The sequence below is a fragment of the Schistocerca serialis genome, chromosome 2, assembly GCF_023864345.2.
Source record: "Schistocerca serialis cubense isolate TAMUIC-IGC-003099 chromosome 2, iqSchSeri2.2, whole genome shotgun sequence".
Classification (NCBI taxonomy): Eukaryota; Metazoa; Arthropoda; class Insecta; order Orthoptera; family Acrididae; genus Schistocerca; species Schistocerca serialis.
The window spans coordinates 136,839,805-136,983,983 of NC_064639.1; positions in this window are offsets into that span (position 1 = coordinate 136,839,805).

The window sequence follows — 144,179 nt, forward strand, 5'->3', positions numbered from 1 at the left end:
TCCTCTTTCATGAGGGTTGTGAGTGTCAATTGTTCAGTGTTGTTGTTGTGTGGATCGTTAAATTCATTTTTCGGTCGCGGAATGTACTGTGGTGTGTTGTGTTGTTGTGTTGTCTGGTATTGATGTTCATCTGGCTCCGAAGGTAGTGAGTGTTTCCCGTCACTCTGGTTATCATACTGTAGTGTTTGAATTTGCTGTTTCAGGTCGGATATCTCATCTGTTACTTGCTTCCGCCATTCCGGCAAATCCCGGGTAAACACTCGTCTAATTTGGCCTAGTTCAGTACAAACAGTGTCTCCTGAACTGCCGGGTGCAGATAATATGTCTAAGGTTGCGGATTGAACAACATCTTTCAAGTCACGTGTAACCTTCTCCTCAACTAGCTTCTCTTGTACATCAATCCATTCTTTGTAATGTTCGGTAAGTGCTTTAGTGTGTGAAGCAACACTACTGTTAACTCTTTCGTCAATAGTTCGGTCCGAAATGTCATTCGCCATTGCACTTACTTTTGATTCTACAGTGGCTACCGCTGTCGCTAACTCGTCTACCTGTCGTTCAACTGTTTTATACGCAAGTTTTACCGAATCGGTTTCTTTGCGACACGCTTCGATTTGAGTTGTGAGATTCTGACCAATGTTATCAATTTTGTTATTCAGAGTGCTTATCTGGGTTGTCAAAGTGGTTACTTGCTCCGTGACGTCACCCTTAACCGAATCTATCTGTGCCGTGACGTCACCCTTAACCGAATCTATCTGTGCTGTGAGAGAGCCTACTTGCGTAGTGAGGGTACCTACTTTCGCATCAATGATGGTATTTACGTCATTCCTAACTGAGTCAATCTGTGTTGTCATATCCGTTTTCAGCTCTGATAAAAACTTGTCTCTGTCTTTCTCACGTTGTTCGCGATCACGTTCGCGCTGTTCCCTCTCCTGTCTGTCTAATATCAATTCCTGTAACATTTTGACAATGTCAACTGATACCGTTATCGGGGAGGTGGGTGTTTCCCGCTGAGTGTCGTCCACGTTAGCTACCTCTTGTCTGTCGTCTGTCCTGGCCGTCGTTCCGCGTGAGCGGAGTCGGTAATGTTTGTTAACAGTGCCGTCGCTTTCGTCTGCAGAGTTCGCGCTCGATTGTCCGTCCGCCATAATGAAATTCAACTATTGCCAACTTAAAATGGGTACTGCCAACTGAAATTCTGATTGTCAATTATTCTTGCCGCGCAAGTTAAAGTCGCGGTGCGTTCGTCAAATGTCTAATGTTACGTGGGTAATAACTGACACACGTCTGTAGCAAAAAGACAAGATGGAGTCAACGCCGTTGAAACAATTGATTGCCAACGCTGTTACACAGAAAAGACTGAAATGGCATCCATCTTGAACTTACACGAGAATACTAACTACAGTATAAAACAAATAGGCCAAGCAAAAGGTTACAGAAAATGTTCAAATATTTACGTAGAAAAAAAAATGGTTTTTTACGTTAAGCTACAGAAAGGATAGAGTGAGGTCGAATTTGAAGGTCAATGAGCTACTCTTTAGACAGAACTATGGCAAACGAAAATTTGGTACTCACTCGGCGTTGTCTTCAAAACTGCAAATCTGCGTCTTATTAAATCCCAAGATATTTGTGTAAATACCGCGTCCTTCAAGATTGCGTATATTTATTGCTCATCCGTAATTTTATGCAGCATTGGGTTCCAAAGAGCGATACATGAAATAAGACAATCATATATTAGTACCGTGACACTTTCAATATTTTAGTCAGGTCCCTGTTCGGGCGCCAGATCTGGTATGATTTTTAGTAATTTAATTGAAAGCTTTGTTGCTTTGGTAAAAATAAAATTGTTTCTTTTTGTCGTGACAGAATAAATTACTATTAATCACACCAGATTTGTCGGAGAACAGCACCAACATGCGTAATTGATCCAGCTTTAAGAAATTCTATTACCTTTTAGCGGAAAATTCGTCCGGTACTCTCCGACGTTAGAAAAGTCGTGGTGTTCCGTTCGGAGCAGGAGGCGGCTGTCTTTTCTCATTCGCGATATCGAAAATTACTAAAAAATGAACAGAAATTTTTTTTTCGGAGGAAGATCGCGCGGAGAAAACAGACGGAAGTTACATGAAAGAAACCTAAGGGACCAACTAATTGGATTTGTACGAACATATAAACGGAACTGAAAGAACTTGGAATAAATACTATAACGATGTCGCCACGACAGCCTCCTGTTCCGACAGAACACACGCTGGATCATAAGCTGCATAAATCTTTTAAACAGAAAAGATTATCACAAGTATAATTAATGAAAATAAGGTTGAGAGATTTTCTTTGAAATTAAATAAACTTCAAGGCTTCAAGTATTATATTATGAAACGGAAACTTACATTAACATGGCCACCCAATGTGGCGGTGGAGCGAATTTTTCACGATATACATTCTCGCTTGTTTGTGGCTACATATATTTTTAATCACTTAAACTCTTAACTTTACAATAAAATGATTATATCAGTATGGAGCACAATACTTTTGCGTCCGACTCGCAACACATTCACAGAAGAACAGCTAGACAGCGGCGCGGCTCCCCGCAGAAGTAAAAACTGGCAATTGTTATTTTGAAACATAAGTGCATCGGTTTTTTTTTTTTTACTGATCGATAGCAGCGTATAACAGTTTATAGCTATCGTGATATTCTGCGCTTTTTAGGAGCGCGGCAAAGATATCTGGTTACAACATTCATTGGTATATGTTAGAAGTTCGCACATACTGACGCAAATCCAGAAAAAAAACTTTTACATATTAAAAATCGCAGTGATAAAGGCTGTAATGTCACAACTTCTGCAAAACTTCGCCGATTGTGGGGGCTTTGCGTTCTTTTAATGTTGACATGCTTTTTTCGTTGCTTCTGCAACAGCAATCTGACCCGTTTTGTGTACCATGGGGGATCAGTACCATCACTTATTAATTTATGTGGTATATATCTCTCGATTCCCTACGATACTATCTTTTTGAAATCATTCGACAAGTTTTCTACGCTTACATGGTCAGATCGGAAGGAGTGAAGACTGTCTCTGAAAAAGGCGCTAAGAGCAGTATTATCACTTTTTTTAAATGCTTATAGATGTACATTGAGTTTCTTTTTGATGGCTGTAGGTGTTATGGTATTCAGCCAAGCAGCGACCGCCCTGTGGTCGCTAATCCCTGTAATTGTCACAATACCCTCTATCTGTCCAGGATTATTTGTTGCTAAGATGTCAATTATGCTTTCGGAATCATTTACGTTTCGAGTGGGCTCATGAACTATTTGTTCAAAGTAATATTCTGAAAAAGCATTTAGTACAATTTCGGATGACGTTTTAGGCCTGGCGCCGGCTTTAAACGTATAATTTTTCCAACATATAGACGGTAGGTTGATATCACCACCAACTGTAACTGTATGATTGAGGTACCTATTTGAAACAAGATTCTGGTTTTCTTTGAACTGTTCAGCAACTATATCTTCTGAGTCAGGTGGTCGGTAGAACGATACCGATTGTCAACTATAACCTCTAGTCATACAGTTTCGCCGGAACCATCCACTACAAGGTAAACTACTTCTGACAGCAATAAATAATTCACCACCAACTGTATTTAATCTGTCCTCTCTGAACACTGTTAGATTGCTTGAAAAAATTTCAGCGGAACTTTCTTCCGGCTTTAGCCAGCTTTCTGTTCCTGAAACTATTTGAGCTTCAGCGCATTCTATTAGAGCTCGGAGCTCTGGTTCTTTCCCAACACAGCTATGACAATTTACAACTACAACACTGATCGTTTCTACAACTACCTTATTGTTTTTTACCTGCCCTTTTTTAGACGGACTGGCTTTCTGTGGTTTCCCACCTTTAGACGTTCACCCTTTCTGTGGTTTCCTGAGACCCTTTAGCTTAAGAAACCACCCAGTCCCTTCCACGAGCCCCCACTACCCTTGTAGCTGCTTCCTGTGTGTAGCGGACTCCTGACCTATTAAGTGGAACCCAGGATCCCACCACCCGATGACGCAAGTCAAGGAATCTGCAGGCTACACGATCACAGAACCGCATGAGCCTCTGATTCAGACCCTCCACTCGGCTCTGTACCAGAGGACCACAGTCGGTTCTATCGACGATGCTGCAGATGGTGAGCTCCGCCTTAATCTCACAACCAAAACTGGCAGTCTTTACCATTTCCGCTAGCCGCCCGAAACCAGAGACAATCTACTATGATCTAAAGCGACACACTTCATTGGTACCGATATGAACCACCACCTGTATTTGGATGCACGTTGTACTCTTCATGGAATCCGGAAGCATCCTTTCCACATCCGGAACGACTACTCCCGGTATGCAAACGGAGTGCTCACTGGCTTCCTTCCTCTCCTTGGCAGACATGTTCCTAAGGGATCCATTACGCGCCTAACAATGGAGATCTCAGCTGCCAGATAACCCACCATCTGTGAAAGGCCAGACCATGTGGGCCGAGAAGCTTCCTCTACAACAGGGTGGATGTTTGCATCCGGATTAGAGACTTCGTCAGACACATAAAAAGCCCGAAACCTGTCGTCAAACGAACCCTGGGAGGCCCTATGATCGACCGCTCGGAATGTCTTTTGCTGCCTCCCAGACTTTGGAATGACTTCCCACTCCACCACAGGTGAGGGGTCAACCTAAGTGCAGTGCGGCCACATCAGTGGACCGATCGGGGAACACGTGGGATGTGCTCAACGTCCCTCGCATCCCCGCGTCCGATCCCCAACATTCATGCCCTTGGCAGCAGCCTCAAGCTATGTGAAGGAAGCCTGGAGCTGTGAGGGAAGGCTCACCAACTCAGCTTGCATCTGTACACAGCAATCGCAGTTTCGTATTTTTTATAGTTATGGTATGTGACGTTCACAACTCAATTATCCGTCCCCCAAAGTGCACGATGGATCTCTAAAAAATCCTGGAGAAAAATGTCTTAAAGATTTTCTGAGCTGATTCAATAGCCTAAAGAATATTTATTATTTGACAGCAGCGTTGCTCTGTGGTAAAAAGCTCACCTGCTTTGATAGCCAACCAATGTAAACATTTAAACAAAGGTACATATGAACCTTAAAATACACGAAGATGTAAAAAAAGTCGGTAACGTTCGAGATTGGTAATAGCTTGTTCGATTGTTATTTCGGCCATAATTTTTTTCGTTCAGTTCGGAAACCTACGTCATTTAAATATAAAATTAATCAAATATGTGGTAATTAACTCATATCTGTAATTTTTGTGAGAAAATATATCATATTTCTAAATGTATGTCGCACACGCTTCTTAAGAAAGGATTATTAATAAACATTATTTAAATTAAAAATCTTCGGATATTAAATTATTTTTATCCCCGAGTATTTTACTCTTCATGGAAATTCAATTAGAAGATCCTATTTCATTAAAAATTTTGTGGCAGTAGAGAATCGAAGGTCGCCACCCACACTGCCTAAAGATTAGTCCGTCAAACTCCAAGGTATTAAAGATCGGAAAATTTCAAAACTAATTATCTCGAGAATGTTTGAGACTTGCATCTAACTGCTCTGTACAACTTAACATACCATAAATACACTGACGGAAAAGAAACCGCAGCATCGAAAAGAAGAGGACGCAAATTAGGTTTGCTGTAAGTACACTCTGGAGTGGTTGCGAGGTTTAATTACCTTTGGGATTGGACGTCGTGAGTTGATGTCAGACGATAATGCCTTTAAGGCGTCACAGATACCATTATCACCATCTCACTGAGTTTGAACGAGGTCGTGGAAGACGACTACGAGAAGCTGAACGTTCCTTCTGCAGTATTGCAGAAAAACTTGGGAGGAATGAAGCCATTGTAGATGACGGCCGGCGGCGGTGGTCGTGAGAATGAATAGCCGCAATAACACCGGTCTCCAGACGGCTATGGTACTACCGAGAGGGAAAACAGTAATGTCCTATGTATGGCTCTAGCGCATAGTATTGCTTCTGCAGGAGCAATATGACCTAGAGTTGGCACCTCACTGACACGAAGAACTGTTCCAAATCGGTTACTTCAAGGGCAGCTCCGAGCCAGACGAACTGTAGCATGCATTCCACTGACCCCAAGCCATCACCATATGGGACTTCAGTGATGTCAAGCCAAAGTTCATTGGAGGGCAGGGTGAAGGTCTGTTGTGCTTGTTGATGAAAGCTGGTTCTGCCTCGGTGTCAAGCGTGTTGGTTTTGGAGGAGGGCAGTGGAGGGCCTGTAACCAACCTGTCTGCGTGCTAGACACACTGGATGTACAGCTGGAGTTTGGGCTGGGGTGCGATTTCGTATGACAGCAGGATCACTCTCGTAACACAAACATGGTTCAAATGGCTCTGAGCACTATTGGACTTAACATCGGACGTCATCAGTCCCCTAGACTTAGAACTACTTGAACCTAACTTACCTACGGAGAGCACTCACATCCATGCCCGAGGCAGGATTCGAACCTGCGACCGTAGCAGCAGCGCGGTTCCGAACTGAAGCGCCTAGAACCGTTGTGACCCAGACTGCAAATTTGTAGCCTACCTCAGTCTAGTAAGTCGACCTGTTGTGCTGCTATTCATGAACAAAAGCATTCCCGAAATTGCTTTTCTATGCATTAATTATCTATGGTGTTGCGATATGTTTCCGTCAGTGTATTTTTTTTAAAAAAAGCCGATTGCTGGGTTGTCTCCTCGTGGCAGGGCTTGCTGTGACGTCAGCATACTTCACATGATCCCTACTGTTTATTGTAGTAACTGTGTTTGAGCACGGTCGTAAAAAGCAAAGCAGATCCTCGGAAGCCAGAGGTAACGCTTCAATGTTGTGGTGAAAACTAACACTCGATATTTATTTTCACAATCAGTCGGTGACAACGAACAAAATAAAAGTGTAGGTCAAGCAACTCCTCCGTGTATCAGCAGACAGTCCTTAGGGCGCGCACACACGCAGCGCGGCGAGCGGTCAGCCGGAGGAGGCGGTGCTCTTGAAGACGCAGCCCATGAGGCGGCGCCACCAGGCCTCGCGCCGCGGCCCCGAGCACACGGCGCCGCTGCCGCTGTCCCTGGTGCCGCCCCCGCCGCCGCCGCCGCAGCCGCCGCTGCTGGTGGCGCCTCCGCTGCCCCCCGCGCCGCCGCCCCCGCTTCCGCCCCCGCGCAGCCGCAGGTAGTGTCGCAGTTCGCGCTGCAGCAGGTAGTACTCCACCGGGTCGTACTGCCTGGCCGACAGCAGAAGCCGCTGCGTCTGTGGACAGCATTCCAGCCTGAGGTCTTTCATCACTGTGGTGGACTGTCCTGAACTCACGACTGTGAACGAAGAAAAATGCAAATTAATGGACGTGAGTAGGAAAAACAAACCAGTAATGTTCGAAAGCAGCATTGGTAGAGTCCAACTTGACACAGTCACGTCGTTTAAATATCAGGGCGTAACTTTGCAAAGCGATAGGAAATGGAACGAATATGTGAGGAATTTTAGCTTCCTGGCAGATTAAAACTGTGTGTCGGACTGAGACTCGAACTCGGGACATTTGCCTTTTGCGGGTAAGAGCTCTACCAATTGAGCTATCGAAACACGACTCACGACCCGTCCTCACAGCTTCAGTTCCGCCAGAACCTCGTCTCCTACGTTCCAAATTTCACAGAAGTTCTCCTGCGAACCTTGCAGAACTAACACTCCTAGAAGAAAGCACATTGAGGAGACATGGCTTTTCACTCTGCAGCGGAGTGTGCGCTGATATGAAACTGCCTCGCAGATTAAAACTGTGTGCTGGACCGAGGGTCGAGCTCGGGATCTTCAAGTGAGGATTGTGTTAGCGAAGGCGAATGGTCGAATTCGGTTTACTGGGAGGACTTCGGGAAGTGTGGTTCATCGGTAAAGGACACTGCATATAGGAGCCTACTGCTACCTATTCCTGAGTACCGGTCGAGTGTTTGGGATCTGTACCATGTCGGATTAAAGGAACACATCGAAGTAGTTCAGATGCAGGCTGCTAGATTTGGCCCCGATAGGTTCGAATAACACGCAAGTGTTACGGCGGTGCTTCAGGAACTGAAATGGTTCAGATGGCTAAGAGCACTATGGGACTTAACATCAGAGGTCATCAGTCCCCTAGCACTCAGAACTACTTAAACCTAAGTGAGCTAAGGCCATCACACACATCCATCCCCGAGGCAGGATTCGAACCTGCGACCGTAGCGGTCGCGCGGTCCCAGACTGAAGCGCCTAGAACCGCTTGGCTACACCGGCCGGCTCAGGAACTGAAATGAGAATCCTTGGAGGAAAGGCGATATTCTTTTCGAGGAATGCTACTGAGGTAATTTAGAGAACCGTCATTTGAAGCTGACTGCAAAAAGATTCTACTGCCGCCAGCGTACAATCCGCGTGGGGACCACGAAGATACGAGAAATTAGGGCTGATACAGAGGGATACATACACAGTGGCTTTCTCTCGCTGTATTTGCGACGGAACAGGAAAGTACCTGACTAGTGGTGGTATATGGTACCCTCTGCCACCCACCGTACGGTGGCTTGCGGAATACGTACGTAGAAATAGATGTACGATCTGCATTGCGCCAGGTGGTATCAAAAACATGGCCATATCGATGGGTTGCAGAGATGGCCCCTATAAATGGTGCAGGTACGAAGAAGGCTCAAAATCTAGTAGAGAAAAACCCAAGATAAAAAGACTGTTAACGAATTAAGCGGAAGAACTACGTGAGTTCTTTTACTCTTCCTATTCCTGTCTTCTGCCTACAAGAAGTCTTTCCCACGGTTCAGAGAGAAACGCAAGTAACTGTCACGATGTCATTTCTATAGCGTCAATTCGTCCAAGTAGTACCATAAAGAAACGACTACTACCGAACACATGACCATCGCCAATGTGGTTTATGTGGCAACAGTGCGCTCGGTTCACACAGCTGGCACCTACACAACTTCCTCCTGTTCAGCAATGAAGCTCATGCTCTAGGCAGGGTTCCATATTGTGTTTCTCAAATTCCGCACAGAAGACGGTATAAAGAAAAAAAAAAGAAAAATCTACAAGATTATAACATTTCTGCAACTTTCCCCCAAAATCTTAAACTTAGCTATTCCTTTAAACTGTTATGTTTTCTCTGTGATGGCAGCTCGAAGACATGAAATTATGAGTTCGGGGCCTAGAAATTATCGGACATATAATAAGAACATAAAATAAATGTTTTCTGCTATAGGGGCGCCACATTCACATTCTGCGGGTATTTTTCACTGTTCTGTTGATTAAGCATTTTCGCACCACCTACATCTCACTTCAAAAATCGACACCTCTATCCACTACGCTACTGTGAAAACATAAAATATATGTATATGTTTCTTACTTACAACTCCTGATGATTCTTAACCTTACATTTAATTACAGCAAATCATACCAATACCGATGTTTTTCGAGAGATCCTCAATATTTGAAACAACATATATTCCTAGGACATCAGTTATAATATAAAACCCATCAAATTTAAGCTTCAGTTAAAACAATTAAATACAATTGCGGTCTCCCCAGAACTAGATACGACCAAGAAAGGCGATAGCATCCCAAAAAGTCGAAACTGGCCATGTACACGTAGTACTGACGTCACAGAGAGTATCACCGCGGTGAGACTAACATCTCCCGCAAAAGGAAGGGTATAGTGATTGATCTGAAGAGAGACTGACATCTGGTGAATATCTAGAAAAATAATACGTTTCGTTCGGACTAAAATGTCTGAGATAGCATTGGTAGTAAGGCTAGGCTGATGAAGTACTTTCGCAGTTCCCTTGGTACTGAAATTTCCCGCCCTGAAAAGTTCCCCACGGTTTCCGTTTCCCCTATAAATCCTCCAAAAAAGTATTTTCTCCAACACTTCAAAAAAGAAAAAAAAAGCAATCAGGAGTCGCAGGCTTTACGTCCTGCGGTACTGTAGGATCTAAAAGGTTGGCGAATGACTCTGGAAGACAAAAGTAACGTATATGAAGATGGTATCTGTTCTTTCAGACATGTCCGAAAGAACAGATACCATCGGTGACCCTGCAGCACTCTATAATGAAATGATAATTAAATCAAGACCTTACGCTGTCGAGAGGCGTTGAATACAGCAACGGGGACAGTTGAAAATGTGTGCCCCGACCGGGACTCGAATCGGGGATCTCCTGCTTACATGGCAGACTTTCTATACATATTTTTTTTTATCTCGTTTTTTTCGCTTTCGTTCGCTGCATCAGGTCGGGGCGGACGCCGTAATACACTCGTTTAAGTGCGTTGTTGATCGATTAACTAGGTTTTTTTTATTACAGAGGGCAGTTAACACACTGACCGAACACGCCGAGCTATCGTGTCGGCGTCCGTCTGAGCCACCGAGGGCACAGAGGATAGAGCGACTGCAGGGATTTATCCCTTGCACGCTCCCCGTGAGACCCACATTCCCAACTTAATGTCCACACACTACATTCGTAGTGCCCCTTCCCATTACACTCATTACTTGTCGCAGACAATCTTACTGAGTCCCTTAAGAGATCGGGCAATACGTGTGCATCCCCACAGAAGAAGAAAGTCAATGGCCGGTTAGCCTTAGCTATATGAGGATGGTATCTGTTCTTTTGGAGATGTCCGATAGAGCGTGTAGTTGACTCTCACCTACAACAACAAAGCAGTCCACAGAATTGGCAACATACTAAAAAAAAACAAGGGCTAAAAATAGACTACAGGACAGACAACACAACACAGAGGAAACTAAGGACAACCAACACAAGCACAGACAAAAACAACACATCTGGTAGTTACCGACTAACGTGTCAGGACTGATAATCAGTATATATAGGACAGACAAGCAGAAACTTTAATACCAGATACACAGAACTCAGGAGAGCATTAAAAAGTAACAGCTGTCACTCCACATTTGCTGAACACCTTACGGACAATAAACATATCCCAATAGACGTCAACATTGATTTGAAAGTTCTCAAACGCAGCAACAGGCCCCCCACAAAACTAATAATTGAAGAAAATTATCAAAAACAAAAGGCCATGGTTGCAGGAAAGCAAGTAATAAATGAATACACAGCTCTCTGCAATGGAACTCTCTTCTATGCCCTACATCTTCAACTGTTCCACTGTCTGCCATCTTGTTTTCACACCTTCTACTGTTCCACTGTCCGCCATGTTGTTATCACAACTGATAGACAGTGACAGTGACAACTCAAAACACTGAACTTGACAATGAAGAAGATGAAAAAAGTAACCGTAAGTGAAACATAATGTAAATAGACACATACACACACAACCTTTCACATAAATTGTTAATCTCAGGTATAGCCACAACAGTTGAGAAACTGTAATTTTTGCGTATATGTTTTGCCTACATGAAGTTGTATATAGTTGTAGGTGACAAACTGGAAAGGAGAACAGTCACTATAAAAACGTAATAGAGCAGGAAAACCAAAACATGTGGTAAGAAGGTATGAATACACAATTTTATGTACTCCTCAAAAACCTTAATTACGATTTAGGAACTAATATTTGTATGTATTTAAATAGTAAAGAACATTCCTTTTGTTTAACAGCCATAACAATTAAAAAAACCACTGACGATGCTGCAACTGCAGTGAAACATGTCTGGGACAAAAAACACAATTGTGTTTTGCTAAAGGCGGACCCCACTCAAATACATATATTATTGTTAAAGCAAATACAGAGAAAAAGAGCTTCAACACGTAGATGATTATGCTAGATTATTGCTTGAGTTACCAGAAAGTCATATAGTACAAGTGGGCTTATGAACTTTCGATTGTGACTACAGTTTTAGCGCAGACGGGCTCCTGACGAAGTATTTTAGACCATCAGAGTCAGGTAATAGGAATTCGGTCGATTTCAGTAATTTCTTTAGCTGTGGTTGATATTTGGGTGTGGGATCAATCTGTGCTTAATGTACGTTGTTTTATGAAAAAGGTCGAAAGTTTTGTTGATATATTCTGATTCATACTTAACTACAACTGATTTCCCTTTCACAGATTTCACTGCCAGCACTTTGTTTTCAGGTAGTTTTCTATGAATATTTCTGAATAGTCTGGAGTCTGTTTTTGCACAGTTGTGAGTTTCTAGATTTTGTAATTTTTGTTTATGATATGCTTTACATTAACACCTCACTTTTTATATTTATGAAAAGATTTTCTTAATTAAGAACAGCTATGGTGTCATAGAACATATCCAAGACATGCCAACAGTAAAGGGTTCCAAATTTATTTCATTTGACATAATAAATCTTTACACTAACATAGCTGTTAAGGACACAATCCAGATTATTAAAAAAAAAGCCTTAGAACAGAAATAGTTATGTAAGGCTGAGATTTACTGACTCGCTGAACTGCTAGAATCAATCGAGTTTCATCGTTATTTCTCTCGTAACAAAAACAATTATTAGCAAGAAGATGGTCTTGCAGTGTATAGCAGTTTGACAGCATCCTTTTAGATATTTACATTATTCACGCAGAAAATCAGTTACACAGGTCATACGGTTTGTCTGGATATAAAGTAGGTTATTACGAAAGGTATATCGATGATACTATTCTCATGCACAGTGGTGCAACTGAGGAGTAAAAATTTTCCAATTATGTCTTTTTCGGAACAAAGACAGTCTCGGTTGGGAAAATGATTTCATGTCAACGACGCGTTTCACCCTTTTAGAGCATCATCATATTGTCTACAAAAATACGAAAACCAATCAAATAGGTACAAGTGGGGAAAAATCATATTGTCTACAAAAATACGAAAACCAATCAAATAGGTACAAGTGGGGAAAAATGGCATGGTCTTATCTTGTACGGCTACGCACAATAAAAATTACGTGAAAATAACTGGATACGTGATCCATCTGAGCACCAAGGTAACCGGCTATATAATCTACCCTCACGAAACATTTAAACCCTGTAGTGGACCTAATGAGAGGAGACAAATAGCCAGAGTAACATCGAGAAAGTACAAACATTTGGCGGAAAAGTTTTCGACGGTCATCGTATGTTACCTTGAGCGCACCAGACGGCTCAGCTGTGACAGTACAAGATAGGAACACTCTTACAGAACTGTGGTACGAGCCGCATACGGCACGATGTCTGTACTGGAGCGTACCCAAACATTACTATGACAAACTGAGGTACATGTGCCACGTATAGTGCGGCAAGAAGTACCATGGTGGAGCGCATGACCGACTTTAGGATCATTTTCGAAAAATAAAAGTGCATAAAACTAGTAATTAAAATGCATATAAGTTAACCAATGCAGACATATAAAGAATAGGTGAAATGCTTACATGAAAAACAGTGAATCAAAATACGTCCTTAATACTCCGCCATACGGAGTAAAAAGCTAAATTCTGGAATACATTCGCAGCGTATGAGTTCTGAATCCACAAAACTTCCAGACACCAGGTTTGGGGACAGAGTTAAGTATCACAAACAAGAGACAAAAATTTACTCAGTCGTTAAAATAAAGAAACAAGTTACAAAAAATATTAAGAGGTAAACTCATCCACGATAAAAAGTCATTAAAAAGTCTCCTTTAAAAAATGATTCCCCCAACTTCCCACATAAAAACTAACAAATTGAGAGTGATGCTGTCGACATAAAATAATCATTGCAACAACATTCGGAACCCTGGTAACATTGCATCATAATATATTTGACTACGGCAAATCAACTGATCGTTCAGCAGTCTGTCTCTGCCAACATCGAGGTGTTTAACAATGTCCAACTCCTTTTGTAGATTCAATTTCTTCCCCTTCTGAGGAAGACGTAGTAATCTTAGGTTTTCTAGTGCGAGTGACTAGTGGTCGCCGGACTTTAAATGCTCAGCGAATGCATAATTTTGTTTTATTTGACCTTTCGTAGTGAACAAGTACTCCCAGAACCTGGGCTTGAGCCATATGCCTGTATATGACTTATCGCAATCGCTACCATCCAATTTATGCATACCTGTCGCTCTTGGGGCTTTCATTGTGAATGTAGTTATTTTGAAGTTTATTACCAGTAGTGTAAACAACACCAAATCGTGATTTTCAAAGAGTTTAGCTAAATTACAAGAGAGGCTCCCCACGACCTGAATCGTCACAAATTAGGACCGTGAGACGGTAAGATCTCTATACTCTACTACTGAAGTTTCTTCTTTATACAGCTTATCAATTACTGCAGGACTGTACGCGTTGTTTACAACAACGTATTTCAAATTTGTCTACTCTCTTTCTATTGAGGATTGGATGAAAGATATCTCAGTATGAGGTGCACCATTGATTTAAGAAAAATTTATATTGTGAGGATGACAGGAGGAAGCGTGGATTACGGAGTAGCTAGTCGTCGGTTTACGAGAGATGTCAAACCGAATAGTTCCCCCAACAAGCTGAAGTTGCAAGTCTATGTAGTTAACAGTCCTATCATGGTCCATCGCTTCCTGAGTGACCACCATCTTTTCGTGTAAGTCGTTAAATTTCTTAAGTAGAAACGTATCGTGAGAAATCGGACCGTTGAAGACAATCATAATTTCAACTGCATACCGACGAGTATGTAGTACCTGTTTAGACAGAACGCTGTTGTGTCTAAAATATTTAGATTATAGATGGTTAGAAAAAATATCCGCGAGACACCCTACTAAACAGTTGTCCATGGCCAGACCATCAGCCTGTCTGTAATACTGACTGTTGAAAGCGAAATACTCTGAAGCGTCAAAGAAATTGGTGCAGGCATGCGTGTTCAAATACAGAGATTTGTAAACAGGTAGAATACGGCTCTGCGGTCGGCAACGCCCGTATAAGATAACAAATGTCTGGCGCAGTTGTTACATCGGTTACTGCTGCTGTAGTGGCAAGTTATCAAGATTTAATTGAGTTTGAACGTGGTGTTATAGTCGACGCACGAGCAATGGGACACAGCATCTCCGAACTAGAGACAAAGTGGGGATTTTCCCGTACGACCATTTCAAGGGCGTACCGAGAACGTCAGGAATCCGGTAAAACATCAAGTCTCCGACCTAGCTGTGGCCGGGAAAAGCTCATGCAAGAACGGGACCAAAGACAAGTGATGTGTCAGAAGTGCCACCCGTCCAGAAATTTCTGCAGATTTCATGCTGGGCCATCAACAAGTGTCAGCGTGCGAATCATTCAACGAAACATCATCGATATGGGATTTCGGAGTCGCAGGCACAGTCGTGTACCCTTGATGACTGCACGACAGAAAGCTCTACGCCTCGCCTCGGCCCGTCAACACCGACATTGGACTGTTGATGAATGGAAACATATTGCTGGTCGGACGAGTCTCGCTTCAAATTGCATCGAGCGGATGGACGTGGTTGGGTATCGAGACAACCTCATGAATCTATGGACCCTGCATGTGACCAGGGGACTTTTGAAGCTGGTGGAGGCTCTGTAACGGCGTGGGGCGTGTATAGTTGGAGTGATATGGGACCCCTGACACGTCTGGATACGAATCTGACAGATGACATGTGCGTAAGCATTCTGTCTGATCACCTGCATCCATTAATGTCCATTGTGCATTCCGACGGACTTGGGCTATTCTAGCAGGTCGGTTCGACACCCTAAACGTCCAGAATTGCTGTAGAGTAGCTCCAGCAACATTGTTCTGAGTTTAAACACATCCGCTGGCCACCGAAGTCCCCAAACATGAACATTATTAATCATATCTTGGATGCCTTGCAACGTGCAGTTCAGATGAGATCTGTACACCCTCGTACTCTTACGGAATTATCGACAGCCTTGCATTAATCATGGTGTCAGTTCCCTCCAGCACTACTTCAGACATTAGTCGAGTCCATGTCACGTCGTGTTGCGGCTCGCGGGGGCCCTACACGATATGACATTAGTCGAGTCCAAGTCACGTCGTGTTGCGGCTCGCGGGGGCCCTACACGATATTAGGCAGTTGAACCAGTTTCTTTGGCTCTTCATTGTGGTTGTAGGATGTAAGTAGCCTAAGGAACGTGAAAGAATCTGCTATTTCGTCTCAAGTCAGACGCCGATATCTGAGGAAATGTTCTTCTAAGATGATGACCGTTTCATCCAGAGGTACATAAGTATACAGATTTTTAGCAACCAAGGATAGCAAAGTAGGGTCAGGTTGGAAAGTCTTACCACCTAGAGGGCGAACAAATCATTTCTTTGGACATTTCAAAATTTTCTTCATAGACAAAATTCTTTCGTAATAACTGTAGCGTGTATATAGAAGCAGGTTCACCTTGGTTTCCTATACCGTTAATTATCAGACGTATGGGAATCCAGGTTTATGAGTCTTAATTTGAGTGCAATTGGCCGGTGCCCTATTATTTATCACTTTCATTTTCGATACAAGGTCATGACAAAAAATACTGCGACAACCACGTACACAGGTCTCGAGATTACCGGCCGGGGTGGCCGAGCGGCTCTAGGCGCTACAGTCTGGAACCGCGCGACTTTTTCGGTCGCAGGTTCGAATCCTGCCTCGGGCATTGATGTGTGTGATGTCCTTAGGTTAGGTAGGTTTAAGTGGTTCTAAGTTCTAGGGGACTGATGACCTCAGACGTTAAGTCCCATAGAGCTCAGAGCCATTTGAACCAAAGATCTCAAGATCCTTCGCGTATTTTCGAGTGGGATCGTAATCTATCTATTGGATGTAATTCTGCTCAAAACATCGCGAAGTTTTAGCGACATAATCTTTTTTATAAACAAAGACCGACGCCTTCCTCTTATCAGCTCGTACAAGTAATGCCTCTCCTGAACTCAGCTTCTTATTAATAGTATTTAAACCGACCGTTGTGGCCGAACGGTTCTAGGCGCTTCAGTTCGGAAACGCGCTACTGCTACGGTCTCAGGTACGAATCCTGCCGCGGCCATGGATTTATGTGGTGTCCTTAGGTTAGTTAGGTTTAAGTAGTTGTAAGTCTAGGGGACTGATGACCTCAGATGTTTAGTTCCATAGTGCTTAGAGCCATTTGAACCATTTTGAAGTAGAATTTAAAATTACCTGACATTTAGTAATAGAAGTTTTACGCGTGACCTCAATAAGATCACTGGCCTTACAAGTCAGTTTTAGTTTTTCGGATTTTTTGCATGTGTTCGCATCTAGCGTGATTTTTAAGTCTGCCGCCAGAGAGGTAACCGTTCTGTCATCCAGCCTTCGTTTGATGTTGTATTGAAGCCCTTTACTCATTAAGTCCCACTGCATACTAAAGTCTATCTCCGTCAGATTACTACACGCTCAGCAAAGGGGAAGTGAGTATGCTCATCATTATTGGATCCATAAACTGGACGAAAGTAAACTTTCCTTAACTTCTGCAGTTTTCGCTCATGAATCTGAGCGATCAACTCACTATTCTCCTAAACAACAGCATTCAGAACTCTCATCATATCATCTAAGACCTCTTAAGACAAAATTTTCACGGCAGAAAAATAAGCATGAAGCACTTAACTGTTACGTCCATCTTTTTCTTTATAAAGTGATATAATTTCATTACTAATAAGAGTTCCTGTGCATCTCAGTACATTCTTGGTAGGATACAGACTACTACGTATTCTAAGATGTTTATAGAGATACACTGGGATAAGCTTCTCGCTGACACACTGTCTATTAAACCTTATGTTCATAGAAGTCTTCATAATGTATATCCGCCTACCTTGCTGTCCATTTTACATTACATGTGATTTTATGGCTGATGAGTTACGTATCAGGTTACTTTTACGTAAGTTTTTATTACTTATAGTTCACGTTGTCTGCTTACCCGTGCAAGGTAGAACCATGCCCTTTTCCTGCACTTTATGTAATTGATTGTTTTCCTTATTTTGTAGACGATCTGATGAGGTCCCGAAAGGGTGAAACGCGTCATTGACATTAAATAATTTCGCAGTCGAGACTGTTTTAGTTCTGAAGCAACTGCCGAGGTTAGATAACTTGAAAATGTTAGCAGTAGCATGCATTACAATTTCATCTTCACCGTTGAACGTCAAGCAGATGAATAAGTTTTTATGATCTTACTGCCTCTAGTATAAATAACAGACATGCCTATCAAACTTACATAAAGCAAACCACCAGTGATATTGCCATGAACAACTCTTGCTGTCACCAGATACAACACAAAAAGGGGTTGTTACGATCTACGCGTTATAGCATACACGAAGTTCCACACAGTCCTCTTGATGAACGAAAAGTTATTAACATCAACAAAGGAACTGCAAACAGGTATGGATACAACCCAGATATAAATAACCAACTTAACGACAAAATCAAAAACAACCAATGCACACCTCCTAAATCGGATTCACAAGGACAAATATACACATTTTATCGCATACCCTTTATTTAATAAATTTTACACGAAGTTGCTAATTTTTTCCCTAACCGTGGCATTCAGATGTATTTCAGGCTAACGATAAGCTACAACTGCACTTGATTCACTGCAGCAAGACAATTACCCAGGGTCACAGTAAATTACATAGTTAAAAATTTTCATGCGCTAATTGCACACTGTTCTACATAGGTCAGGAAAGAAGTAGTTCTACTACAAGTCACCAGGAACACATGGATGCCTTCCGGATAAGTAACTTCGATAAATCCACTTTTTCAACACATCTGAAAGAACATGGCCGCTCAGCCATAATCATTAACGACAACCTGCAGATACTACACAGTCAGGGAAGAAAAGAAAATGAATATTTTGAAAAGCTTGCAACTTACATCTCTACCTCAAACTCACTGCACCTCATTCTCAATGGACAAGTAGACTTGGCAAACAAGTCGTTTCTATAGATCTTGAATGTTAGTCAGTCCCGCCTTGAAACTAGTAAAAGGGAAAAACAGAATGATAACAACATTATGTAATTTTCTGGCACCATTTTATGTATTGTGAATACAGTGAGGATCCATAATCATGTAACAATTTGACAAAGTCTTCGAAATTCTTAGATCTAATGTCTTCGACCATAACCCACGTAAACACATTTAGATATGACTGTATGTGCTTCTAAAGTTATTAACATCTGCTGTACGAAAGTCATAACGTGGAGGTATCTATACTTACAATGATGCGTAATGTACAGTTAAAGTGTACAAAATCGACATACTTTTTGTAAAAAAATGTGATGAATGTAACGTAGAAATGACATGGATACTACAGCTGTGTAAGTACTGTAATACTTTACAACACATATTTCTTAGAAACTACCGATTGTTTCAGTTGTGTCTATATATAATAATTATCACATTATTTATTATTTATTTAAATAGTGCTCTCCAACATTGAGTATTGAAACATGTAACTGAATGTAAACGAGCTGAAGATGAGCACCAGTCTGAAAACGGTCGTGCATAGATAGAATCACCATGTATTGCGACTGGTAACGGTGATTATACTCTTCCCAATTAAGGAATATTCACAGAGTTCAACTAAATTTGTTATGGATAGAGTTCCCTTTTTGGTTTAGACTTGATTTGTTAAACCTCTGCATGCAAGACAGTGTGTTACAAATCATTGTTTCAGTGCTCCTTCCGAAGCGCACATTACTGTTAAAGACAATGTGCAACTGCATTTTTTTTGCATAAGGCTTGTCTCCCATGCAATATGTGAAGAAGTTGATCAGGACCGTGGAAATGCATCCGTACCGATCTCGCAGGTCCATTCTGGAACATGTGATTATTGTTGGTCTTGTATGCATAAAGTGAATTTCCTTTTGTTGTCCCCATGACATACGCCACAACTGCAGCAACGGTATCAGCTTTGCCTCCTGTTTTCGTCTTGGAGGTCTTCGCCTCGGACAGTGGATTCGCAATTCAAACCATGTGACCACTCCTCCTGTTTGCCATTGAAGCAAAACGGTTCGTTCGTACGTTAGAGAATCACATGGAAAAATTCCGATCCTCCCACAATCAGCAGCAAACTTTAAAGACTTTTCCTATCCCCTACAGCCCCTTGCCACGTGACTGGAAGTCGGCGGCAGACTTATTGCATGGTCGTCGTCATCGTAAGTGTTACGTCGTCTGCGTCAGTCTCAGAAACAATTCATTACGCCAGGTCAGACAAAGTTTCAGCTGCAGGATGAAGTCTTCTTTGAAGCTATTGGCAAGAAACAGCGCTGGGAGCATAGTGGCATCGCAGATGCTTTGTGACGCTCATTTTACGTTGTTCAAGTTCTGCTGGCCAGCAATGGCGTCACCAGAATAGCTACAGCGATGTTAGTGATTCTGCCACAGACAGTTTCGGCATTCCACTGGTGTCCACAAGAGCAGTCAGTTCTGCCTCTCCACCAATTATGGCCAGCACCTGTCATACAACGCTGCAGCAGAAGTGATTGCCGAAGCCAACGCTGGCAACCGTCCTGCAGCATGAACCATTGATGATGATGGAGATGACATTTGGTGTATGGGGTGCTCAACTCAGTGGTTATCAGCCCGTATAAATGCCCAAATTTCCAACTGTCCAATCTCGACACTTTCCCGAATCATGATGAAATGATGAGGACAATACAAACGCTTAGTCCGTGGGAGTAGATATTCCCCGACCCAGCCGGGAATAGAAACCGAGACCCCGTGATCCAGAAGTACCAACCATTGACTGTAGAGTCGCCGGCCCTGGAGAACTATCACGCCGCCCCAGGAGCTCCCCCATTGATGTCAACCTGGTAACAGCATCTGCCTCACTGGATGCGTGCGTGCACCCTGTAGCCGGTTTTTCGGCAGGTGTTCCCATTCATTCGCAAGGTGGGCACCTGTGTGCGGACAAGGAACTGCAATCGACTGTCATTTCACTTTCTGTATCCTCACTACGTCCGCATTCAGGCCTGATCCCCATTGTCGTCACGTGACACAGCAGTACACGATGACGATGCGAAAGTTTGGGGGAAGGGGGAGAAATGTGACGTGATCCAAAGAGCTAGGTCCCAAGGCAAAGCTTGTGCCTCGCGACGGAACCACAAGTAAGCATAGTCGCAGCAAGGAATGAGCGAAATTGGCGTACATGCACCATCAAGAGATCCATATGCCACCGCTGCAGCAAAGCAGCATGCTTGCTTACGTCAGAGGGGAGTACCGCTCAGCCTAGTCTGTAATCAACGCCAAAGACAATAGCAGCATCTCACTACAGCCAGCAGTGTGAGAACTGTATTAGACCTAACCATGTAGCTAAGTTTATAGTCGACTTAACTTTGACAGAAGAGATTATTATCTTGTACTGTATCAAGTGATAAGTTGCAGTTCAGTGACGGTAACCAATACTCATGACATTCCTGTGGATGTGGATTGTTGTATTTCGTCATGATAAAGTTATAGCAAAGAATTCTAATATACTGTGTGTGTTGCAGTATCACCTCAACTCCCCCACAAGTAATCTAAGAACCTACCACTGTGCCAACGAGTATTTTTTTGTCGATCCCTACAGTTTTACACAGATAAATTTCGGACTGGTACCCACATTGTGCCTCAGATGCACACTCACCAAACATTCAGACCATGTTCTCAGTCTCCGAAATGAAATAAAATTAGGTGCAGACAGATGGGGTGCACTTAATCAGGAAATGACTGCGGCAGTAAGGGCATCAGAACATTCACTAAGAATGCCTAAAACGAAACAACATGCCTACCTGGACAGTGAATAAGGCTGGGAAGGAGAAGAAGAAGAAAAAAACTTAATACAGTGCTTGACGAAAAAAAAAGAAAAAAAGAGAAGAGCGCAGATGACGTGATCTATTGTCAATGTTACTTCGCCCACGTGCAAGTCATCGAAGGGTATGTAAAGGAGTGGAGATGGGATTCACTGTGTCAGGTAATACGGCAAATAAAGTGCCTTCGAGTTGCTCGTTGCTAGCGTTATTAACAGGCCTCGTAGAGTGTATAAAGGGAGTGGACAGCTTAAAATGTTTACTGATTGCTCTGACAGATGCTCACCGGTGTGACGAATGGCAGCGTGCTCTAAATGTAGGAATATGTAAATTAGTGGGACAAATCGTGCAAGGGACATTGGGGGCCATAATATGACGTTGTTATTTTTTTTGTTGCTAGGAAGGGTCGCTTCAGAGATATGAAGGTCAACTTTGCTTTTTAGTGGCATGCTATAGCTGGGTACTTATTTTCTGATAGCGGCTATCGAGATTAATCCAATGATGTGTAACAGTACGGACTTTGAATGTCAACGAAGATCAAAAAGGTGGCATGGATATCCTTTTACAGAAGGAGTTCGAAATCATGACCATTGGTATCAATTCAGTACTGCAATCTTCTTATCATAGATTGAGTGGTATTCCTTGTCGCGTTGGCACTCATCGAAGCACATGCTCTGACAATTCTCTCTGGAGGGAAAATGATGTTCTTTTCGTAAAACACTACTAAGAAAATTTAGTGAGCCGGGGTTCGAGGCTGACTCCAGAACGATTCTACTGCCGCCAACGTACATTTCGCGTAAGATCCACGAAGATAAGGAGAGTAGGGCTTGTACGCAGCCGCGCAGACAGTCTTTTATCCGTGGCTTCGTTTGCAAGTGGAACAGGAAACTAAATGAGTAATAAGGCTACAAGTTACCCACCGCCACGTACCATACACTGGATTGCGGAATGTGGATGTAGATGTGGATGTAGAACAGTCAGGTATATGTGCGACACTGCTTTACCAGAGTTTGAAAGGTTCCACATTGTGCATCTCCATTCGGCCGATTGGTCGATAAGTGCAGAATCCAGATGTGTGGTGCATTCCGACTGCGTGGGAACATGAGGGCAGATATATTCGTCTTCAACGTTCCAGTCGACCACATCTGACAATCACGAGGGAGAATCCCCACACCGTAGCCTCTTCAGATCTACGCCTGGCATTCGAGACAAGTAATGGATTCGCGGCAACATTCTGTCCCATTACGCACTACTGGCCAGAGGCTACCAGTAGCCGAACTAAGGAACTACCAACCCAAGGACAGGCGGCCTTTAACATCACAAGACGAACCCAACATTTTGGAGCGGTGAACGCTGGAATAAGGTGACGACACTAAGATAGGGCTCTTTTAAATCACTACGTCTCCGTTTTGAAGGGAGTATCCAGTAATGTGTAACGACAAAAAATACTTGCGCGTGTTATAAGATGGTGATGGACAAACTATATTTTCTTCGTTATTATTAGCAGTCATATCGGGACGTGGAATGACAGAAGTTTGAACTTTCCAGGGAACCTAGAAAAGGTTCACTCTAGATATGGTGTGGGTCAGTGGTGCGTAACGGAAAGAAGACAAGGATTTCTGGTCATATGAGTATAGTGTAATATCAACACCAGCAATAAATGATGTAACTGGAGTTGGATTCGTTAGAGATAGGAAGGTACGGTAGAGAGTGTGTTAGTGTGAATAGTTCATTGATAGAGTTGTTCTCATCAGAATCGACAGCAACTCAACGCCGACAACGATAGTTCAGGTACACATACCGACCTCGCAAGCAGAGGATGAATAGATAGAGAAATTGTGTGACGATACTGAATAGGTAATTCTGTACGTAAAGGGAGATGAAAATCTAATCTTCACGAGGGACTGGAAAGTGGTTGTAGGGAAAGGAAAAGGAAAAAGGGATACTGGACAATTTAGACGTAGAAGTAGGAATGAGAGAAGAGAAAGACTAAATGAGTTCTGCAAAAATTTCAACAAGTAATGGCAAATATCGTTTTCAAGAATCACAGGAGATGGAGATAGACTCGCAAAAGGCCTGGAGATACGAGAATTTTTCAGTTAGATTATCTCTTCAAAAATCATTAGAGGAGGAGGTATACCTGGAAAAGGCCGGGAGATACGGGAAGATTTCAGTTACGTTACACCATGGCCAGGCAGAGATTCGGAAATCAGACATTGGATTCTATGCCGTACCCAGTATCAGATATAGACTCAAATCAGAAATAACTAATGATGAAAAAATAGGCTGAAGTTTCAGACTTGTCAGGAAGAAGCATTACGCAAAGAAATGGGATATAGAAGTTGTAAGGGATAAATAGGTAGGCGGCTATAGATACTGTATAATGAATACCTCAGTAAGCAGTTCAGTTAAAGAGGAGTGCAAATAGCTAAAAAGGGCAATTACAGAAGTTGGAAAGAGAAATGTAGGTACAAGGAAGCTAACTGCGAAAAAACCAAAGATAACAGAAGAAGTACTTCAGCTGATCGAAGAAAAAAGAAAGTACGTAAAATTTTCAGGGGAATTCAACAATACAGAAATACAAGTCACTTAGGAACGACATAAAGGGGAAGTGCAGGGAAGCAAAGACGATATCGCTGAATGAAAAATGTGAAGAAACAGAATAAGAAATGACTGCCGGTAGGATTGAGTCAGCGTACAGAAAAGTCAAAACAGCCTAGGAGAAATTAAAATCAATCATGGTAACAAGAGTACAATGGGAATTCCTCTGTTAAATGCCGAGGAGAGAGCGAAGAGGTGGAAGGAATGTAATGGAGGCCCTTAAGGTGGGGACGACTGATGGTGAGATAGAGGAAAAAACAGGAGGATCAGGCTTTCAGAAAAACATCAGTCACACAGTTCCGAAGTTTGTAAGAGCCGACAAATACGAGAACTGTCCGATAATCAGCTTAACAGCTGAAGCATCCAAGTTGCTTACAAGAATAATATGCAGAAGAATGGAAAATAAAGTGAGGAAACGTCAGATGACGATCACTTAGGCTTTATAAAAGGGAAAGGCACCAGAGAAGCAGTGCTGACATCGGGTTTGTTAATGGAAGCAAGACTAAAGACAAATGGAGACACGTTCATAGAGTATGTCGAAAAAGGGTTCGACAGTGTAAAATACTGCAAGATGTTCGAAACTCTGAGAAAAATAAGGATGAGCTGCAGGAAAGATGGGTGATTACCACACCTACGTGAACAAAGAAAAAAAAAAAAAAAAGAATGAAAGGCCAAGCATGGAGTGCTCGAATTAAAAAGGCTATAAGACAGGGATGTAGTCTTTCGCCTCTACTGTTCATTCCTTACATCGAAGAAGCAATGATGGAAATAAAATAAAGGTTCAAGAGTGAGATTAAATTTCAAGATCGTAATGTTCACTGATGAAATCAGTATCCTGAGTGAAAGTGAGGAAGAATTACAGGATCTGTAGAATGGAATGAACAGTCTGATGAATACAGAATACTGACTGAGAGTAAAACGAAGAAAAGGGAAGTAGTGAGAAGTAGCAGAAATGAAAACAGTGGGAAATTTAACTTCAGGGTTGCTGATCACGGAGTAGACTAAGTAAGGGAATTCTCATGCGTAGGCAACAAAACAACCCGGATGGACTGAGCAAATAGCACTGGCAGAAAGGGCCTTCCTCTCCAAGGACAGACTGCTGATAGCAAATAGAGATCTTAATTTGAGGAAGAAATTTCTGACAATGTGGATAAGGAGCGCAGCCTTGTATGGTAGAGAAACACGGACTGTGGGAAAACGAAAGTGAGTCGAATCATTTGAGATGTGGTTCTATAGAAGTATGTTGAAAATTAGATGGACTGATAAAATAAGGAATGAGGAAGTTCTCCGCAGAATCGGTGAGGAAGGCATATATAGAAGTCACTGAGAAGAGGAATGCACAGGATGAGAGGACATTAGGCAATAAATTCCTTGGTACTGTACTAGAGAGAGGAGGAGAGGGTAAAAATAGGTATAGAGAAACAGAGAGATTGGAATGCATCCAGCGAATAATTGGGGCCGTAGGTTGCAAGTGCTATACTGAAATGGAAAGGTTGGCATAGGAGAGGAACTCGTGGCGGGCAGCACCAAACCAGTCTGAAGACGATTGACTCTAAAATGTATAGAACATCAATTCGACTTTATGAGTTTCCCCGAACAATTATCACGTACGGTATTGGAGTGAAAGTAAGGGAAACGTAGTGACCTTTTTGATTTTTATACCATCTGTGTCTGACGACATCCGCATTGCTAATAAAGATTTGTGAAGGCTCTTTAGCTGTTTTGTGGTATGATCCTCCAAAATGAATTTATTAAGCAAATGTAATCACAGAAATTTAACATTAGCAATCTCTTCTGTCTGCTTTTCATTATATTTCACAATCAGACATTCAGTACCTTCGCAAGAAATTTAATTATGCACCGAGTTTCTTTTGTTGTAATGAAACCACATCCTTCCTTTTTGGTATTTGGAAAAAGATTCTAAGAGAACTTCAGGGACATAACATATACAGAAATTGGTCAAATAGTACAAATATAACAGTGCCGCAAGTCAATATCCCCCCCCCCCCCCCCCATCAGGAGAAGAGGTTCTACAAACGTCTGTCCTACTTGTGTTATACCGAATGCAAAGAAACACGTGAGGTGGGGTACTTTTGTTTCCGTATGCTCTTGAAGCCCGTCACTGTTTTCTGCTGTTGTAGAAGTCAGATAACATGCTCGTAAAGCTTTCGAGACATTTACAAATGACAGTCGAAAAATGGAAAAGAAAGTGAATACCGTTAATGGCGAACCTCGCCAGACTACTGGAGCACGGGTGCGATTGTAAGCTGAAAAGCATCAGGATCGTGCCAAGCATTCACGATCAGCTCAGCACAGTCCTGAGGAAGGCCACTTGCAATTGTTGCCGAAACGTTGTAAAATTTTACATACTGACAATGCGGTCAGCATCCCAGACGAATTTGATTGACGTTCACAATCTGTCTTTCCAAACATTATAAAAAATGTTCTAGAAACTGCAAAGTGGAGAATAAAATACGCCGAGGGAAAACGAGAGCAAATGGTGAAAGATATAAAACTAAGATTTTGGAAGCAGTCACACACCGTGCAATGTCACTAAGAGACATCTCGGAACTACTAGAGGGATCCTCCGAACGAATGTTCTGCGGACATTTCATTCTATCACATTTCGTCCTCTTAACACTTAGCTGCATCTACAGCGTATGGAAATGAGTTTCAAACTTGGTTACTGTCCTCCGAATGTTACCCACGAAAAGTGCAAAGCGATGCGGCATATACACAGAACTTTAAGGAAGAAGCATCACTCACAATCAACGGGCAAGCCAATCTTCACAAATGTGCTAATCGTCAGCTGAAAATCCGCGGTTAAAAACAACGCTCTTGGTCTATCAAGACCTGGTACGTTGTTTTGAAGATAATGGTGGAAAATGAATAAATGAATTAAAATTTGTGCCACGTCTGGGACTTGAACTCTGGTCTCCTTGCTTACTAGGCAGGAATGCTAACCATTACAAAGTTCAGTTCATATCTTCCGCTTATTTTCCCCCTAAATTGTCACTATTGGCAGTTCTGTCCGCCACTGGAATAGCACCCCAGCTTTGGACGTAATGGGGAAATCCTGTACCTCAGTTTTTCAAGACACGCATTATTAGTCACTGTTTCGTTGATGGGAATCTAAATTCACTCAAGTACGAGTACACTGAGGTCCTGCAGCAATTATTGGAGGACCTCCCACTAAGCATACAGCAATCAGTCTTGTACCAACGTGTCAGTTGTCCGTCCGATGTTCACACCTAATGACATACGCTCTTTAGACAACATTTGGAGAACATTCGAATGCTCGTCCGGGAAACGCAAAATGGTCAGCACACTCACCAGACTTAACACTTCTGTATTTTTATGTTCGGCGAAAAGTAAAAGAAGAGGTCTATTAGGAAACACCTACGACAACAATGGAATGAAATGTCTTGTAACGTGGGCGTGTGCTGGTGATAACTGCTGATCAAATTCAACGTGGAGTACAGCCGTGATAATGAACACACGAACCATATCTAAGTTACACGTTTGCTTACATTTTGCATAACAGGGCAGCCGTTAGTCGAACCTCTTCTACTGACGGCGGGACTTTGGTTTGCGATGTTGTTATCTTAGTACTATTTTATCGTCTCATACATGTTATATCGTTGAAGGTCTCTTAGAAGCTTCTTTAAAGTGCTGCAGATTAATGTATATAGTTCCAGTAGGGATAAAACGGAGAGGTAATCCGGTGACAATAATGATAAAAGTATATTTCGAACGTCAGGAAATTTGTCATACTGGATGTATTTGTAGTGGCATCTTGGCTGTGTCAGCCCTGTGTATATCTTATGTCATTACCCTGTTGGACAACTGTAATTATGTTATTTCGTATCATAATCATCAACAATATAGAAGTGGATGGAATTATCAGAAATATAACGGAATAGATCATTTCAGTAAAAATGGGTTGATGTACTACTTCACTCAAAACACATCGTCAGAAAATGACTGAGTAAAAGAAGAAACGAACTGAAATTGTGACTGTCAGGAATATATTTTATAACTGCAAGTTGCTAGTACTGAATAGCTTAAAAATTTCGTCTCGTAGCGACGATTTCCTTTCTTTGGTGCGTTATTTGACTAGAACAGCGATAAAAGGTTAACGTACTTTCACATTTTGTTGACAGGTATGGTAGTTATGATATGTGCAGATAATGTACTCGGAAGGTGTTTATTGTTACATAAATACAAATAGTTTACGATAGAAATCAGGTAATTTCTGTGAGGTTTCAGCTCATGCAAAGCTGTTAATAACCATGGGGAACTCCGGTAATATGTGTCATAAACTATATTTCATATGGACATAGGTTATTTCTATGTATTCTTACATTTCAACTTGTATAATTCACATATAACGAACTAATAACACGTTGTACGTGAAAGCTTTAGGTTTAATGGCCTCTTTGTGGAGCAGCCTGACGTAATGGCACATAGATACTCCCCAGAGCGTTTTTAGCGTCTGACGATGTGTTTCTTGCAGTTACGAGCAGTGACCTAGTTCCCGATGTGTTGCCGAATGGCGTGTTTTTATAATTTTTAGTTGGTGCGAATGAATAAAATATGTTAGGTACGATTATCGTCCTTTGCTCATCATTTGTAAGAGTCGTAAGTAAACTACTTGCTGGTGATTGTAAATGAAAGTTAAGGTACACTTGAACATATATGTTTTTAGTTGAATTGACACGTATTTCAAGTAACTGATGACGCTTTTACATTGATCTACATGTACGTTGCGTGCCAAACTGCGATTCACCATACGTTGCATGGCAGAGAGTACCTGGTACCACAACTAGTCAATCCTTTTCCTGTTCCACTTCAAAATGGAGAGAGAGTCTGTCTATTTTCCTCAGTATGAGTCCCAGTTTCCGTCAGCTTCGCGGTCTTTACGAGAAATGTACTGGACGGCGGCAGTAGAATCGATCTGCGGTTAGCCACAAAAGCCGGTTCTCTAAATTTTTCAATACTGTTCCGTACGAAGAACGTCGTCTTTCCTCTAAGGATTCTCATTGGAGTTCACGAAGCATCTCCACAACACTCAAGTCTTGACTGAACTTGCCGGAAACATTTGTACCAGCTCTGATGTCTTCCTTTCATCCGACATGGCGATATTCTGGCATTAAACCGAAGTCGACTATTCGACTTCCGAACTACCTACCTCAAGTGCTCCTTCCTTTTCATACAGCTCTGTAACGTTTTGGCCAGATATTGAACCACAGTGACTCTGGTGAACAGCATAAGACCACTTTCTGTAATCGAGCATTACATAGTAGTTTTTCCTACTCATACGCATTAACTAATATTTTTCCGCTGCCGTTCGACGTAGCAAATAAAAGTTCTGCCTCAGTCACCCTGTGTCCTCCTCCAGTCACACAACGGGGAAATTTTCCCATACACCACACTGTCATCAGCGAACAGTGGCAGCTTACTGCTCACCCTGTCCACCAAATCATTAATGTGTATGGAGCACAACAGTGTTTCAAGATACAAGGTGACAATTATTGAACTATCTGAAAAAATGTAAATTAGTTACAAACTACGGCGTACACACACTTTATTCAGCATGTGAACGCTTCTGCAAATAGTCGAATTTAGGTTACGACGTGTTCGATATGCCTGCCATCATTGGCGATAATGTGGCGCAGATGAATAGCGAAATTCTGCAGGATCCGCTAAAGTGTCGGAAGGTCGGTGCTGTCAATGACCTCCTAAATGACGGTTTTCAAGTGAGCAATGGTTTTGGGGTTATAGTTTTAAACATTATCTCTAATATAACCCCAGAAAAAGGAGTCGCACGTGTTCAGATCCGGAGAATATGGCGGCCGATAGCCGCCCACGCCGGTGGCCTCTGCGTGCACCAGAGCCAGAATCAGGTCCCCAAATTGTTCCTCCACGATATCAAACACTCCCAGTTTTCGACGAGGTCGAGCTCCGTCTTGAAAGAACAGAATTTTGTGGAAATCAGGGTCACTGTGGATAGTGGAGATGAAATCACCTTCCCAAACCGTCACATACTGTTCGGTAGTCACCGTCCCCGCACCGATTATTCCGTGACAGGACACTGCACACCACAGAGTCACCCCTTGATGGTTAAGAGACTTCTCGATCGCGAAATGCGGATTCCCAGTCCCCCAAATGCACCAGTTTTGCTTATTGACGAATACATCCAAATGCAAGTGGGCTTCGATGCTAAACCAAACCACGCATGCGCATACTAATTTTCGTCATGCCCCGCGGCCAACCGTCCAGTTTGAACGTCCTAAGGAATACCGTTCAGAAGCTATGACGACTCTATTCGACGTAGTTCAATAATTGTCTCCTTGTAGTAACCCCATTTATCGTGATGCCGTGACATTAGATTTAGAAACTAAAATAATGATGTGTCGTGCGAAGTTAAGCACTTAGTTTATCACTGATGTGTACTAACCAGAGTGTACATGACATTTAGCAAAATGACACGTATTAAAACTTAGTTTGCAGATAATGTCCTCACAGTCGGTCCAATAATAAGACGAAGATGATTTACATCATCTCTGAAACTGTCGAGTGACTTTGCATCAAAGGTTTGATACTAAAGGATTATAGTTTTTCCAGCAGTATCTTGCAGCTCATCGCCATTCATTGCTCTGTTCAAATAAGAAATATTCATTGTATGTTTCCGTATGGTATCACTTATTCAACAATGGAGGAGGAAATTAGCAACGGTATATACGGTATGCTTTTCTGGGGAAAGAAAGGAAATGAGCGTACGGCATTGTGGGCCGGGAGTCCCCCATTCGAGGGCAAGTACTTATTGCATTCGATGCCAAATTGGACGACTTGCGCGTCGGAGATGGGTATGAAATGATGATGAGGACAACACAGCACCCAGGGCCTGAGCGGAGAAAATCTCTTGCCCAGCAGGGAATCGAACCCGCGCCCCTTGGCGTGGCATTCCGCCGCGCTGGCCACTCAGCTAACGGGGGCGGACATGGAGAAAGAATTTCGACATTCTCGTAAGTGGCTCAAGTATATGATGGATCATGTAAACCAGAATGTCAAGATCAAGGTATAGTCCAGAATACATATTCTATATTATAAATTGGAAGACCTTACAATTACAGTGCACCTCTTCTACAGATTAGATCTATGTTTTAGAAATTCGCTTCACTTAATGCATACAAAGCCAAATTAATGAGACTGTTTGAGAGAAGTAAATTACCTGAAAATACATCTCACATACAATTCATTTCTTAAGGCATTAACGCAAATGAGTTTGCCTGAAAACTATTCGGAATTTTTTTATATACCTGATGTAGGACACAACCATTTCGTTATCATGTTTTGATATGAGTTATATTCAGCTATCACTGTCAGACGTAACAAGCAGCGTGTGTCACAGAAATTATATTCTAAACCGGACACGGTGTCCAATCAGCACCAATACATCAATAGACAATAAGGAGTTAATGCTTCGTTACCGAATGTTACAACGCTGATTTAGTATTTGATGCATTTTCTGACACTACGCTAATCATTCATTTTGCATATTAATTATCTCGCTTTGAAATGTACGCACAAATAATTATTCGCACCCGCAAAAAGTTCGTTACCAGAATTAGGACCGAATTGTTCTGGAAGACCAGAACGCAATTTATGCGTGATGGCGCCGGCTGTTCCACCAGAGGTCACACACGTGTCGGGTTACAATGGTACTGTGACAAGCGAGAGTGTTTTGTGGCCGAGAGAGGAACATGCGTCCCGTATCCAGCAGCTTGCGAGGAGCAAGAAACTTGATAGCTGCACCTACAGCTGAGATGAATAGAGTGTTTACAGCCACTTACCAAATCCAACAGACCTGACCACACAGAATTTCTAGGCAATGAGGAGCGGCGGAGTAGAGGGAACAGATGGTAGCTACTCGGAATTATTGCTGTGCATGTGAAATTAAACCACACGCAACTAGAATAAATGAATCGACAAGTATAGAAACCCATCGTGTCCGCATTTTCTTGCAAAATGAGATAATTGCGGATTATGTATTTTTTGAAGGTAGCGACACTGATTGTGATAGAAATACCTCATTTCCACCTAATGATTTTCGTGTTATGAAATGGTCAATTTTACTGTTTTCTTCAAAAACGCCTCATATCACTCAAAATGAAGCGTTATACACCTAATGAGTGGAAATATCATTCTCTTTGGTTTCTGATTGGTTTCCTTGGTAGTTTAGTTCGTTTTCTAAGGTTGTTGTATCTGACTGCTAAACAGCTGACAGTCAATAATATACATAAACGTTATGTGGCAGTAATGCAAGTAATGTTATATTTAGTTTTCATTACATTATTATTGTCCATTACTTCTGAACTATTAAAGCACTTCAAATAAGAGTGATGTAGAACCAAAACAGCAAACGTAAATGTGATATTAGAAGTGAGACTGAAAAACAGGAAACACAAGAATTAGAAGTAGAATGGCTTTTTGCCCACAGCTCATGATATACACTGCAGCACATTTTGTACACTATTTTGTTATTGATACTTTAATAAATCAGACTAAAACGCAGTTTGTTGCAATGTACTTGATTTAAAAACCCTCATATCCACGCTTTTGAGCAGAATCTCCTCATGTCCAATAGTTATACATATTGACATTTCGGTTTCAATGAGAGGTACATGCAACTTTTTGGATCAGGGATAACATACCGTGTAGTAGAAAATGTGGAATATTTCTCAATAAGGTTTATTTATTGGTCTTCCTAATAATAACGTTTTTCTTCTCCGGAAAAAATGGATCAAATGGCTCTGCGCACTACGGGACTTAACTTCTGAGGTCATCAGTCCCCTAGAACTTACAACTAATTAAACCTACCTAACCTAAGGACATCGCACACATCCATGCCCGAGGCAGGATTTGAACCTGCGACCGTAGCGGTCGCTCGATTCCAGACTGTAGCGCCTAGAACCGCTCGGCCAACCCAGCCGGCTTTGGTGTCTTCATACATGATTTTTATTATCTGCACAAGACGCATTGGTTAGTCTCACTTGTCTATTTATGTCCATGCCACTGCTCTCAAGCAACAGCAATAACTGACATGAAGGAATATACACAATAGTAGACGTAATTGCGAACGTGTGGTTACAAGTCGCCGCTGACTTCAGTGTGAAGTATTGTCCTAGTTAGTACAAGACTACTTGAAAAGTAAACTTTCAGATTAATTCCTCATCTAACAGAGACCTAGTTTATGTCATATCAACATGAGTGCTGTACACTTCAGTTTTGAGTGAATCAAGAAAGAAAAATCGAGAGATTTGATTTTGGAAGCCAACATAGGAACCCTGAGCGACCCACGCATCTTGGGCCATATTTCCGCGTTAGAGCTCATGGTACATCAGCAGCAACAGGTGCCGGTGATTTTATCAATTCAAACATAACTTGCCCCCTCCTAGAAACGATCTTGATTTCTTTTAATACTTGCAGGAGAGGTTTGTGACCCGTACGTTCGATGACAGTAACTTTCCTGCTAATATGGACGTACAAGGGGTAGGCTCACCTCCGTTCTTTTACTGTTGTTGAAGACAAAAACAGTGGCATTCGTAAGGAAAATGACAACTGAATTTATTATTGCCTCGGGCAGCCAATGGAATCTTGTTTAGCAGGACCGTGTACTTTATATTAAAGATAGCACGTAGGTAAGGGGAACAAAAACTACTAAACTACTAAACTCCTCCCGCATAGGCCATAAAGGCCAAGAGGTACCGACTGTCCGCAGTGTCATTCTTAGCCCACAGTCGTCACTGGGTACGGATATGGAGGGTCAGCACACCACTCTCCCGGCCGTATGTCAGTCTACGAGACCGGAGCCGCTACTTCTCAATCAAGTAGCTCCTCAGTTTGCCTCACAAGGGCTGAGTGCACTCCGCTTGCCAACAGCGCTAGGCAGACCGGATGCTCACACATCCAAGTGCTAGCCCAGCCCGACAGCGCTTAACTTCGCTGATCTGACGGGAACCGGTGCTACCACTGCGGCAAGGTTCGTTGGCTTTATGGGGAACAGGTGGCTATAAATGAAATAAAACAATACATGGGAGTACAGACACGTACACACACACGCACGTTTTAAAGAAAACGTTGCCTTTGGGCACGGTTCTCACTGAGGCGATACAATATGCGACGTGACTAACGATACATGAAGAAGCAACCAGCGTTGGTGGAGCATACAGATACGTAGCTGAAGCTGTTTAACTGGTTCACAATGGGACGACAGCGACAGAAAACTAAAGCGATTATTTGTCATATCGCCGGCCGGAGTGGCCGTGCGGTTCTGGGCGCTACAGTCTGGAGCCGAGCGACCGCTACGGTCGCAGGTTCGAATCCTGCCTCGGGCATGGATGTGTGTGATGTCCTTAGGTTAGTTAGGTTTAATTAGTTCTAAGTTCTAGGCGACTGATGACCTCCGAAGTTAAGTCGCATAGTGCTCAGAGCCATTTGAACCATTTGTCATATCGCCCGCTGCAACATGGAGTGATACCTGCTCGACACAACTGTATCGTGCGATGCAGGGACAGTGAAATTTCAAGTCATCTGATGTGCTTCAGAAAAAAATTGTATTATGTAGATGAAGCAAAGTTGTATCCTTCACTGTAGTTAGTTTCTCAATAAAACCTTCACTTTTCGCATGAAACATTAAAACCCACTGTAGTGGGATTCAGACACATTCTTTGCTACGCAATATTTCTCATTCGATTTTGAGAAAACTAAACGATAAAAAAATGATATTTTTGCATCCTAGTGTCTGTTATCTGAGGCTGACACTAAACTGATTTTATTTCGTTACTGTCCTCTGTTATTGTAATACTTTGAAATTAAGTGAAACACAGTGCATATTTTAAACGGTTGCAGTAAAAATGGTAGTTGCTGACTAGTTTACGTTTGGTGAATTTTAGGTCGTACAGTGTTGCATAACACATTTAGCTAACGCATTGAAATTGTTTTTGAAGCTGGAATGACAGCCTTCACTCTTACCAGTCTCGAGTAAATGCGTGACATAATTGGTAGCTGTCCGTGATGAAGCTGGCTGTGACGCCTCAGAGGCGAGGCTATCGCTGCCTGCTGTGCCTTGTTGCTTGCAGTATCGCACCTGTAGAAACGCTAGCGCCGCACGTATAACATCACGTCGCCAAACCTTTATAGCAACGTATCATATCGCATATCATATCGCCTCGGTGAGAACTACGCCCTACAAGAGCTAGTAGCCTGTGGAGTAGCTAAGACCTAACAGGAATTCAGAGAATTCAGTGTGTCGCAAGGACGTCAATGGCGATACAGGCTCACCTCGTGTGGGGAAGTTGGTGTGACTGTCCAGGAAGAGCCAGAGGCGCCGACCGAGGAGACTGCAAGCGACTGAGCAGCTACATTTAGGACAAAGAGGCGAGGCGGATGCATAGTTCAGCGGTTCTTCCACTAGTTGGCTCTGGCTATCAACTCCAGTGGGTGTGATCCGAAGCAGCCACTGACTGTTGCCTCGCGTAAGCTAAGGCGTACATCGCTTCCGCCCCCCTCCCGTTCCGGTTCGCGGAAACGCGGCTACACTGTGCAGAAAGCTGCAGACGTGTCCTGGGTACGGTGCTCTTGGCGACAGACTGTTGGCGAGCTTGGAAAACCGTCAAATATGATGACATTTCTCTCGCACCAAGACTTCTGAAGCACCTTTCCCATACATAATTGCTTAATTAACGTTAACGTAGATAAATGTGCTAAAAAGTCGCACGTAATGGGCCGAATGTACACTCATGCGCATAAATTAAGGATAATGCTGATACATGGTGAAACAACGCTCCGGTGGGCGGTTTGCGGGTTTCATTCACCTCGGGGTATGACCGTGCAGTGCGTTTGACCTGTGGTTGTCGCAAGGTGGCGCTGACAACAGTCCACATACGCAGAAGTGTGTTCGTGCATGTCAGAGTACGGTGCAGCGAGTAAGTGTGCAGACGTTTTCAGACGTGCTAATGGTCACTGTGTGTTGAAAAATGGCTCAAAGAACACACATTGATGACGTTATGAGGGATAGAATACTAGGGCGACTGGAGGCTGGTCAAACACAGCTGGTCGTTGCACGCGCCCTCCGTGTGCCACAAACTGTGATCTCAAGATTATGGCAACAATTCCAGCAGACAGGAAACGTGTCCAGGCGCTACAGTACGGGACGTCCACAGTGTACAACCACAAGAAGACTGATATCTCACCATCTGTGCCCGCAGACGGCCACGGAGTACTGCAGGTAGCCTTGCTTGGGACCTTACCGCAGCCACTGGAACAGTTGCCTCCAGACACACAGTCTATAGACGACTGAACAGGCATGGTTTATTCGCCTGGAGACCTGCAAGGTGCATTGCACTGACCCTGGTCACAGGAGAGCCCCTAAAGCCTGGTGTTAAGAACACAGTACATGGCCATTCGAACAGTGGTTCCAGGTTATGTTCACGGACGAGCCCAGGTACAGTATGAACAGTGATTCTCGCCGGGTTTTCATCTGGCGTTAACCAGGAACCGGATACCAACCCCTTAATATCCTTGAAAGGGACCTGTATGGAGGTCGTGGTTTGATGGCATAGGGTGGGACTATGACTGGCGCACGTACACCCCTGCATGTCTTTGACAGATGAACTGTAACAGGTCAGGTGTATCAGGACGTCATTTTGCACCTGTATGTTCGTATTTTAAGGGGAGCAGTGGGTCCCACCTTCCTCCTGATGGATGATAACGCACGGCCCCACCGAGCTGCCATCGTGGAGGAGTACCTTGAAACAGAAGATATCAGGTGAATAGAGTGGCCTGCCTGTTCTCCAGAACTAAAATCGATCGAGGACGTTTGGGATGCTCTCGGTCGACGTATCGCTGCACGTCTTCAAACCCCTAGGACACTTCAGGAGCTCCGACGGGAACTGGTGCAATAATGGGAGGCTATACCCCAGCAGCTGCTCGACCACCTGACCCAGAGTATGCCAACCCGTTGTGCAGCTTGTGTACGTGTGCATGGTCATCATATTCCATACTGATGTCGGGGTACATGCGCAAGAAACAGTTGCGTTTTGTAGCACATGTGTTTCGGGACGGTCTTCTCAACTTATCACCAATACAGTGGACTTACAGATCTGTGTCGTGTGTGTTCCCTATGTGCCTATGCTATCAGCGCCAGTTTCGTGTAGTGCCACGTTGTGTGGCACCACATTCTGCAATTACCCTTAATTTATGAGCATGAGTGTAGAAGCAGTGGCAGTTTAGCGAAATGAGTACTTGTAACGAATGTTTACAATAATTATGTTTAATTCCCCGATTCAGGTTTAGCAACTGAAGGATATGTAATTTTTATCAAATAGTTTCACGTTAAGAGATTCGTAGTACACCATGTCTTCATTTTTCTAAGTGAAAACCTGGACCGCAGGCAATCAACTTTATTTTGGAACACCTTCAAGTGTGTAACCGTCTCTAATGCAAAATGGGAACCTCCATCTCTATACGAAAGAAACATTGCTGCAGACAGCCAAACGAATACACAAATTTTTCGAGTAGTTCTAACAGCGATACACAAAATACCCAATGACCCTCTCTTCGACAAGACACAGAAAACTGAAATCACAAGCACGAATAGCAAAATTCTAACAGCACCAGAGGTTTCAAATGAACCTCACTAGAGAAAAAAAAAGAACTTGCAATAGACAAAGGGAAAAATTCTGCTCGTATTACCGGCGAAGCCTGTAGATATCACCCACATAAAGCACCTGGAACAGAAATAACTAATACTTCACACTCTCTGTTCAACGGAGCATTTAAACTTACACAAATGAAAATCCAACAGAAAAACAACTAAGGTATTGATGTTATCAAAGCCTGCAAACTATTAAATAACCTTGTCTCATATAGACCAATCACTTTAATACATTTAATACGCAAATGTTTCGAGACAATATTAAATGTGCGCCTCCAACCTTTCGTTGAAGACCAGAAGACAATTTTTGGTACACAAATCGGATTTCCAAATCAGGAGTCTATCACCGATACTGTACTACCTGTCGCAACATCACAAAATCAATGAACATCCCAGACCGCGCATCGCCTGTTTCCTCTAGAGAGGTGCCAGGTCGCTATTTGGAGTCCGGCCACATTGCGATCCCACATTCTCGTTAGCATCACTGCCAGCAATCACATACAATCGCTACATTCCTGCCAAATCTTTCTGCACTATGACAGAAGGAATATGCTTCTCGTAGCTCTACTACACGACCTCGTTCAAACTCAGTGAGGTGTTCATAATGATATCTATGTCACATTAAAGGCATTCTTGACTAAACATCAATTCATCACTTCCCATTTAAAAGGTAAGTAACGCTCACGACCGTTACAGCCTGTATTTAAAACAAACCCAATCTCCATCTCGTAGTGGAGCTACGAGGGCCACTCTCGTGCGACTGGTGTGGAGTTTGAAGACATCTTCCATATGTAGAAACACATCTGCCATATGTAGAAACACGCCTACCGCCTTCCGTTTGTGTGGCAAAACTCCTGCCTTTTGTTGAGATTTTTTCCCGCCATTTTGTACAGAAAACGATTTTAGCGATATGGTATCCCGCAATATGTCATAGACTTCTCTGTTTCGGCACTTTCGCTAAAGTGATACAACTACTCAACTCTATTCTAGACGACAGCCTCACGACCGCTACAGTTCGTGACAAACGTTCTGTGATGTTCATCCCAAGCTGGAGTACCACAGGGTATCACCTCATCTCCATAACTGTGTAATATATGCACTGCCAATATATCTCACTCAACTCACTGGAACGAAAGCTTAGCATTCTAAGCATATGACATTGTATATTGCTGCGACGAGAAGACGGTATAAGCACTACAACAAATGAACAGGCAAGACATCACCAAACTAGAAAAATGGCTGAGTCATAACAGTCGAATCGCATTTTCAGGCACAAAAACTATCCAACAAATAAAAGGCAAACAAGCAAAGATAGAAAATTAAAGAAATTGGGGAACGAAATGACACCAAAAACGGAAGCTGATCAAGTCGGATAGACTATAGATACTATGTAATTATGGAAGCCTGACATGGATAACATCACAGAAAAAGCAAGGCGACGAATAGGAGTAAAAAAAAAACTGATTAAATGACACACAAACGGTGCTTCAAAGTTAGAACATACTTACAAAACCTTCATTAGAACAGTTTTCGAGTACGAAGCTTCTGTTTGGATGGCTAACGAAACCCAAACAAAAAAGGTACTGAGCACAGTAAGATAAATACTAAGAACAGCAACAGGATGAAGCACATATACGGGAAACAACGCCACATACAAAACAAAGAATACTAAACCTTTAAAATACTGACCTATTCAAATTTCCAGTGTAATCTGACTGAACAGAACAAATAGCAGTACACCGACGTCGGAAATATTTAAAAAGAAAACCGTTATTTTCAATTTTCCAAGATTTCAGTAGAGTTAACTACCACATACAATAGCACAATACACATAGAGGACAGGAGAAGAATACGACGCAATAGATCTCCAACAATGGGACGTTTTGTAATTGGTACCCTCACCTTAAGGTGAAACCCCAGATTAGAATTAACCCCTTCGATCAAAAAATCCATGTAAAATACAATAATTGGAGCCAAAACCGAATATCCAGGCCTGTGGCTGAAAAAAAAACATAAGCCCAACCACCAGCCCTCTTCCTCCATCGTAGTATATATATATATATATATATATATATATATATATATATATATATATATATATATATATATATATATATTCGTTTAGTCGGTTCCGACTCTTCGTGACCCCATGAACCAAATCAGGGCACTATTTCCTGTCTTGCACTTTCTCCCGTAGACCTTCCAGGTTGGAACCCATTGCTTCTGTGATGCAATGGATCCATCTCATCCTCTGACGTCCTCTTCTTCTAGTTCCTTCCATCTTCCCCAGCATTAAGGTTTTTTTCCAGCGAGGCATGCCTTCGCATTATGTTTCCAAAGTAGGTCAGCATTTGTTTTAACATTAGACCTTCCAGGGAGAAGTCTGGTTTTATTTGATCCAATATTGATCTGTTGGTTCTCTTTGCAGTCCATGGAACTCTAAGAAGTTTCCTCCAACACCACAATTCGAAGGAGTCAATTCTTCGCCGTTCAGCGTTTCTAATGGTCCAGGTCTCACATCCATACATCACAACTGGAAAGACCATAGCCCTCACAATACGGATCTTTGTTTCTAGTGTTATATCTCTGGACCTTATAACCTTGTCAAGGTTTGACATCGCATGTCTACCGAGCAACAGGCGTCTCCGGATTTCATGGCTGCAGTCGCCATCATCAGAGATCTGGGAACCGAGATAACTGAATGTGGTCACTACCTCCATGGTTTCTCCTGCTATATCCCACGAATTGGTAGGAGTAGTAGCCATAATTTTCGTTTTCTTCACATTCAGCCTAAGACAGGCCTTTTCACTTTCGTCTTTCACCTTCAGTAAGAGTGTTCTCAATTCTTCACTTTCTGCCAACAGGATCGTATCATCCGCGTAGCTGAGGTTGTTAACACTTATTCCAGCTATTTTAATTCCTGTTTCTCCTTCATCTAGCCTCGCATTGCTCGTAACATATTCTGCATACAGACTGAATAAGTACGGTGACAGTATGCAGCCTTGCCGGACCCCTTTCTGAATCTTTATCCATTTCGTTGTTCCATACATAGTTCTCACCGTGGCTTCTTGGTCAAGGTATAAACTCCGTATTAGATGAATGAGGTGATCTGGTGCACCCATGTTTTTCAGTACGTTCCATAATTTGTTGTGATCGACGCCGTCAAAGGCTTTGGCGGAGTCGATAAAGCAGAGGTACACATCTCTCTGGAATTCTGTTGCTTTTTCCATAATCCACCGAATGTTAGCAATTTGATCTCTAGTTCCTCTTCCTTTCTTAAATCCAGCTTGTTCTTCTGGTAGCTCTCGATCTAGATATTGGCGAAGTCTATTTTGTAAGATCATCAGTGTTCCATTCACCTCCAAGGATGGAATCAGTCTGGCCTAGAATAATTCTATGTGCACGTGGGGGTGGAGTGGGGGTGGACAGTTTTCTAAATGATTGTGCAGCGTGTATTTGAAACGGGTCATGGGTACCTGTCGGATATTCATCCGTTGGGATGTGGACAGCCGCCTAAAAACCAGACCCAGGCTGGCTGCTACACCAGCCCTCTTCGGCAATCCGCTGAGCGGATTCGAACCGGTGTGGCTCGCTTCCCCGTCCACGGAATGTGATCGATAACTATTTGCAACGTACAATGGTGACCATGGTGGTGTACGTGGAAATCCAGATGAAGAGAGTGATGTAGGACAGTGCTGGTTCACCAAGCCGAAAAACAGGCTCATATTGTGTAAACTGGAGGTGACTGGGAGGGAAAATAACGGGAAGGAATAATAGTATCAGCTGCATGAAGACTTTGTGCACAATCAGTGGAGAGTGAAAATGAGTGCCGAACCGGGACTCGAACACGATCTCCAGCTTACTAGGCAGTGGCGTTTAACACTGAGCCACCTGGACACAGTGTTTATTGTAGATGCGCGGACTATCTCGGAACGCTCCCCAGCCGATCCACATTCCCACCTGGCGCCGCTTATTAGCAGAACCCATTCATGTCCTCCATGACCGCTAGTTTTAGATTCCTGCTGGAGGTCAAACGTTAATGTACATGCGCACTGAAGGTTGTGGGCTCATTGCCCATCGATTATATGAATGCGTGGTGTCAGTTCTTCCGAAAAACAGATACCATGCATTCATATATGGCAATGTGGATCGGCCGGGAAACGTGCCGAGATAGTCCGCGCATTAACGATAAACGATTTGTCCCAGAGCCGCAGTAATTAACGCAACTCTCTAGTAAACAGGAGATCCTGAGTGCGAGTCCCAGGCCGCCATAAGTCTTCACTCGTCGCCACAGATTCACCATAAAGCCTTGATGCAGCTGATACCACGAGCTCCAATGTTAATGATAAAAGTTTTGAAACGAGTAACACATTTACCACGAGTAGCACAGTAACTGTAGTGACCGAAACTGTTTAAAAATTATAAAAATTAACATTTAATTAGATACGAAAGAACATTACGTACGAGGAGTTAGTGTCTTCACAACCAACTGTGATAGATTACGTGTGGAGAACGTGAGGATGCCATCACCGGCATTAGTGGCGTCCCTCCGCCTCGCAGTGCAGATCAGTATACACCGAACACTGGACACTGGTCGCTGGACACGCACCTGGAAGAGCGCGAGGCGACGCCGTCGCTCCTCCGAGTCCTCGCGGCTGGGCCTGCCCTTGTCCCTGTCGCTGGCGTGCGGCGGCCGCTGCGGCGACTCCTGCTGCGGCTGCGGCTTCTTCCGCTCGTCCTTCGCTGCTTCCATCTCACAGCTGGCCGACTCACCTTCTTGGTGCACGATCAGCTGCAACACGACGGTCACGTTGGCGCACAGGTGCTACAACTGAGGTGACAAAAGTCGTGTGATGGCAAATGCAAGCGTACAGATGGCGGTAGTGTCACGTACACAAGGTATGAAAGGGCAGTGCGTCAGTGGAGGTGTCCTTCGCGCTCAGGCGATTCATGTGAAAACGTTTCCTACGTCATTGTGGCCGCACGATAGGAACTAACAGACATCGAAAGGGGATATAGTAGTTGGAGCTAGACGCTGGGGACGCTCCATTTCGGAAATAGTTACTGAACTCAGTGTTCCGAAATCCACAGAGTAAAGAGTGTGGCGAGAGTATCAAATTTCAGTCATTACCTCTCACGACGGACAACGCAGTGGCCAACGGCCTTTACTATCTTTTGGTTCAAAAATTCTATTTTTTAAACTGCATTTTTGGGTCGATAAACGTGTTTAGAATCCACACCTGAAACGGTTTTTCCGAATACGGAACGGAAACGTTTGTTATTCGCGGTTGAACCCAAAAAAAAAAAAAAAAAAAAAAAAAAAAAAAAAAAAAAAAAAGCCGGCCGCGGTGGTCTCGCGGTTCTAGGCGCGCAGTCCGGAACCGTGCGACTGCTACGGTCGCAGGTTCGAATCCTGCCTCGGGCGTGGATGTGTGTGATGTCCTTAGGTTAGTTAGGTTTAAGTAGTTCTAAGTTCTAGGGGACTGATGACCACAGCAGTTGAGTCCCATAGTGCTCAGAGCCATTTGAACCAAAAAAATGCACCTGCCTGGAGTCGGCCTTTTTCACGCACAAGTTTTTTCTTTCGGTGGACCAATTATTTGTACCGGAGGCTGGGAGGAAACACACCAAAATCCAAATGAAAGTTTGAACGCATGTGTTTGGAAGATAGCCACCAAGCATATGAATTCTGGTGCGAAGACTGTGGAGATTCCGACTTTCCTTGCAGTGAGCAGCTTCATCGAAGGGTATTCAGCAATTCTGAAGACCATGACAACGATGGACGTGACCCTGGGACTCTATTCGACGCAGTTCGCCAAGCATTCGGACGACCACCAGGTTCAAGCGGCCGAAAACCGCTTGTCACCGGCCGTACGAGCGGCTTTGGAGCAGCGCAGGATGGTCCAGATCAAGCAGAACCCCCTCTGTGAGGAAGAGAAAGGACTAGTTTATGGACCCCGAAAAGCAGATTGAACGTACGTTGCATAATATTGCACTTATATGTTGTCAAAACTTCAAACGCGTTGTTCTCGAAATGACGTATTAATCGCGCGATATGGGAACTTCAAATCTACTGAACCGATTGGCATGATTCTTTGTTTCAGACGGAGATAACTAAATTGTCTAGGAGTTGAACCACTTTTATTCCGATCCATCAACTATAAATATTTTTACTTGGCCGACGAAGTCGAAAAATCGATAAAAAAACCAATTTTTTTCAAATGGCCGCCATTTTGTTTCTTATGGTCCAAATAACTTAAGCGAGGTACAACTCCTAAAGAATCTTATATACTTCGCTAACGTCAACTCAATTTTGATTTCAGAGGAACCGGCTGACCTGTGACATACCGGGCGTGGATGTCTACAACGAAATTTTGTTTCGTTCCCACGGCACGTCCGCCTTTGCTCTTCGACATTTCCGGTCGAAAAAATTCCAGTTTGTAGACGAGATATCAATAAACATTTTCACCAAATTTGACACTGATATCTACAACACATCCCTTGAAAATAATTCTCAAACGACATGCGTTTTTCGCGCCAAAGATTGTAAACCTCCCTTAACGACCGAGAACAGCAGCGATTGCATAGCCGGGTGTCAGTGATAACGGACAAGCAACACCGCGTGAAATAACATAAGAAATAATTGCGTGACAGCCGACGAACGTATCCTTTAGGACTGTGCGGCGGATTTTGGTGTCAATGGGCTATGGCTGAAGACGAGCGACGCGAGCGCATTTGCTAACTGCATGACATTCCCTGCAGCGCCTCTCCTGGGCTTCTGATCATATCTGTTGGACCATAGACGAATGGAAAACGGTGGCCTGGTTAGATGAGTCCCGATTTCATTTGGTAAGAGTTGATGTTAGGGTTCGAGTGTGGCGCAGACCCCCACGAAACCATGGATCCAAGTTGTCAACAAGGCACTATGGAAGTTGGCACTGGCTCCATAATGCTGTGGACTGTTTTCATATGCAATGGACTGGGACATCCGGCAGTGGAAATGAGCGTTTGGTGTCATTGGGCGGGAGACCCCTTACGGGGCAGGTCAGGCCGCCTTGGTGCAGGTCTTATTACATTCGGCGCCACATTGGGCGACCTGCGCGCCGGATGGGGATGAAATGGTGATGATGACAACACAACACCCAGTCCCTGAGCGGGGAAATCCCCAACCCAGCCGGGAATCGAAACCGGGCCCCTTAGGACGGCAGTCCATCACGCTGACCAGTCATCTGTCGGGGCAGACTGGAACATCCGGTGGAAATGATTATGTTCAGATATTTGGAGACCATCTGAAGCCATTCATAGACTTCATGTTCCCAAACAACGACGGATCGTTTATGGGCGAGAATGCGCAATGTCCCTGGGACACAATTGTTCGCGACTGGTTTGAACATCCAGGAGAATTCGAGCGAATTATTTGACCACCCATTGAGCATTTATGGGACATAATCGATAGGTCAGTTCGTGCACAGAATCCTGCACCGGCAACCCAATCGCACTTATGGGTAAGTATAGAGGTAACATGGCTGAATATTTCTGCAGCGGACATCCAAAGACCTGTTCAATCCATGCCACGTAAAGCTACTGCACTACGCCGGGCAGAAGGAGATCCGACACAATATGTGTGGAGGTATCCCATGACATCTGTCACCTCAGTGGACAGCCATGCTAACGTTGTAAAATATGAAAGTGACGCTGTCTGTTACATTACACTACTAAACTGCTGACTGATTTTGACGATATTTTGTATGGAGATAGCCTGAACCCTGAAGAGGACCATAGACTATTTTAGAACGAAGAAAAACGATCCACTCCTAAGACGGTGAAGTAGGCCAGTGAACATCAACTACCTTATAACGTTATTAAATTTGTTGTGCAGTAAACACATGGTACAATGTACAGCTACTTCAGTAGGACGGCGTAATGGCGTATAGAAGCACACTCCTGTCCGTGCCCCTCTGCATGCATAACTCGGTAGTGACGCCGCATGTGCTGCGTGATCGTGTGTTGTGACAGTTGGCTGGGAGTCAGACATATGAGAGTAGCAGACGTTGTTGAACGTTGAAATATTATAAAATTTGTTCTGCACTAAACCAAAAATTATTTATTTTGTTTCTTCGTCAGTTTGGTGCTATTTGACACTTTTAGAAAGTTTAACGTTTTATTTTCATTCCTTGAAACAGATATGCTTTTTGTAGCAGATAGTAGATACTTGGTAAGTCTCAGTTTTGTATTTGATTTAGCTTTGATAACTATGTCACAAATCAAACTGTTGTTTGACAATTTATTGCGCTTTCTTGTGACAGTTTTCGCTATAAACATTTTTACTGATTTTTTAAAGTAATCTTTAATAAGTTAAAGAAGCAAACTTGTTAGTCCTGTAATTTTCCAATGGTCCTTTTAAACTGGGTAGTTTTTGAGCATTTAGTTGTTTCTTTTTTTCTGTAACAATGTTTTAATTGGTTTTCAATTTCTGAAGGTTTTCAGTCTTTACTATTAAAAAAAATCTCTCCACCTTTCCTTTGAGTTAGGTACTTGTATTATACTTTTGAATATTATTAATATTTCTAAATATGGTATATATGTGTGGGATGCAGACGACACTTGTGAAGACTTCGGTGACTCATAGGGTTTATGTAGTAGATTGCCCCTTGACTGTGTGCATCCAATGTTTACCCGTGTGCGTGGCTTCTGAAATTTTCAAAACAACTGCTACACCATCTAGCGAAGCTGGACAGTTTCTGCATCGAAATATTGTGGAGATATAACAATAAATCCGATGATAATTCCGAGAAATGTATTTACAAAGATTACGTCGAAGTAGCCTTAAATGACATACGAAAAAATAACAAAAACCCATTGATTATGTTGCTATATATCGGCACCACATACATGTACACATACACACATACATGTCTACACCACTATATACCCAGATATTTGTCACTTATAAATGACTCACTCACCAGCACACATAATAACAAAACTACTGATAGAGGAGCGCAGACGCGTGTTGCAGCTAGTACGCTGTAAGAGTAGTTGAAGAAAGTGGAACACATTTCGAAAACAGGAGTATTGGTCAAAACGTAAAGAAAAGGTCTTATAACTACCAGTATCTGTTGAGATATGGGCTGTTCTACTTGTGATGAGTAATTTTCAATCGGTGATGTAGGCCGTCTTATTGTAGCAGTTCGTTACTCACGAATTAACAGCGTTATTGGATAACGTGAGCCTTACAGAAAGACAGCGACTGTGCTTTATGCACGACTGGGCACCAGCTCATTTTTTTTCTATCGTGCGACAGTATCTCACCCCAGAGTTTCATGAGCGACGGATTAGTTGAGGAGGTCCGGTGTAGCATGGCGTCCCAGTTTACCGGACGTGAGTCCGTTTGATTACAGGGTTTGGAGCGATTTAAAGGCATTGGTGTGTTCCCAACGCATCCATAAATATCTAAAGGTTACAGGAGCGAGTTACGAATGCGTGCGATGGTTGTGACGCAATCCGAATGGAACCAGGTGTATTTGAAAGAGTGGGTGGTTGCTGGAAGATGTGCCAGGTTGCGTGCTAACCACATGCAGCACTGCCTGACGTAGGAGAACCTAGTATCCTGTGGCTACAGTATCAGAGATTCACAGTTGGGATTGGTCAACTCATACAAATACTTTGGTGTGATAATTTGAAAGGATTGGTAATGGAACGATCACATAGGCTAGGCTAGGCAGGTGGCCCACTTGGGCTCAGCGGTAGAACGCTTGTGACATGTACCAGCCTACAAACGAGATCGCTTAGAAAGCACTCTTGTAACACAATCTAGAATACTGTGGGACCCATACGAAGTACGACTGTCAAGGGATACTGAATGATTTCAAGTAAGTACGCCAGGAATAGTCACAGCTTGTTTGAACCATTGGAGGGCGTAAAAAGAAAAAAGAAAAAAAAACACTTAATTGGCAAACACTTGAAGAAAGCTGCAAACTACCCCAAGGAAGCCTACTACAAAAATTCCACGAACCAGCTTTAAGTGATAAAAGAATTACTTTTCAAGGTATTTAGTTGTTCTGGGGTTTGAGAAGTGTAGAGGATATTTGTATTTTATTTATTTTTGTAATAATACTTGATAAATCTAATTTAAATCTACATGCGCATGACTAACGCCATGTTATGGAATACGAAAGACACGCTGCGAACTTAGCGAAAGAAAAGGAAAAAGAATAATACAATATGTATCTGAGAAATTGTTCTGAAAGCAGTACCAGTATTTAAAAACATATAGTGTAGGGGATTATTTGATTTTTCAGCTCTTAAAAATACGCGAGGACAGTGGATCATGTGTACCATTTCGTCTTAGTAAGAACCATCTAGGCATGCGCCTATAATAATTTGTATAAATGATGGTTACTTGAAATACGTTTCAGATAGTCAGACCTGATTGTTGTCTACATAAACAGGTATCTTACTATGCAATGCGTTTCAGTGACTCACCGTTGTAATAAGACAAGCACTGGCTCGATGCATGTCTTTTTTATTTATTTGCTTCATTTACCTGATGTGCCGCCATCTCATGAAAGCGTCTTTACACAGATTTCTAATAGCCTCATTACTGTCATTCCCGTTGCCCACATTTTGTACCGATAGAGAACTAATTAGTATGAATATTTTTCTTCTGTTGGTGTTTGCCGTGTCTTCAGCCATCTGTTTGTGTTCCAGTTTTCTGCGAGTTGGGGTGTGTTGGAGCGGCGCCACGTTTCGCTTCTGTGCACAGAAGCTGTGACGTGCCGTCTAATGGGAAGTAACTCCCGGTTGGGCCCCGACGTTTGGGTGTTGTTTTAGACGGCTAGTCTGCTGCTTCAGGCATTTTAAGTTGTCACATAATTTTGTAAGAAAAAAAAAGGATTTTTTAATTTGTTCGGGAATGAATTGTATTAATTGTTAACCTTTAAATCACCTTCTGATTGTAATTTATTGTTCTTCTAACTATTGAAATTTTTATGGTTCATCTCTTTAAGTTAGTCTTGGTATTTAGAATTTGCTGCCTTGCTTAAGAAGCAAGCTATGTGACATTTTGGTATTGTCTTAAACATGGCCACGTGTTGATTGTCTCTTAACTGTTTTATAAATATTGTCTTGAATAAATTGATAACTGATTTGGTAGTTGTCGTGTTTAAGGAGTGTTTTGTAAGCCACCTCCTTTGTTGATGGACTACATTTTCTAAGCACTCTCCCAATGAATCTCAACCTGGTACCCGCCTTACCAACAATTAATTTTATATGATCATTCCACTTCAAATCGTTCCGCACGCATACTCCCAGACATTTTACAGAAGTAACTGCTACCAGTGTTTGTTCCGCTATCATATAATCATACAATAAAGGATCCTTCTTTCTATGTGTTCGCAATACATTACATTTGTCTATGTTAAGGGTCAGATCTTTTTTTAAACATCCAATTCAAAAGACTCGCCAGGTAGTGACATCTTAGCAGTCTTCCATTACCTGGCAAATCCGACGGCTGGTTATATAAGTATCTCCTGATCCCAAATGTACTGACTAAGGATACTACGGACCTAAAGCTATGATGTCTTACACATTCTCTCTCTCTCTCTCTCTCTCACACACACACACACACACACACACACACACACACACACACACAGTGTCACCACGCTGCGCTGCTGCCCCACCTCGTGTACCGCCGCGATCCCGCCGCCAACTTCTGGCTGGCAACACGCATCTGTCAGAGGGTCCACCTTCAGCCTGCTGTGCTTCCTCATGGCTCTGCCTAGCGAGCGCTCCCCACGTGCTCGTTTACCGCAAGACCAGAAGCTGTCCTCGGTCACAGTGCGCGGCGGATACGATCGAATTTGGAATTGGCTCGAGACAGTCTTCGGTTTCGCGTTACTCCCGGCACGCCGTTGCTACGCAACGTGTACCTCACAGGTTCAAGAAGATCAATTTCTTTGTATCGTTTACTTTATCAGCGTCTCAGCTTCCATTTCCTTGCGTATCTTTTGCTTGAGCTTACTGCATTTAACCATGTTAAGATCGTCGGACGTATACGGCTTATGCAAAAAAACTAGTAATACGGCAGAATTTAAGACGATCTAGTTAGAATATCATTTAAGATTTACAACGGTTACCTCCACAACGAATTTCTCGGGCTTTCTTACACTCCTTCGGCTGTATTTCAGTCACGTCGCCACGTCACAGCATTCTAATGTTCATATGTGTGTGAATTCGTAAGCGACCAAACTGCTGAGGTCGTCGGTCCCTAGACTTACTACTTCAACTAACTTATGCTAAGAGCAACACACACACCCATGCCCGAGGGAGGACCCGAACCTTCTGCGGGATGGGCCACGTAATCCGCGACATAGCGCCTCTAATCGCGCGGCCACTCCACGCGGCCGTCATGGCATTAGTTCCAAATAAACGTAGGTGCTACGTTACTGCCATGGAGCTTGTCATTTAACGTTCGCGGTAGCAAGAGGGAGAGGATGCTTTATGCCCACCTTTTGAAAACATTGCAACCTTGTCTTGTACATTGTATTTTAAAATTTTGAAAACAAATATTTATTGTTTTTATTGATTTCTTATAACGGATTCCGCAGTTATTTTGAATATTTCAGTAAAACGTAATCCGAAAACTTAAGTCCTGGTAGTGAATGTGACATCTTGTAACAAATGTCACAATCGTATTTTCAAATTCAGAATCCTTCTTACGCATCTATATATCTTTATGTTGCTCATAAAACTCAACAATAGTTAACGAAATTTGTATTTTTTTTTAAGTATTCTGTGGTTGTCATAAAGCACCATTCCTCTCTATGTAACAGGCCCAACCATTATGGAAAGCATTCGGTCTTGCAAAGATAGTGCAGAAAGTTAATTTCAGGCTCTGGACCATATTTATACATAAGTGCATAATTAAAACTGATTTTGTTAATAAAACATAACAATTAACGCGATGAGCAAACACGCACCACCCCTCTTGGTAGTATGTATTATGGAAACCTTTGTATTGCTAGGGTTGATATACTCTTGAAACTGAATGAATACTGGGTGAAGGAAGCGATAGTGTGTACTTTAAGGGAGGCCGCAAATTCAAACTTTCTTACTACAGCACCTCTAATACCGTATGCACATGAGGAACCCAGTGATTTTACATCACATATTCCCATATTTTCAACGCTATAGGGAAATTACTTCGAAAGAATTGCTGCTGGATGAATTACGAAGTGGTTTGACCTCACCATGCCTGCTCTGAAATTTTTGTTTTTTATAAGAAGGCGGAAAACACCACTCTGGCTGTAGAAAGTTTCTTTATTAAAACCAAGAACGGTTTCACCAACTTACGTTTCTCCAATTTACGTGGATCTTCATGTGATACAAATTGTGCCTACAATACTAATTTACGTTGTCCTGAAGCCTTTCCCCGTCCTTCACGCTATTAATAAATTAACACCCGCTGGAAACGTAAACTATCGATTTGACAAACGCCTAAATTGGCATGAAACCGGTCGTGGTATTAATAAAAAACTTTCTACAGCCATAGCGGTGTATATTGTCTTGTTATAAAAATGTTGGCATTTGACTGCGGTTGCCCGCAACTTAAAATAATATGGTTCAAATGGCTCTGAGCACTATGGGACTTAACTTCCGAGATCATCAGTCCCCTAGAACTTAGAACTGCTTAACCGCTCGGCCACCTCGGCCGGCAAAACAATGTGGAAATATTTTGTATTACAGCCCGTATGAAGTCATACCATCGTAGTGTGTTCGGAACGGTACTGAAAACTTCTAAACTTTTCAATTTATCACCTGACTTTAAGGAACTTAAAAACCTATTCTGAGATTTTGATTAGGTCATTAACAGTGTCGTAACTTAAATTGCCTATTAAAATATACGTAAATAATTTACAATTAGCCACTGTTATATCTCTAAGGCATTTAATACGTCCAGAAGTCATCTGCATCTTAATGTGGTAGGGGAGAAGTACGGTATTTCAAAACTGTATTTCTGCTATGTGAGAGGCGCGATCCGTTTCGCGTTTTCGCAGGAAAATGCTGGTTACCTCGCTGTCCACAGAAGAGCAAGTAGGGAGTTCTCTCAGCGGACATGCGGTCGCAGGAAACAGGGAGTTACAAATTCCGAACTCTCACATTAGCGGCCAGTATCCTGTGGGACTGAAATTTCATTTGCTGTTGGACTTCCCGTTGCCTCCACCCAGCTCTCTTTCCTCGTTTCGCCCCCTACCCTTCTCTCTCACTACAATTTGGGTACTTAATCCGTTTAAAATGTTAGTTACAATAGTGGCACAATATAACAAAGTAAAATTTTATATTCTAGATTTTTTGTGCTTAATCCCAGACTCATTACGTGACATGTTTACATAATCTACTTTAATTTTTTTTTTTTTTTTTTGGTTTTAGGGCGCAAAACTGCTATGGTCATTAGCGCCCGGTCCGTGACTTAGGAAACAGTAAAAAACCGAAATTGAAAACCAGCAGCAATGGGAACGAAAGTCATAAAATTGGATAAACTAAAAGCAGAAGGAAGGCTTAAAAATCCACTACAGAAAGGGGTTGGTGGTCCCCAACAAAAAACTTCAAATGACTGACGTCATTTCACTGGCACTAATAAACTGGAGAACGCGGTCGGCTGAGCGCGTGTCATCTGCTAAAATCGACGATAGATCAGGCGATAGCTATAGACGGGAGCGTAACGGATGAAAATAGGGGCATTCAATTAAAAGGTGTCTTACCGTCCACAGCTGAGAGCAGTGGGGACAGAGTGGGGGAGGATCGCTGCTTAAAAGATGTCGATGGCTAAAAAGACAGTGCCCTATCCGGAGTCTAATTTAAATTACCTCCTCCCGACGACGCGTTCGGGAGGAAGAGGTCCAAGCGCAAGGAAGAGCTTTCACTTCCCGCAATTTATTATGGGGAAGTGTTGACCAATGCGCGTGCCATAAATGAACAACACGACGACACTAAACGCTCCGTATATCGCCGAAATGAATCGATGGAATAGCTGGCCGAAGAAGAGAGACTGCAGCCTTGGCTGCAATATCGGCCGCCTCATTTCCACAGATACCTACGTGTCCCGGGAGCCAGAGGAACGCCACCGAGACGCCCCCCAGGTGGAGCAAGCGCAGACAGTCCTGAATCCGGTGGACCAGAGGATGCACAGGATAAAGAGCTTGGCGACTGAGGAGAGAGCTGAGAGAATCTGAGCAGATAACGTACTGTATCCGCTGATGGCGGCGGATGTAGTGGACAGCCTGGAGAACAGCGTAAAGCCCCGCAGTATATACCGAACACTGGTCGGGAAGCCGAAAGTGATTTGGGGTACCGCCAACAATATAGGCACTCCCTACACCTAACGATGTTTTCGAGCCGTCGGTGTAAATAAATGTGGCGTCCGTCATTTGTGCACATAGAGCAGCAAATGCCCGACGATAAACAAGTGTAGGGGTACCATCCTTGGGAAATCGACAAAGGTCACGGAGCAGGCAGATCCGGGGGCGGAGCCAAGGCGGTGCTGTACCCCAAGTTGTCAAGAAGGTTTTAGGAAAGCAGAAGGAAAGAGAATGGAGCAGTTGACGGAAGCGGACTCCCGGGGGTAGTAGAGAGGAGGAGCGGCTTGCATACCCTACATCAAAGGAGACGTCGAAAAAAAGGTCATGGGCTGGATTAGCAGGCATGGAAGAGAGATGGTTAGCATAACGACTCAGAAGGACTGCTCGCCGATTGGACAGCGGAGGTTCAGCAGTCTCAGCATAAAGGCTTTCCACAGGGCTGCTGTAAAAATCTCCAGACACTAAACGTAATCCACGGAGGTGGATAGAGTCGAGACGCCGAAGAATGGACGGCCGAGCAGAGGAGTAGACTATGCTTCCATAATCCAATTTCGAGCGCACTAAGGCGCGATAGAGGCGGAGAAGGACCACTCGGTCCGCTCCCCAGGAGGTACCATTCAGGACACGAAGGCTTGCCTTCTTGCTATCGCGGATGACGCGACGGCATCGCGCACGGAGCTGCTTATAGCGGAGACAGTTGGCCAAAGTAGGATGGTGACGAAAAATGCGAAGAGCACGTCGCCGCTCACGTATTGCGTCACGGCATGCCTCGTTCCACCAAGGAACTGGGGGGCGCCGGGGCAATTCGGAGGTGCGTGGTATTGAACGTTCCGCAGCTGTAAGAATAACGTCGGTAATATGTGTGACCTCATCGTCGACGCTGGGAAAGCGACGGTCATCGAATGTCGCTAGAGACGAAAAAAGTGTCCAATCAGCTTGGGCAAACTTCCAGCGTCGCGAGCGCATATATGGCAATTGAGGTTGCAGTCTAAGGACACATGGAAAGTGGTCACTGGAGTGTGTATCATCAAGGGCGAACCATTCGAAGCGCCGAGCTAGCAGAACAGTACCGACCGCAAGGTCCAAATGAGATAAATTTGTCGTGGAGGCAGACAAAAATGTGGGGACCCCAGTGTTGAGGCAAACTAGATCCGCTTGGTGGAAGACGTCTAGCAATAGTGAGCCACGTGGACAAGGATGTGGAGACCCCCAAAGCGGGTGGTGGGCATTGAAGTCCCCAACCAGCAAATATGGGGGTGGAAGCTGACCAAGAAGATGAAAGAGATCAGCTCGTGCCATTGGTGTGGACGATGGAATGTATACATTACAAAGAGAGAACGTGTATCCGGAAAGGGAAAGACGGACGGCGACAGCTTGGATGGAACTGTTTAAGGGGATTGGGTGATAATGGAGAGTATCATGGAGAAGAATCATGAGTCCTCCATGGGCTGGAGTGCCTTCTACAGATGGGAGGTCATATTGGACGGACTGGAAATGAGGGAGAACAAAGCGGTCATGGGGACGCAGCTTTGTTTCCTGAAGACAGAAGATGACCGGTGAGTAGCATCGTAAGAGGATCGACAATTCATCCCGATTGGCTCAAATGCCGCGGATATTCCAGTGGATAATGGACATAGGGTGAACAGAAAATGGAGGAATGTGACCAAGGGTGCTGTCAACTCAACGAGTGCTCAGAGCTTGCGACCGACAGCATGGAATGGCATTCAGCCGAAGGCAGAAGATCCTGATCCATAGGTTTGTCAGGAGCAGCACCTGCCCCCAGCGATCGGCCGGTTGACCGGCCACCAGCAGTGCGCCTCGGCGACACAGAAGACGGCCGAGGGCGATTTCCGCCAGGTGGTGCTGTAGATGGGACACGCCTTGGCGGAGAAGGAGAGGAACTGGGTTTCTTTGTAGCCTTCTTGGAAGTATGATGTTTAGATGAAGGAGGAACCGATGGTTGTGAAGTTGCGGTACGTAAAAACTCTTCACGAGTATGCTCTTTTTTCGAAGACTTGGCGTCTGACTTTTGGGCTCGAGATTTAGAAGAACCCGATGAAGGGTGAGCCATAGAGTGGGCAGGCGAAAGTGGTGAGGTTGAACGGGCGATCTTTGCGCTGGCCGATCTGACGACCGTGGCACTAATGGTGAGGTCGCAAGTCTGCGTGGCCGCCTCCTTTGTTGGCCGAGGAGAAGCAAGGACAGTGCTGTATTTTCCTGTCTGAGGCACGGTGGGCTGTCGACTGGCGAATAATTTTCGAGCAGCAAAGGTCGACACCTTTTCCTTCACTCTTATTTCCTGGATGAGCTTTTCGTCCTTAAAAACAGGGCAATCTCGAGAGGAAGCAGCGTGGTCACCCATACAGTTGATGCAGCGAGGGGATGGAGGTGGACAAGCACCCTCATGGGCATCCTTGCCACACGTAACACATTTGGCCGGATTGGAACAGGACTGGCTGGTGTGATTGAACCGCTGACATCGATAGCAACGCGTAGGGTTTGGGACGTAAGGGCGAACGGAAATTATCTCATAGCCTGCTTTGATTTTCGATGGGAGTTGAACTTTGTCAAACGTCAAGAAGACAGTGCGGGTTGGAATGATGTTCGTGTCAACCCTTTTCATAACCCTATGAACAGCCGTTACGCCCTGGTCAGACAGGTAGTGCTGAATTTCTTCGTCAGACAATCCATCGAGGGAGCGTGTATAAACGACTCCACGCGAGGAATTTAAGGTACGGTGCGGTTCCACCCGGACAGGGAATGTGTGGAGCAGAGAAGTACGCAGCAATTTTTGTGCCTGGAGGGCACTGTTTGTTGCTAACAACAGGGTGCCATTCCGTAATCTGGAACAAGACTTTACAGGACCCGCAATTGCGTCGACACCTTTCTGAATAATGAAAGGGTTGACCGTGGAGAAGTCGTGACCTTCGTCAGACCGAGAAACAACAAGGAACTGTGGCAACGATGGAAGAACTGTCTGTGGCTGAGACTCAGTGAACTTACGTTTGTGAGCAGACATAGTGGAAGGTGAGGAAACCATTGCGGAAGAATCCCCCATGATTACCGGCGTCTCCGATGGCGCGCTCCTCCCTTGTGGGGGCCCTCACTGAGGGCACTCCCGCCTTAGGTGATTGTTCACACCTCAGGTCACACCTCCCGACAAACGGACGGAGGGACCAATCGGCACATTCGGAAGGTATCAGCTCGGGTAATCACCCCTCCCTGGGCCTGGCCGTTACCAGGGGGTACGTACGTGTCCTACCTGCCTACCCGGGGCGGGGAATTACGCGTTACCCCGTCACCGGCTACGCATGGAAGTGCGTGGGTCGGCCTTCAGACACGCACAGGGAGGAAAAAAGAGAAAGGGAAAGGAAAGAAGAGGGGTCTCAAACGCCGCAGCGGAGAAAAGGGCAAAGAAGAGGGAAGGAAAAGAGAAGGACAGAGGAAGGACGAAGACTTGCAAGTGTAGAAAGCAAGGAATTTGGAACAGTTTCGAGCGTCCGTCTCCGGACGTAGGCACAAACCATACTCCCAAAGGGGGAGAAAGGGAAGGAAAGAGCCAGAGGGAGGGGGGCGGGGGCGAAGATGGGGGACGGGGAAGGATGCGGAAAGGGAAGGTATGCAGCCCGGAAAGGAAGGAGGGCCACATTAGCTCGGGGTCCCGTGCTCGCTACGCACGTGTCCACAAAAGAGTTGTGGACCCCCTGGGGGGAATCTACTTTAATGTCTCTGCATTACTGTTTCAAATGACAAATGACAAATGTCACCTACGACATCGCAAATAATTCACAAACAACCATAGAGTGAAAATTCATATGAACTGTATACATTTCGAGATATGATGTTCTTTTTAATAACAGATTTTCACTTCTTCATAACAGAACAAGATCGACTTCACATCACCCCCGGTGGAACGAAGAGCACAGAAAAATTGAACTTTTTGCGAGGTGTTCGCCATTCACTGTAGTGTTTATCAGAATATCCACTATTGCAATTGTGATCTTAAGTTATTTTCACTGTTTACAGCTGCAGCGAGAATATACATCAACGTTAGACATACCACAGACAAAATTTGTGTCTGTTTCTCAGTGTATTCATGGATAATTTTGACTTGAAAATAACATAGAATTACTACCGTGGTAAAAAAATAGCAGTAATAACACTAACAAAAAAATTAAAAATATGTAAGGCTCTATGGCTGGCATCAACTTTCCTCTTTTTTTGTCTTTATTATTCAGCGATAAAAAAATCCAGCAGATTAACGCACAAGTGTTCAGCCAAACACCTGAACACTTGTGTGTTAACCTGCTGGATATTGTGTCTGAGCAGTGGGGCTGTGTACTCAGTGCTGTTACGTGTTTTCAAAGTTTTCTGCTTTCTTAAGCCATGGCGTTAAGTTTCATTTTGGCGTTTTCATGTCAGCAATGCGTATACTTTTCTGGTTAACTAGCATGTATGACATGCGAAGTTGCCACAACAGGTATTATTCCAAGATGGTCAATGAGGGAAACCAGTAGTGAATCAGTGTACATCATGAATTTCTCCAGGTATATTGATTAGGAAGGATGTAGATGCTGGCAAGGGTTATTGTGTATTTTGACAGAAAACATGGTGAGGGTGAGGTGCTCATTTGGATCATTTACGAGTGATTGGGGGCGTAGAAGTACTTCGAAAGATGAGAAAACGAAAGGCACCTAGCTACTGGAAAAAAAAGTGCAGGTCATTTTCGTTTTCAAGAAGGGTCGTGGGACAGATGCACAAGAGTATATACCTACAGCATTAACATCAATCTGTTGTAGAATTATGGAACGTGTTTTATGCTCATGAATTACGATGCTTTTAGAAAACGAAATTCTGCTTCGTAAATATCAATGTAGATTCCGCAAACAGTGACCTTGCGAAACTTAGCTCGTTCTTTTGCTTCATAAGATCCAGACTGCTATAGATAAAGGCGCTCAGGATATTCAATATTCTTTGACATCAGGAATGCATTTGACACCGTCCTTCTCTGAGGTCGGTGAAAAAATACGAGCATACCGAGTATCGGACCAGTTTTGCAGCGGGGTTCAAGACCTCGTTGCAGACAGAAATCAACATGTCGCTCTTAGAGGACAAAATCGACAGATTTAAAGGGAATTTCCAGAGGTCGCCGAGGATGTGTGATCGGACAGTTACTGTTACAATATGAATAAATGGTTTAGTAGAATGCGTCAGAAGCTCTTGGACTGCTCGCAGAATATGCAGTTATCTATAAGAAAGTAGCTGAACCGTGATTTATTTTCAAAGAATATACTTAAGAATTTATTTTACTTACTATACATTTAATCACACTATGTAAGCATGGAAGTAGTTGCCAGGGAGTAACTGATGAAATCATAACCAATTCCTTCTAACAAATGTGAATTTCATTCACTTTAATAGTCCCTAAAAGCATTTTTTAAAAGAAACAGATTTAAAATTATGATCAGAAAGCACCCTCTAAATATCAAAGTTACAATTTACACAGAGGCAGAAAGAAACTAGTTTTGACTGTATGAGCTTTTGGGCAGAGAACCTTTCCGCTCGCTTTTGACACGGACGTAGTTATGACCGCTCACAACAGCCTCTGAAAGACTACACTGGTGCAAATCTGCAACACACCAGATTACTTTAAGCTAAGAGTTTTAACAATTTACAGAAGCACACAAACTATGCATCCCCCGTAGGAGGGATAGAAATGGTACAAAACACTGAAAATTAAAATATTAACCTTGCCACAGAAGGCGCAACTTGATTTTAACTTCTAAGAAAAGTCTTACGGTGAAAGGGTGGCAACTTTATATACTAAAATGATCATTTAAATAAAAGCTCATGAAATGCAATCTTATATAAAATTCTACAAGGTTGGCCAAACAATAGTTAAGATGCTCTACAGTACACAGATACCGCCTCTCAAGATCATAGGCAATAATACCAAAGTTTCCAAAGATCAAAACATATTTCAGGTATTAGGTCGTTACACTCCAAGCAATACATTCTTTAACACACCAAATCCGACAAACATGACGGACGCAGCTACTAACGTACGGTAGATTGATAGGGAGATTACCGAAAAACCCGAACCGCAGGTTGCTCTAACCCGCCCCTACTCCACAAGGGAAAAACGGACCACCCAATTTCTAAACACTCACCTTCCCGCGGGTGGGCAAACGAAGAAGAATGGTGGGACGACCCCAAAGCAAAACGGCTGGTGACCTCACCAAGAAAACAAGTAGAATTTAACAAGAGTAAATCAAACAACATATCACCAATCACTTTACTTCTAATAACTGCGACTTCTCGAGACGAGCTGGCGCAGCACCCCCAAATCGCTCTTCCGAACCGTCCGCTGCCAGCCGCTTCAACGGACGCAGGAAGGCGCGCCGATTTCCCGTCTCACGGCGTCGCAGCTCGCACCGGCCAGACTGACGTCGTGGGTTGACTCCTGTTGCTCTCCTGTCGACCGCGAAGTCACAACCCCACGCTATTCGCCGCGGCTCACTGGACTCACGTGGCGACCTCACATGCGCCGACGCTCAAGACGGACAAGTCATCTTGTGTCTTAGTGCGCGACCAACCAACCGATCGATCCAACCGCCAATCACCGTTGCCCGAGCAACTCGAGCAGACTGGCGGCCTAACGCGCAGACTCAGATACAGAAACTCAGCCCCGACCGGGCGACCACTGGCTGAGATCTCTTACTGGCGGAGTGGAAAGACTCATTTTGCAGGGCTTTAAAGGTTGATCCGAACGACAGATAGATAATAACTGCCTAACAAATGCGGACGAGAGACAGACAAGCAAGCTGGGGGCGAGAGCCTGAACCAGACTGACCCACTGGTGAGCTCATAGCGCCCCTTCAATGCACGTGAACAGGCAACCTTTCCCCTTTCCGACCAGAGTGAGACACCAAAGCTGCGATTGCCACAGCGGCGCCACCGCCAGAATCGGAGGGCGTCTGGTTCACACTACGCGCTGCGGCGCGCTCTTCTAAACAGCTATTTTTACCACGGCTCAGTAGCAACGCCAGAAGAGAGTATCAATTTGGAAATGACGTGCAGACGATTTATGAATGATGCAGGGTCTGATAGTTGACTATAAACGTGAGTAAAGGTAACATACTGCGCATACATAGCAAAATAAATCCCTACTGTACAGCTTCACTACTGATGACAAATTGCTGGAAAGCGTATCTATCGTAAAACATCTAGGAGTAAGTACCTCAAGTGGAATGGCCATATCAAGGAAACACTAGGAATGGTAGATACCAAGATGAGATTCATTGGAAGAATCTTAAGGAGATCTAAGTCATCCACGAAGGAAGCTGCATACAGAGCACTTGTCTGACAGAGTGTTGCCTACTGTTTATCTATCTGGTTTCATCAGCAGGTAGGACTGGTAGAAGAGATAGAGAAGATCCAATGAAGAGAGTCGCGGGCCGTCTAATGGCGCGAAAGCGTTACAGTGATGGTCCACAGTCTCCACCTGCATACGTTACAGGAGAGGTTTACTACTAATAACTCGAGAGAGCACTTTTCATGAAGAGTCAGACAACACATTACTTCCTCTTGCCAAATGAGCACAATGAAAACATCGGAGAAATTAGAGCTAATACCGAGGTTTACCTACAATCATTCTTCCAACAGGACACTCGCGAGTGGAACAGGGCAGGGGGTTGTAGTTAGTGGTACCAAAGGTACCCTCCGCCACCCACCGTTAGATAGCTTGCGTGGTATGATGTGCATGTTTCTGAGATGAAGGATGGCTACACAGCCTGCAGTTGGACTGCTATGCACGTAGGATGTTGGGAGACATGAGTATGGAATGGTGGGATTGGGGGAAGGTTTCGTTGGGGAGGAGGAGATGGATTTCTTATTATCAGGGGGTATGAGTAAGAAGATGTTTACTGAAGCTGACGGAACGGATGTTTAAAGGTAGGATATTCCATAAGGTCCATTTTCAGTTCGACACAGGACGGATGAGAGCTTTACACGAGTGTTTCGAGGCGTTCTGAAATGGAAGGGTTTTGAGAATCTATATCTACATCTACATTTATACTCCGCAAGCCACCCAACGGTGTGTGGCAGAGGGCACTTCACGTGCCACTGTCATTATCTCCCTTTCCTGTTCCAGTCGCATATGGTTCGTGGGAAGAACGACTGCCGGAAAGCCTCCGTGCGCGCTCGAATCTCTATTTTTACATTCGTGATCTCCTCGGGAGGTATAAGTAGGAGGAAGCAATATATTTCATCCAGAAACGCACCCTCTCGAAACCCGCACAGCAAGCTACACCGCGATGCAGAGCATCTCACTTGCAGAGTCTGCCACTTGAGTTTGCTAAACACCTCCTTTACGCTATCACGCTTACCAAATAACCCTTTGACGAAAAGCGCCACTCTTCTTTGGATCTTCTCAGGCTCCTCTGTCAACCCGACCTGGTACTGATCCCACACTGATGAGCAATACTCAAGTACAGGTCGAACGAGTATTTTGTAAGCCATCTCCTTTGTTGATGTACTACGTTTTGTAAGGACTCTCCCAATGAATCTCAACCTGGCACCCGCCTTGCCAACAATTAATTTTATATGATCATTCCACTTCAAATCATTCCGCACGCATACTCCCAGATATTTTACAGAAGTAACTGCTACCAGTGTTTGTTCTGCTATCATATAATTATTCGTTCACAATACACAACATTTGTCTATGTTAAGGATCAGTTGCCACTCCCTGCACCAAGTGCCTATCCGCTGCAGATCTTCCTGCCTTTAGCTGCTATTTTCTAATGCTGCAACTTCTCTATATAGTACAGCATCATCCGCGAAAAGCCGCATGGAACTTCCGACACTATCTACTAAGTCATTTATACATATTGTGAAAAGCAATGGTCCCATAACACTCCCCTGTGGCACGCTAGAGGTTACTTTAACGTCTGCAGACGTCCCTCCATTGAGAACAACATGCTGTGTTCTGTTTACTAAACACTCTTCAGTCCAGCCACACAGCTGGTCTGATATTCTGTAGGCCTTTACTGTGTTTATCAGGCAACAGTGCGGAGCTGTATCGAACGCCTTCCGGAAGTCAAGGAAAATGGCATTTTCCTGGGAGCCTGTATGCCGGCCACGGTGGCCGTGCGGTTCTAGACGCTGCAGTCCGGAACCGCGGGACTGCTACGGTCGCAGGTTCGAATCCTGCCTCGGGCATGGATGTGTGTGATGTCCTTAGTTTAGTTAGGTTTAAGTAGTTCTAAGTTCTAGGGGACTGATGACCTAAGATGTTAAGTCCCATAGTGCTCAGAGCCATGGGAGCCTGTATCTAATATTTTCTGGGTCTGATGAACAAATAAAGCAAATTGGGTCTCACACGATCGCTGTTTCCTGAATCTATGTTGATTCCTACCGATTAGATTCTGGGTTTCCAGGAATGACATGATACGCGAGCAAAAAACATGTTCCACAATTCTACAACAGATCGATGTCAGAGATATAGGCCTATAGTTTTGCGCATCTGCTCGACGATCCGTCTTGAAAACTTGAACTACCTGTGCTTTTTTCCAATAATTTGGAACCTTCCGTTCTTGTAGAGACTTGCGGTACACGGCTGTTAGAAGGGGGGCAAGTTCTTTCGCGTACTCTGTGTAGAATGGAATTGGTATCTCGTCAGGTCCACATACGTGACATATGTGACATATGTACTGAGATGGAAGAGGTACAGGAGGTGAGGGTTATTTGATGTACAATGTGTGTTCTTTCAAAGGGGTGGATACTTTAGGGGACTAATGTTTTGAATGGGATGATACCTCCTTTAATGATGAAGGACGGAGGTAATTGTTTATATAGTGCTGTTTTATCAACAGTGTGTGTGTGTGTGTGTGTGTGTGTGTGTGTGTGTGTGTGCTTGTGTTTGGGGAGCGCAGGTTTTTGTAGAGGGGGTTTGGACGTACATTTCCGAGGTAGGAAGGTAGAGGGAGTAGTAGCTAGTGCTGGACACCGAGATTTTGCGTCCTTGTGTTGTTTGTAGAGGTGGTATTGCTTGCAATGAGGACAGGCACGTGCGTTCTTCCACTTTTTGCTCAAGTGATTATTATACAGGGTGTAACAAATAGATATGGAGCAGAGAAAGAAAATATGTTACATAAACATTGGCCTGAAAATGCTTTATTTCCATATCAGAGTGCAGGTTCTACCACTCTTCAACACGTTAATCGTAGGAGACACGCACGGGAAGAACATATCAGCAAGGAATGAAACACTTCCCTATGTTTCGTGTTCAAAATGCCCCCCGTTAGCAAGGATACATGCATGAAGCCGCCGTCGCATCGAATCTTTCATGCGCTGGAGACTGCGTATTGTTGCACATTTCGCAATAAGAACACTAAGACGCTGTCAAGAAGAGGGGCCTGCGAAGTTCAAAGATTTGTGCTTCTCGGACGTCATTGTTACAGCTGATTTATACACAGATCAGCCAGAATATTATGACCACCTACCTAGCAGACGGCATGTGCGCCTTTGAGACAGATAACAGCTGCGACGGATCGTGACATGGAAGCAGTAGCTCACTGGAGAGAGATGGCACCACAGGTGGACACACAAGCCACCTAATTCCCATAAATTCCGGGGAGGGGAGCGATGATCTCTGACGCCAGGTTCAGTCACATCCCTGATGTGTTCGATCGGCTTCAGATCCGGCAACATGAGGGGACCAACACATCAAGTGGAACTCGGCACTGTGTTCCTCGAACCACTCCATCTGACTCCTGGCCTGGTGACATGGTTCATTACTTTGTCGAAAAATGACACTGCTGTCGGGGAACATGATTGTCATGAAGGGGTGTACCTGGTCTGCAGCCAGTGTACGATACTCCTTGGCCGTCATGATGCCTTGCATAAGCTCCACGGGACCCATGTATGCCCACGTAAATGTTCCCCACAGCATAATGCAGCCGCTGAGACCTTGTGTGCATTCCGCAGTACAAGTGTGAAGGAGCTGTTCCCCTCGAAGACGACGGATTCGCACCCTCCCATCAACACGATGAGGAAGGTGTCGGGATTCATCAGCTCATGCAACACTCTGCCTCTGCGATAACATCCAGTGCTAACGGTCACGTGCCCATTTCAGTAATAGTTGTCGATGTCATGGTGTTGGCATTGGCACATGCATGGATTGTCAGCTGTGGGGCCCATCGTTAGGAGAGTTCAGTGCACTATATGTTCGAACACACTTGTACCCCGCCCAGCATTAAAGTCTGATGTTAATTCCGCCACAGTTCGCCGCCTGACAATTTTTACCTGTCCGCCAAGCATACGACCTTTTTCTTCCTTTATTGAAATTCGATTCCTCCCCGAAGGGGGCGTGCTGGCAGCAGCTTACTACTCCCCTCTTCTGCCTACAGAATTTTTCTTTAAAAAAAATGAAGATGATAAATAACAAAAACAAGCGATAAAATCGGCGAATTAAATGGTGCCGATCTTTCTGGCCGTGCGGTTCTAGGCGCTTCAGTCTGAAACCGCGTGACCGCTACGGTCGCAGGTTCGAATCCTGCCTCGGGCATGGATGTGTTTGATGTCCTTAGGTTAGTTAGGTTTAAGTAGTTCGAAGTTCTAGGGGACAGATGACCACAGCAGGTAAGTCCCATAGTGCTCAGAGCCATTTGAATTAAATGGTAAAATGGTGGAAAATTGTGGAACTTAAACCATAAAACAAAGGTTTGGCGATGCTAATAAAATAACCAGGAAGCAGATAGGTAAAATAATAGACAATTAAAAAACATGACGACAGTCTGGTTTCTGTTTGCAAGAGATACAAAAATCACACCCAGCGACAGCATGATTTCTGTTCGCATCACTTTGGAAAAGTCGCACAAACACTGAACACTCACTGTAACACTGCACTAAAAAGTTGGCAGAAATATGACACACCACAGCCGAGGACAGATGGGGGGAACCTGGACACATGATGGAAAAGAGAAGGGGAGAGGAAAAACGAAGTGGGTAGGGGGGGGGGGGGGTAGCGGTGGAAGGAGCCAATGGAGGATGAGGACTCATTAGAGGGGGATGGGGGGGGCTGGTCAAATGGTCAAATGCGAGAGGGAGTGGGGAAAGGCAGAGGAACGGAATGCAAAGGGACTTGGGGGGGGGGGGGGCAACATACGACGTATGACACGTGTAATAAGGGGAGGCCGCCCAACCGCACAATGGATGGACGTTGTTTCACGTTCGTTTCGCGACGTGTTGAATACACTCGCCACAGCACTCCTCGAAAACCCGAAAAGTCCTGCAGTTTCCGAAATGCTCCTGCCGGGACTCCGGGCCATCATAATCTTCCCTCAGATAAACTCAGATAGATCGCTCGACTTTCCCGTCATGCACACGGACAGCACACTCAATGATACTACATGCACCGTGTGTCTAACTTGCAGCAATTCCTCGCCAGGTGACGCTGCTATCGTCTAGAAGGATTTATATCGAGAGTAGGCGGTGCTTATAATGTTCTAGCTGGTCGGTGTTTACTGTAGTACGTTATTCATTTCTGTATAAACAAACGAGTGTGTCAATGAGCGGGAAGTCTAAAAAAATACCGAAACTGTTGCTGGAAGACTCGAATTGCCGAGTGTGATGTGGTCGCAAAGTTTGAGCTATAGAGTCTTGGCGGTCAAACTAATAGATTTATCGATTATGCTAAAACAATTATTCAATTTATAGAAGATTCTTAAAGAAAGAGGATAAGTAGATAGAACTATTGAGAGATTCAATTTATCGAGGTTTGAAATAGCTAGAGTCGATTGCAGCCCAAGTAGAAATGTAACTGCGTTAATTCACAAGACGGTATTTTATTTTTATGGGTTTCTACATCCTCTGCTTGTTTTGAGAAAGTAAACATTGTCCAAGTAGGCTGTAATTTGTTTGTTATCCGTACAGTTGCCTAATTTCAACCGGGGAACATATTCAAGCACCAATGGTTGGAATTGGCCAATATCACGGATAATAAACAGATAAAACCTACTTGGACCATGGTTTCATTCTCATAAAATAGTACTTCACGACGCTACCGCCAACAGCATTTTTTTCGGCAACTAGCACTGACATGGGAAATATCTGCCGATGTACACCGATTTCCCCTTTCGTATCAGTCACCATGACAATGAACAGTTCACTGTACGTCCCAAGCGCATGTTGTCAGTTTAAGTGGTGACACCTCTCACAATACGCAAATGTTTTCTTCACGCAGTTCTAAACAGTGCAAAATTCATTACGCAAACCTGAATTAGATTCTTTTAATGTACTACCGGTCTCGGTTACAAACCGTCATCTGGCACTTGTATCATCATAATTGGAGCATGACCCAGAAGTTGAACTACAATGACAAAAATAAAATATAAGTGACAAGAGCGGTACTCTATAGTACTTACGAAGCTGGAATAAAAACGCATCACATATTATGAAAATGGAAACAGAGGATTGCAGCTATTGACACAGTCATTGATTAAAACACATCAGTCAGGTTCAAGTTTAAAAGTAACATTACAGCTTATTAGAAACCGACAGGAAAAGCTGCATACATATAGGCTGCACAAATAGGTCAACAGCATATCATTGTGAGCAAAGAACACGGAATACAAAGCGCAACTACTGGAATGCAGATGTCGGTACTAACAAGACATTTCAGACAAAGTACAGTACATAACAGTTCCACCATAGCGATGAACAAGTCAGAATTTAGTGATGTGGACTGACAATGCAGCCAGTCCACAGCGACGGGTAGCCGAAAGAAAGGCACGCGTACACACACGCCGACTGGCGTGATGTCTGGAACAGGATAAGTATTGATTCTAATAAGAAAAGTATGCAGCTCCTCGAATACTTAACTTTAATTCTTTGCTGGTTTACAACGTTCTTCTTGTTGAGACATTTCATACGATAAATATCAAACTTTGTAAGGCTAATGGCGCCTTGCTAGGCCGTAGCCATGGACTTAGCTGAAGGCTATTCTAACTGTCTCTCGGCAAATGATAGCAAAGGCTTCGTCCGTATAGTCGCTAGCAATGTCGTCCGTACAACTGGGGCGAGTGCTATTCCGTATCTCGAGACCTGCCTTGTGGTGGCGCTCGGTCTGCGATCACACAGTGGCGACACGCGGGTCCGACATGTACTAAATGGACCGCGGCCGATTTAAGCTACCACCTAGCAAGTGTGGTGTCTGGCGGTGACACCACATTCCTCCCCCGCAAATCGGCGAACGGTCGTGTTATAAGGCTTCCGCCCGCCGTGGGGAGGACCCCATGTTGGCGTATGCGACGAGGTGGGGAGCCTAACAACAGGCGAGGCTGCGCCACCCGCACCCGGCCATTTGGTCCGAGGGGAGCTAGGAAACGTCTGAAAACCTAGTCCAGGGTGCACGTCAACATGCGGTGTATGCACCCGTAAAGAGACAGGAGGGGCCGAAGGGTCGACCTCCATTGCGTTGGGGTACCCGACGCGCGAAGACGCCATGTGGCCCGGAGCGGGCAAGAGTTCCATGGCGGAGGACGGCTGGTCACGGGAAGCGATCGGCGGCGCGTGACCCAGGGAGGCGCTTGGCGGCTGCAGCGAAGCGTCCACTGCGGGCGGCGCCGGCTGGAGAACAGGCGGCGGCGGCGGCGGCTGCGGCGGCGCGTCGCCATGGGGCAAAATGGAAGGCATCGTCGGTAACACCTGGGGATGAGGCGAGCCAGTAGATGGGTCCCCAGGGCGCTGACCGGACGGCACCGTCGCTGAAAGCAGACAGGGAGCGGCAGAAACCGTGCGACGACAGAGGCGCAGCTGATTGAGATGCCGACGCACCTCACCAGAGGCCCCCTAAAACCAAATACATCGCGCGGCCGAGGCAGCGAAGAATGCGCCCTTCGAGCCAACGCCGTGAACCTCGATAGTTGCGATAGAATTCAACGTCGCCTGGAGCAAAAGCAGAAGTCTGCCGCTGCACTGGAACCTGATGCGGCGGATGCAGCAAAAACATCAAGGTTCGATGAGGACGACCGTGGAGCAACTCAGCCAGCGAGCGACCATCTCGGGGCTGAGAGCGATACGACGACAAAAAGAGCAACAACGCGTCCTCCCGAGAATGCGACTCTTTCAACCTCAACATCTGTGACTTGAGAGTCCGGACCAATCGTTCAGCGGCACCGTTTGACTGAGGCGAAAACGGCGCGGATGTCAGATGTCGAATACCATTGGCCTGGCAGAATGACTGAAATTCTGCGGACATGAATTGTGGGCCATTGTCGGAAACAATAGTCTGCGGAAGACCTTCAATGCAAAAGATAGCAGACAACTCTTGGATGGTGGCGGAGGACGTCGTGGAAGACATCCGGACAACAAAAGGAAAATTACTGAAGGCATCTACCAGAACCAACCATCGAGCATTCCAGAATCGACCAGCAAAATCAATGTGCAAGCGTTGCCAAGGGGAAGTGGCTTTAGGCCATGCAAAGACTTTCCGCGGCGGTGCGGATTGTTGTTCGGCACACGCCATGCAAGAAGAACACATATTCATAATCGCAGCATCGATTCCGAACCAAGTACAGTGCTGATGAGCAAGTTGTTTCGTTCGCACTATACCCCAATGTCCTTGGTGAAGAAGTCGTAAGACAGAGGACTGTAACGAACGTGGGACCACGACTCTGGACTGATCATTATCAGAACGCAACAACAAAACACCACGTCGAACAAAAAGTCTCTCCTTGTGAGCAAAAAATCGGCGAGCCAACGGATCCTCGATCCGAGACTTGGACAAAGGCCATTGCGTAGCAACAAAACGCAAAACGGTAGCAAGGACAGGGTCAGCAGCTGTGGCTTTAGCTACACGACGAAAATCAATCGGAAACGATTCGACCACTTCATCGGTTTCAGAATCAATGAACATGCAAGCAAGTTCGGAAGAATCGAATGCTGTATCCTCAGCAACAGGCAAACGGGACAACGCATCGGCGTTTCCGTGCTTAGCAGTGGACCGATACAAGATATCGTAGCGGTACTGCGAGAGGAAAATAGACCAGCGAATGAATTTCTGCGCTGTACGTGGAGGTACAGGCTTGTTCGGATGAAAAAAAAGCGATGTCAAAGGTTTGTGGTCTGTGATGATGGTAAAGTGACGACCATACAAGAAATCATGGAACTTAGTAACACCAAACACGAGAGCCAAAGCTTCTTTCTCTATCTGTGAATAATTTCTTTGCACAGACGAGAGCAATTTGGACGCAAAGGCAATAGGGCGATCATGTGAGCCAACTTTGTGCGCAAGCACAGCACCGATCCCGAAATCCGATGCATCTACCATCAACAAAAGGGGTTTCTGGGGATCTAATGGCGTAAGACAAGTATTTGAAAGCAACGCCGATTTCAACTGGCGAAAGGCGCGTTCGCATTCCGTCGTCCAAACGAACGGAACACCTTTACGGCGTAAGCTATGAGGCGGAGCTGAAATGGAAGAGGCATTGCGCAGAAAGCGATGATAATAGTTAATTTTACCCAACACTCTCTGTAGCTGTTTCACATTCTGCGGCGAAGGCAATTCCTGTATGGCACGGAGGTGCTCTGGACTCGGATGTATGCCTTGGGCATTAATGACATGTCCCAGGTATGGTAAGTCACGAGCAAAAAACACACATTTGTCCTTCCTCAAGCGAAGACCATTTTGTCGCAAGACCTGAAATAATGTTCGTAGGTTCGCAAGATGATCTTCTTCTGTCTGTCCGGAGATCACTATATCGTCCAGATAGTTTGCTGCAGTAGGGACCGACGCACAAATAGTTTGTAAATATTGCTGAAACAATGCAGGGGCGGATGCACACCTGAATGGCAGTCTTTTGAACCTGTACAATCCAAGATGCGTGTTAACCACCAATACGCGCTGGGATTCGTCGTCCACCGGTATTTGCAAGTACGCATCGGCTAGGTCCAACTTTGAAAAATATTTTCCCGGGCACAGTTTATCAAAAAGATCTTCCGGCCGGGGCAAAGGAAAAGTAGCAGTCACTAGTTGTGGATTCACTGTGGCCTTGAAGTCCACGCAGAGTCTCAGTTTTCCGGAAGGTTTTGGCAAAATTACTAAGGGTGAGGCCCAGAGAGAAGCTTGCACACGTTCAATTACACCCTGCGATTCTAAATCTTGTAATGTTCTTGCGACCTCATCACGCAATGCGTGAGGAACATTGCGCGCTCTGAAAAATTTCGGTTGTGCGTTGACTTTCAGTTCCAAATGTGCTTCATAGTTTTTAGCGCAACCTAAGCCCGGTGCAAAAATGTCTGCAAATTCGTCACATGGACTAGAAACACTGGCTGAAGGCACAGTCTGATTCACTGATAGGACCTGATTGACAATAGACATGTTAAACAACTGAAATAAATCGAAACCAAACAAGTTCACTGCAGTAGAAGAACGAAGAACGTAAAATGACACAAGTTTTGTTTGTCCCTGGTATGTTGCAAGAAGAGTGCACTGTCCTATCACAGGAATTTTCTGTCCTGAATATGTAGTTAGCTTAACATTTGGAGCACGCAACGGAGGTTTGCCCAGTTGTTTGTACGTGTCGTGATTGAGCAATGAAACTGCAGCTCCGGTATCGAGCTGGAATGGTATGACCTTGCCATTAAAGTCCTAATCTACAAAAAGTTTATTGTCCTGCTGACGACAAGAGCGACTGTTTTGTGCAATTTGAACTGACACAGGTACGGAATCAGTTGCTAAGTGACGTGATTTCCGGCGACGTCGACGCACACTTATTGTGGGACGAACACAGTCACTGTTAGAGAAAGTGGCACTGGACGGGGTGGAAGTAACTACATGAATGTCCATGGGCGAAGGTCCACGAGCCTGAGTGTCCTTGGTTCGATTCCGGCGCGAAGCAAAGGGCCTGGAATGGTTGTAATTGTCTGATCTGAGCTTTTTATGGCAAACACTTTGAACATGTCCTTTCCTATTGCAGAAAAATCAAATAGCTTGGCGTGACGGGCAATGTTCACGCGAATGTCTAGTAGCACACCGCGGGCATGATTTCACTGCATTTGTGTGTTGGCGCGGCACACCTGGTTTAGAGCGCGGTGGCAGCTGCGTCGAAGTGCGTGATGGCAGGTTACCGGGCCGCGCAGCGCGCCCAGCGGGCCGGTCAATGTTACACACGGCTGGCGAAGTTTCAAAAGATTCCTGAGCACAGTCAAGTGTGTCTTCTCTATCCAATATGTCTATCACTTGTTGAAGGGAGGGATTAACTAGTTTCAAAATCTGTTCCCTGATGCGAACATCAGAAACGTTCTGTGCTATTGCATCACGCACCATTGTATCTGATTAAGGAAGGCCACAGTCACATTCAAATGCACACTCCCTAGTAAGTCCTTGCAAAGTCGCAACCCACTCCCTATTAGTCTGACCGGCCATACGTTTTGTACGAAAGAATGTATACCTTTTTGCAACGACATTGACTGTTTCTTTGAAATAGGCATCTAATGCCGACAAAATTTCTTCGTAGGACAGAGTTGCTACGTCGCGTCGGGGAAACAAATTCACTATGACACGATAGGTGGACACACCTACACATGAAAGCAAAAACGGCTGCCGCTCATTACCTTGAATTCTGTAGGCGGCGAGATGAAATCCAAACTGGCGGGACCACTCAGTCCAGGTCTCGTGGGTTTGGTCAAACTGGCGAAACTGCGGTGCAACTGCATGTTGTGGCGGCGGCAGCGATGAAGCGGCGGCTGCCACATCGGTTTGAATGGCACGTTGACCCTGGACGAGCTGTCCAAGGGCATCCAAGAACGCTTGCGTCTGCTGATTCTGCAAGCGATAAAATTCGGACAGTACATCTGGCGAAGCCATGACACAAGTAAATGTAAGCAATCAGAAAGAAGACTTATCCCTCGTCGCCAATGATGTGGACGGACAAGGCAGCCAGTCCACAGTGACGGGTAGCTGAAAGAAAGGCACGCGTACACACACGCCGACTGGCGTGAAGTCTGGAACAGGATAAGTATTGATTCTAATAAGAAAAGTATGCAGCTCCTCGAATGCTTAACTTTAATTCTTTGCTGGTTTACAACGTTCTTCTTGTTGAGACATTTCATACGATAAATATCAAACTATGTAAGGCTAATGGCGCCTTGCTAGGTCGTAGCCATGGACTTAGCTGAAGGCTATTCTAACTGTCTCTCGGCAAATGAGAGCAAAGGCTTCGTCCGTATAGTCGCTAGCAATGTCGTCCGTACAACTGGGGCGATTGCTATTCCGTATCTCGAGACATGCCTTGTGGTGGCGCTCGGTCTGCGATCACACAGCGGCGACACGCGGGTCCGACATGTACTAAATGGACCGCGGCCGATTTAAGCTACCACCTAGCAAGTGTGGTGTCTGGCGGTGACACCACATTTAGTAAAATCGAAAGTTACCGAGTAGAGTTTTTTCAAAAACTACGTATAAACTGATACGCCAAAGAAACTGGTATAGGCACGCGTATTCAAACACAGACGCTTATACAGGGTGTTACAAAAAGGTACGGCCAAACATTCAGGAAACATTCCTCACACACAAAGAAAGAAAATATGTTATGTGGACGTGTGTCCGGAAACGTTTACTTTCCATGTTAGAGCACATTTTATTACTTCTCTTCAAATCACATTAATCATGGAATGGAAACACACACCAACAGAACGTACCAGCGTGACTTCAAACACTTTGTTGCAGGAAATGTTCAAAATGTCCTCCGTTAGCGAGGATACATGCATCCACCCTCCGTCGCATGGAATCCCTGATGCGCTGATGCAGCCCTGGAGAATGGCGTATTGTATCACAGCCGTCCACAATACGAGCACGAGGAGTCTCTACATTTGGTACCGGGGTTGGGTAGACAAGAGCTTTCAAATGCCCCCATAAATAAAAGTCTAGAGGGTTGAGGTCAGAAGAGCGTGGAGGCCATGGAATTGGTCCGCCTCTACCAATCCATCGCTCACCGAATCTGTAGCTGAGAAGCGTACGACACTTCGACTGAAATGTGCAGGAGCTCCATCGTGCATGAACCATATGTTGTGTTGTACTTGCAAAGGCACATGTTCCAGCAGCACAGTTAGAGTATCCCGTATGAAATCATGATAACGTGCTCCATTGAGCATAGGTGGACGAAACTAAAATGAGCGCTAATATGGAAATCAAGCGTTTCCGGACACATGTCCACATAACATCTTTTCTTTATTTGTGTGTGAGGATTGTTTCCTGAAATTTTGGCCGTACCTTTTTGTATAAGACAACAAGCGTCTGGCGCAGCTCTTAGATCGGTTACTGCTGCTATAAAGGCGGGTTATCAGGATTTAAGTGAGTTTAGACGTGGTCTTTCAGTAGGCGCACGAGCGATGGGATATACCATCTCCGAGGTAGCGATTAAACGGGGATTTTCCCGTACGACCTTTTCACGAGTGTGCCGCGAATATCAGGATTCCGGCAAAACATTAAATCTCCGACATAGCTGCCGCCGGAAAAAGATTCTGCAAGAACGGTACCAACGACGGTAAACAGAATCATTCATCGCGACAGAAGTGCAACCCTTCGGCAAATTGCTCCAGATTTCAGTGCTGGACATCAGCAATTGTCAGCGTGCGAACCATTCAACGAAACATCATCGATGTGGGCTTTCGGAGCCGAAGGTCCACTCATGTACTCTTGATGACTGCACGACACAAAGCTTTACATCTCGCCTGGGCCCGTCAACACCGAAATTGGACTTTTGATGACTGGGAACATGTTGGCTGGTCGGACGAGTCTCTCTTCAAATTGTATCGATCGAATGGACGTGTGCGGTGAGGAGACAACCTCATGAATCCATGGACCCTGCATGTCAGCAGGGGACTGTTCAAGCTTGTGGAGGTTCTGTAATAGCGTGGGGCGTGTGCAGTTGGAGTGATATGGGACGCCAGATACGCCTAGATACGACTCTGACAGTTGAGACGTACGTAAGCATCCTGTCTGATCACCTACATCCATTCATGTCCATTGCGCATTCCGACGGACTTCGTCAATTCCAGCAGGACAATGCGACACCCCACATGTTCAGAATTTCTACAGAGTGGCTCCAGGAGAACTCTTCTGAGTTTAAAGACTTCCGCTGGCCACCAAACTCTTGACATGAACATGTCTGGGATACCTTGCAACATGCTACGCAGAAGAGATCTCTAGCCCCTAGTACTCTTACGGATTTATGGACAGCCCTACAGGATTCATGGTGTCAGTTCCCTCCAGCACTACTTCAGAGATCAGTCGAGTCCATGACACGGCGTGTTGCGGCACTTCTGCGTGTCCGCGGGGGTCCTACACGGTTTTAGGTGGGTGTACAAGTTTCTTCCGGTCTTCAGTGTATACAAAACATGGCACAAAACAAATTATTTTAATGAACTATCGGCTATCGAATATAAAAGGCACTAAGAGCTGCATCAGTGCAAATAAGAGTAACTCAAAATTAGAATATCAGATCAATATTTCAGCACGTTTGTAATCCATACTACTGTAATTATGGAACTGCGAAAAAGACTTCTTATGGAAACCGACAAAATTTAATGTGGGAAGATAAATAATAATTGCTGTCACAGATCATTTTGTCGTAAATACGAAGGACAGCGAACAGAAATAATGTTGTTGGTAAATCGCTTACGTATTAGTGGTCAGCAGTTGAGTGCAAAATAAAGAGCGATAGACATAAGGTTAAACAAAATTCTGAAGGTGAAATGCAATGAAGATCAATGTTCTTCGCTATAACGTAAGTCAATAAAGTAACAATGTCAAATACTATAACCGTGATTAGTACATTATTGCACAATAGTAATTAATAAGTACAAATCGGTTATAATTAATGGCTGGAGACTTACATGATAAAATAGAAATATATGAAGGTAACACATTACTTGTCAATACAGCAATACGTAATCAGTAATATCAGGGTAGCCATGAATCTGCTGTATGGGCATCCTGCTTTGGCTTTTGCTTCCATATTTTTGGTACCAAAATCCAGGGTAAACTAGTATCTAATAGAGATCAGCCACAAAATTTTATTGCTAAGATAAAACAGAAGTGAAGTTGCTAAGGGACAAAGAGCAATAGAACGGACCGCACGTAAAAAATCAAACAACATTCATTATAGGGTGTATGGAAATGTATGGTTTAAACTAGTGCAGAGCTAATAAGAAGTTAAAGTAAGGCATATTCACCATAATATGCATAGGCGGAGTGACATCCTAGAGGGCCGGCCGTTGTGGCCGAGCGGTTCTAGGCGCTACAGTCTGGAACTGCGCGACCGCTCCGGTCGCAGGTTCGAATCCTGCCTTGGGCATGGATGTGTGTGATGTCCTTAGGTTAGTTAGGTTTAAGTAGTTCTAAGTTCTAGGGGACTGATGACCTCAGAAGTTAAGTCCCATAGTGCTCAGAGCCATTTGAACCATTTTTTGAACATCCTAGAGGAAAACATAATTGACACGATGTTCCAGAATTTTTGTAATATGTAACAAGATACATATTACAAAGTTTGTATAAAGGCCAGTGTTCAAATGTCCATATCACTAAGAGCCATATGCAAAGGAGAAAATTCAGGTCACAATTAAAATAATGAATTGACACTACAGTGCATAAGTATTCCATACCATCATGATTAGTAAATGCCAAAAATACTTTTGAGAAGAGTGATACCCCTTTTCTTGTACGAAACACAATGAGACTATTCATTTTATTTACTCATCTAGGGACCATGTCACAGTCATGTAGACAATGATAATACTGTGAAAATGCCTGCCCTTGTAGCCGAGTGATCAGCACGACTGCCCGCCATGTGGAGGCCGCGAATACGATTCCTGGTACTGTCAAGGATTTTTCCTTGGTGGGACGACTGGTACAGGGTGTACTCAGCCTCGTGAGACCGACTGAGGAACTACTCGACCGATTGGTAGCGGTAACAAGGTCAAGAAACCCGAGAACGGCCAGAAGCGCGATGTGCTGACCACATGTCCACCCCATACTGCATCTAGTGACATCATCGACAGAGGATGACACGACGGTCGGTCAGGCACGATTGGCCCAAATAAGACCAGAAAGAGCAATTCTGCGTTACTGAGAAAAATTGTTGTTCAGTTATACATGCATATAATGTACACTCCTGGAAATTGAAATAAGAACACCGTGAATTCATTGTCCCAGGAAGGGGAAACTTTATTGACACATTCCTGGGGTCAGATACATCACATGATCACACTGACAGAACCACAGGCACATAGACACAGGCAACAGAGCATGCAAAATGTCGGCACTAGTACAGTGTATATCCACCTGTCGCAGCAATGCAGGCTGCTATTCTCCCATGGAGACGATCGTAGAGATGCTGGATGTAGTCCTGTGGAACGGCTTGCCATGCCATTTCCATCTGGCGCCTCAGTTGGACCAGCGTTCGTGCTGGACGTGCAGACCGCGTGAGACGACGCTTCATCTAGTCCCAAACATGCTCAATGGGGGACAGATCCGGAGATCTTGCTGGCCAGGGTAGTTGACTTACACCTTCTAGAGCACGTTGGGTGGCACGTGATACATGCGGGCGTGCATTGTCCTGTTGGAACAGTAAGTTACCTTGCCGGTCTAGGAATGGTAGAACGATGGGTTCGATGGCGGTTTGGATGTACCGTGCACTATTCAGTGTCCCCTCGACGATCACCAGTGGTGTACGGCCAGTGTAGGAGATCGCTCCCCACACCATGATGCCGGGTCTTGGCCCTGTGTGCCTCGGTCGTATGCAGTCCTGATTGTGGCGCTCACCTGCACGGCGCCAAACACGCATACGACCATCATTGGCACCAAGGCAGAAGAGACTCTCATCGCTGAAGACGACACGTCTCCATTCGTCCCTCCATTCACGCCTGTCGCGACACCACTGGAGGCGGGCTGCACGATGTTGGGGCGTGAGCGGAAGACGGCCTAACGGTGTGCGGGACCATAGCCCAGCTTCATGGAGACGGCTGCGAATGGTCCTCGCCGATACCCCAGGAGCAACAGTGGCCCTAATTTGCTGGGAAGTGGCGGTGCGGTCCCCTACGGCACTGCGTAGGATCCTACGGTCTTGGCGTGCATCCGTGCGTCGCTGCGGTCCGGTCCCAGGTCGACGGGCACGTGCACCTTCCGCCGACCACTGGCGACAACATCGATGTACTGTGGAGACCTCACGCCCCACGTGTTGAGCAATTCGGCGGTACGTCCACCCGCCCTCCCGCATGCCCACTATACGCCCTCGCTCAAAGTCCGTCAACTGCACATACGGTTCACGTCCACGCTTTCGCGGCATGCTACCAGTGTTAAAGACTGCGATGGAGCTCCGTATGCCACGGCAAACTGGCTGACACTGACGGCGGCGGTGCACAAATGCTGCGCAGCTAGCGCCATTCGACGGCCAACACCGCGGTTCCTGGTGTGTACGCTGTGCCGTGCGTGTGATCATTGCTTGTACAGCCCACTCGCAGTGTCCGGAGCAAGTATGGTGGGTCTGACACACCGGTGTCAATGTGTTCTTTTTTCCATTTCCAGGAGTGTATATCAGTGTCGTTTTATCAGGTTACCTTCCATTCCGAAAGCTGTCACACTCAACGACTGTTGTATTGACTTGTAAATTATAGACTGTAGCAATCAGTTGTCCCTATTAAATTTTATTGGAAGATCTAGATTTCAGCTAGAAGCTAGCCATTCTCAATGCTAAGAATACAAGAAACACATAGTTAGATGTTGTCATAAAAAGTTACAATTAATGGCTTAACTTACACGGTTTGTATATTACATACCACATATTTTTGCTCATTGCATGTAATGCCTTTTGATCAGGCTTCATCCACAGTTCATTGAATACTACTGTTTGCGGAAGGCGGGCTGTATGGAGGACACATCGGTTGGTTACACGCCGCCATCTATGCGAACTACGTATATAAACTTCATAGTAGTAAACCACTTCAAATTTGCATGAGAATTACATAAAATGAAACATAAGTAAAATTCTTACATTGTCGTCCGACTTATTTCATATTTGCCATCAAGTAATCAAATTTCCATGTTCAAAATGTTCAAATGTGTGTGAAATCTTAGTGAAATGACGACAGGAAAATGACAAGTCTTTATTATCATACATTACAAATCCTGGCACATGCTTTTGTTGTAAAAGCCTTACGTTGTGATTATTTATTGTCATGTGTCGTACTTTAGTAACTTTTTCCCTCTCTTTGGGCAGTTTAATAAAGAATTTTGTTCCCTGATAGAAAATTAGGTTTTTTTAAATTTTTTCTTGGCAAATGTAAGTCCAAATTGGTTTGCTAATGACTTTATGTATTTAACTATTAAAGGACCACTGAAAAACGTTTTCACTGATACAGAAAATAGATTGGCATACAGGGCGATATTCTCCACCGTGTACAAACTCTAGGGGATGATCGTTGAGAGGATATGGAACAAAAATGTGTAATGAACTTACGTCCGGAAATGCATGGTTTACATGCTAGAGACCATTTATTCAGTCATAGATTGTTACAGAGACTGAAGTCTGCCGGCCGTGGTGGCCAAGCGGTTAAAGGCGCTACAGTCTGGAACCGCGCGACCGCTACGGTCGCAGGTTCGAATCCTGCCTCGGGCAAGGATGTGTGTGATGTCCTTAGGTTAGTTAGGTGTAATTAGTTCTAAGTTCTAGGGGACTGATGACCTTAGAAGTTAAGTCCCATAGTGCTCAGAGCCATTTGAACCATTTTTTTTTTGACTGAAGTCTAATACGTGCTCTACCATGCAGCCACAGCTACAGAATGTGGTGAAAATGGTTTCCATGTGACTCAGCGCATGTGTGTACGCGCCGTAGTGTGTTCTGTCTCACACATTCACATCGGCTAGGCTGCATCCGAACGGTGTCAAAGGTAGCATGAATACGCTGCTGCAGTGTCTCCACATCTTGAATGGTCTTTGCATACACGATAGTTTTGAGATGGCCCCATAATTAGAAATCGCACGAGTTGAAATCCGGTGATCGAGCAGGTCCTGCACCGATGATTCACTGTCACTATACCGTAGGGGCCCTGCGTCCTATTCCACAGATGACTGCTATGAAAGTTGAAGATACCACTCCACATAGGCCGGTCGGAGTGGCCGAGCAGTTCTAGGCGCTACAGTCTGGAACCGAACGACCGCTACGGTCGCAGGTTCGAATCCTGCCTCGGGCATGGATGTTTGTGATGTCCTTAGGTTAGTTAGGTTAAAGTAGTTCTAAGTTCTAGGGGACTATTGACCTCAGCAGTTAAGTCCCATAGTGCTCAGAGCCATTTGAACCATTCCACATAAGGGCGGCGTCTTCTGTGAATAGGATGGATGACACAAATGCTGGAATCGTGGTTGCCTGGTGAAGAAACCAGTGACAAAACAGCTTCCAACTCGGGAAGACTGTCGCTACTCAGCCCTGCACACGTTCTAAGTGATAATGGTAGTAACAATTATCACGGAGAATGTTCCACAGTGTTAATCAAATTTTCCTCAAAGTCTGGTGTCAGAACATTTTGAGTACGTCCTTCGTGATTTCCTGCTTCCCAAAACGACCCTGTGGCGCAGCAAGCCTAGTGCGGCGAGTTGGGTAGGGGGGGGGGGGGGGGGGGGCGCTGAGGCAGCCCAAAACCCCTGGGTCGGCGCCACAGATCACGTGTGAGGCAGCCTGACCTTAGCTCCGTCCAGTCGAGTAGCTCCAGTCAATCGGCAGTCAAGTATCGTCATAGTTGTAGTCGTAACTCATTACGTAGTTCGACACAGCTGGCCGGAGAAACACTTTGCGCATGTCACTGGATACAGAAGGTTGCTTGAGAAACAGCGAAACGGTAGTCCTTTTCATGCCACATGCAAATTAACATGCCCCTGTTTACTGAGTCAACACTTTTGTGTTTATTGAACTGATAGTTGCAACAATTAGATTTTACAGCACTTTAAGAGTAGTTGCCACAGGTGGCACATAGACGATCTCTTATGTTTCCCCACAGAAAAAAATCTCAGGTGTGACGTCTGGTGACCCAGGAGACCAAACACTATGAACAACATCTTGTTGTCTCAATGTGAAACTGAGGCTGCGCGCCGTCATGCTTAAAAATGAAATCATTGGAATCTTCGTGAAGTTGAGGAAACAACCAATTTTACAACATCTCCAGGTATGACGTGTTTGTTACAGTTTCCTCAGGAAAAAATAAAACGGATATACTTTTTTAACAACAACGGCGCAAACACATTCAGTTTCGGTGAGTCCCTTTCATGTTCGATGACGACACCAGGATTTTGTGACCCTCAAATTCTTACATTATGGCGGTTTACTTTGCCGGATAAGATAAGTCGTTCGGCAAAACTGTCGTCTTCCATATCCTACAGAACTGAAATGCAAAATTCGTATCTTCTACTGTGATCGCCGGGATGCTAAGGCTGCAGTAAGTAAAACTTGTAAAGCTTCATATGTAGGCGTCGTTTCAGAACACGCCACACCGTTGATTAAGTATTGAGGACTTCCGACGGCTGCGGTGTGAACGCATCTCCAATTCGCTGGACGTTTTCAGCACATGCAACCAGCTTCCAAGAATATGGTATGCCAGTCACAAATCTGTTTGTGCAGTAGCAGCTTCTTGTTGAATCGACGGCGGAGTGGGGAAAAAAAAGAAAAAAAAACATCAGCGCAGCTCTGTCAAAGCTTTGATCTTTCCTCTGTCCAGTGACATGCGCAACGTGTTTTTATCTTTTATAGTTTGTTGTAATAAACAATTGAAATCTTTTTTTTGTAACTGCATTCGATAGCTCTTGAGAAGACAGTTACAGTGATATAGCGTTTGTTTATGTTAACGTTGAAACCTGTCCTAAAATAATTGAGAAATGTCCTAGAATGCGAGAGCACGGTGGCCGGAATTGGCGTAGTGGAGTAAACACCACCAAGCAGAGCTCTCGTGCTATGCTGTGTCAGAATGTCAACACATTTGCTTGTTTACCAGTCTGCACTGCAGGCCGCTATTTATGTTTCAACATCCGCTGCGTGTAAACATCTTCACTAATGAGGGGAAATTGAAAAAATGGCTCTGAGCACTATGGGACTTAACTTTTGAGGTCATCAGTAGGGGAAGTTGAATATCTTCTTTCATACTGTGAATGTAAAAGAAATGCCATAACAAACAATACAGCGGTGTAGGGCTATCTACCCGAATCGCCAATTATAAAGACGCTAGTGCGGACAGGTTGCTTGGGCGTCAATAATAGGACAGGAAAGAAGACTGCAACAGACAGAGAACGCGGAGAAGTTGTTCTGGCTACACCGGTAATGAATCCGTGCAGTGGTACGAGACATATTGCTAAGGAGTGTAGAATCTCCCAGACGAGCGTGATTCGCATCCTGCATCGACAGAATTTCCACCCCTATCATCTGTTACTACATCAGGCACTCAACGACCGTGACCGTGCGGTTCTAGGCGCTACCGTCTGCAGCCGAGCGACCGCCACGGTCACAGGTTCGAATCCTGCCTCGGACATGGATGTGTGTGATGTACTTAGGTTGGTTAGGTTTAATTTGTTCTAAGTTCTAGGCGACAGATGACCTCAGAAGTTAAGTCGCATAGTGCTCAGAGCCATTTTAACCATTTTTGATTTCTTTCTTTGGGGAGCACTCAAAGATGCAGCCTATGATGAAGCCCCAAATACGGCAGATGATATGTGCCGTCGAATCGCTACTACAAGCTCCAACATATCAAAAATGTTCATCATTCTTTCGAGCGGCGATTGTAAATGTGCCTTTCAGTCCATGGGCAACAGTACGAGCACATGCTTCAAAAAAGAATGAAGTTAATTTTTTGGAAGACAAAATTTATTTTATGTGATATGGCTGGTTATTAAATCAGTGTCAGTAAATCATTTATTTCATTTATGTGTGTATGAAATTGCATTGCAGTGCCAAACAAGTCGACAGCGTTTATTGCACGTAGCTGGTAACACTGTCAATACACGCTTACTTTCAGCATGAAACGACTTTAAATTAAGAAGAATATTTATATTGCCATATTCAGGTGGTCACCAAGGTATACCGGTCTGTACCCCGCCATCAGATATAAAGGCGATCACAATCTGGAAAAAGAACGAAAGAGACCGAGTTTCCTCTGGAAAGGTGTCAGCATACAAGGCAACAGCAGCCTCAACGTTTCTCCTACATTCTCCTTAAACCAGGATTATTTCTTTTTTTTGTGGTTGCTGTATTCATCGTCCAGTTGCACGTCCAAATGACACGTAGGGGTGCAGACAATAAATACTGCATAAGTATTTTAATATTTAAAGCTGCTGTCTGTTTGCGTCTGCACGATACGTGAGCTTCGGTCCCAGTGTGCTACCTGTCATAATATGTCGTAGTTCGCTACACGGCCACAGTGGCTCATCGATTATTCCCCTACTCGGTACGGCGGAGGAATACAACGTTGCGAATAGGGTATCCGATTATAAGTTACGGAATACTGGCCCGTCCTACATTCGCAGTATGGAGGTTGTGTCCCACGTGCTATGACTGCGGACCAATTTCTATGAACTTCCAGCATACTGGAACAGCTGTGTATCAGCAACTTCTGTTAATCAGTGCAATGAGAAACCAGTCTGAAGTTGCAAATTTTACTTACTTTATTTACTCGATTAAGTTCGGGCCCAGACTCATTTTCACATCATCTTAATATGTCCAAAATTATATTTACGAAGATGTGTGAACCATGCCAAAATCTGCAATGAACATCTACAGTTCTTTCAGATCATCGAGTGGATATAATTTGCAACTTTGGACTGATATTTCGTGGCACTACCCATTTCTGTTCCTCCGATTATAGCGCCATTTGTGTCGAAACGAATAAAATGCTTCAGACAAAACGTATCTAGATTTTGCCACAGTATTGTAATCTTTGACAAAAAACGGTGGTTCCCATTGAAGGTTTCAAAATTTCCCCTCTCCCCGCTTGCACTTGGGGGGTGGGGGGGGGGGGGCTGGAATGCGGTATCGTTGGATGTCCCCCTATGAGAAAAACAAATTGGTATTATAACTTTTTTTGGTCCGATTTGCAGTTTCTTTTAATGTCTTCAGTTAAAATGAACACTATACATATATTTTACTTCAGTTTGAGGTATAAGTAATTCTTATTAACATTTAAAACACCTCCAAGCGTCGTAGATGACACTGAGCAAGTAATTTAATTTGAGACACATGGGGCCGCAAATGTTGGGAAACATCTGAGAAGTGAATGACAAATATGGAACATGTGACGTCACCAGATGACGTACCTCGCTGCACGTGTAGCAGTCGTGTTCATCTATCCTATCCTCTCCGGTTCGTTATAGTGCTGCACGTCGCTCCGCCAGGCTACTCTTTTGTGTAAATGTGACCTATTGTGAATGTAGAACTCACAAAATTATTGTTCTCGCTCTAGCCAAGCGAAAGCTGTGTTTATTGACCTTTGTCCCGTTTTTTGTTTACAGACTTTATTTAACAAAGAAAAACGTGGGTCATTTACTGGTAACGATGCAATTCGGAAGCTGATACTCATTTACTTGTGACGCGTTATGCTAGTTTTTTGTTGTACTGTTCTTTTCAATAAATCTGCCGGGACTGCGATACCGATAAATGAGATAATAAATGTTACCTAAATGTAAACCCATAATTTTCGAACCCAGTGAAAAAAATACTTCTTGCCACGTGCGAGATTCGAACCCAGAGCCTCACGCGCTGTGGTGAAGCAACCAAGTCCGGAGGCACACCGACGTCTGTACTTGACTTGGGGTGATGTGCGGCACTGCCCCCTACCGGCGAAGTAAGATCGACAGACGCAACCGGTCCACGTGTGGCGATGTACGTCATATGGTCAGTTTCCGTGTTCAACATCTTTCATCCACTTTTCGGGTATTTCCCGACATTTGTGGCCCGGGGTGTCTTATGTTAAAGTACTTGTCTCAGCGTCATCTACGTCGTTTCAGCGGTTTTCAAAGTTAATGAATAATAATTGCGATCAAGATAATTGTGAATAAAATGACATATTTTTCCAAATACTAATTTTAAAACATGATAAACTAAGACTGAAATAAAGCTGTCAATATTGGCTTTTCTGCTCAGTAATAATCTGGAGCCGGTCGGAGTGGCCGAGCGGTTCTAGGTGCTACAGTCCGGAACAGCGCGATCGGTACGGTTGCAGGTTCGAATCCTGCCTCGGGCATGGATGTGTGTGATGTCCTTAGGTTAGTTACGTTTAAGTAGTTCTAAGTTCTAGGGGACTGATGACCTCAGAAGTTAACTGCCATAGTGCTCAGAGCCTATAATCTGGAATTAAAGCGGGTTGTATTTCATTTCAAAAAATTCAAAACTAATTTGAGAAACAGTGTACATAAGTCAAAGACACGCGACAAAATGTGCAATAAACGAAAACTGTCCCATCACTACAAACAACAGAAAACGGAGCTCCATGCAGCTGTTTTTATTTAAATATCACTTCAACTCATCTATTTGACCAAGACTGTTATCGACAATTGCCCACAAATCAAACTCTTACTTTCTCTGGTAACGGGATTTTTGTGGAATTTAATGAAAGAATTGCCTCTTCCAACGTAACGGTTTTCACCTGATTGAGGAAGTTCAAAGCTCTGTAATACATCACTTTTCAAATCCATGCCATTATGAGCCCTACTCTGAATATGGTAGTTGATTGAAAATAAAAGCAAATGTTCTGTTGTTGAAGGTATTTGATTGCATTTAATTTCAGGTCTCGGCCATGGTTGCTCATCATTTAGATCGGGCGATCTGATAAAGTATTCTTATGTATTCGACTTTTATTTAACGAAGGAATGTCGACTGATCCTGTGATGCTATACTCGATTTTGTGACCGACCCTGGTTTCGACTGAGAATCGCCAGTTCCCTTTGAAACTGACCACTGAGGAGCTATTAACGTAGCAGTAAATGGATTGCACGTCATACTTCTGTCATAATTTCACGCCTTTTATCTTCAGAAGTAATTTATAAATGACGAAATGGTGGGCAAAGAAAACTTGCTATCTCGTGGCGGCATCTCTGGATAATTAACGTTTCCTCTAAGTATAGCTTGAGGCATTTCCGTAGAAATCTTGTTTCAGAGGCTTCTCTGTACTGGTACGCCTGACTCAAAGGATGTACTATTGTCATCTTCCGTAGCAATACAAGTGCCATGTAAGTGATTTCTCCAGATTTAATTCCTTCCTTGCCCGTTTGAAGTGCTGCAAAAGCCCTCATGTTTTAAAAGGTATAAAATAAATGATAATATGTAAGAATTACAACAATAGAACACCATACCGTGACAAGAGAAATTAGTTCTTTCATCAGCGTGATACCAATTCCTTCAGTTCGAGCTATTTCTCCTTTCTGAGAGGCCTTTTCGTACAAACAAGAAAATTGGCTTTCTACCGATTCTAACATTGTCGGCCAGTTATTCCAGCGACTATCGTGGGATTGTTCCAATGATCTATTAAGGGGCTCCGGAACGCCCTATACTTGCAATGTTAAAATAACGCTTATAAATTACATCTTTCCTCACAAAGTATTTGAGGTAGGAAGTTGAACTTTTTACAGATTATTTATTGGAATATGGGCTACAACTTAACACAGGGATTTTACAAAATTTTAGTTCAGTTATTAAAGATGATTTTTTTTTCAATTGTAATGAAAATTCATAACATTTTTTTGCAATTTTTTATTTATATATTCAAAAATATACAGTTTTTTCGAAAAAGGCTGTGTTAAATTATGCAGAAGGTACTGTGTAACATTTACTGAAAGTTTGAAACAATTATGTTTGGAAGATCCTTAGAAAACATGTAATTAGTATGAGAAAATAAAAGTTTTGGGAATCGAGCGACAAAGATTGGATTAACTTTTTAGTGCATTCCAGGTCCATAGGATGGATTATCTTCATCCTCTGCAAACTCCTCCTCCAGCTTCCTCTTTTTCCTCCTCCTGTTTACTCTTGCTTGTATTTCTAGACTCTTTACAGCCCTGTCTGCAGCCCGAAGGCGTTCCTTGTCTAAAGCAAGCATCGCTCGTTGTTGTGTTCGTAGATTTTGCTACCATTTTCTTCAGTTGCAATTACTGCAACACTGTTCCAAAAGGTGGTCATGTATGAACACTTATCACATTTCAGTTGTATTTCACTAGCAAGTCCTACGTGCTTTATTATGGAGAGTTCCAGACCAACTTCACTACAATGAATACATCTTACACAGTTTGAAAAAATTGCTTTGAGAACCGACATATCAAATATTTCATTCACATCCGATTCGCCCATAAAACATTCATAGTTTTCACTCATTGAACCAAGCCTCTTCTGTGAAGTATTTTCTTTCCCACTTTGACTGCTATGGGCAGGTGTACTTGAGAGGTTGGGTTCACTCACTTGGTTATCATCTTTATTGTTTACAGTAATAACACATACCTTTGGCTTTCCAACATTTCTCCTTTTCTTAAATGCCTTCAGAGGATTTCTAATAACTTTACTTTTACTCATTATTATACTTCAACAAAACAGAGACTCAAGCAACAGAATTAATTACGAATATTTTCGAGATAACGACAGAGTAAATAAACATGAAACAATCGACAATCACACCAGCGATATATATTGAAACATCACAGGTTAGCCACAACACCTACTTTATCTCACATCACTAAAATGTACCTGATGAACACGGACGTTAATAATAACACCATTTGACAGCAGTTTAACAGCGCCACAGTGGGTCACGCCCATGTAGAACACATTTCAAAAAAAATTTAAAAATAGTTGTAGTCTTCGGAATTGAATAAATTATATATCTATTAGAAGGTAATAGTCTGCAGATTCAGAAAACGCAAAAAAGTAAAAATTGAACTTTTCATGATTTTGAGCCTTTCCGGGGCCCCTTAAGAGTATTAAGAATGCCACTTTTCCTTGCGTAGGTGATGATTTCTTTCGCCGCAGTAATAAGATTATAAACTTGTGGACAGTTGACGCACTGCACTGAAAAGCTAAACCTTTTGAATACGCGACCCCTTCCCAAGCAAAATTACTCTGGCGACCCCCAGAATCATATTAAAAGTATGTAAGCGATTTCAAAGGAAAAGTACTTAATTTTCTGTATATTGATCGACAAATCAAATACAATCTGAAAAGAGGTCTCAGTGCTTTGCGGGCAGAGGTACAATTACATTCTTTGCCGCGGTAGATGCGTGGGGGTGAGAAGGAGTCAGCGGAGGCTTATTCGCGCATTTTTGGTCACTACAATCGTTTGTCCGAGTACGCCAGTAAGTACGTGATTATTGCCTTCGCTCTTCGTTCTGATCGAGCATAAAATGGACAAGTTTCTTAAAAGATCCGTGCAGCCCTCCACGTCTGGTACAAGATGCAGTAGCGGAAGTGAATCAAAATCGAAAAAGAAATAGACTTTATGACGACAGTCACCTGATGTATGGTTTTACTGTCACAAACAATAAACCTCAATGTGTAATTTGCGACGAAGTATTGTCACGTGAGAGTCTGAAACCATCAAAGTTACTGCGTCACTTCTCAACTAAACATTCCAAGAAAGTAGATAAACCGTTGGATTTCTTCGAAAGGAAACTGAAAACACTTAACCGTTAGCAAACTACTATGATTCAGGTAATAAAATAGTAAGTCTTACTTGTTGATTTAAAATAGTATAAAGTTTCCGACTTTTTATTCGTTTTTCTGATTTAAATATACTTTTATCTGATTTTAGGTATCCAGAGTCAACGAGAAAGCGTTACTAGCTAGCTACGAAGTCGCATTCCGAGTCACTAAAGCAGTGAAGCACCATACAGATGCAGAGAATCTTATTTTGCCAGCAGCCCTAGATATGGTTGAAACTATTTTAGGTAAGCGAGTGGGAAAAAAAGTAAATGGGTACTATTTTCTGATAATACCACTGAACGAAGAATAAACGATATGCCCGGTGACATTCGAGAATAGTTAGACGAAAAATTAAAGAAGAGCCCAAATTTTACTTTGCAGTTTGACGAATCTACTAATGTTTCAGATTGTGCTCAACTTATAGTATTTGTACGCTTTGAAGCAAATGAAAATATCTTGGAAGACATTTTATTTTGCATAGCACTCCCTGCGAACGCTACTGGCCAGTGTTTTTAGAAAGCAGTCGCAACTACGAGATTGATGGGGAAAAATGTATCGCCATTTGTACTGATGGGACTAAAGCTATCACTGGTTGTAAAATTGGGTTCGTCACGAAATTAAAATCAATAATGCCAAATTTTCCTTCGTAGAAAAGCTCTGGCAGGCACGATCTTAACTTCTGATTTAAACGACGTGCTTAAAGAGGTGATCAAAGCTGTAAACTATTAAAGGACTCGACTGTTAAGGATCATTTGTGAAGATCTGGGTTCGCTCCAAAGCAAAGGTATTGACGCGAGTTCTGGAACTAAAAGGTAAATCGTAAACGTTCTTACAAGATTCCAAATCTGGATGTGGTAATTTCTTTTGTGACCCTGCCTGACTATTAAAATTAGCATTTCTCGTAGATCTTTTTAACCACTTACATTCTTAAACAAGAGCCTCCAAGGAAAAGAAGGAAACATTATATTAGCTAAGGATAAAATCAAAAGATTCCTCGAAAAACTTAGTTTGTGGGCAACGTCTTTACAAAAGATGATGTTTAACTCCCTTGTATGCAGACGATTGTCGAAGAAAGTGCAATGGACCAGTCGGTGATATTAAGTTCTTTCATTCCTTGCATGACACAGAGCTTGCATAATTTGGAAGGGAAACTTATGTTACTTTCCAGAGCTGAATTCTGGTGCTGACAACGGTCATAGATTAATATTAAATCCTTTTTTAGATATGTCAGTACAACTGGCTGATTTGAGCACGATGATGAAAGAAACACTTATAGAATTAGCAGCAGGCTGGTTGCTTAAAATGGAATTTAATTCGCAAAAGATTGTCGTCTTCTGGATGAAGGGAAAGAAGAGTATCCACAGATCGCCAAGGAAACTTTGAAATTATTAGTGCCATTCGCCACTTCCTACCTCTGTTAATTAGTGTTCTCTTCAATAACCTAAACTTAACTCCGCCCGAACAGGCCATAAGACCCAACGGTACCGACCGGCCGCCGTGTCATCCTCACTCTACAGACATCAGTGGATGCGGTCAGCACACTGCTCTCCCGGCCGTATGTCAGTTTACGAGACCACAGCCGCTACTTCTCAATCAAGTAGCTCCTCAGTTTGCCTGACAAGGGCTGAGTGCACCCCGCTTCCCAATAGCGCTCGGCAGACTGAATGGTCACCCATCCAAGTGCTAGCCCCGTTCTCTTCAATGGTGAACATAAAAACCAAGAAGAGAAATAGACCTCAACTAGAAAATGATTTGGTGATTTGTGCCTCAAAAATAGAACCATGATTTGCCAAATTATTAATAAATAAACAGGCACAGCCTTCTCATTGAAACTGTTGCAATTTATTCTAGTGTAGGACCTATAAAACTTGCCTACTTCCATCTGGCTTCCATCTATGCTTTTTAATAATGCAAATGCTTTTTAATAATGCAAATGAGAGACGTTACTCATTAGGCATAAAATTGTAGTTGTGCCTATAAAGCGCTGTGCATTTGCGTATGATCACAGGATCTTACCGTTATTGTCATTGACTTTACTCCTGACGGTAGCCGCTCAGGGTAGCAGCACTGCCTCAGGCGTCTTGTCACGGCTCGGGCGGTTCCCCCGGTCGGAGGTTCGAGTCCTCCCTCGAGCATGGGGGTGTGCGTGTGTTGGCCTTAGCGTAAGTTAGTTTAAGTTAGATTAAGTAGTGCGTAAGCTTAGGGACCGAAGACCTCAGCAGTTTGGTTCCATTGAGACCTTGTCACAAATTTAATTTTTTTTTCCTGACGTTATGGCTTATGCTCTGGAATGGAATAACAGAAAACGCGGAGGAAAAAAGAGCGTTTGTTTTACATCAGTATTATTATTATTGTTATTATTACGGCGTACATTAGACACTCCGACAAAGCCAACGCCGCCGGCAATGCAATATTCAGCTGTACTGTTAACGACTCATCACGTTGCAGTTATTGTAACCGATACCTACGCTCGGGTCTCCTCGACGATGTCGCCAAATTCTCTGTGGCGGTGTTGCAAGCAAGACTTACTTCACGACCTTGAAATACCTCTATATGCATTCCATTTAAATATGTCATTAACCAACACGAATTCCATAAAGCTGCGCATTAACCAACACGAAGGCAAATGTTTGATTCAGCTAGCTGTCTTCTGTGTTTATGAATCGCTTTGAAGAGAAGGTAAAAACAGATCTCTTTAGACGACTTCTTATAAAAAGGGATGTACATTTTATAAACTGTTTTAGTATTTTTTCGGAATGGAAGGCATTATCCATTTTTCTCGTGAATTCCAACAGAAAAACATGTTTCGCATAACGAGTGTTTCGCGAAGCAGGTAAGACTCAAAAGTGAATTATCCTCGTTAAACGAGGTCCCACTGTACAGTCAATTTGTAAACAAGAAGATCTTTCGTCGAATCTCTCACAGTTACTTATTGTATCCTCTTCATTTAGTTATCGATCGGTTCCTGAAAATAGTTTTCCAGTTTCGCGATTATCTATCGTTAATCCGGTGTATTTATTATAAAACTGCCTTCGTTATGCTCAGTCCAGAATTAATGTTAAACAAGGAATTACGTAATTTTAATAAAAAATAAATACCATTTTCCACAGGCTTGTGTTTTTGCATTTACAGAACCCCTAGTTTTCAAACATGTAGCAATATGGTTTTTTCATTTAGTTTCATTCAGATACAAAAGAAGACAAAATTTCTTTTTAATTAATTGCGAGAAGTAGTATATATTTTTACAAAAATGGTACTACACTCCTGGAAATTGAAATAAGAACACCGTGAATTCATTGTCCCAGGAAGGGGAAACTTTATTGACACATTCCTGGGGTCAGATACATCACATGATCACACTGACAGAACCACAGGCACATAGACACAGGCAACAGAGCATGCACAATGTCGGCACTAGTACAGTGTATATCCACCTTTCGCAGCAATGCAGGCTGCTATTCTCCCATGGAGACGATCGTAGAGATGCTGGATGTAGTCCTGTGGAACGGCTTGCCATGCCATTTCCACCTGGCGCCTCAGTTGGACCAGCGTTCGTGCTGGACGTGCAGACCGCGTGAGACGACGCTTCATCCAGTCCCAAACATGCTCAATGGGGGACAGATACGGAGATCTTGCTGGCCAGGGTAGTTGACTTACACCTTCTAGAGCACGTTGGGTGGCACTGGATACATGCGGACGTGCATTGTCCTGTTGGAACAGCAAGTTCCCTTGCCGGTCTAGGAATGGTAGAACGATGGGTTCGATGACGGTTTGGATGTACCGTGCACTATTCAGTGTCCCCTCGACGATCACCAGTGGTGTACGGCCGGTGTAGGAGATCGCTCCCCACACCATGATGCCGGGTGTTGGCCCTGTGTGCCTCGGTCGTATGCAGTCCTGATTGTGGCGCTCACCTGCACGGCGCCAAACACGCATACGACCATCATTGGCACCAAGGCAGAAGCGACTCTCATCGCTGAAGACGACACGTCTCCATTCGTCCCTCCATTCACGCCCGTCGCGACACCACTGGAGGCGGGCTGCACGATGTTGGGGCGTGAGCGGAAGACGGCCTAACGGTGTGCGGGACCGTAGCCCAGCTTCATGGAGACGGTTGCGAATGGTCCTCGCCGATACCCCAGGAGCAACAGTGTCCCTAATTTGCTGGGAAGTGGCGGTGCGGTCCCCTACGGCACTGCGTAGGATCCTACGGTCTTGGCGTGCATCCGTGCGTCGCTGCGGTCCGGTCCCAGGTCGACGGGCACGTGCACCTTCCGCCGACCACTGGCGACAACATCGATGTACTGTGGAGACCTCACGCCCGACGTGTTGAGCAATTCGGCGGTACGTCCACCCGGCCTCCCTCATGCCCACTATACGCCCTCGCTCAAAGTCCGTCAACTGCACATACGATTCACGTCCACGCTGTCGCGGCATGCTACCAGTGTTAAAGACTGCGATGGAGCTCCGTATGCCACGACAAACTGGCTGACACTGACGGCGGCGGTGCACAAATGCTGCGCAGCTAGCGCCATTCGACGGCCAACACCGCGGTTCCTGGTGTGTCCGCTGTGCCGTGCGTGTGATCATTGCTTGTATAGCCCTCTCGCAGTGTCCGGAGCAAGTATGGTGGGTCTGACACACCGGTGTCAATGTGTTCTTTTTTCCATTTCCAGGAGTGTAGTTTTTTAAGATATTTTTCAACTCTTATATAAAGCACTATATGGAAAACAGTGATTCACTTCACGGCAATCACCACAATTAACTACACTAAAGAAATGAGAAACTAACCAGGTGACCAGCAACGCTGATTTTTTGGGAAACCCGATGAAGCCACATGTCTAGGAAAATAGAAACAACGTCAACATGCAGTGTGTGAATTAAAGTCTGAGTTGAGCTCAGGCATCCTAGATCCGCTAGGTAGAAATTGCTGTGCTTCGTGCCTTGGCTCACTGCCACCAATCTTAGCGATTTATTGTTTGGTTCGAAGCTTGCTACTGAAACACATTCTAATAACCGTGGTGCCAAAACTTGCACGTGAGCTGTGTGCGTGTTCTTGCAGTCATTTTCTACCACATCTGATCGTGCACATCTTTTAAATGCGCTTTCATAAATTGTCCTCGTTCCATGTGATATTTTTATCACAGCAGATGATTGGCACGTGGACAGTAATACACAAGACGCTGCCACTGCACCGCCGTTCCAGCCCGAAAGTTGATGTGGTCCCTACCCCTCCCCTGAAAACCTCTCAGAGGTTTGTACAAAACTTAGTGACTCTCGCCGCCCTAGTTCCATACCGCAGAAGTGGGAAGACATCGATAGATATCGTGTTGTTTCTCATTACTGCAAGTGTCTGTGTGTTTGAACTCTTCAACAGCTTTAAATTAAATTCGTATTCATTATTATAAATAAGTACCAGATCTGAACATGAGCGAATTTGCAAGGTGCTTTCATAAAAGCTTGTCACTTCCGTGTGACATTTATACCCTGGCAAAAAAATGGTTCAAATGGGTCTGAGCACTATGGGACTTAACATCTGACGTCATCAGTCCCCTAGCTACTCAAACCTAACTGACCAAAGGACATCACACACATCCATGCCCGAGGCAGGATTCGGATCTGCAACCGTAGCGGTCACGCGGTTCCGGACTGAAGCGCCTAGAACCGCTTGGCCACCGCGGCCGGCGGAGAATAGTAGACAGTGTACGTCAGATAATAGTTTCTTCTTGCGCTGCATGTCCACATGTTTGTAGTTGCTGAGAATTCATCTTTTGTTATACGAGCAATAATTTAAGGCATAATTATCTCTCTTAGGCCTTTAATTCTTTGTCAAGTGCCGCAACACTGTTGTCGAATAAGACATAACAGGCTTTGCACATTCTTTTATGTAATCACTCCACTGTCAACTAATGTTTGAACAAGATTTGAAAAACCTTCAGCTCCTACAGGTCTGAACGAACTTACGTCTTACCCACACATAGCCCATACATTTATCGACAATCATTTCCTGAGCAGGCTTTGGAAGGCGTCTCTCGTCCACACAAGACGCTGGTTTACCCGAAGCGCATGGATGGCAAAAAAGTGCGATGTGACGCTTGAACCTTTAGCATGAGGGTAAATTTCACTGCACAGCGAACAGCAAACAAAATTAACGTTTATCCCATAGCCATCCACTATAGGCATGATTATCGACCAAATTGAACGTTTAAGATTCGTTTCATGCTGTGTGGTTCTATACTCACCATTGATTAGTTTCTCTTTTACTTCTCTTTTTATAGACATGCGCTCCTTCCCCTGCAAACCACCTTTAGTTTCCGTGCTCGTTTTCTGTGTTAAGAAAAAAAATGGCACCAGACTAAGCACCTGCTCTACTCGCCGCTCGTAGACAGTAGTTCACAATAGCGGTCAGTTGAACTACGAATCGCAGCAGACCGTATCTTGCTCACTGCACTAGCCGGCGTAAGTCGCCTACAACCTGAGCTGAACTGTCCGCCATGTTTTACCCAACGGATTGGATATTCATACTTGTTTACATGAGAGTCACAATGCGACTGGAGATTTCTAATTAAATGTATCGAAGAATTCATGGAAAATTCGGGTCGCCGCTATCATGTGACCTGCACTATGCATTGCAAAAATGGTTTTCGCATGTTTGGATTTGCAAGTGACCCAGAATGGAGAAGAAGATGGGCCGTAAACTGCCGGACAGGCAAATATGAGTTAATAAAAAAAAATGAGTTAATAAAAATAGTTGTAAAAATGAAACCAGTTGTATTAGAATTGCGTTTCTTCCCCAAGCCGAAAACAATACTGAAGCAGTCCGTCTCAGATTTTTTCGATTCCTGAGATATTTTCGGAGCTGACAAAGAGGTGAGAAATATTTGTGAATTTATGTACTTTTCAGTAGGCACCTAATTGTGATTAAGAAATAAGTGCCACTTTTACTCAAGGTACCGTCCGCCACACACCGTCAGGTGGCTTGCCGAGTATGGATGTAGATGTAAATGCTTTTATACGGACACAAATTAATAAACAGGCACTGGTTAGCACAATTGTTTGAAGACATTGTGTAACCTGCCCGCTGAAATTGTTCTTGTATGAAATTTAGCACAACTTTACCTCCCACTCTATAAGAGTCTACGTATTACCAAAACTACGTATTCTGAAACTGTTATCCAACTTACGCTTGTTTGGTAACCTCTGACTAAACAGAACCTAATTTGAACTTAACTGTAACTGATGTGAATGCGGATTGTCTTTGTATTAAATACACAGCTGAAAAGAAAGCAGTTATCTGACACTAATCAAAATTTCCACTTCCTTCGTGTCTTGACAATACTATTGCAGATTTTTCGAAAGCACGGCGGCAAACAGGAACTAGACAGTGGATAAATTACATTTCTTTTTCTAAATACTCATTCAAACTTTTTGTACCTGGGATTAACAGTCATGTAGAACTTTAAGAATGACATCAAACTTACGCCAGTGACTGTAACACTCTCTTTATTTCACGATTGCAATTTCGATCTTAGGCCATTATCAAGTGAAGATGTTATGGCTATTAGGACATGTCAACCTAAAACAAGCCCTATGTAACAGCGTCACAAATATATTTAATAGTAATGACAGACATATAAATGTGTCAGCTCATTTTAGGTTGAGATCGCCTAATAGCCATAACATCTTCGCTTGATAGTGGCCTAAGGCCGAAATTGCAATCGTGAAATAAAGAAAGTGTTACAGTCACTGGCGTAAATAAGATGTCTTTTATAACATTCAAACTGTTGCATATATTTATGCGGAACGACAAACAATGGGGTGGGTAGAGTAACTATTCCTATGAAATGATATTCCAAGAAACGGGAAATTCTGATAAGTTCTATTTGACCAAACTGCTGAGGGCATCGTCCCTAAGCTTACACACTACTTAATCCAACTTAATCTAACTTACGCTAAGGAAAACACACACACCCATGCCCGAGGGAGGACTCAAACCTCCGACGGGGGCAGCCGCGCGAACCGTGGCAAGGCGCCTTAGACGGCACGGCTACCCCGTGCGGCAATATGCGAAGGCAACGGTTTTAGGATGAATATATTCAAAAGACAGAGTAAAACTTCGCGTGATCTTCACACAGAACATTGATCTGAACAATACTACGCTTAACAAAGTGAAAAATGCTTTAAAAAGACTACAACATTAACAGAGAAATCCTATAAAAATCAAACAGGCTAATCACTCAATATATTAATCCATGATTCAGGGAAGTTGGGTGGCCTTTCTATCAGCTCTGGGCAAGTAAACTAGCTGGCAATAATCATTCCGAAAAATTAGGTGCGCAGCGCGGCAGTCTTACCGTAAACTGCTTTTCTTCAAAAACAGTCACATTGATACTCCTTTCATCTTTCTTTGTCTACATCATATTCATCACTTCTGTCCTTCCATCATCCAACAGATACAATCACAAGTCCACACAACATTAACAAGCCGTGCGGGGTAGCCGCGCTATCGAGGGCACCTTGTCACGGTCCTCGCGGCTCCCCCCGTCGGAGGTTCGAGTCCTCCCTCGGGCATGGGCGTGAGTTGTTCTTAGCGTAAGTTTAGATTAAGTAGTGTGTAAGCTTAGAGACCGACGCCCTCAGCAGTTTGGTCCTATAACATCTTACCACAAATCCCCCCCCCCCCCCCCAAAAAAAAGCAGTATCAAATAAGTCCATCACCTACCACATCTCAACTAAGAATGTATTAGATCGCGCACAGAGGCATAGACCATAGACTGTGCCACGACAAGATCAAAGATTGTTTAACCGTAACCTAACTTGCTCCCTCTGTTGTTCACATCGATGACATACAAAAATCAAAATGACTTGAACACATTACAACTGGTACCGAGTTCTTCACACATTACATTTTACGTTTACAAACTAACACCCAAGTTCCAAGCCTACATTTCAGTTTTTCTATTTTGTGAAAAGGGCATGCTAAATTTTTCTATACAAATCATTACTGATCGGTAGTGTTCATACATCCAATAAACGTTGCGTGCATAGATTAAGCACCCACAAGGTAAGCAACTGCCGAACCGTCGGAGTTTGGGAAATGTGGCGGACGGTTCAGCCTATTATGTAGGACCTCTATGTCGGCCCTTGCAGTGACGTCACAGGCTTGTTCACGTCAGTGCGGAGCACTGCGGCCGCCACCCACGGGCTGCGTCTCTATGCACGGCTCTGAAGACCCAGCAGCCCACCTGTGCTTTCGCACAGCACTGCTCGACACGTGCGATGACGTCACAGCTTCGCTTGGCTCGGAGACTTAAGCTGTCCTGTGCGACAGCAGCCAGTGGGCCGGCCCTCTGTGCTCGACTCTGCTGTCCGCTTTGGTATCATTGTTACCTGGATCGCTTTTCGTACCACACTTATCGACCATATCTTAGATACCACAAAAGAGGAAGCGGGATGGAATCACGGTTGGTAGTCACAATTTATAATACTTTATTGACATTACGCCTTTTAAGGAATTTCACAATTACAAATTGTGGACGAGCCACTAAATAAAGCTTTGCAAATACAGTTAGAAACCCAACGTACTTAGTACTGAAATAAACAGTCTCTTAAGAGAAAGTTATAAAAACTTAATGTAACTGGCATTCATAGGAACCTTAAGCATAGCAATTATCAATTACTTCACATAGCCACTTCATCAAACTCCTTGAAACCAGTTGTTACATTAAAATGGCCACACTTAACATTCTTCACTATGATACCCTTATAAACTTACTATTTCAATCCGTTAAAGAAGTGCTTGTTAAAAGGTCAATTACAAACTTAACGTTGCCAGGCACTAATACCCTCGCTTTATTTTCTCTTATTAAGAAAACAGAATTACTGACAAACTTCAGAAATCTAAACTCCCATATAGGATTTCCCTCAAAATACGTATAATCAAAACAGGTACCAATAAAGTGTGACTTAATGACACTTCAACACTAGTGCCAAGCTAAGATCCAATTACATGACAGTACCACTTACATAAAAAACTACAGTAGGAACACTGATGTTTAGAAATGAATGTTTACGTGCTCAGATGTGTTAATGAAAGACTACTAGAAAGAGCTGCACAAGGGAATCAGCAAATGCCATGCAATTTAAAGTTTAGCCAGTTACCAGTCGCTTATATTTAAGGAAACCGGTCCTCTTAAGAACAGGTTACATACAATATGTATTTATTTATATATCTTCGAGCTTAACCCGCCTTGCCGGAAGGAAGATAAATACCAAACTTTGGAAAGCGGTATGTGAACAACTTCTGGTAGTGACCAGGTTCTTAAACACTGTCAGGCCTAGACCTCGGATGACATTTCACTCCCCGCCAAGGCGTCGGCACAATCAGAGGTTTTTGCGCGAATCACAAAGTCATTCCAATAACTCCGAAACGTAGAAACACGCGGCAGAACCTTTGACTCGAGATATGGGTAAGCATTTAAAGGAATGCGTTACACTATTGACAAATCCGTAACTTTTACCTTGAGCATTTTACACATGGACACCAGTATTAATAACGTGCAGGCTTTGGAAACGCCAACATAAAATCATTTGATTACAAGAAACACAGATTACTAGTATGACTTCTGAAAAACTTTCAAATAACGGCCACCACTAAACTAGGCCAACTGAACTCTTCCACACCAACTTCAAGTTCGACTATGAAAAAAAATGGTTCAAATGGCTCTGAGCACTATGGGACTCAACTGCTGTGGTCATAAGTCCCCTAGAACTTCGAACTACTTAAACCTAACTAACCTAAGGATATCACACACATCCATGCCCCAGGCAGGATTCGAACCTGCGACCGTAGCGGTCGTGCGGTTCCTGACTGTAGCGCCTTTAACCGCTCGGCCACTCCGGCCGGCTTCGACTATGAAAGTCCCACAATAACAATAAAATTTAAATGCATCTGAGTGCGTCGGTAACAAAACACAATTACGAACACTTATGTCATATCACTTGCACAATACGAAGGAGCTGGTTCCATAGCTTCACCGTCTCACTTCAAAACTTGTTTCCAGCGAAGTCACAGAACTTGTATCTCCAAGCAGGCCATGTCTCCGAAACTCCCGACCAATTTCACACCACAACATATAACGGTCATCACGCTCGTTCGGCAGCCGTTGACACTCGTCTCCCAGCGAATGTCACGAGATGTCGACGGTTACCCGTCGAAGGCTAACAACCTAATCCCTTCGCCCGCCAACCCGGCAGGTAAGACACGCGAAAAGCAAAGATAGCTTAGCTCAACCACAATCGATCTCAACGATACATGAACGAAATGACACTGGCGCCAGCTCGCCACGGCTCAATCATATTAAATTTCTATTTTCTTACGTCAGTCACTCTTTCTTCGATCTTAAGCAACTATTTCTTTTTTATGAATTTTAATTGTTATTTTTGCTGTACTTTTTCAGATGTTAGCTGTTATCTGATTTGCTGAGGCTGCATTTGGAGTGCAGCATGCGCTAGCCCTCCCTGTGAACACCGATAGGGGTCCTCGCTGCCGACGAATGCCCAAGTGCACCAACGTTCTTACTTTGTGGATGCTCAAGTCGGCTTTAAAGTGTTGCTTTAAAGTACTGCCAGCGACATCCACCCTGCACGATACAGAGAGCCCAACGCAAAAAGTCCGAGTGCATAGTGTCGTTATTTTTAGTATCTACACCTGAGAGTTGTAACGTTCCAACTTACACCTTACAATGTGAAGAGAACCTACCTGTCAAATTTTGTTAAATGATGACAAACTGCAGGAAAACTTTAAAGAACAAGGGGCAAAAAGGTCATACGGGCAGATGGCGGTAAATGCATTCCAAGGGATGTAATTAACTTGAAGATGGAGGTAAAAGATCCTCGAAAGTAATCGCGGTATGAGCAGCGGGAAAGTGGCCCACCAGATGGCGAAGGTCAGATGACCATGTAGAACATTCTCTGCGGTAAATGCTACTATCCGTGCCACTTGCGATGTGTGCAAGCGTTATGGCGTACGGTTTCGTTGGTGGTTCGTCACACAGGCCACCACGATCCTGGGATATCTGCCATGCACTCTGTTCACAGACGAGGCTGTCTTTGCATGGGCCTGTATCGTCAACCATCTCTAGGCTACGGAGAATCGACAGGGTATGTTAGTAGCAACCACTGCCGCCGGCTCAAACTGAATATGTGGACGTCGATTATTGACGACTGCCTCTTGGAGACCAGTCATCCTTCTACAAGGCCTCACAGCGTGAGGCGTATCTGCTCTTTCCGTGGGTGATCCTCTCTCTTCGCTGGAAGACGTGGGATTGGCAGTACGAAGACTAACGAGGGAACCTCCCCATCGCACCCCCCTCAGATATAGTTATAAGTTGGCACAGTGGATAGGCCTTGAAAAACTGAACACAGGTCAATTGAGAAAACAGGAAGAAGTTGTGTGGAACTGTGAAAAAATAAGCAAAATATACAAACTGAGTAGTTCATGGTAACATATAGAACATCAAGGACAGTAACATCGCAGGAGTGCCATGGTCTCGTGATAACGCGGGCAGCTGTGGAACAAAAGGTCCTTGGTTCAAATCTTCCATTAAGTGAAAATTTTTATTTTTTATTTTCAGTTCATGTGACAAAATCTTATGTTTTCATCACTTTTTTGGGAGTGATTATCACATCCACAAGAAAACCTAAATCGGGCAAGGTAGAAGAATCGCCAAGTGTACAAGTTAGGTGGGTCGACAACATATTCCTGTCATGTGGTGCACATGCCGTCACCAGTGTCGTATAGAATATATCAGATGTGTTTTCCTGTGGAGGGATAGGTTGACCTATGACCTTGCGATCAAATGTTTTCGGTTCCCATTGGAGAGGCACGTCCTTTCGTCTACTAATCGCACGGTTTTGCGATGCGGTCGCAAAACACAGACACTAAACTTATTACAGTGAACAGAGACGTCAATGAACAAACGGACAGATAATAACTATGCAAAAATAAAGAAAGTAAAATTTGCACTCCAGGGAAGACTTGAACCAAGGACCTCTCGTCCAACAGCTGCTCACGCTACCACAGGACCACGGCGCTCCTAGGTTCACATTGTGCATGATGTTGCCTATGTGACGCATGGACTACTCAGTTTGTATATTTTGCTTATTTTTTCACAGTTCCACACAACTTCTTCCTGTTTTCTCAATTGATCTGTGTTCAGTTTATCAAGGCCTATCCACTGTGCCAACTTATAACTAAATCTGAGTGGGGTGCGATGGGGAGGTTCCCTTGTAAGGTGGCTGCTAAGTGATGGTGCTCTAGGTCACTGCCCTCTTCCGTGTGGCGCCTGAACGCTACAGCAGACAGAATATGCCCACTTGCCTGGTGTGTTCTCATGTCTTGTTTCAGTTATTTAAGCCTACACCTCGTATCTCCACTTTCAAGTGGGTGTACTTCCTTGGAACGCATTTCTGGCGGTGTTTCCGAAGAAACTTTGCGCCACTTATCCTCTCACGGATCGTTTCCTGTAGTGTTTCCCCATTTACCAAATCACTCTTTATCCTTTATGAAGGGGGGTCAAAAAATCAATATATGAGCAGTGCCGTTTCAGTCCGGAACCGCGCTGCTGCTACGGTCACAGGTTCGAATCCTGCCTCGGACATGGATGTGTGTGATATCCTTAGGGTAGTTAGGTTTAAGTAGTTCAAAGTCTAGGCGACTTATGACCACAGATGTTAAGTCCCATAGTGCTTAGAGTCATTTTTAAGCTGTGCCCCTGATCACATGCCGTACCACTCTGCATGGCTTTACAATTACCCCATCGCCACGTTACGCTATTTGAGCAGAAGGAGGAGGAAGAGGGGAAACTGAACGTGCCCCATTTAAGTAGCAATGTAGTTGCACTGCATACTAGTAGGATCCTAATTCGTATTCCTTTAAAAAATACAAAAAAAATGTTTAGCATTATTTAATATTTTGGCTCACTGAAATAGGCCTTTCACACACACCTGTTAATCCAAATATTTTATCACGTTTCCAAACTCACCATGGAGACATGGAAACTCTGGCTCAGGAAAACAATGGAGACGTCCTGGACAATTTTGAATTAAAAGGGTTTGTCTTCAAAGCAGGAATCACATCGGAGATCAATCAGTTCATCAAAATGTTCGTTGATGTACAGATATTAAATATCCTGCGTTGAACTGACTACTGTAGTTTTGTCAAAGTCTGTATAGTTTCAGAAACATTATATTAGCAGACAAATGTTATTATCTTGCTATGATTCTCTCGTTGTCAAGGGTGTCGCTTTCTGTTTACGCTTTCCAATTAATAGGTCCCAGATCTTTTTTTTCAGTAAATGTCGCTGGAATGTTGTTGCTTTTCGACATCATCAGTATTTATTCATAAATTCTTGGCAGTTTCTACGGCACCACTCGCTAAGTAAATGCATTGTGCTACATCTCAGCGTGTCACAAAGAACTCGATAGTTACAGTGACCAATCTCGAAATCAACTGAAACTATTGCGATCGTTTGTGCCTAAAATTTCCATATGTAGTCCGTCCATAGCTTCCAGATGCCTCTAGAATAGGTGTAGTTCAAATGAATTTTACTATAACTGTCTTAATTGGAAGTACTTTTCATGTATAATTTACACATTTTTTTCTGGAAATAATTATTTAAATAAAAATTTACGACCCTGATAATTAATAAAGAAAGTTGCAATTTTGACAGCTTCCTGTCTTTGTGTAATTGTAGATTGAATTATAGATAGTAAAATTATAAAAATTATTACAGAAATTTCGTTTCCACGAACATTAAACATACTAATAGTTTCACTGTAAAATGGTTTTTGACTCTTTAAGTTAACAATTGTGATTACTAATTTTCATAGTTCAATATCAATACGAAAAAAATTATATTATCAGAGAAATAATGTTTTCGTGACCAAATACATGCAAAATTATCTATAGGTACGGAATATATAATTCAAGTATAAAAATTGACTCAAGTCTATTCTAAATATATACGGATTCGAATATTTCAATTGAAGTACGAAAGTTCAGCGGAGGCAAGATCCATTACAATCCGCACATGCACAAAGGAGCTTTCAGCTGGAAAAGCAAACGTTCTGAAAAACAACTGCCGGCCGCGGTGGTCTCGCGGTTCTAGGCGTGCAGTCCGCAACCGCGCGACTGCAACGGTCGCAGGTTCGAATCCTGCCTCGGGCATGGATGTGTGTGATGTCCTTAGGTTAGTTAGGTTTAAGCAGTTCTAAGTTCTAGGGGACTGATGACCACAGCTGTTAAGTCCCATAGTGCTCAGAGCCATTTGAACCATTTTTGAAAAACAACTCGAAAACAGAAATAAGACTGCCAGTGCCAAGAAACTTCTAGAAAACTATCCTTCTAATTATTTCGAGGCCTTCAGTGCCCTACTATCGTTTCATTTCATTTAACCTGTTTGAATTTCATGCCGTGTATTATGGGCGCTATAAGCTGGAGCGTGGCGCTGCTACGATTTGAGAGGCAATCGTCTTGAGGGGGTGGAGGGGTGGGGTCTGTGTGGGACCTCCGAGCTTCCAGCACTCACACCGTCTTCATGGGAGCATCGATTCGCCTGTGGTGCGATGCAATAACGCCAACAAAATTGGATGAAACTCGCTTTGGAAGGCCGTGTGCCTATCGGATTACGTCGGGCTTATTGTGTTTCGGTGACCTAGTTTTACGGCGATATAATGTCACGGTACTCTGCAGAGTTCACACTCCAGGAGAACTAGGGATTCGTGGCTCCGAGAGAGTTGATGGGGACAGTAACTGACCTACGTGTCGACGACGCCCCAACAACTGTACTGGTGTAGCGTTTATCTAGAACAGTAGTTCCCAACATGGAGGCAGTTACCGCCGATGGCCGGCTTGAAATGGGTAAAAGGAAGAAGAGTTCGATTGCGGTTTGGTCACGAAACTAAATTGCTTTAAAAAATCATACTGACTGCATTAGATTCTTCTTCTTCTTCTGTAGTGGTCAATCCGAGGATTGGTTTGCAACAGCTACAATGGAAGCTTGTCTCCATTCTGTGCGTCTTTCAGCTTTTCTCTTCATTTCTTTATAGGTGTTACATCCCACATCTTTCACGATTTGATCCATGTACCTCAGTCGTGGTCTTCCTCTTGGTCTTTTTCCCACGACATATCCCTCTATGATTGTGTTCAGGAGTCCTTTATGTCTTAATAGATGGCCTGTAAATTGCACTCTTCTTTTAACAACGAAACTCCAGAAGCTTCTCTTCTCACCTGCTCTTTCCAGAACCACTTCGTTTATGACCTTATCGATCCATTTTATTTTGAGCATGCGTCTATAGCACCACATTTCAAAAGAATTTAGCTTCTGCTGTTCCTCTGTCCCGAGAGTCCATGTTTCACACCCATAGCATGCCACACTGCACACATATGATTTCAAAAATCTTTTCCTGGTTTCAAGGCTGATGCTCTTAGATGTTAGAATGTTTTTCTTCTTGTTAAAAGCAGCCTTTGCTTGAGCTATTCTACTTCTCACTTCTGCCTTGCTCCTTCCATCCCTGGTAATATTACTGCCCAGATAAGTAAATTTATCAACTTGTTCAAGCAGTTCATTGCCTACATGAACTTGGACTTTCACTTGATCTTCTTTGTCGCATGCCATTACTTTTGTTTTTGCTTTATTAATTCTCATATTATATTCTTCACCCATAACTTTATCCATTCTATTCAGTAGGACTACAAGATCTTCTTCACTTTCAGCCAGGACAGCTATATCATCGGCATATCTTATCATATCTATTCGTTTATATCATCTATCATCTCTATCATATCATATCTATTGCATTAGATTAATAATTTTTAATTCAAAAACTTCTAAAAACGAACATTAATGCATGACACAGCGCGTCAGATGGCGCAGCTAATGTATTGACGACAATCCACGCTTCGTCGGTCACGATAACTAGCCGTTTGCTTGGTGCGCCACGTTCATTATTCACTCCTCCGAGTTACTGACCCACTGGTTGTTCTTTTCGTTAGTCATTCATTCCCTATTCAACGAAGTTGACTCACATGTGAAGTGCATTCAGTTTTTTTAATGCCTGCAACCTCAGTGCCTTTCAACATATTTCGGATTGTTAGACGAGAAACCGAGGCATGAGTGAAATATTTACCGTTCACTGTTTCAGCTATTGGGTAAGAAATTCCTAATTTACAGAGCTACCTATAGTTTAAGATTGGACATAAGTAGCTGAGTACATTATATGTAAGTAGGTATGTAGGTTTTTATTATTAGTAGTGGTCCCACTGCACAGTAATCACAAAAATATCACCATAAAGGACATACACAGTTACAATATAAAATTACTAGGTAAGGACTGAACTCCACAAGTGCTTCGAGCCAGATGTTCCACTGCAGAATAAAAGTTTCAAGCACTATCATCATACCGCAGTAATCGTCTTTGCTTCCGATCAAGGCTACATAAAACAAATTTAATATCTCGTCACTTTGGGCTATATAACGCTGTCCGCCCACCCAGTTAGATAACGATGCTTGTGCTCGCCTCCTGAACACCCCTGATCTACTCGTACACGCGTAGCCCGCGACAGCACTTTTCTTGTAAAGCTTTATAAGCTTTGATTCATTGTTCAAACTCGTTCCTACAATTCTTTCACGCTAACTCTTTGTGGCAGACTTTTTCGACCCGCCATGTGAAAACTGGTATCCGAATGTATGGTTGATTCCAGAAAAGCAGAAAACTATAAGTTTAGTCATCTGCTGCGCTGCTGAAATTATTTTCTTTATGTAAACAAAGAAAAGGTGCATTCCTTCCTGAAGCTGTTTTTTTCGGAACACATTTTACAGTTTGCATAATACAATTAAATACCGTAGATTTTCGATTTGCATGTTTTGTTCAGAAGTTTGAAAGTTGTAGGGAAGCTATGAGATCTTAAATGGGAAATGCAAAGGCTCAATCCAGATGTAGTAGGGATCAGTGAAGTGAAATGGAAAGAAGACAAGGATTTCTGATCAGATGAGTATGGGGTAACAGTAACAACAGCAGAAAATGGTATAACGGAAGTAGGATTCGTCGTAATTAGGAAAGTAGGGCAGAGAGTGTTACTGTGAACAATTCACAGATAGAGTTGTTCTTATGAAAATCGCCATCAAACTAACACCGACAAAGATATTTCTGGTATACATGCCGACAGAGAAAGTAGATGAAGATATAGAAAGGTTAATAGAGTACGTAAAGGGAGATGAAAATCTAATAGTCTTGGGGAACTGGAAGGCAGTTGTAGGGGAAGGAGTAGAAGAAAAAGTTACGGGAGAATATGGGCCTGGGACAAGGAACGAGAGACGGGAAAGACTGATTGAGTTCTGTAAAAAAATTGCAGCTAGTAATCAAGAATCACAAGACGTGGAGGTAGACCAGGAAAAGGCCGGCTGGTACAGGAAGATTTCAGATTACATCATGGTCAGGCAGAGATTCCGAAATCGGATAATAGATTGTAAGGCGTACCTAGGAGCAGACATAGACTCAGATCACAATGTAGTGGTGATGAAGAGTAGGCTGGAGTTTCAGAGATTAGTCAGGAAGAATCAATACGCAAAGAAGTGGGATACAAAAGTATGACGAAAAAAAAAAATGGTTCAAATGGCTCTGAGCATTATGGGACTTAACATCTGTGGTCATCAGTCCCCTAGAACTTAGAACTACTTAAACCTAACTAACCTAAGGACATCACACACATCCATGCCCGAGGCAGGATTCGAACCTGCGACCGTAGCAGTCGCGCGATTCCGGACTGAGCGCCTAGAACCGCGAGACCACCGCAGCCGGCAAGTATGACGAGACACGCTTGAAGTTCTCCTAGGCTATAGATACAGCAGTAAGGAATAGCTCAGTAGGCAAAACAGCAGAAGGAGAGTGGACATCTCTAGAAAGGGCAATCACAGAAGTTGGAGAGGAGAACATACACTCCTGGAAATTGAAATAAGAACACCGTGAATTCATTGTCCCAGGAAGGGGAAACTTTATTGACACATTCCTGGGGTCAGATACATCACATGATCACACTGACAAAACCAGAGGCACATAGACACAGGCAACAGAGCATGACCAATGTCGGCACTAGTACAGTGTATATCCACCTTTCGCAGCAATGCAGGCTGCTATTCGCCCATGGAGACGATCGTAGAGATGCTGGATGTAGTCCTGTGGAACGGCTTGCCCTGCCATTTCCACCTGGCGCCTCAGTTGGACCACCGTTCGTGCTGGACGTGCAGACCGCGTGAGACGACGCTTCATCCAGTCCCAAACATGCTCAATGGGGGACAGATCCGGAGATCTTGCTGGCCAGGGTAGTTGACTTACACCTTCTAGAGCACGTTGGGTGGCACGGGATACATGCGGACGTGCATTGTCCTGTTGGAGCAGCAAATTCCCTTGCCGGTCTAGGAATGGTAGAACGATGGGTTCGATGACGGTTTGGATGTACCGTGCAGTATTCAGTGTCCCCTCGACGATCACCAGTGGTGTACGGCCAGTGTAGGAGATCGCTCCCCACACCATGATGCCGGGTGTTGGCCCTGTGTGCCTCGGTCGTATGCAGTCCTGATTGTGGCGCTCACCTGCACGGCGCCAAACACGCATACGACCATCATTGGCACCAAGGCGGGCTGCACGATGTTGGGGCGTGAGCGGAAGACGGCCTAACGGTGTGCGGGACCGTAGCCCAGCTTCATGGAGACGGTTGCGAATGGTCCTCGCCGATACCCCAGGAGCAACAGTGTCCCTAATTTGCTGGGAAGTGGCGGTGCGGTCCCCTACGGCACTGCGTAGGATGCTACGGTCTTGGCGTGCATCCGTGCGTCGCTGCGGTCCGGTCCCTGGTCGACGGGCACGTGCACCTTCCGCCGACCACTGGCGACAACATCGATGTACTGTGGAGACCTCACGCCCCACGTGTTGAGCAATTCGGCGGTACGTCCACCCAGCCTCCCGCATGCCCACTATACGCCCTCGCTCAAAGTCCGTGAACTGCACATACGGTTCACGTCCACGCTGTCGCGGCATGCTACCAGTGTTAAAGACTGCGATGGAGCTCCGTATGCCACGGCAAACTGGCTGACACTAACGGCGGCGGTGCACAAATGCTGCGCAGCTAGCGCCATTCGACGGCCAACACCGCGGTTCCTGGTGTGTCCGCTGTGCCGTGCGTGTGATCATTGCTTGTACAGCCCTCTCGCAGTGTCCGGAGCAAGTATGGTGGGTCTGACACACCGGTGTCAATGTGTTCTTTTTTCCATTTCCAGGAGTGTAGATACAAAGAAGGTGACTGTGAACAAAACATGGGTAACAAAGGAAATACTTAAGTTAATCGATGAAAGAAGGAAGTACAAAAGTTTTCTGGGAAATTCAAGAATACAGACATACAAGTCGCTGAAGAATGAAATAAATTGGAAGTGCAGGGAAGCTAAGACGAATTGGCTGTATGAAAAATGTGAAGAAATCCAAAAAGAAATGATTGTCTGAAGGACTGATCCAGCATACAGGAAAGTCAAAATAACCTTAGGTGAAATTACTAGCAAGGGTGGAAATATTCAGAATGCTGCAGGAATTCCGCTGTTAAATGCAAAGGAGAGAGCGGGTAAGTGGAGAGAGTACATTAAAGGCCTCTCCATGAGGAGGAGGATTTGTCTGATGTGGTAGAAGAAGAAGAAACATTAGTCGATTTAGATGAGGTAGGGGATCCAGAATTTGAGAGAGCTTTTGAGGACTTAAGCTCAAATAAGACCGAAGGGATAGATAAAATCAGAATTTTTGAAATCATTGGGGGAAGCGGCTATAAAACGACTATTGACGTTCGTGTATAGAATGTGTCAGGGGACATACCATCTGACTTTCGGGAATATATCATCCACATAATTCCGAAGACTGCAAGAGTAGACAAGTGCAAGAATTATCGCATAATCAGCTTAACACCTCATGCATTCAAGTTGCTGACAAGAATAATATGCAGAAAAAACGAAAAGAAAACTGAGGATCTGTTATATTACAATCAGTTTGGTTGCAGGAAAAATACATGCACCAGAGAGGCAAATCTGATATTCGGGTTGATAATGGAGGCAACACTAAACAAAAATTAAGACACGTTCATAGGATTTGTGGTCCTGGAAAACGCGTTCGACAGCATAAAATGGTGACAGGTGTCCGAAATTCTAAGAGAAGTAGGGACAAATTATAAGAAGAGACGGGTAGTATGCAATATGTACAAGAGCCAAAAGTAAATAACAAGAGTGGACGACCAGGAACGTAGAGCTCGGATTAAAAAGGATGTGAGACAAATATGTAGTAGTTCGCGCCAGCTGTTCAGTCTGTACATCGAGGAAGTAATACCGGAAATAAAATAACGTTTCAGGAGTGGAATGAAGGACATCAACTGTACAATTCGCTGATGACATTGCTATCCTGAGTGAAAGTGAAGAAAAATTACATGATTAGCTGAATGGAATGAACAGTCTAACATGTAAAGAATATGGATTGAGAGTAAATCGAAGAAACACTGAAGTAACGAGAAGTAGCAGAAATGGGAACGTGAGAACCTTAACATCAGGATTGATGGTCACGAATTAGATGAATTTCAGGAAATCTGCTACTTAGGCAACAAAATAACCAATGACGGATGGAGTAAGAAGGACATCAAAAGCAGCCTGGCACTGGCAGAAATGGCATTCCTGGCCAAGAGATGTCTATTGGTATCCAACACAGGCCTTAACTTGAGGAAGAAATTTCTGTGAATGTACGTTTGGAGCAAAACATTGTATGGAAGTGAACCATGGACTGTTTGAATCCCAGAACAGAAGAAAATCGAAGGATTTGAGGTGTGGTGCTACAGTCAAATGTTGAGAGTTAGGGGAACTGATGAGGTAAGGAATGAGGAGGTCCTGCGCAGAATCGAAGAGCAAAGCAATTTGTGGAAAATATTGACAAAAGGAACGAAGATGATGATAGGACATCTGTTATGACGTTAGGGAATAACTTCCATGGTACTAGAGGGAGCTGTGGAGAGCAAAATGTTTAGAGGAAGTCAGGGATTGGGATACAACCAGAAAATAATTGAGGATGCAGGTTGCATGTACTACTCTGCGATGAAGAGGTTGTCACAGGAGAGGAATTCGTGGCGGGTCGCATCAAACCAAGCAGAAGACTGATGACTCAAAAAGAAAAAAAAAAGTTTTGTTCTCACAGGATTACAGGAAACGTGTTGCGCACAGATAATAATGCAATCTGGTGGACACTCTACTTGTTAAATAGAACTGCAGCTCTAATCGTTTACACACCTGGTAATGGTGTGTGCGTGTGCGAAGCTGTATTGAAAGGGTGAGCATGTCATCTGGGTGCTTCACTTATTTGGTCAGGGAGGGTACTTCAGGCTACTGAAGGTGCTTCATAATAAATTGAGGCGTACATGTATGACAAAATATTAAATTACAGTAATCCAGCTGCAAATAGATGTAATCTGAGACTCACCAACACAGTAAATATCAGCTGTATTATAATATTAACTAATAATGTTTCAATTCCGGGAAACCTTTCACCAAGAAAGCGTCATGGTGCGCTTCTTGCCCTCAAGGACTCGTACTTTAGACATTTCTTTGTTTTTTCAGGGACATTGCAATATTAAGATAAAACATCATACAAGGAAGCTTTCCTACAGTGAGTTCTTGCCACGATAGGAGATAATGCTAAAAGAAAGCCCAGTTGTGTTCTGTCAGTAAAGTGTTAAAAGCCGAGAGTATGAAGACCAGGGAATTAATGACCGCTTTGAAAGATGCTTGCAGACTTCGCTAGGAAAGATTCTGGGTTATTCAAAGAAGCTGCATTGTTAAGTTCACACACGTAATGATTAAGCTACATTTTCCAGTCACATGGCCTAGTGTTGAATCTGAAGGGACCTTACAGTAAGAGAAAATCTCATTCAGCCTTACTTACTAGGCGTGGTGTAACAGATGGTATGTTTACTTCCGCAGTGGCATACCTTGTGAAATTATTTGTAGATACAAATTCGGTTAATCGCGGCTTACAAGAAGAGGTGATGAATATTTTGACCGGAAAAGATAAAACTGCCTGTTGTCTTCGCAGACTGGAGCTTCATCGACGCAGAGGTGAAGTTCAATACACAGGGCGAGTCACCAATTATTGCCATCTAGAATAACACCGAAATTAAGATAGTGTCTGAGAAGTTTGTGGGGCAAATGTTGCACGGGTCAACGGAAGCCATAATACGACGTTGGTTTTTTGTTGCTAGGTGGGGTCGCTTCAGGAATATGGTCAACACTGTTTTTTTTTTAAATGGAATGCTATAGTTTGGTACTTGTTTTCTGATAGCGGCTATCGAGATTAATCCAATGACGTGTAACAGTACGGCTTTGAAGGTCAAGGAAGGTCAAAAAGGTGGCAAGAACATCCATTTACAGAAGGATTTCGAAGTGATGATCACCGGCGTCAATGCAGTGCTGTAATCTTCTTATCATGGATTGAGTGGTAGACCGTTCCACTTCGGTACTTATCGAAGCACATGCTCTGACAATTCTCTCTCGTATATTGAGCAAATAATAAATATTTGCCGAATACGGTGTATCCATCTAACGTGCCATTGGCATGTAAACAACATTCCACGCTTTCGCAATACAACACTGATAGGAATGGCAGGAGCAGTATCGTCGAATCAAGCGAATGTGAATGATATATTCCTTCGAAGAACAAGTCGATATGCTTCTCATTTTCGCAGAATGCCAACGAAATTCAGCGAGAGCTAGAGACTTCTACGCTGAAGGATATCCTCAACGTACTCACCCTACACGTCATTCATTTGAAAGTGTGTATGATAAATAGAGAACAACTGGATCTTTAACGCATCGGAAACATATCCGGCAAAAGAAAGTTACTAACAAGGAAACGGAAATTGGTACTCTTGCCACTGTGGTTAGAGATCCTTGTGTTAGTTCGCGTCATATCCCAAGGAATCTGGCATGAGTCATAGAAGTGTTGTTCGTGTTCTGCATCGCCATAAATATCATCCTTACCATATCAGAGTGCACCAAGAAATAACTGGCGATGAGCTCAACTTCAGATTCAGAGGGATGGCACATTTATTAATTTGATTTTATTTACTGACGAGGCTACATTCACGAGTCATGGAATCTTAATTGGCTTAACATGCATTATTGGGCAACCGAAAACCCATGTTGGCTGCGGCAAGTTGCATACCAAAAAGCGTGGTCTGTGAATGTATGGTGTGGGATTCTGGACGACAGAACTATAGGCCCCCTATTTCATCGAAGGAAATCTTAATGGTAGGAACTACACCACATCCCTGCAAGAAACATTATGTCTGTTATTGGAAGAACCGTGGGTGCCAGACACGTTTTTCGCTGATGGCTAGAAATGAGTTGCAGACACAATCCCAGATCGTTGGATCGGACGCGGTGGAGATGTGTCGTGGCCGGCTCGTTGACAAGACTTGACGCCTGGGGATTCGTAAAAGAGATTGCTTATAAAGACGTTCCAACTACTCCTGAAGATATTCAAGGGAGAATTGTCAGGACAAGTGCTTCGATAAGTGTCGATGTGATAAGAAATACCACTCAGTCCATGATAAGAAGATTTCAGCACTGCAATGATACCAACGGTCATAATTTCTAACACCTTCAGTAAATTGGACGTTCATGCCACCTTTGTGACCATCGCTGGCCTTCAAATTCCTTACTGTTACATATCATTTGATTCGTCTCGATAGCCTCTATCAGAAAATAATTACCGAATTATAGCATCCCATTTAAAAAAACAGAGTTGACCTTCATATCTCTGAAGTGACCCCACCTAGCAATAAAAAATCAACGTCATATTATGGCCCTCATTGCGCCATGCAACTTTGGCCAAAAACTTTTCAGCTTTTATCACACTTTCGGAGCTACTCTTCGTGGCAATAGTTAGTGAAGTTAGGACTCACCCTGTAATTAGATGTTTCCAGAAGTTATAGTGGTGCTCGACACCAAAAGCGGAAAACTCTCATACACACATGAAATAAATCATCACTTAGCATCAGTAATAATTTCTAGCAGTAACTATTTTCACGACACGAGAGTTTACGAGTGAATGCCTGAGTCTGAAGATGGATTTCAGGTACCGTAATTCACCCAAAACAGACTTTCATGGACTTCGTGAGGATAACAGAGGATAACATACTGGAAATTAATTTCTCTAAACAGCATCTTGGAAAAACAGTGGTGATAAGTATCCAATACTAAAGCAAGAAGCTATAAGGACACTGATTACATTAGCCACAGCTTACAAGTGTGAATGTTGATTTGCAAGAATGGTGGCATACAAAACAAAAGCAATGGACAAAACTGGGAATACTGTTTACGGTTTACATTGGCTAATATCAAATGTAAAAAAGGTTTTCGTCTCATCTACTGTTGTTATTCCTTGGGTTCATGTAACACCTGCAAAATATTTCTTGTACGTTATTGAAGTATTATGTGCTTTCCCGCAACTTTTAAAAGAAAGTTTCAAACATTATTTCATTCTAAACTTCAGTTAAACACGAAACTCAGTTGGAGATGTTGGTTTCTACACAATATCAAAAAAATGGTTCAAATTGCTCTGAGCACTATTGGAGTCAAATCTGAGGTCATCAGTCTCCTAGAACTTAGAACTACTTAAACCTAACTAACCTAAGGACATCACACACAGGTAGGATTCGAACCTGGGATCGTGGCGGTCGCGCGGCTCCAGACTGAAGCTCCTAGAACCGCTCAGCCACAACGGCCGGCTCTACACAATATCGTTCAAGAGTAATGACCAGATAATGGCAGAGGACCACTGGAAAAGGACTTCGAGAATGGTGAAAAAATATAAGTTCTTAGAAACGTAAGCGTGAAATAATGGGAAAGACGGGGAATGTACGATGTAAGCACTAAGAGGAAACAAGAAGAATTACAGAAAAAGACAGACGCGCACAGATTAAAAAGAGCTAAGGTGTGGACAAAGTCTTACGGCCCTGCTATTCAATATATACATCGAAGAAAAACTGGACGGAAATAAAACTAAGGTTCAGGAGTGAGATAAATATTCAGGGTGAATTTCAATGATTAGATTCGCTGAAGAAGATTTACACGACCCGTCTAATGAAATGGGCAGTCTAATGAGTCCAGAATATTGAATGAGAGTAAACGCAAGGCAGACGGAAGTATGGATGGGTAGCATAAACGGTACTAGATATGAACTTAACATGAAAATCACGGACCACGAACTGGCGGAGTGAATGTAGCCCGCTACCTTCGAAACAAAATAATCCATGACGGACGAGCAAGAAGGATATTGACTAGCACAGGTAAAAACGAATTTACTAGTTTCAAAGGCTTGGAGCAAGGTATTGTAAGTAAGTGAATCATAGACGGTGATATGCAGAGCACTGCATATTCAAGCCAATCTGTCTCATGTAATGTAAATAGGCGGGCGTTATCTGGCTGAAACGTAAGCCCAGGAACGCACGCCATGAAGAGCCCTCCAACCAGTTCGGGATTTTGACGCCTTACCACTCCAGTTGGACAGAATCTGGCACGAAATCCCTCAGGAAGACATTCAACAACTCTTTCGATCAACATCAGCCCAAATAGCTGATTGTATAAGAGCCAGAGATGGACCATCGGCTCAATTGGGGAAGCTCTTTCTCGTGAATAAATCAGCCAACCATTGTGAAATTTTAATCATTTGTATGTCTGTATATGTACGTCACATCAACCGATTTCCGTCCTATTCAGATCATTCTTTCGTGTGTGCCTTTTTATTCCTAGAGCCTATTAAAGCTATTTGGGAGGAACTGTTAGTTCTTCAGTCACAGAATTTTGTGATGAGTAAAATTCTATGTATTTTTTAAAACTGGTTATAGAACGTGTGGTCGGTTAAACCACTCTATGTCGGTCGTACACCATCCTGCACATTGCAATGGATGAAAGTCATTATCCTACAGCATGTGATATTTGCACGAACTAATATTTTTGGTGTCTTAACAATTTTATCTGTCCTAAAAATTGAAAGTTGTGTTGGGTTTTAGTTTCAAAATATTTTTGACTTGCAAATGGTTTTTGATACTACTTCTGCATAATTTGCTTTCACTTATTTTTTATTGGTATGTTTTAGAGCCATAATGTAACAGATATGCTATTAAATACATTAATGACAAGGTTTTCGCTATAGTAAATATTATAGATTTCAGTATGGTATTTGTTCCTAGGTACATGACTATGTTATACGTTGGAACCTTTTCCCGCATTTGGAAAAACTTATTTCTAAAGTAACTTCTGTAATTTCAGAAAAGGTTTGCAACACGCATAAAATTAATGCTGCTGCTTAAAAATGGGACATACAAAATAGATTAAACTTCCATTATAGAGCTGATAGGACGTGATACTGTGAAAAGTTTTCCAAGAAGCTACACTCTCCTCTTGATTATTTGCCTCTTATTAGTGCTATAATTCGCTCTAAACGTTCCTACGTACACTGCAATTATTTAAACGAACTTGATACTGAGTCTGAGCCACCGTCAACAATTCGGAAACAATAGCCATTAACTAGCTAATGATCTCTCACGGTATTTTCCATATGATCCAAATTATATCACTTTCAGCTGATTAGACCAACGTGTCCTTTTACTTTGAAGCAGGAGGAAAACTTCTCCCTAGAAGCAGATACAATAAAATGTGTGTCAACGTAGCTCAGGAACACGCAGCTCCATGCCACACAATTCAAGTTCCCATTACTTGATGTTCAACACGACTGCTACAGTAAATATACGCATTCACACATTCTCTCGTGTTAGCATAATCGTTTCAGCACACAGGCTCCGATACTCCCCCTAAACAGAGAAAGTAAAACGTAGTACAGATAATAAATTAGTACGAAACTTCCTAGCAGATTATAACGGTGTGCCGGGCCGAGACTCGAACTCGGGACCTTTCCCTTCTTGGGCAAATGCTCTACCTTTTTTTTGTTTTAGATCTCATTTTTTTCTGTATTGTTCGTAGAATTTGTTCGTGGCGGATGTTCGATGAGACTCGTTCAGGTGTTCGTTAATCCGTTCACTCAGTTGTTTTATTACAGAGGGTAGCTAAACCCTCTGACCGAACACGCTGAGCTACCGTGCCGGCACCATCTGAGCTACCCAAGAACGACTCACGCCCCGTCCTCACAGCCTTACATCTGCCAGTTCCTCGTCTCCTACCTTCCAAACTTTACAGAAGCTCTCCTGCGAACATTGCGGAACTAGCACTCCTGAAAGAAAGGATATTGCGGAGACATGGCTTAGCGACAGCCTGGGGGATGTTTCCAGAATGAGATTTTCACTCAGCAGCGGAGTGTGCGCTGATATAGAGGACGGGTCGTGAGTCGTGTTTGGGTGGCTCAGATGGTAGAGCACTTGCCCGCGAAAGGCAAAGGTCCCAAGTTCGAGTCTCGGTCCGGCATACAGGTTTATTCTGCCTGGAAGTTTCATATTAGCGCACATTTCGTTGCAGAGTGAACTTCTCGTTCTGGAATAAATTAGTACCTTCGGTTTTGAGGCCTATACACTCAAATACAAGCCTAGTACAGCAGTCGCGTAGAGGCACTCAGTTTCAAACATCTCTAAATGTCTTCGCAAGCTACAGTGCAGCGATATCACCCATACGGTGTGAATGTTATTTTTGTTCTGTGTTTATGTGTGATATTCACTGATACAAATACAGAAAATATAACTATATGCATTGAATTTTTCGGTGGAACATCTCATAAGTACATTTGCGTTGAAGCATAAGACAGAAAATTGACTGCGTCTAGGAAAATAAGTACTAATGTAAGTCTATACTGTCTAGTGACAGCCGGCCGTTGTGACAAAACGGTTGTAGGCGATTCAGTCCGGAACCGCGCTGCTGCTACCGTCGCAGGTTCGAATCCTGCCTCGGGTATGGGTGTTTGTGATGTCCTTAGGTTAGTTAGGTTTAAGTAGTTCTAAGTCTATGGGACTGATGACCTCAGGCGTTAAGTCCCAATGTGCTCAGAGCCATTTGAACCATTATTTGTCCAGTCACATAAATGCGTCTACTTCTCAAAATCAGGAATAACCAGTTTTTGCAGCGCGGATTGCTCCAAGGCGTGCAGGAAGAGAGTCAGCGAGGTTCTGGAAGGTGCCGACAGGGATGTGGAGCCATGCCGACTCCATTGCCACGCCCAGCTGCCCTAGGTTTCCGGGTAGGTGTCCATGATGTGAACAGCCCGATGGAGGTGGTCACATAGACTCTCAGTTGTTTATAAATCGGGGGAGTTTAGTGAACAAGGGATTACGGTAAATTCAACCTGGCGCTCTTCGAACAACTCGTGTACACTGGGAGCCGTGTGACACGTTGGACTGTCCTCGGGGTAGATGCCATCGACCCGAGGAAAAACAAAATGCACATAAGCGTTGAAATGGTCCCCACGGATGGAAGCATATTGTGTTGATCCATTGTGCCTTGCAGAATGACGAGATCTCCCAAGGAATGCCACAAAACATTTCCAGGACCCTAACGCTCCCTCCCACGGCCCGCGCCCTTCCGACGATTCTTGCAGAGTGTTTGCTTTCAGACGTTTCAAACCGTACACGACAACGGCCACCTGTTCGATGGAACATAGAACGTGATTCATCGGAAAAGGCCACCTATCGCCGCTCAGTGGACGTCCAGTTACGGCATCAGCTAGCTAATTGCAGCCTTAGTCGTCGATGAACGGCAATCAACATTGGTGTATGGACCAGGCAACTGCCGCGGGGCCCCGTTAGCAACAAAGTTCGCTGAATTGCCGTTGGGGAGACACTGGTGGTAGCCCCTTGGTTCATGTGCACGGGCGGTCAGTACTCAACAGTCTATTCGCCGGTCCACATCTCTGCAGCCGTCATTCACCCCTGTCATCTATGGCCCGTTGCCGGTTCTGAAAAGCGCCATTTTGCTACGTGCGGTATACACCATCACGTGAACAGCTTACAAACTTAATCGGTTCAGAAATGCTTTCAGCGTGTCACGTCAGATAATTTGTTCCATTATTGCATTGCGACGACTGCTTTGGTTTCCACATCCCCCGACTTGTAACACGCCCGGGGGTTCCAATGGCGGGGGTCCCTTAATTGGTATAAGTGCTCGCTGCTTCTTGACCGTGCGCCCTGTCCACACCACGTACCTGATAATCCGGCGGTGGTCGTATTGTTCTGCTCCACTCTGCTGACCGACCTGCCTGAAATTATGCATCTAAATATGCCAGCAGTTTAGGGGAGCCACTCAACGTCAAACACAACACTGTCTATATTCCGAGACTATATGAAAGTCACAGGTTGCGCTGTTTACACTCAAAGTCACAAGTGTTTATGCCAAATTCTAGATAATTATCTGTCCACAATATCACTTGGACGAGCGTACGCATAATCGAACACGGCACGGATGATAGTTAATGATGCAGAAGCCGAATGATCGAACGAAAGTTCCTGCGCTCGCCACGCATACACAGATTTCTTTTGGTACCAGTCCTCCTTGACACTAGTAATGATATAACATTGCTCATAAAGTTAAATTACAGTTCACAACTGTACGAGCGTGCACGTAAGCGTCGCGGCGCGACTGATTGTTGATGAGGCGGAAACGCGATGACCACATGCACGTTCTCACGCTCGCTGCAAGACACTTGTCTAGGGGTCACAGTGCGGCTGTCGCAGCCGAGCGAAGCAGACGTGCGGTGTGTGCTCTCCGCTGTCAGATAGAGCCCGCGCGCCTTGTTTACTTTCTTCGGCCGACACTAACGTGACGCCGTAGCGCTACAAGACCATGGCAAACCAATACAGAAGATCAACCTTGAAATTCACATTTCGGAACGACTTTACCCGACCAAAGGCACTCGAAGTCGAACGCTTTTTAAAATAGGAAGCCAAGATCCCGGCTGCCGACATTGTCGGCATTCACTTTTCGATCGTCAGTAGCACGGTCTATGTAAAGCTCATAAATGAAACTACATGCGCCAAGGTGCTTCGTGAGATGAAACAAGAACTCCGCTTCTGCCATGCAGATGGCAATGTTGGCAACGTCGAGGTCGGCCATGCCGCAATGGGACTGCGGACTATCCGCATATTCGAACTTCCATTTGAACTCCTGGCGGCAGAAGTTGTAGCGGCGCTCCGCCCCTACGGCACGGTACACGAACAGGTGGCTGAAAAATGGACCCAGTTTAAGACGTATCCAGTACTCAATGGAGTACGCCAAGTGCGCATAGATCTCCAACGACACGTGCCATCCTATCTACAGATAGGAGGATGCCGGGCCATAGTTATTTATGACGGCCAGCCGAAGACGTGTTCCGGATGCGGCAAAGAAGGACACCTTCGTTCCGAGTGCCTCTAGCGTCGGATCACACAACTCCCACCGAAGGACGTTGCACCACCAGCGGCGAAGACTGTTCTACCCGTGACTTACGCGGCGGCGCTCACGACGTTCTCCACACAACAGACACAGCCGACCGCTTCAGCGGTACAAGAATCACCTTCAACGGACAAAAACCTGGATGATCCGCCGACCTGGCCAGTGGTGGAAAATAGTACTACGACTCTGGAGCTACCGAACGCGACAGACATTGACGCCGGCAAGATGGCAATTGATTCCCTTATCGTACCGACCGAAGCGTTTGTTCCGGCGGAGCGTGAGTCAGTGCCGTCTTCTGACAATGAAGGCCATGTACGGAAGCAGCGATCACCGAAACGCCGAAAGCGCCGTCGTCGGACCGTGTCGGAACACAGCGGTTCGCATTCGGCCGGGGAAGAACAACTGACCCCTCAAGAAGCCAGCCGCGAAGCTGAGGCTGTTTCCACTAACTCCAACCTTGCAGAACAGACAGAAAAACATGCAGCTTTCGAACATCAGCCCATTGGCAGAAACAGTGAGCAGCGGGAAGGTACCAGTGCCGGCAGCGAAGTCGCCCGGTCCCTTACTACCAAACATTCCGAGGCTATGGAACATGAACAGACATCCGCGCCCGCTTCGTGGGCCGAGGACGTCGAGACACAAGATCCCGACCCGCGGCCAGCTGAGGCGCCGCCGGATCATGCAGCATAAGCAGCACAAGGAGGACCGCGTTTGGCTGGGGGTGACATCACTTCCGATGTTCGCTTCTCTCCAACTTCAACATGGATAACCTCGCCCAAACAACGCGTTGCCAGGCTTACCGCCTGGCGACAATGAATATCAACATGATCAGTTCTCCTGTCAAGATCCAACTTTTGAAAGAAACCATACGAGCCATGGGAGTTGACTTTGCTTTCCTACAAGAAGTGAAAACGACTGCACTCCCGCACTTTTACGGTTACGCCACACATGTGACGCCCGGTAGCCCTGCAGACACCGGAGTGACAATATTAGTGCGTGAAGGTATTGAAGTTACCGACGTCACGTTTCTTCCCTCCGCGCGGGGAATAGCATTTACGGCACTCAACACCCGATTCATTAATGTTTACGCGCCGTCGGGTACCACAAGACGTCACGACCGCGCCAGATTCTACTCCACAGATGTCGCTCCCCTTTTCCTTGGACGATACGACCACAGCGTCTTCGCCGGCGATTTTAATTGTGGCCTTCATCCCAAGGACCAAATCCCACACTACATGCCTTGTCCGGAACTGGGTGCGATGATCCAAGAACTTCACTTGTGTGACACGTGGGAAAAAGTCCACGGTAACCGCTCTGGCCACACTCATCTTACCAGTCATTCGGCCAGCCGACTTGACCGCATATATGTGTCACAAGATCTCACACAAGGTGTAGTGGACGCCGAATTATGGCCTCAAGCCTATTCCGATGACAGTGCCTATATCTGCACTATACACCTACGCCCCCAACAAGTCTGGCGCAGCAATGGCTTTTGGAAGCTTAATATAACTCACCTCCAGGACCTGGATTGCCGTCGGCAAGTTGCAGCAACGTGGACTGACTGTGAACGCCGCCACCCACGATACACCTCGACCCTGGAGTGGTGGCTCCTCTGTGTCAAACCAGCAATCCGTAAGACACTTATGCGATATGGGAAGGACGTGACTGCGTGGCATCGACAGACCCTCGATTTTTACTACGCGGCACTCAGGGACCTCGACGCCTTACCCCCTTCCCCGGAGAGACAACATGACCAAAGCAGAATCAAGGCTCATATACTAACATTGACGAAGCGACGACTAGAAGGTGCAGTAGTCCGCTCGCGACGGCACGACCGAACGGTTGCAGAGGAACCCACTATGCACCACGTTGTGGCGTATAAGCGCCGACAACGTCAACATTTAATCACACAACTCAGGACACACGACGGTCGCTTATGTACGACCCAAGCAACCATAGTAAAGGCGGTGGAGGATCATTTTCGTCATCTTTACAAGGAAAGAACCGTCATTGACGAGGCCACTACTGAAGTGTTACAGCAGATAACACGTACTATCAACGAGGCTACCGTGAACGCACTAACAGAGGAAATCTCACTCGAAGAAGTCGAAGACGCCGTGGACAAAGGTGCGGCCAATAAATCTCCTGGACCTGATGGATTGCCCATCGAATTCTACCGGACTTTCCGTGACATCATGATGCCTCGCTGGGTTATAATGTTCCGCGAACTTATGTCTCCAGACTGTGTTGTGCCGCCAGCGTTTGTAGAAGATCTCCTCATACCAGTACACAAGCCAGGTGGAGGGCTATCGATTAACGACTATCGGCCGCTTACAATGTTGAACGCCGATTACAAGATTTTCACCAGGATTATGGCGAGCCGTATTAAGACGACTTTGCCGATGATCCTCGCTCCAGAACAGACGTCGCAGGGGGGAGAAGCCAACATACACATGGCCACCGGTGACTGCAGGGACTTAATAGTGATCGCTTCTGCGTGCCGTCTGAGAGTGGCTATCGTCTCCGTCGATTTCAACCGCGCCTTTGATAGAGTGCACCACAACTTCCTCCTACGAGTGATGGACTGTATGGGATTCCCCCCGGGCCTCATCGACACCCTACGGCGTCTTTGGACCGCAGCCAGCTCACACGTCCAGGTCAATGGAAGGACGGAAGGACCAGTACCCATTAAGAGGTCTCTACGACAGGGTTGTCCCCTTTCTACCTACCTTTATGTAATCGCACTCGAGCCACTCCTAGGGGGCCTTAACCACCGCCTATCTGGTATCACGCTGCGGGACGTCACCTTTCGCTATAGGACATACGCTGACGACCTGCTACTGCTGGTTCGTTCCAATGACGAAGTTCAAAGCGTACTAACCTGGATTGAGCGATACGGACAGGCCGCAGGTAGTCTTCTGAACATCAACAAGTCGGCGGCGTTGGACATTGGGCGTGGTCTCGGACCGGAAGCCCTCGCTCCCCTCCCACCAGTTTCTGATCTGCGATATTTGGGAATCGCGTTCAAGAAAGATGTACGTAAAACAGCTGCAGCAAACTACCGACAGATCATACGCGCAATGGTGCGACAGAACCTGCTCCGGGACTTGAATCAGCGACAACGTGTTGAATACCTGAACCTCTACGTAGCATCCAAACTCAACCACGTGGCACAGGTCCTCCCACTACCGCTGCAGATAGGTCGCCGGCTTCAGGCGGCCTTCAGTTACTACGTTTCCGCAGGTCATATCTTTAAAGTACGATACGACACTCTTACCCTCCCAGTGCACAAAGGAGGGCTGAGATTGGTCAACGTCAGGGCGAGAGCAGCTGCCCTTTACATGAGCAACATGAGGAAACGATGGAAACGTCAATATACCTCTCTCACGGGTCGTTTACTACAGGTTCTGATGCCAGCCTCTAACGTCCCGCCGGTGTCGGTTGCGCACGTCGCACCACAACTTTCCCATGTGTCGACCTTAATTCTTGATTACAGCTATGTCAGCTTGAACCTCTCCGCCACACGTCCACCAAAGGCGAAAGATTTTTATACCATCCTTCTGCGGGCTGTTCACCATAACGTGGTGGAAAACAAGTACCCTACGGTTCACTGGCCAAGAGTGTGGAAAACGATACACCACCACTTTCTGTCATCCACAGTGCGTTCGAAGTGGTATCAGATCGCCAACAAAAAATATGCCACAAGCCAGCGACTTCACACTATTGGACTGGCAGACTCCCCTTATTGCCCAGATTGTCACCTTTTGGATACCGATGAACATCGTTTTACTTGCGCATCATCGTCCGGAGTTTGGCGACTAACACAGAAGATATTGGCTTGTTACCTCCGGGTCACACCTGATATGATTGACCCGCAGACCCTACTCTGTCCCGATGAAACTTACTTTCCGGCTGCAAAGTATCATGCGCTTACATGGTTCAAAGGAATTACCGTCGCCTACATCTTTAGCGACGGAGAGAAAGAGCAGCTTGTTTACTGGTGGTTCCTACAAAATGCTCACAATGCCCTCGAACGCACACCGAAATACCGTACGCTCTTCGCAAATTATTTACGCAGCGTTTTCGTCAACCCCCCACTCAGCTGGGGAGTGCCAGGCTGTGGTTAATGTGCTGTGCCGCATCACACTAACGGCTCAACGTTCTGCCTCGTCAGCCATGACCAAAGGAAGAGACAAGCTGCTGCAAGGATACTGTTTTCCTTGAGGCACTAGCGAAGCAGAATGCCTCCGTTGCAGATGCCCTTCAAAGGCGCTATTGGAGATTTCAGATAACGATGGCAAGGCTCCAAGTGGAACCAGTTACATTATTGAAGAACCTTTTAGTTAGAATTACATCAGTGGTTTATATTTTTATTTTTTTGATTACTCTTTTATGCCACCTTTGTTGTTGTAACACTTACTTGTAACACTTAGTTACTAGACTTCTCATTTGTACACGCTCCCTAAATGTAATCATATAAAAAAAAAGAAAAAGTGGCAACGGATATCCCTAACCTTGATTCCCATACCTCCCCTGGTCTATAGGCAGCTCTCTGGGGTGTGTTTCCTCAGGAGCCAACGCCTGAAGTGGATGAGATTTTTTTGGTTATAGGATGACAAGTGGCGGTGGCACTTAGGTTTTTTTATTTTTTATTTATTTATTTATTTAGTTCCATTTTTCTAAGGGGCTTTTAAGGGAAAAAAGTGGTCCAAAGAGGGGGTAGCGTCTAAAAAAAAAAAAGTGGCAAGCGTCGTAAAAAAAAAGGGTAGCGTCTATAAAAAAATAAACTAAAAAAAAAGTAGCAAGCGTCGTGCGTTCTAAACTTATAGTCGCCTGTTCGCGTCCAACTGTATTACTTTTTTTTTCTTTTATTTAAAAAAAAATAAGAAAAAGAAGATGGTAGAGCACTTGCCCGCGAAAAAAAAATATAAAAAAGGGGTAGCATCTTTGATTCATAATCAAAACGTCTTCGGTCCCGGGTTCGATCCCCGCCACTTCCTAATTTTTGAAAATTAATCAGCATTGGCGGCCGAAGACTTCCGGCATCAGAAGTCAGCCTCATTCTGCCAACGGCCTTGTCAAAGAGGGCGGAGGAACGGATAGAGGTTCAGGGCACTCTCTTGTCCTAGGGGTGGGAAATTGCCCCTAAAGGCGGAAGAATCAGCAATGATCAACGACATGAGGATGCAGAAGGCAATGGAAACCACTGCATTAAAGACACGTAACGTGTATCCACAGGACATGTGGCCTGTAATTGAAGAAGTGTCATGATGATCTCTCCATTGGAAAAAAATTCCGGAATAGTCCCCCATTCGGATCTCCGGGAGGGGACTGCCAAGGGGGAGGTTACCATGAGAAAAAGATTGAATAATCAACAAAAGGATAACATTCTACGAGTCGGGGCGTGGAATGTCAGAAGCTTGAACGTGGTAGGGAAACTAGAAAATCTGAAAAGGGAAATGCAAAGGCTCAATCTAGATATAGTAGGGGTCAGTGAAGTGAAGTGGAAGGAAGACAAGGATTTCTGGTCAGATGAGTATCGGGTAATTTCAACAGCAGCAGGAAATGGTATAACAGGTGTAGGATTCGTTATGAATAGGAAGGTAAGGCAGAGGGTGTGTTACTGTGAAAAGTTCAGTGACCGGGTTATTGTAATCAGAATCGACAGCAGACCAACACCGACAACGATAGTTCAGGTATACATGCCGACGTCGCAAGATGAATATGAACAGATAGAGAAAGTGTAGGAGGATATTGAAAGGGTAATGCAGTATGTAAAGGGGGACGAAAATCTAATAGTCATGGGCGACTGGAATGCAGTTGTAGGGGAAGGAGTGGAAGAAAAGGTTACAGGAGAATATGGGCTTGGGACAAGGAATGAAAGAGGAGAAAGACTAATTGAGTTCTGTAACAAGTTTCAGCTAGTGATAGCGAATACGCTGTTCAAGGATCACAAGAGGAGGAGGTATACTTGGAAAAGGCCGGGAGATACGGGAAGATTTCAATTAGATTACATCATGGTCAGACAGAGATTCCAAAATCAGATACTGGATTGTAAGGCGTACCCAGGAGCAGAGATAGACTCAGATCCCAATATAGTAGTGATGAAGAGTAGGCTGAAGTTCAAGACATTAGTCAGGAAGAATCAATTCGCAAATAAGTGGGATACGGAAATACTAAGGAAAGACGAGATACGTTTGAAGTTCTCTAACGCTATAGGTACAGCAATAAGGAATAGCGCAGTAGGCAGTACAGTTGAAGAGGAATGGACATCTCTAAATAGGGCCATCACAGAAGTTGGGAAGGAAAACATACACTCCTGGAAATTGAAATAAGAACACCGTGAATAGATTGTCCCAGGAAGGGGAAACTTTATTGACACATTCCTGGGGTAAGATACATCACATGGTCACACTGACAGAACCACAGGCACATAGACACAGGCAACAGAGCATGCACAATGTCGGCACTAGTACAGTGTATATCCACCTTTCGCAGCAATGCAGGCTGCTATTCGCCCATGGAGACGATCGTAGAGATGCTGGATGTAGTCCTGTGGAATGGCTTGCCATGCCATTTCCACCTGGCGCCTCAGTTGGACCAGCGTTCGTGCTGGACGTGCAGACCGCGTGAGACGACGCTTCATCCAGTCCCAAACATGCTCAATGGGGGACAGATCCGGAGATCTTGCTGGCCAGGGTAGTTGACTTACACCTTCTAGAGCACGTTGGGTGGCACGGGATACATGCGGACGTGCATTGTCCTGTTGGAACAGCAAGTTCCCTTGCCGGTCTAGGAATGGTAGAACGATGGGTTCGATGACGGTTTGGATGTACCGTGCACTATTCAGTGTCCCTTCGACGATCACCAGTGGTGTACGGCCAGTGTAGGAGATCGCTCCCCACACCATGATGCCGGGTGTTGGCCCTGTGTGCCTCGGTCGTATGCAGTCCTGATTGTGGCGCTCACCTGCACGGCGCCAAACACGCATACGACCATCATTGGCACCAAGGCAGAAGCGACTCTCATCGCTGAAGACGACACGTCTCCATTCGTCCCTCCATTCACGCCTGTCGCGACACCATTGGAGGTGGGCTGCGCGATGTTGGGGCGTGAGCGGAAGACGGCCTAACGGTGTGCGGGACCGTAGCCCAGCTTCATGGAGACGGTTTCGAATGGTCCTCGCCGATACCCCAGGAGCAACAGTGTCCCTAATTTGCTGGGAAGTGGCGGTGCGATCCCCTACAGCACTGCGTAGGATCCTACGGTCTTGGCGTGCATCCGTGCGTCGATGCGGTCCGGTCCCAGGTCGACGAGCACGTGCACCTTCCGCCGACCACTGGCGACAACATCGATGTACTGTGGAGACCTCACGCCCCACGTGTTGAGCAATTCGGCGGTACGTCCACCCGGCCTCCCGCATGCCCACTATACGCCCTCGCTCAAAGTCCGTCAACTGCACATACGGTTCACGCCCACGCTGTCGCGGCATGCTACCAGTGTTAAAGACTGCAATGGAGCTCCGTATGCCACGGCAAACTGGCTGACACTGACGGCGGCGGTGCACAAATGCTGCGCCGCTAGCGCCATTCGACGGCCAACACCGCGGTTCCTGGTGTGTCCGCTGTGCCGTGCGTGTGATCATTGCTTGTACAGCCCTCTGGCAGTGTCCGGAGCAAGTATGGTGGGTCTGACACACCGGTGTCAATGTGTTCTTTTTTCCATTTCCAGGAGTGTAGGTACAAATAAGGTAGCTGCGAAGAGACCACGGGTAACAGAACAAATACTTCAGTTGATTGATTGAAGGAGGAAGTACAAACATGTTCCGGGAAAATCAGCAATACAGAAATACAAGTCGCTGAGGAATGAAATAAATAGGAAGTGCTGGGAAGCTAAGACGAAATGGCTGCAGGAAAAATGTGAAGACATCGAAAAAGATACGATTGTCGGAAGGACAGACTCAGCATACAGGAAAGTCAAAACAACCTTTGGTGACATTAAAAGCAACGGTGGTAACATTAAGAGTGCATCGGGAATTACACTGTTAAATGCAGAGGAGAGAGCAGATAGGTGGAAAGAATACATTGAAAGCCTCTATGAGGGTGAAGATTTGTCTGATGTGATAGAACAAGAAACAGGAGTCGATTTAGAAGAGATAGGGGATCCAGTATTAGAATCGGAATTTAAAAGAGCTTTGGAGGACTTACGGTCAAATAAGGCAGAAGGGATAGATAACATTCCATGAGAATATCTAAAATCATTGGGGGAAGTGGCAACAAAACGACTATTCACGTTGGTGTGTAGAATATATGAGTCTGGCGATATACCATCTGACTTTCGGAAAAGGATCATCCACACAATTCCGAAGACGGCAAGAGCTGACAAGTGCGAGAATTACCGCACAATCAGCTTAACAGCTCATGCATCGAAGCTGCTTACAAGAATAATGTACAGAAGAATGGAAAAGAAAACTGAGAATGCGCTAGGTGACGATCAGTTTGGCTTTAGGAAAAGTAAAGGGACGAGAGAGGCAATTCTGACGTTACGGCTAATAATGGAAGCGAGGCTAAAGAAAAATCAAGACACTTTCATAGGATTTGTCGACATGGAAAAAGCGTTCGGCAATATAAAATAGTGCAAGCTGTTCGAGATTCTGAAAAAGTAGGGTAAGCTATAGGGAGAGACGGGTCATATACAATATGTACAACAACCAAGAGGGAATAATAAGAGTGGACGATCAAGAACGAAGTGCTCGTATTAAGAAGGGTGTAAGACAAGGCTGTAGCCTTTCGCTCCTACTCTTCAATCTGTACATCGAGGAAGCAATGAAGGAAATAAAAGAAAGGTTCAGGAGTGGAATTAAAATACAAGGTGAAAGGATATCAATGATACGTTTCGCTGATGACATTGCTACCCTGAGTGAAAGTGAAGAAGAATTAAATGATCTGCTGAACGGAATGAACAGTCTAATGAGTACACAGTATGGTTGGAGAGTAAATCGGAGAAAGACGAAGGTAATGAGAAGTAGTAGAAATGAGAACAGCGAGAAACTTAACATCAGGATTGATGGTCACGAAGTCAATGCAGTTAAGGAATTCTGCTACCTAGGCAGTAAAATAACCAATGACGGACGGAGCAAGGATGACATCAAAAGCAGACTCGCTATGGCAAAAAAGGCATTTCTGGCCAAGAAAAGTCTACTAATATCAGATACCGGCCTTAATTTGAGGAAGATATTTGTGAGGATGTACGTCTGGAGTACAGCGTTGTATGGCAGTGAAACATGGACTGTGGGAAAACCGGAACAGAAGAGAATCGAAGGATTTGAGATGTGGTGCTATAGACGAATGTTGAAAATTAGGTGGACTGATAAGGTAAGGAATGAGGAGGTTCTACGCAGAATCGGAGAGGAAAGGAATATGTGGAAAACACTGATAAGGAGAAGGGACAGGATGATAGGACATCTGATAGGACATGAGGGAATGACTTCCATGGTACTAGAGGGAGCTGTAGAGGGCAAAAACTGTAGAGGAAGACAGAGATTGGAATACGTCAAGCAAATAATTGAGGACGTAGGTTGCAAGTGCTACTCTGAGATGTAGAGTTTAGCACAGGAAAAGAATTCGTGGCGGGCCGCATCAAACCAGTCGGTAGACTGATGACCAAAAAAAAAAAAAAAAAAAAAAAAAAAAAAAAAAAAAGCGGTAACTAATATTTACTGACTCACATTAGTTCATTCGGAGAGACCGAACACGGTGCGGATGATTGATGCTGTACGACACGCTACGAGAGGATACACCAATACGTCATCGGCGGAACTGCTCATTTTAATTACATCATTACGCACTTTCCTTTGAATCACTTCCATATTTCATCACCTTACTGTAATAGCACTTGTAGTAACACTTGAACTTTCATAATAACAATGCGTCTCACATGCAGAGCTACCCATAGCACACCATAATAGTTCCGCGTCCCGTGCCCGACTCTGCAGGCGCGGCTGCCCGCAAAGATATTCTGCAACTGAGCCAGCGATATGGCAATAAGCTTACACACACTCCACCGCTAGTGCTGCCAGCTACACTCTGTGAGTGGTTATTGCACGTTGTTGTCGAACATAGGCGGTGGGGTAACGCTACTAGACTCTCTGTTAATCACATGAGGATGTTGCCCTTTAAAACATCGTGCGAGAAAATAAAAGTGCTTGGAACAGATAAACGATATAATGTTTTTTTTTTGTATCATAAGCAGTCGCAGTTCCAAAATTACGGTGCAATGAGGACGAAATAATGATATCGATTATTCGGGTAGGTTTCGTTTCCAACAAAATTATTTCAGCTAACGTCCATATCAAAACATGCCCACATCCCATGGCATGCAGCTAGCGCAGCTGTAACATACTGGCGACTTCCTAGAAGGATGCTACTATAATAGAACACGACAGACTCCCATTTTCTGCACGAGAGGCCTTGTTTGAAGAACGTCATCATTTACATTAAATATAATTTACCAGTCAGGTACACTGAACATAATGAAAACATGAGAACTCGTTTTCCTCATGACTGCTTTTTAAATGTATTAGATTTATGTTATCGAGAAAAGTTTTGTAAGTGAATAAATGTTTCTCTGAATTATTATCTTCCCTTAGGTTCTTTGATAATGGTCTTAGTACGAGATACCGTAGGATAGTAAAATTATTAAAACTCAGATGTGACAAGCTCTTCCGTGCATATGTTTGCTACATAACGAATCCACAAACAGATTACATCGTCGATGGTTTCACGCTATAGGATCAGGGTAGTCTATTTCCATGTCAGAAGATGGTTTTTCGCTTTTTCCCGTAATTTTTGGAAACCCGTGCAGTCCATAAAAGTATCTTTAAATATCGCCTTGTGCTACAGCAGCATTGGAAACGGCAGAGACAACATCCGAGCCACTGTGTTCTGACAGAATATTCAAGACGTAAATTCCGTTCTTCACCAGCAACTCATTTCTCCAGCGATTGTTCTCCTAGTATCTCCTGTTTCTTCAATTCTCAATGTCACGTTTTCAAGATCTTCCAAAAGCACGCCTTTATTCTGAGTTAATATGTATGCTGTTACGTCATGCCATGGGACACATAGCTCCTGCGCCACTTAGACTCCCTCGATAGCACTGTAAATGCCGAAATGCCGTAGCCGGCGGCATTGTCTAGATGGAGAGCCCTCCTTCACGAAGGGGAATTGACTCTGTCATTCTTTGATCCGCTCCTCGCGAGTTTGCACACCTTGAATCTTTAAGCACTGCTTCAACTTTAATTTGCAGTTCTAATAAAGAACTGTCAGGCTCTTCGTAAGCCTTCCAACTAAATGAACAGAATGACTGAAGACCGTACACTTCAAGCGCCTGGGTCAATATCTGTCTTGAGAGGAGATTGCTGAGCCCCATTAGTACAAGTGCGGCCATATTTATTTAACTTCCTTTTATCCATTAAATGAGATATACTGTTTTGACACCAGTAGTAACTACACCATCTGCAATATATTCTGAAATACAAATATTATAACATGAACCATGGACCTTGCTGTTGGTGGGGAGGCTTGCGTGCCTCAGCGATACAGATAGCCTCTTACCGTAGGTGCAACCACAACGGAGGGGTATCTGTTGAGAGGCCAGACAGACGTGTGGTTCCTGAAGAGGGGCAGCAGCCTTTTCAGTAGCTGCAGGGGCAACAGTCTGGATGATTTGCTGATCTAGCCTTGTAACACTAACCAAAACGGCCTTGCTGTGCTGGTACTGTGAACGGCTGAATGCAAGGGGAAACTTCGGCCGTAATTTTTTCCCGAGGTCATGCAGCTTTACTGTATGAAAAAAATGATGATGGCGTCCTCTTGGGTAAAATATTACGGAGGTAAAATATTCCCCCATTCGGATCTCCGGGCGGGGACTACTCAGGAGTACGTTGTCATCAGGAGAAAGAAAACGCGTTCTACGGATCGGAGCGTGGATGTCAGATCCCTTAATCGGACAGGTAGGTTACAAAATTTGAAAAGGGAAGTGGATGGGTTAAAGTTAGATATAGTGGGAATTAGTGAAGTTCGCTGGCAGGAGGAACAAGACTTTTAATCTCGTGAATACAGGATTATAAATACAAAATCAAAAAGGGGTAATGTAGGGGTACGTTTAATAATGAATAGGAAAATAGCATTGTTTGCGATACTTCTTCTGAATATTTACAGACGCTTCATCACATCTAGCAACATATCACCACACGTATCCTGAAAAAGGCTGCTCTTACATTAGTATTTCAGTATGACAATGCCCGCCTGCACATGGTGAGCGTTTCTGCTGCTTGTCTTTGTGATTGCCAAACCCTACCTTGGCCAGCGAGGTCACCAGATCTCTGTCTTATTGAGAACGTATGGAGCATTATGAGCAGCGCCCTCCAACCAGCTCAGGATTTTGACTATGTAACGCCCATTTTGCTCGATATCCCTCGGGAGCACATCCAGCAACTCTGTCAACTGGTGCCAAACCGAATTACAGTTTGAGTAAGGGTCAGAGGAGAGCCAAGGCGTTATTGACTTGCTCAATTTGTGAAGCTCTTTCTATTGAATAAATCATCAGGTTTTTCTGAAATTGCAATCATTTATTTGCCTGTACACGTACATCACATCTATCAATTCCCTATCCATTCAGATAATTCCTTCATTCCTTCGTAGTGTGTCGTCTTTTCTTTTTTTGTCCTGAACTGTAGTTTGGCAATAGGTCATTCATTAGGCCATCATGTATGTGTTGGTCAACTTTTCAACTGAAATGGTAAGAATGGAGTCGTAGATGACATAAAATGATACATTTTTCGTGAAATATCCTGGGTGGCAGAGGAACATTCCTAATTGAATTTAAAAAAGTCCACTACGACGTTTGGAGAACAATAACAATATTTTAAGCACTGCTGCCGATGCTAAACTGAGGCCTAATCAGATATTTTACCATTGTAGGAATTACAGGCGCCGGCAGCTGTGTTCGAGCGGTTCTAGGCGCTTCAATCCGGAACCGCGCTGCTGCTACGGTCGCAGGTTCGAATCCTGTCTCGGGCATGGATGTGTGTGATGTGCTTAGATTAGTTAGGTTTAAGTAATCCTAAGTCTAGGTGACTGATGACCTCAGACGTTAAGTCCCATAGAGCTTAGAGCCACTTGAACCATTTGAATTACAGGGCGGAAGCAGGAGCTGAGTTTCTGCTCGTGTTCTTGTAAATCAGCACCTCATGCATCCAGGTTCCAGGCCAGAATGATGTGCAGAAAAGGGAAAAGGAAATTGAAGATCTGTTAGATATACCAACTGCAATGCAATACATGTGATGGAAGATATGTAGGACAAACAGCATAACTTTCGACACTCGGTACAAAAAACACTTTAGAGCACGGAAATATGGGACAAGCTACTCAACGTTCGCAGAACACATAAGGGAAAATAATCACAAAACTGCTACTAGAGAGAAAGCCATGAAACAGTTAGAATAAATAATGAAAGACAGCTGCTAATCTTACAAGAAAATTACCACATATACAAAAGAAAGGCTGAAAGGAAGGTATTACTAAATGGTCAAGTGAATATAACTACACTCAGTTTACGCTGACTGATGATATGCTAGACAGTAATCCCAATGGATGATCACAAACACTGTTTCTCACTCAAGAATATAAAGTACGAGAAAAATAAATAAAAGAAATAAAATATAACTAAACACACAGACAAGCACACACACGAGGACGCGCACGCAGGACTTACATCAGCACACATATAGTCACAGAAAAAACGTCGAAAGCAAAGCTTGAGAGAGCTGGCAACACTTCAGTAACAAATGACATGATACACGCAAAAAATTACAGTTAAATTTCTGTACATTGAAAAAAGTGACCAAAAGTAAAGTGCAAACTCACAACCAGTTTTCGCCGGCAGCTGTGGCCGAACGGTTCTAGGCGTTTCAATCCGGAACCGCGCTGCTGCTACGGTCGCAGGTTCGAATCCTGCCTCGGGCATGGATGTGTGTGATGTCCTTAGGTTAGTTAGGTTTAAGTAGTTGTAAGTTCTAGGGGACTGATGACCACAGCTGTTAAGTCCCATAGTGCTCAGAGCCATTTGAACCATTTGAACCACAACCAGTTTGCCACCTGAGAGGAGTGTGGCTCAAAAATAATGAACAGAAGCTGTTCTATAGATACTTCTCTATTTTATTACAGAAACTTCAACGAACTGTTTTAAATATAAGAGCTTAGTCCCACAGTTACGCAGGGTCAGCCATTGTTAATCGGATTTGACGTGTTAATGGTTAAGGGGTGGCCAGATGCCCTTCCTGAAGCCATCCCATACCCCCCGGGATGGAATTAGTGTACCCCAACTGTCTGCGTCGACTGTGACCCATGGAATAGTGTTCAGATGTCTGCGAGTCGTGTAACTGAGGCGGAACATGGGGACCAGCCCGGTATTCCCCTAGTGGGATGTGGAAAACCGCCTAAAAACCATATCCAGGCTGGCCGGCACATCGGCCCTCGTCGTTAATCCGCCGGGCGGATTCGATCCGGGGCCGGCGCGCCTACCCGAGTCCAGGAAGCAGCGCGTTAGCGCTCTCGGCTACCCTGGCGGGTAGACGATAACCTGTATATGCAAATGCAAAAAACCACGTAACATTTCAGGACACTTACTTAAGATGACTTGTAAATAAGACGAGACGTGCCTGGGTGCATAAGATAACTAATAATAATAATAATAATATAAGAAAACTTAATGTGCAGCATGCAAAAGGCGTTTTTCTTTTAAACAACTGTAATTTATGTGCAGTTGCTGCAAAAACGACAACACAAGTCACTTGATGTATTAGATGCTGATTGGTTTGGGTTTTGGCAGATACGGGCACTGAAGAAACTTTTCTATCGCCGCGCTTATTATTGAAAGCCAGACTTTAGGAAAATCAAGATGTGTTCATAGAATTTGTCAACATAAAACATGAATTATAGAATGTAAAATTTCTCAGGATAATATGTGTGAGCTACAGGGAAAGATGAGTAATAGACAATGGGTGCAGGAAGAGGAAGGCTCCATAAGAATGGAATGCTAAGAACGAAATGCTCTGGTTAAAACTTGCAAGACAAGGATCAAAATTTCACTCCAGCTATTGCTTGTGCATCGAAAAATTAATAATGGAAATGAAAGAAAGGTTAAACAGTGTGAGTAATTTCAACGTGAAAGGATGTCAATGATAAGATTCGCTGAAGACATTGCTGTCCTCAGTCAAGGTGACTGAATTGAACGGTCTAATGAGCACACACTGTGGACTGAGATGAAACGGAAGAAATACGAAAGTTTTGAACAGTACCAGAAGTGAAAATAGCCATAAACTTAACATCAAAACTGTGAATTACGAAGTAAGGGAAATGAAGGTATTGTGCTACATTGGAATAAAAAGAAGGTACGACGTATGAGGGAAGTAAGACATAAAAACCGGACTATCAGAGAGAAAGAACGTTTCTGGCCCAAAGAAGTCTACTACTATCAAACATTGGTTTCAATTTCAGAAGAACATTTCTATGAACTTGCACTTGGTCCATAGTACTGCATGGAAGCGAATCATGGATTGTGGGGGAGCTGGAGAAGAAGAGAATCGATGCGTCTGAGATGTGGTGCTGTAGAAGGGTGCTGAAAATTTGGTGGATTCATAAGGTATGAGGTTCTCGTTAGAATCGGTGAGGACAGAAGTATGTGGAAAACAATGAAAAGACTGGACTGAATGATTTTTAATGTGCTAAGATGTCAGGGAATAACTTGTGCGACACTATAAGGAACATAAAAACCTAAAACTATGTTTTCAATAAGGGTTTCGAATAAATCCAACAAAACAATTGAGGAAATTTGGTGTAACTGCTATTCTGAGATGAGGAGATCAGCCCAGAGAGGAACTCTTAGCGAAACGCGTCAAACAAGCCGACAAAAAAAGTTGACGAGTAATTTGACTGGGCCACTTTAAAAAATTTGTTCCATCCTAAGCCGTGATATGTTAGTGAGGCGTGACAATGTTGGTTGGTTGACTGATTCGATGGAGGGGACCAAACACTGAGGTCATCAGTCATATTGGATTAGGGAAGGATGGGGAGAGAAGTCGGCCGAAGCGTTTCAAAGGGCTCATCCTGGCATTCGCCTGAAGCGATTTAGGGAAATCACGGAAAACCTAAATCAGGACGGGTGGACGCAAGTTTGAACCGTCGTCCTCCCGAATGCGAAACAAGTGTGCTAAGTGCGGCACCTCGCTCTGTACCAATACTGGTGTGAAGACTTAGGGAAAACGTCGCTACGGGACTCCGGAAGATGTTCTCCCTCAAACATTCAGACAAAAATGTTCCCTCTTTCACTGTCTCTGTCGTGACTTCTGGAAGGCACTTCGGAAGAGCCGGCCGGTGTGGCCGTGCGGTTCTAGGCGCTTCAGTCTGGAACCGCGTGACCGCTACGGTCGCAGGTTCGAATCCTGCTTCGTGCATTGCTGAGTGTGATGTCCTTAGGCTAGTTAGATTTAAGTACTTCTAAGTTCTAGGGGACTGATGACCACAGAAGTTAAGTCCCGTAGTGCTGAGAGCCATTTGAACCATTTGAACTTCGGAGGAAAGGAATTGTCTTATCCTATAGTTTCTGCAGGAATTCGCAAGTAAGTGCGGAAACGAGAAATATTCATTTCTGTGTTGGAAACATGGAGATTTTTTTGCGATTCATGCTACTGGCCTAGCTTGCGGCGATTCTCAGCGATTTTTCTGGCACTAAATGAGAGCAATTCCAGTTTCTTCCCTCCCCTCCCAGGCGATAGATGGACCCGTGGGCAGAAGCGCGATATTGGTACATAGATTAAGCGCGCCCACACTTCACAATTGTTTGTAAAGAAAATGTGAGTTAGTAGTGTAAAATGCCATAGTTGCGACATGATCAACTTAAACGTTTAATGCAGGATGTTCGACAGCAGTCGCAATACATAAAGGAATTTTAAACATGGTCGTAGTGGTGTTACAATTCCCTGTATAATGCTTGTATACATCTACAGCTGCATGACTGCTCTGCAATTCACACTTAAGTGCATGGCAGAGGGTTCATTGAACTGCCTTTAGGCTAATAATCATCTTGGGGTTAAAGGTCTTTTTTCTTCGTGTTTGCTTTAACAATACGTATGTTTCTGGATAGGGTCCGCCTTTAGCAATACACAATTTTGTTTTTTAACCCAAATATGTTTCACTGCAGTTGCAGCATCTTCAGTGGCCTTTTATTTTTCGTCTGTTAAAGATAAAGAATGTTTTTTACTGTTTGTATACAAGTAACTATTAGTTTTTAAATTGTAATTACAGATATTTGAAAGAAAACCACATAAATTATGTATTCGTACCTTTTTACCCCATGGTGTTGTTTTTCTGATATGTTGTGTTTCTACAGTGACTGTTTTGCTCCACAGTTTGTCATCTGCAACAACTTACACCTTGAAGTAGATAAATTGCTTAAGCCAAAATTACGAATTGAGAATTGTTATTTCTATGCCTGAAATTAAATAATTCTATGTGTGTGTGTGTGTGTGTGTGTGTGTGTGTGTGTGTGTGTGTGTGTGTGTGTCTGTGTGTCTATTTACGTAATGTTTCACTTATGTTTTCTTTTTCCTCATCTTCATCACTGTCAAACACTATATATTGAGTTGCCACTGTCACTGTCTCTGTCACTGTTTCACTGTTTACCAGCTGTAAAAAAAAAAAAAAAAAACGTGGAAGTGGAACAGTTGAAGGTGTAAAAACAAGTTGGCTGACAGTGGATCAGTGGAAGGTGTTCCTGGCGGTTGTTCTGAATCTTTCAGAGGTGTCTGTGATTTTGTGTGTGTGTGTGAAAAGGGAGGCAGGGAGGGAGAGAAAGAGAGTATATGACTGTAGGTTTTAGGATTATTTTTTTGTGTGTTTCACTCTCTCTCTCTCTCTCTCTCTCTCTCTCTCCCTCCCTTTTCACACTCACACATACACACAAACACACACACACACACACACACACACACACACACACACACACAAATTCACAGACACATCTGAAAGATTCAGAACAACCGCCAGGAACACCTTCAACTGTTCCACTATCAGCCATCTTGTTTTTATACCTTCAACTGTTCGACTGCCCGCCATGTTTGTTTTTACAGCTGGTAAACAGTGAAACAGTGACAGTGACAGTGTCACCTCAATATATAGTATGTGGCAGTGATGAAGATAAGGAAAGGAAAACAAAACAGTCACTGTAGAAACACAACACGTCAGAAAAACCACACCCTGTGGTAAAAAGGTACGAATTCATAATTTATGTGTTTTTTCAAATATCTGTAATTACGATTTAAAAACTAATAGTTACATGAATACAGACAGCAAAGAACATTCTTTATCTTTAACAGATGAAACATAAAAGCCCACTGAAGATGCTGCAACTGCAGCGAAACATATTTGGGTTAAAAAACAAAACTGTGTTTTGCTAAAGGCGGACCCTATCCAAAAACATACACCTTCTGGCTATTTCCCTACCGTTCCACTCTTGAAAAGAGCACAGGAAAAATTAACACAGATACTTCCATACGTACAACGATTTCTCTTACTTACTACTACTAGCAATGCAAGCTTCCTCTGTGTGTATTGACACTGCTGAATTATTGTTATTTTACATACCATAGCGCGTCATAATGAGATACATGCATTTTTTATGAAACAGATGTATAATTTTTCTTCCAGTGACGATGACTGAGACCGGTCAAGAACTGATTTAAATATATATTTCTGATGATGGCGTCTGTCATTCACTCACAGAGCGGACTTAGTTCATCACAGGCTATGACGGTACATAGCGATCAGATTTGTTCAACATAGCAGGACTTGTACTTTACCAGCGTGAGACTAAAGTTCGTGATAGCAAGATTACTGACATTGCCTGCAAGAGGCCTGTTGCTGATGAGACTGTACCACAATGTACAGTTAAGTAACAGCTTGCTGTTCATGTAAATAAAGAACCATATTAATCCACGTGTGCACTTGTGTTGTAGAAAGATGATACTGGCCACTAATAACAAAACCCCCTCCCTTGCATCCTTGTAGTATAAGCCTCTACACACAGTAGTTCGAATATGGGCTTAAGAATGATGTGTTCATCATTGAAGTTGTTCTAGCATTAGACTGTGACCAAGATTTTGATTCGTAAAATGCAGTGGTGCCGTTGTTGGGCCTATGTTGGTACCAAAGTGCTTTATGTCATGAAACACGTGGAGACTGGTGTAATCTAGTTGTAATGTAATGATAAGCTTTTAGTGATTCAGTTGCTAGTCTATGTTCCTTTGTAGATGACTGTATGCTAGATCGTTGTGTCAGTGTAGGTTGTGCATGTTCATACGTGCTGCACAGTACATGACTAAGGTGTTGGTCGTGCATACATGTGGTAGTACTATCAGCTGTATGATGTTGCAAAATTATTTCAGTGTTGTCTTTTGCAAAGATAGTTTCAATGTGGCGTAGCAATTTTTCTCGGTGATTTGTATATACATACATTGTGCTAAGACTTTATTTATGTGCCTTGTTGCCGAAGTGGTTCCAATCGAATAAGCTGATTAAATTCCCTGTTCACATACATCACAAAGTCTCAAAGAAAAGGCTTCACTGTACAGCTGGTAAAATTGGGCAGATACAGTTGTTTTCATCCCCATTTGAAACTGTTATAAGTACTGATTATTTTTAATTTGAATAAAGTTAAGCTCACTGGTGTCATAGATTTACATAAATTAAATTCAGACCAAAATGGTCATTATTGGTTAACGGCATGCTTGGTGACGAGTTATACAGTTAATGTTCACATATAAGAAATTATTCTGTAAATAGTTAACCGGACTTCGAATTAAGATGCAGACTAGACTTTCAAAAAATAAAATTACCGATAGAGTGCTTATGGTGCTCGATTATTGCGTCAACAGGCAAGTTATTTCCAACCTACTTGAACGGCCACAAACTACTTGCGTTATTGATTTGAAACAGGAACTGTATGAGGTTGCTCGGTTCACTAAATTAAACATAGTTTAAAATAGAAAGATCCTATTATTATTGGCAAAACATTACACTAAATGCACTTACATCTGCAATGTGCATTGTCAGACAGGGACCAAGGAAGTAAACAATCACATCTCGGTATTTTCCTAGACAACGTGATTACACATTCGTAAAACAAAGATTATTACAACAGTAGAACGTCAGAAGCTTTCAGACGATAATTTTCCAAAAGACTGCTTTTTATAATACAATTAGAAGACGTTTCTTTACTAAACACTCAATGTACTTAAAATAATTTTACAAATATGGTAAGTGGAATAAAATCAGGACTGTTACTTAAGAGTCTACAAGGAGGAATATCATCTGACATTACTATTGTTGCTTGTAACGGACTACTCCATCAGGCACAAGAGCTCACTATTGCGGTTTTATCAAAAAATGCGTTATTCTCCCCTGTGAAATTTTAGTTATTCCTGAAGTCTGCGAATTTTTACTAATTTTATATTTTATATGAAAAGTTAAATACCTAGGAAAACTGGCCACAAGTTCTTGCTGTGTTTTGTATGCGTTTGGGCAGTGTAAGCTGTTATACAGTAACTGAAAAAAATGTTTCGAATGGTTCTGAGCACTATGGGACTTAACATCTGAGGTCATCAGTCCCCCAGAACTTAGAACTACTTAAACCTAACTAACCTAAGGACATCACACACATCCGTGCCTCAGGCAGGATTCGAACCTGCGACCGTTGTGCGGTTCCAGACTGAAGTGCCTAGAACCGCTCGGCCTCAGGTGCCGGCAGTAACTTAAACTATTGTTGTTTAAGAGCCCACGCTTACACAATCCCCAGCCAAACTCTCCCACAGTAATTTTGCCCCACAATTTAACTAGTTTCTTTAATTACAAACTGTATTGACCTTGGGGGATTCATATGAGAAAGAAAGCATATCATTTCCCAATGAAAAAATATGTTGGATACCGAGTTACTATTTTTGGCACGTTTCATGTACAGTTATAAAACACATCGTTTGCTGATGGAGAAATTAAACAAGCTTTAGTAATCCAATATTTCCAGTATTATTGAAATATATAATTTAATGTATGTGTCAATATTCATTCATTTACTGTGTGTGACTAGATCTAATTGTACGTTATATTCCGTGGGTCTAACAGAGCGAATAAAGCCGTCCTATCCTTATGGAAGCCTTAGTCACCCTATAAAGACGTCAGAGCTGCACTTGCGCCAGACGTCCTCAATTATCTGTTGAATGTATTCCAACCTCTGTGTACCCCTACAGTTTTTACTCTTTACAGCTCCCTCTAGTACCACAGAAATTATTCCCTCATGTCTTAACAAATATCCTATCATCATATCGCTTCTTCCTGTCAGTGTTTTGCATATGGTCATTTCTTCGCCAATTCTGCAGAGAACCTCTTCATTCCATACTTTTATGTCCTCTCGATGTAACTGTAGGTTTGTACTATGGAAAGTAACAAGAAGCTGTTGCTTAGTGGCCGGTATCCTCTTTCTATAACACAAACTGCACGCATGTATTAACAGGGTTCTTTATTAATAAGAACAAGGAGTTACTTAAGATAGTCTAGCTCTCCCATAATAAACCACGTTATCCATACTGCTGGTGGAGTACAAGTCCGCTATGTACACTAATCTGGTCGCTAGGTACTGACTGATTCTGAGCTAGAGGCTGATCTAACTGCGACTGCGACTCCCACTGGGCTGCGAATAATGACTCGATTCGTTAACTCGCTGAATGACTGACTGTAGCTGACAGGGCCCTCTTGTCCATGGCAGCGATCTAAATGCTAACGGCCGAGGGGGCGTTGGAGGAGCGTTTCTTGCGAGTCTGTCTTTGGCCTCTATCGATTTTCTCGCAACCTTTTTGTCGCCTTGTGTGCTGGCAGCAGCTTATGCCAGCACATTTATCTTATCAGTCCATCTGATTTTCAATATTATTCTGCTGCACCACATCTCAGATGCTTCTATTTCCTTCTGTTCTAGTTTTCCCACTGTGAGTCCCCTTCGTGATTTTGAAAGAAATTTATGGCAGAACATCAGAACCATTATAATACCTTCTTCCAGTCCGCGTTCTGTGGAAACTCTACAGTCTCTTGTTGTTGTGTTCCACTCAGCTAGGGTTATGTACTTATCACACCTGATCAGACATTTAAGGAATTCCTTGTACATTCTCTCTACTTTCTAATGATCATTGATGTTGGTTTAGTTTCAGTCCTCAATTCCTACGTCCCTCACGGGAAAATACCATGTACCCTACTTTCCTATCAATAATAATGACGATAACAGTTACGCCATCTGCTGATGCTACTGATATTTCCCGATAAACATCGCATCAGAAATCTGTCCCCATTGCATTTGATGTCACTGATCTCCACTAAGTCCAATTTCGACCTTTTCCTCTCTTTTTGCATTCTTCAGTTTATAACATCACTCGCTCCGATTAGTAGGACGTTGGTAGTCCTGATAAGCCACGCCCTTGGATTCCAAAGATGAAGACTGCATATCATGTGAATACACTTTATATGTTATTAACGTAGTGATTTTCTTTATCTTCTGCATTCTCACCGTGTTGATCAACACTGAGTCTTCCTCCTATGGGAACTGTTTCCATCCCTAGTTCAACGGTGTGACCTAAATCTCTACCCGCTATTCCGTCCCGTCCTGACAAGGCTGTTGTAGAATGAGGCGGCTACCGGAAGCATTCGACCAGCGTAGGATATGACATTTATTTATTCAGCAAGTAAACAGTTTTCGTGATCGAGCTCGTTAGAATACGTTTTTTAAGTCGTGACTGCTAAACCATGGTACCCAGTAAAATCCTGGCAAGCTGTACACTCCCACTACTTCCCCTGTCATGCAAGTTAGGATGAATCAAATTGCTTCCACTACGTATATATGAACCGAATATCTCCAGGTCGAATTCCAGCTGTTGAACAATCTTTAGAGTCGTCCAGTCCGTAGGCACGAGAATAGCGTATAGTCAACATCAGAACATAACAAAAAAATATATCGTACCAAGACATTTGTATACGTAAATTAAGAAAATCAGGCACTACCCATCTGTAAACACAATGCCTTGCTCTTTAACGTTTCTTTTTTCCTATAATTCATCTAGGGACGCCTCTGTCCCACATGTTGGACGACAAACTACATACGGTGCCCATTAAATCCAGTGTAATCAGTTCGTTATCGTACGCTGGTGCACTACATCCGGTGTATCACGGAGATATACGCTCCGATTTTGTGTTCTGTAGCTTACAGCGTCAGCTAAATCGGTTGAATGTGTGCAGTAATTAACTGAGAACATAAAGCGTGAGCATCAATGATACGCTGCAATTAAGCTTCAGACTCACAACAATCGAATTAATGTCGTCGTAATTAGATTGGTAGTGAAGGGATCAGTGTCAAACCCGTGAAACACAGCAGGGATGCTAAATGTATGAACTGCTTGGGATTAAATACCCTATGCGAGATGCTATGGTGTGAAAAACGACAGCGGTACACTTGTCACTGACTAATACATGCGTGTTCGTTTACTCTTGTAGTCTTTGGTAGCACTGAGCCGCTACAGACCGACCTGAGTGTACACTTTACTTTTATTATTGCCAATGAAATGAAAATAAATAGCAAAAATACGGCTACATTGGACCTTATAAATGTGTCTTTCATCCTGAAATAGGAAAAAGACATACGCACGTATCTTATTTTTTTCCATATCTAAAAACTTACGTTGAGTTTCTCTTCGTAGTGTATGGAAAGTTGACCATATTACGTAGAATATGTGACAACAAATAGACTAGGCGTAATTAATTTTTTCCGTGTTGACTACCATAAAAATGCCTCCTGTTTTAAGATTTTAAATTTTTGCTCTAAGTAAGAAAGTATCGTATGAATAAACAATTAAGTAAATGATAGATGGTTGTTTAAGCGATGTCAACAATGTGCTTCTCTAGCTTTTACTGACCATGTGTTTCGAAAGACTCTGGTTTTGCGAGAGCCTCACGTTAAAATTGATACCAGATTTGCAACGCTACATGCGGACTACGTAAAATGAGAGACAGGACGAATTAAAAAACGAGTATCTGAAACAATGAACAGATATTATTGTGTAGGGGAATATGTAAGTACAATTTGTTTGAAGCCGCGAAAACCCATTCGGGGAGGTGGCCACCAAACGACTATTCAATTTGATTTGTAGAACCTATGAGACAAAGGTAATCAGAAGTAGCAGGAATGAGAACAGCGAGAGACTTAAAGTCAAAGTTGGTAGTTACGAAATAGGCGATATTAAGGAACTCTGTTACCTTGGATGCCAAATGACACATGACGGACCAACCAAGGAGGACACAAAAAGCGGACAAGTACAGGAAAAGAGGTCATTCCTGGCCAGAAGAAGTCTACTGCTAACAAACATTATCGTTAGTCTGAGGAAATTCCTGAGTAATTGTAGCGACCCTTGTTGTGCAATTGACAAACAGGGACATGTCAAAAGTATGAAAAATGTTTATGAGCGGGTGTTGGTTTCACTTATGATATTTGTGTTTGTGCTGA